This window comes from Nesoenas mayeri (genome assembly GCF_963082525.1).
Source record: "Nesoenas mayeri genome assembly, chromosome: 2".
Lineage (NCBI taxonomy): Eukaryota > Metazoa > Chordata > Aves > Columbiformes > Columbidae > Nesoenas > Nesoenas mayeri.
Genome location: NC_137543.1, coordinates 130,097,057 through 130,241,235, shown reverse-complemented (window position 1 = coordinate 130,241,235; position 144,179 = coordinate 130,097,057). Strand labels below are relative to the sequence as shown.

At 41.1% G+C, this 144,179-nt stretch overlaps 3 protein-coding genes across 6 annotated transcripts in view; 2 read left to right on the top strand and 1 right to left on the bottom strand.

The window, feature by feature from the left end:
• GPNMB (glycoprotein nmb) overlaps positions 1-7,926 on the top strand; it is a gene marked incomplete at both ends in the record, with an annotated part of 16,563 nt that extends 8,637 nt beyond the window's left edge. The window contains 7 exons of the mRNA XM_080339391.1: positions 314-472; positions 935-1,243; positions 2,412-2,534; positions 3,258-3,360; positions 4,258-4,463; positions 6,873-6,960; positions 7,773-7,926. Coding sequence (XP_080195517.1) covers positions 314-472; positions 935-1,243; positions 2,412-2,534; positions 3,258-3,360; positions 4,258-4,463; positions 6,873-6,960; positions 7,773-7,926 — 1,142 coding nt within the window. The remainder of the gene's footprint in view (positions 1-313; positions 473-934; positions 1,244-2,411; positions 2,535-3,257; positions 3,361-4,257; positions 4,464-6,872; positions 6,961-7,772) is intronic.
• A 3,944-nt stretch (positions 7,927-11,870) lies between these two features.
• Positions 11,871-19,047, top strand: MALSU1 (mitochondrial assembly of ribosomal large subunit 1; the record flags this gene model as incomplete). The annotated part of the gene is made up of 4 exons (XM_080340132.1): positions 11,871-12,060; positions 14,019-14,197; positions 17,184-17,265; positions 18,466-19,047. 4 exons carry the CDS (start codon positions 11,871-11,873, stop codon positions 18,642-18,644), a joined length of 630 nt encoding a protein of 209 aa, XP_080196258.1. The 3' UTR covers positions 18,645-19,047.
• A 6,004-nt stretch (positions 19,048-25,051) lies between these two features.
• Positions 25,052-140,033, bottom strand: IGF2BP3 (insulin like growth factor 2 mRNA binding protein 3; the record flags this gene model as incomplete). Of its 4 annotated transcripts, none has more annotated exons than XM_080338511.1 (15): positions 139,121-140,033; positions 137,740-137,800; positions 114,393-114,441; positions 67,457-67,508; positions 67,300-67,363; positions 58,465-58,749; positions 56,033-56,167; positions 55,323-55,445; positions 52,700-52,835; positions 50,775-50,906; positions 35,531-35,650; positions 31,403-31,477; positions 27,538-27,669; positions 26,085-26,198; positions 25,052-25,153 (listed from the first exon to the last, which is right to left on the bottom strand). In XM_080338511.1, the coding sequence occupies exons 1-15, from the start codon at positions 139,293-139,295 to the stop codon at positions 25,052-25,054; spliced, it is 1,755 nt and encodes a 584-aa protein (XP_080194637.1). In that variant the 5' UTR covers positions 139,296-140,033. The 4 variants fall into 4 exon arrangements, with proteins under 4 accessions (XP_080194637.1, XP_080194638.1, XP_080194639.1 ...); XM_080338512.1 differs by having other exon boundaries at positions 50,778-50,906; XM_080338513.1 differs by having other exon boundaries at positions 35,531-35,644; positions 50,781-50,906.
• Positions 140,034-144,179: the final 4,146 nt, after the last annotated feature.

Below are 144,179 nucleotides of genomic sequence, written 5' to 3'. Positions count from 1 at the left end.
CTACATAATACTAATAACTATGTAATGTAATTACTTTGGAAAGATGTAGATGCCTTGGCAAATGCCTTTTCTTGGATCAGTGAAATTTGGGACAGCTTTCTGACACCTTTGAAGAAACAGAGAAATAATGGGAGTAAACACATCGTTAAAGTAGTCAGTCCTCCAAAAACCCCTGCCAGATAATTGAAAGACAATTCTAAACTGTTCATTTTGATTTAGACAATCCAAGATTCCCAGAGACACTGCTTCTCTTAGAACAGCTTGCAGCTGGGCTGAAGGGGAGAACATATGCTAAGTTCATGTTCTGTTTCAGGTCAGTACTACCAAAAAATTGGACGATCTTCAGCAACATTTTCAGTCAACACAGCAAATATCAGTCTTGGCGAACACGTGATGTCAGTACACATTTATAGAAGAGGGCACTCAGCGTATGTTCCAATTGCAAGAGCAAGTGCTGTTTACCTTGTAACAGGTGAGCATGCTGGAATAAACTGTAATAAAATACTGGCGGTATGTGTCATTTAGGTGGTAAAGGAATTCAGCACAAGCATCATCTGGCATGAAAATAAGACACTGGCCCAAGAAAGTTTTTTAATATGAATGTGGAATCTCTGGTACATTGCCTTGAGTAGTGTCATCTACCTTTGTATCTAGCTCAGTTGTGACAACGCACCTTCGTAATGAAAAATTATTCACGAGAGGAAATGTAATCTTCCACAGATGCCTGTGATTCCTCATTTGTTCCCATACTTTTCTGGGTAGTTGTTTCCTACTGACATTCACTCCTCAGATCAGTAAATCAAATTAAAGTAGAACCTCATGTTAAAGACGTTAATGTCTCACATTCCAACTTGCTGTTCAGGGACTTTGGAGCTGTTTGTTGTTTACAGCCAGGTATATATGCTTTAATTATTTCCTTTTTTCTCTCTAACAGACAAAATTCCACTCTCTGTGAGTATGTTCCAAAAACATGACCGCAATATCTCGGACTCCATTTTTATCAAAGACTCACCAATCACATTTGAGGTGAAGATCCATGACCCCAGCTACTATCTTAATAATTCTGCCATCTCCTACAAGTGGAACTTCGGAGATGGAAGTGGTTTATTTGTAGCCACTGGTTCCACTACATCTCACACCTATACTCTGCAAGGAAACTTCACTCTGAATTTAACTGTCCAAGCCATTATACCTGTACCTTGCAAACCAGTTACACCTACCGCACCACCACCCACCTCAGCAGGTAAGAGTTTACTGAACAGCAGTGATATTAAGAGCTATGCTAAGATTTTGATTTCTGATATTTTAAGTTCATATCTTCAGAAGTTTTACTGTCATCAGTGAAAGAGCTGCAAGGCTCTGCAAACCCTCTGTAAGTTGTTTTAGAGACAGAATCAATAACCATAAGCCTTTCTACGATAGGCATCACTTACGCATTTAATACGTTACGTATCCAGTTGTACCACCACAGTGACAGTGTCTGCTGTGTTCAGGGGGACATGCAGTACATATAAATTTGTTTTTCTATCCTCTGCTATGTCAGGTCAAGTGGTTTTAGCCTTTCCTACTCAGGGTCATCTTTTGAGGGAAGATGTCAATTTTAAGTGAGAAAGAGGTATACTAGAACACTTTTATAACTAGTTCCTTTCTGGTTTGCATTAACTTCCACACAAAATGAGATTGGACTGAACTAGAAAAAACTTATTCATACTCCAAAATATGGGATTTCCACATAGCATTATCCCAGAATGTTTTTTCCACTTTAAATTTATGCGCTACCATACTTCAGAATAATTTTAATTATGTTCAGCATTGGTTTATCACCTCAGAGGGTTTTAAGGTTTGCAAAAGGCCTGCAGTTTCAGCCTGGGTAGCTATAATACTGCTACTATTAAAATGTAAATGTGGCTATATTTTTCAAATTTCAGAATTTTAATATGTGCTTTTACCAAAATGTTCAGCCAGAATGAAAAATTAAATGAAAGCTATACTTTTCACCACTTCCCCCTTCATTTTACCATGAGCTGTAATGTAGAGCAATGGGAAAATACCTGCTTTTAAAGAGAGCATTTTAAACCTTTTATTGGCCTTTGGATTTCTTCTATAATAGATTTGGGAATTATAAAGAAGTGTTTAATTATATCAAGCCTTGCAGTCTCACTTTCATTTCACAGAGATGGGTGGCTAGCAAGGTGGCTTTTAGAGTGAGGCTACCCAGGCCATGCCAGGGTTCTACAGCTGGGTGAATGCTTTCTTTAAGGCTTTTACCATGATCCCATACAGATACGTACATGACCGCACAGCTGCAAACCAAAGTCACTAACGACCTATGTAATCAATGCAGTTGAAACATATGGCCACGTTCAGAATAACTCTATGCAGAACTTGTTCTTTCTCCCTCAACTCAACAGTAACAACTGGAGAATCTTCTAACTCAGACTCTTCTATCACTGTCGAGACAATGGAAGATAATCCTGATGGAGGTTGCCATATTTACAGAAATGGATACGATATTACTGGTATCTCTGTTGTAGGTAAGGATGTGGGTCAACACCGAAACAGAGGAATGGGGCTAATAATGTACATCGATGTATGGTAGTGATAACATTTATTTACGCTCCCTTTTAACAAATACGTGAAACTTACAATAAGGTACTTCTCTTGGACCTTGCTGGCATTTTTAAAGGTTAATGTACAGACAGCTAACTGGCTGACTTGGCTTTCTTTACACACTGTGCCAGGACCTATCTGCAGAGGTTACAGCCCCTCGGTGTCAGACACGTGAGGCTGGGCCTTGCTCTGGACGCCTGCTGATGGCTGTCACTATCCTACATGTCATGTTCCCAGGCACCTGGGTGAGAAATGCCTGGTGGGCATGTGCACCATATCACTACCTTCTATATCATCAGCCTCTGAACTTGCCAGACCTGAAGCGTGCTGGCCTGAGGGGGCCACACAAGGTTGAGTGGACCTTGGTACGCACAGAAATCATGGTTAGTGGAAAGGGCAGGTCATTTTGTAAAAGAAATAAGTAAATAATAATAGAAAAGCATAATAACAGGAAAGCAGCAGCCTCATAGCGACAGCACTGCAAAACTTCTCAGCTTTCAAACCCTTCAAGAGAAGTACTAAAGGAGGGCGGAGGTTACGGAAAAAAAGACCTGAACTGAGCATCAGCCAAATGCTTGAGGGTTCTCTACACACAGACTTCAGAGCTTGTCATGTATCCTACCTTTGACATCTGTTTCCTCTCCCAGAGGGAATCCTTGAGGTAAATATTATTCAGATGACAAGCATCCAGACGACTGAAAGTCAAGCTGAAAACTCACTGGTTGACTTTGTTGTTACCTGCCAAGGGAGGTAAGTGTGTGAATAGAACTGTCAATCATCCCTCTTTAAATATGATCAGGTGCTGGGAACACTGTCTGCACTTAGATGCAACTGCACGAACAAAAGTTGGGAACTGCAGTGTTTCTATTTCTTGACTGGAGCTAAAGATAATGCAAGTCTCATTTGTAAACTATGTCAACAGAGGTTACTGCCAAGCTGTTAGGATTCAGAAGAAGTATCAAGCCTCACTAAAAATAAGAGAACGAGATAGTGGGGAGAAACAATTCTACATTTCCCTGGCCAAGACAAGATTTCAGCACTTACTGTAAAATGGGAAGTAGTCTACTGAAATTGGAAGGAAACACTTTCTTTTTGGACTTGATTTTTTGACACTTAGAGTAAATGGATGTGTCAAAGCAATTTCTTGGATAGGAAAATATTGCATTAATACTCCTATCTCCCAGAAAGGGATTAGAGTTTAGAGGACTGAGAAGTACAAGAATTGTCTTGGTAATGGAACTGGAAAACAACCTCTCTTAAATCAGTGTTCACCTTTTTGGCACATACTACGTACAGGAATCTGCATTCTTTTCTTAATTATGTGTATTAAAGGTAACAGAATTTAAAAGCTGTTTTGAGGCTGGTAATTCTGTGATCGCCACAAAATGTCAAATGATATGTAAAACAAACAGATAATTTTATAGATTAAATATATGCATTTTATATAAAAGAAGCATGTATTTATAAAATGTATAGATATGTAGAAAAAAAATATAATATATTAACAAAACACTCTTAAGTCACCATTGTGTCACTAATTTCAGTAAACAGGCACCAGCATTAAAACTGGGGCATCAGTGCAATGTGTCTATGAACTGGGCTAGCAGGACTCCACAGGTGCAACGTGTTCTCTCTTCCCACCCCAAGTCTCCCCACAGATGTCTGCACAGTAGTTTCTGACCCCACGTGCCAGGTGTCCAAGAGTGTGGTATGCGACCCTGTCACTGTCACCGATGAATGCTTACTCACCATAAGGAGAGCTTTTGAAGAACCTGGAACATACTGTATAAACATCACCTTGGGGGATGACACAAGTCAAGCCCTTGCCAGTGCTCTGATTTCAGTAAATGGAGGTGAGTCCATACAGAGCAGATGCCGTTTGGCGGTGAATAGCTTCTCCCTGTGGTTGTTTCCCTGCAGGGGAGATGAGCACAGGAATTTATATGGTGTTTTTATTATGCCTGGAGGCCTCAGCTGAGACTGTACCAGCTTGTGTGAGGGTCCATGCAAAGATAAAGAGATTATTCTTTCCCTACAGGAATTTTAGATGTTAGAACTTGGTTTGATTTATGTTTACAATCCAATAAGTACAGGAATTATACACACCCTTCAGTGTCACAGAATATGAATAGTTCTTAAGCCATAATGTATTTTTCCACAGAATAACTCTGTTGGGCAGAGAAGCAGGTGAGGGACAAGCCAGCCTGCCTACTCCACACATGGAGAAATAGGAGAAACAGAGAGGAACTCGGATCATTTGAGACAGAATCAAAGTATGCAGCTGAGCTGGCTGCCCTGGGCCCTCTTTGTAGCCCAGTGACCTTGCCCAGGTTTCTGTTTCTACATAAGATGAATCAGGTTCTGGAAAGGTCTGTGTAACATTCATTGACTACAGAGTGTGCCCAGGGTGACTATTTCAGAACAGGAGGTTTATTTTTGGTCAAATGCGTATCACTGTGTCTTGTTGCTCATGGTTATCTGAGCAATCTTTGACAGAACCTGGTATTAAACTCAGCCTCAGTCACAAGTCTAAATAATCATGCTGTCCCTCTGCTCCCACTCCATTGCCTTCCTGGCCTCCCACTACAATGTCCTAGTGGCTCTTTTGAACTCTGTTATTACTGTCAGCCAAGAAACCGAGCCTTTGTGGTCATTTGCCTCAGTATTTTTGGCTGGTTTTATTTAATCTGGGTATAAATTCAGCCGTACCAAAATCAGTTAATGATGACTAAGGTGCAATGCCTGACTTCTAAGTGCCTTCTGGCTCTTAAAGATTAAAATAGGTAAGCAGCAGGATTTTTCAAAACTGGATTCAGAGAGGCTAACTTTCACCTAACAAGGCTTAGACTTCCTAGGTTTTCTCCAGAAATCAAAGCTAAGTTGTACTTTGAGGCTTCCGCTCTAACCAAAGCAGAATTAGGATCTAAAAGGGATTGCTGCTTTGAGTCACCTTCTGGAAGAGCCCATCTAACACTTGCAAACATTCCTCCATGTGTTCCACTCATTTCAAGAGAAAACCAAGTATTCATGAATTTCCAAAAATCCCATAATTTGGTGCCTAAATATCTGGCCTTTAAAATTGGGCAGGACTGTGTCTGGGTTATGCAGGCATGGCACAAAACATCCACCCTTAACTTGCTTAAACTGCTGTTGAATGGGTTGCAGTCCTATGATTTAGACTCATCCCATCAGTATGTGTTGATTTTCAAACTAGTCCAAGGACCTACTTTATTCATAAAATAAAGCAAATCCCTACAGTCTCAGCAAAAACATTGTATAAACTAGGAATGAGGTCAAGCCCTCACAAACAACTACATCAACAAGCTAAGAAATATATGAGGCATGTGTACTAAGTAATTGGTAAACTCCGATTTGATATCTTGATTTTCAAAGACAGCAATTATTAATTAATTAATAACTGGAAGGTAAACCAACATTCACCTCCAGGTTACTTCACTGTATAAACACTGTTGTTAATATGAGGACCAAAAATGTGTCTCAATGTCAATAAACTCACTAAAAGTACAACGTGTGGACCAGAAAATTAAGATATTTAACAAAAATTTAAACAAACAAACTTGTAATGATTTGGCTTCTTCCAACAGACACAATTAGAATTAGGAGTAGATGCGAGTGAAATGGCTGATGGCAAAACAGAAGGTAGAGTTCAATGACAGTCAGTGCCCAAAGTTAATTTCCCAGAATGAGCACATTAAAGAAGCACAGTCCCCAGCTTTCAGATAAGGCAAAGAAGCTCAGGTTCATCAAGCTCTCTGCTGCACTCTGCCATCCCAGCATGTGGGGCTGCAACAAACATTAACATTTACAAAATTCCTTTTTCATCCCCTTTTCTCCTGGCCATCATCCTTAAGAGAAAGATGAAACTGATTCGAACATTAAAGCTTATAAAGAGAGTGCATCTCTTATACTCGCAGCATAAACATTTTCCTGGCATAGCAATTGGCAAGGAGCAAATTAGCCTCACATAGTGGGGTGCCAGCAAGACCCTCCGTTCCCTTTCATGCTGGAAGGGCAACCACGTGTCACAGGAGCATGACTTATATGAGAGAACTGCCAAAGCCTAGCTCACACCCTGTTGGAACCGAGAATTAAACCGATTAGGATGTGAAAGCACTACCTCCTACCAAAGCATATTAGAAGTATTAAGTGTATTTCAATCTGTACAACAATCAAGTAAAAATGACGCTCTCATTGTAAAAAAAAAAGGCTAACTTTTAATCAAACTACTTTCTGAACTCTAGGATCATCATCAGGAACAACAGAAGGTGTCTTTATCTTCCTTGGTTTGTTGGCAGTGTTTGCCGCCATTGGAGCATTTGTACTTTACAAGTAAGTTGCTAGTTTCTAGGATTAAAAATAGTTCAAGAAAATGTCAAAAATATTGGTTTAAATTAACAAAACCAACAACTTAAGCTTCCTGTAGCTATACTTTTGTTTCTTTTTTATTGTTGTTCACAAATACTCTGGCAAATATTCAAGAAAATGAGATTACTGCCTTAAGCCACAAAACCATTGGAAAATATGAAAATGTTAAAGACTTTCATAGAAAATTACATTCTGTGTTTATAAGCACACACATTCTAGTAACACTAGAAGGCCTGGGAACTTCATGTAGGCAGTAAGCAAACTCAAACTGCATGATGTGATTTATATATGCAGTAAAATCTAACAAACGGAAATTTGATTTAGCTCTAAAACTCTTACAAGAAGTGTTTGCAAATGACTGACAGATCAAGAATTAATCATCAAAATTCTTCATTAAATAATTGACAAATTATTCAGGGAAAAGGTGCTGGGCATGCAGGAAAGTAGTTAAAAGAAGCACATGCTACTGCATTATTAGCTTGGATGATTCTCACAGAACTTTGAGATTGCACCAAGACTCTCCAGTCAAGAGCACGCTCACCCTGCAGTCAGCGCTGAGAAGGAAACACCTCCACTGAGCAACAGCACCTGCTCAGTAACCAGGCCTTAGTCACCACTGCCAACCTATGGCAGTTAACCATTACATGGGATTGAAAGGGGGAAGAGGAAAAATATGTTGTACATACATTATTAACTCTCCTATGCACTGGTCACATGCTAAACACTGACCTTTGTTTAAATGTCTTTCAGCAACTAACTGTGTGCATTCCTTGCAGGAGATACAAGCAGTACAAGCCTATTGAGAGAAGCGCGGGACAAGCAGGGAACCAGGAGGGACGCACTGCTTACTTCAGCAACTTCAAAGCCATTTTCTTCCCTAGTAGCACTGAGAGAAATCCTCTGCTGAAAAGCAAACCAGGCATTGTTTAAACTTTTAGTTCAACACTGGCTATTAGATTATGTACAGGACTCACATCTGAACTGTATTTTGATAGGGGTTTCTTCTTGTTATAAAAAAACAGGGGGTAAGGTGAAAGCACATATAGATGAGATGGTAACTTCTGGGGGCTTGGTGCAATTAGAAATACTAAAATAGTAGAAAACAATGAGGTAGTTTTGAGCACTTGCTGTTCTTGCTTGTGATCTAGGACACACTCTTCTGAATAACTAACACCACGCCCCCTTTTTATCTGGGTTTTCTTATTTCTAGGTTAACTACCTGCAAAACTTAATCAGATGCATAATCTGGAGGGCGAAAAAAAATATTAAAAAAAAAAGCCAAGCAAGAAACAAAACCCAACAAACAACTTGTAAATATTTAGTCTTAAATAGACAGTCTAGAATAGTTGCTTACTGCTTTAGCAGGATTCATGCCTTTTTGAGAAAAACAGACATGGGAGGCAGGCACATGTTACATCGGCAGAATGATACATGCCATGGCCTATTCCCAGGCATCAGCTAGGCACTGCTGACACTGTTCCACTGTTTGGGATGTCCTAGCACGGTCTGCCCCAAGGCAGACCACCTCTCCACCAAGCAAACTCCAGATTCTGGGAACCACCAGAGGCACCGTACCCCACTGGGAGCTTGGCAGCAGGCACCCTGTTTTGCAGGGTAATGCCACTCAACAGCATGGATGCAGCTCATCACACACCCGTTGGCCTCAGGGCCAGAAAACAGGACTGGACACATTTAGTCTCCTACTGGACAGGGCTACCAGGGCACAAGTCTCACTGTAAACTAGACCACAGACACCCAAGCAACAAGATGAGGCCCATCTGCTTGGCTCTGCCTGCTGAAACTCTTGAGTCCCATGTAACATCCTCAGATGCAATGGCTGACGCTGGCTTTGTCCCCACTGGTCTTGATATACTGGCCTAGCACCACCACTCCCTGCGGGCAGAGAAGTGCTCCACAGACAAGGGTCAGCAAAATGAGGATCACAGAAGGAGGGGTAGCGTTCGATTCCCTTTTTCCCCTTCTCTTTCCATTTCTCTCTCTGCTGTGAGACAGATACCTTAATTTCTGATTGCTCCTCCATCCCACTGTCTTTGACCAGCTAATCAAATGAATGAAAACCCCAATCTGAGTAAAGCACTACGCTTCACTTTCTGCTTTTGCATGACGCAGCTTAGAAACTGTAAACTTCTGCAAGGAAACTGACCAAAGTATGCTTTAAAAGGCTCATTTTCCATAAGAGCCTTGCTGATAATATTGAAGCTTATAATGAAAAATTAAATTAACTTTCAACAGAGGGCTGGGCAAATGACTTTATACAATCCATTTCCAAGAACTGAATTATTTTAAGATCTGCACTTCAAAATATTTAGCTTATTTACTGTCTTGAAACATCTCTGATACATATTGTTCTCAGTTCCTGATGCACTGTATCAGCATAAACGTATTTTCCTGGTATGTTAGCAGACCTGTCAAATGCTCTTCATTCACCATTTGAACGTAGTCTTCACTACCACTTCCCCAGTGTGCACGGACACCTTTAAATGAGGATACAAAAAATGTAGGTTGAGACACACCTGTCAGATCAGTTCTATAGTTATAAAATTCAACAGTCTCATTTCTTTTGTTGTCTATTTTTTAAATTGTTTTGTGGCCATTTCAGTTATATTCCTGAAAGCACCATATTTGCTATTGTTCTATCTTCTTTATAGGTAACATCTTATTATCTAACCACAACTGGACATCTAAAACTATCCTCCCACTTAAACAAAAACCACATTTCCTGCAAAAATTACTGTCAATGTTATGTTCTCTGTTACCAGTCAGACTGCTGACAGGAAGGAATGTAGTTTGTATTTGTTGCTCTAGCTTGAGGCAGGACAGAGTTTTACTCAAAAACTTAAGATGACTTGTAATGCAGCACGAAAAAGTAAGGTTTGTCACAGCTATAAGGCTTAGGATCAGTGATGACACAGACTCCCACTGCTCTAGGTTATATGCAGAAAGCATCTTGTTTCAGTAAAATGCTGCATGTTAGGAACTCAGAGACATCTTAGGCTTTTGCATAGAAACCAAATTTTGGGCGTATTTTAAGAACTTTCTTTATCCTTTAACCTAAGTACACAGAATGGCTTGCACTATCTTCCTTTAAATATCATGTCAGAATATTAAATTTTTATAATTTGATTTTGCATTTTCAGCTGTAACTTCCATTTCACCCATCTTTAGTTTTATACAATGAAATCTAACTGCTGCATTGACAAATAAACCACCTAAAGATTTTAAAGAGTACATTTCCTTTGTCTCAGAAAAAGTTACTCTCAGATAAGCAACATGACGAGTTGCCTAATTGCTGACCAAAACAGTATCTACCCCAAGAAGACACAACTGGATCTACCTTAGTCTTAGTTCACTTAAGCACATTTGGTACTACCAGTGGTTATCTAGTAGTTTTTGCAGTCTCCCTTCAAGTGTACTCAGAGCAACAGCACCACAAACCCAAGAAGTGAGGAGCCTTTCTTAAAAACCAGATGACAGCTGAGGAACCCAATTTTGGAACAGATTAGGATACAAATTAATTTCATGTCCTTCAAAGACAAGAACAACAGATTTGTGAATGTCAGCAAATGTTACAAGATGGGTTTGAGGCATCCCCTCAACTTCAAAGAATGACATCAAACGTAAGTGTAGATCATCTTGAGAAACAATGTCTTTTCAAACATGTTATCAAGAGAAATGGAAACATTAGTTGAGTAACAAGTTTGACAAAAAGGACTTTAAAAGATGAAGTATTCTTTCAAACCCCTGTTTCGTTCCACCCCCCTTTTCTTCTTGAACACTTTTTATAGCACACAATTAAGAGACTCATCAGATGTAACATTTTTTTCTTACCAAAAGTATTCTAAACTGAAACTAAGGCTAAGAAACACCAGCCCCTGAAGGAATCGTAGAGGAATCAAATTAAACTCTGCAAGACACATACAGACACTGTGGCCTGTTAGTATAACTGACTGCCTCCAGTGTTGTGCAGCATCGTCAAATTTCCTTTACAGCTAAAGCTTTTAGCACTACAGGTCTTTATAATTCACAAGATTACGTCTTTTAAGTCTTAATACCATTGTTTTATCATCATACTGAGCGAGGAAAAAACAGTCTGAACAGTAATTGTTTTCTTTCACTGTCAAAGTGCCAACATCTCCAGGGGAATGGGGCTGAGAGAAACACATTTCACCCACAGTAAATATAGATGCTGAAACTTGCTTGGGTCATAGCTCTTGAAGCCTTGACAACATTTTCCAATACAAGACTTGACAACATTTTCCATAGCAAGACTGCTGCGCTGCATACATCAATACTCTGTGGGAACTGCACACATTTAAAATACACTTCCTCGATAAATATCTATTAGCTTCAAACCAGCTGCAGCTTTTTAGACAAAACCATAGCCTTGAAAAGAGGGAACAAGGCTTAAACTGGGATACGTGAGCGGGGTTTATACGGCAGCGCTCACGTTTCGCGTCTGTTCTTTTCCAGCCTCCAACAAACAGGCGTCCAGGCCTCGTCCCGTCCCCTCCCCTTCTACCGCTTCGTGGCTCAGGCAACCCTCAGAAAACACTGACCCGGAGCGCGGGACGGGGAACGGGAGACCGAACCACTGCCCGTCTCGACGTTCATATCTACACACTCAAATTCCCAATAGGACCCGATAAGAGGCAGGACTCCCGGCCCCGCCGCAGCCGTGCAAACGCTACTGCCAGCCGCTGGCTCGAGATGGCCATTGCGCACGCGCCCAACAGCCCTGCCCGACCGACAGTGAAATGAGCCAGTAGAATGAGAGGGGCGTCTCCGCCGCTGGCCAATCGCTGGGCGGCATGCCGGGGAGAGGCGGGCCGCGGTGTGGGAGCGCGGCGGCCGGCATGTGGCGGGCGGTATCGGGGGGGCGGCGGCTGCTGCGGCCTCTGTCCGCCGCGGTGGGGGGCACCCTCCGGCCGGGGCCGCCCCCGTGGGTGGCCGGGGCTCCGCATGGGGGCTGCGCGGAGATGGGGGGCGCGGGAGGCGGCGGAGCCGGGATGCTGGGGGTGGCGGCGGAGCGGCGCCAGGCAGCAGGTAGGGCTCAGCGAAGGGCGGCCGAGCCGAGCCGGGGCGGGGCGAGGAGCTGCCGGGGTAAACCTGTGGGTCCTCCGGTGCGCGACACCTGGGCTGTGGCCCTTTCGGCTTCCCGCTTGGCGCTTCTGCCCGGCTCTGTCCTGATTGCTGAGCTTAACGGCTCTCGAGGTGTCCTCCGCGGGGGCGGGGGAGCGCGGCTGCCGCGCAGGCGTCCCCAGCGGGCCGGGCGCTGCTCGGGCACCGCAGAACGGGGAGCGCCGCCGGCTGGGGCGCTGGGTAACCCGGTGTCAGAGCCTCCGCAGGAGGCGGGGCGCTGGCCTGGCAGGCCCACGCGTGGACGTGAGGCAGCACGTCCGGGAGGCTGCCGACCCGACGGCCCTTGGCTCTGCCCGGCGCTCCAGCTCTGTGGAGTGGTGCCCTGAGCGAAACGTGGCGCCTCGGGAAGGAATTAACTGCTCGGGACAGGTGGGATCTCGTTCTGCGGCTGCGGGGAGATCCTGGGATTGCCCAGAGCCGTGGAATCGCCCTTGGGTCGACTGGGACCGCGGGCCTCGGGGTCAGGACGAATGTGCTGAGCGGTGCCGCCCCCGAAGCCCCGCCGGGACGGGACGGGTCGGGTCGGTGGCAGCGCAGCCCCAGCCCGTGTGTAGGTGCGGACGGGAGCTGTTGTGAGGGCAGTGCTGCTCTGATGGACCTTCACAAAGAGATTTTCCCGCATAGATCGTGGGTTTAGTAGCACGGTGACTGGTTATGGATATAAGTGTTGTGTGCACAGAGATTGTTGTTGTAACTGTGCCACAAATCTTTTCTAGCCTACATCTGACCATGACATTCGGTGCGGCAGAGGGTGCCTGGGGTTGTTTAGAACATTCGTTCTTTAAGTAGGCACCAGGGACTTCACATGTGGCTACCAGGCAAATATTTAACTTTTGTAACTGCTGTGTCTGGAAGAGCTGTGGCCACTGCTAATTTTCTGCATGTGTGACCACAGCAAAGTTGAAAGAGTGCATGAGTCTCTGAGCTTAAAGGCTTTCATTTACAGAGATTTGATCCAATTTCATATCCTCATTCATACAAATAATTGTATGTAGCTATTGTTCTTTTGTTTGGCTTTTTCTTTATGTTGGTAAATATAAAGCTTGGCTTTGTGCTAATGCTCATTCTGCACTAATGTTCACTTTATAGTGGCAGGCATGCATTGCTGACAGATTCAAATTATGCCTTAAATCTGCACCCAAGTTGCATCTACCTAATTAGGGCAAATTAGAAATAAACTGATTTAATGGTGTAAGCAGAAGGTAGTAGCACTAATTTACTGGTTTCTAAGCTGGCCTGCGTGAACTGTTGAAGGACTAAAGCTTTGTCTGCAATATCATAAGTCCTCTGTGGCAGAACAGGCTAGGGAAGAAGAAGTGGCTTTATTAATTGTGAACATACAAAGTACTTTCTCACTGCATCACATCAGCTCCGTTTTCAATATATTGATTTAATCTGCTTAAGATCTTAAAGTAATTTCATCACATCATGTGTTATCACAGGCCTGTTGAAAAGTATTGTTCTGAAATATCTGTAATTTTGTCTGTTTTATTAACGTCTGTTGAAATACTTAGGTTTCATTCATTTCAATTGACAAATATCTGATGGTAGCATTGACTCTGAAGTACTAACAACAATAAATAAGTAAGCTGCCTAGAAGAAATTTTGATGTTTGCTAACTGCTATATCTAATGATGGAGTGTTATTTACCAGAAGAATGCTCAGTTCTCAACTTTGGTTTTAAAAATTATTTTTAAAAATCTGCAGTTCATGTTGCATTGTCAGTATCAAACCAAACTCCATAGTGAATGGGTAGCTTAGGCTGTAATTTAGTTCATTGCTGTTTTATGCCATTTTAAGTGGTTGATTTTTGCAGTTAAAAAGATAAATTGCCACTGTATTATTTTTTCTGTCTGTTCCAGATACTGTTCTTCCAAAGTTCAACATTGACTTTGTTGTAGATCTGCTGAGGCAAGAAAATGCTAAAGATGTCTGTGTCATCCAACTACCTCCAGAAATAAAATACTGTGATTATTTTATAATTGTGAGTGGATCTTCAACACGTCACCTCCATGCAATGGCACATTACATGCTGAAAATGGTAAGATGGTTCTTTCTGCACTTTCTGGGTTTTGAAGCATGGTTTTAAATATTGATGAAGGAAGTTTTCCGGGATTGCAAGTAAAGGGGTGCACCAGGCGAGAGGAAACAAATTACCCTTATGTCATTTAGTCTTGGATACATCTAGCAACTAACTGTCCTTTATTCCTTTAGTGGTACTACTCAAAATATAGAGAATATATTTTAAAAATAGACCTCTCTGTATTGAGAGCAGGCATCACATCAGCACAGTTTGGTGGCTAGAACAAGAATGATGTTAAATGGTGATGATGACCTGTGTCTACTTTTATCTTCTGTCCAAATAAGCTTCATAGCTATTCCCACTTATTCAAAATAGCTTAATCTGACTGTTCTCAAACTCTAATCCCTAAAATTTCCAGATTCTCAGGTATGTCGTAAGGCTGGGAAAAAGATGACATTGTGAGGCACAGGATCCCTTCATGGGCTTACTAAAGCAAAGGGCTAGTTAATGGTCACCATATTGTGTGTGCACAGGAGGAAAGGAGAAGCAGCAGCAGCAATCCTTGCACAGAAATCTTGCACTGTTGGGCATTGGCGGAATGTGAGCTTTTCAGTAAGAGAGTAGAGGTCATAATAAAAATACAGGTAGAGCTTAGGAACAAAGGACCGGACTCAGGGATGGAGAAACTTTATGGCCAGAAAAGAGCCACGTGACTGCTACAAAACACAGTGTGAGGAATATTAGTGGCCCTCATCTCAATAAGCTGTCTGTACTCAACCTGCAGTTTGCCTTCTCTTCATGCACTTTCTTTCCCTTCCTGACCCCATTTTTCCTTTGGCACTTGGTTTTACTTTCTTCCTTTCAGTCCCATTGGTTTCAGCTGTGAGACTTGAGGGCAGAAGGAGAGAGGAGGAGGTGGGATTGCTTTTCAGTGCCTTTCTCAGTGGGTGAGGGGAGTTTTTATGTGATCTCTGCAGGAACTGATGCATCTTTGCAAACTAAAATTTTACCTCAAGCTAGAAGTTGTATTAGTGTCATTTGAATGTACTCAATATAAGTGTTTAGTATGTACTCTATTACTTGAATAGCTTGCTAGTTTTAAATCAACAGTGCTCCATCTCCCCCAGACCAGGAGAGATCAGTGAATACCACCCACCCTGCAAAAATGCGGCTGTGCTACAGGTGGCTGCTCCCTCTTGTGGCTGTGGGAGCAGCTGTTCTGCAAGGGTAGAGCCTCTGGGGAGACACAGTGTCCTCCTTGGCAGCCTGAGAAACCGGGGAGCCCTGCCAGGTCCCAAGAGGGGCTGAACTTGTCTGGCATTGACAGTTCACTAGACAAAAAGTAAGCTGAAGCTTAACATGTAAAGCAGAGCAGGTGTTTGGGAGTGCTGCTGGGCAGCTGGCTAACTTGACCATTTCAGTGCCTAAACCATGATGCATCATGGTAATGCATGATTTACACTAAAATACAGAGGTGCTCATGTGTAGCATGAGGTCTTCATGCTTTTCTTCCAATAGCTTTCAAATGGCAAAGTCCCAGCCACTGCTTACCCCTTCCTATCCAGTTTCCTGTTAGAGGAAGAACCTAACACTTGGCTTTATTATAACCTGTTTACCAATACACAGCCTTTAAAGACAAGGCTGAAGGAAGTTTCTAGTGCAGATCAGCCTTTGCTGCCTCTGTTACATAGCTGGTGGCTGTGCACGCTGGGCTCTTCAGTATTTTAAGCTGACTTTCTGAGAGTTTTTTGACAATGACCTGTTTTTGAGTGTATCTCACAGGCTATCTTAAGGAAAGGAAGATAGAACTAGTTCTGAATTACATTTTGATAGTTCTTCATTCTAGTCTGCAAACTGGGGCTGTTGTCCAGCAGCTAGCATTATGTGGGAATGAGCAGAGCAATTGCATTTTGTGATAATTGCTTTCCCTTTGAAGGAGGACTCATTTGCTAGCCAGCCTTGCTATTTCAACCTGTTGTTTTGTCTTTCATGGCTGAAAGAGCCATGCATTTTCACTCTGTTTCCATGTGGCCTTGTGCTGAAATAAAAGTTTAGTTTTGTTTTGGTTTTTAATTTCAGATTGAAAAAGGTTTCCATATTTTTGATTAGCTGCTTCAACTAGAAATAAGGTAGAAATTAGACTAAAGGAGCTTTGTGAAGATGCAGCCCTTTTGTGTGTGTGTGTGGTTTTTGTTTGTTTGTTTTGTTTTTCTCTCTTGATGCTTTTTGTAATGGTTATAGCCAGATCCAAAAGAGACAGTACTTAAGCCTCTAGTTGTTAAATTTCTTCAGCTCTGGTGGGTGCTTCTCTCAAGCTGTCATCTACAAAAGCTACCGTGTTGCTTAGGGAACTAACTGCCTTGTCCTGGCTGAACTTTTGCAGCCCAGCTTTGAGCTGCCCTCTCCCCTCTTTCAGTGCTTCCTAGCTTGGGAACCTGTGTGCCCATCATGTGCCTCTTGCAACAAGTGTTGAGGGTGTGCTCTCAAGAGGCTTGTTTGAGCGCTGTCCTCACAGCATGGGTTGAAACATGTTTTCTCTCCACTCCTCCGTCTGAGAATAAGCTTGGCAGCTCCATTTCTGCATCCTGAACTATCCAATATAAACCAACAATGAAAGGCGTCTGAAAGGAAATAAAACTTAGTGGTAATGGCAGTTACAGGGAACTTATGACTGAAAAACTAATGCTAAGCAATTGTATTCAATATTCATATGGAGAAAAAATGGATACCTATAAAATTAGTGCGTAACAGGAATTCTGAGAATTAGAATACCAGATTTGATACTAAATCACATTGGATAATATGTACTTATTTTCCACTGCTGCAAGTGTATACTAGTTGGGGTTTTTTTTGTGCGGACCTGAGAACCAACACTGAGTGATCTAACCCATTTCGGATTTAAAACAACTCTAGGCAACTCAGCAAAGTCCAGTTTATCAGTTAGATTTGAGTGCTTTTAAATAAATGCAAAGTTATTAATTTTCTGCCATTGCTTCTCTCTCAGTACAAGCATCACAAAGAAGAAAGCCATCCTCATGCTCAGATTGAAGGGAAAGAAACGGATGACTGGCTGTGTATTGATTTTGGTAAATATTTGTGAATCTGACAAATATGAAGTTCTGCATGAGCTCTTTGTTGAAGGAAGCATCTCACTGTGAACTCTGGTTGCTGTGGAGAATCCACAATACTCTGCTGTTTTAGAATTCCAGTTGTTGTTGCTTGGACTCATTGAGATACTGAACAAATTTTCACTGAAGATCATTGGCACTGATAAGAAAGCAGTAGCTGCTCTTCAGTGCCTAAAGCAGGTTGTAAGAAATTGAAGGTAACAGTAATGGAAAGAGAAAAGCTACTTCTGTCAGTTTTCTCAAGTTGAGATAATCCCTATCTGGGGGCTCTTTGTGTGCTGCCCTAACAGTGAACCGTTGAACCATTTTTCCGCTGTCTAGATGACACAGGGCAGGCTAAAACATCTGTCCTAAGAAATTGAGTTTAATTACTTATTCTAAAGGTGTGAAACTCTCTACACGAACATAAAAGACTGCATTCAGGAAGCATTGCTCCTTCACTGCTAGCTCTAGAATCTCACCCTCTAGCTTTGTGTTTTGGCTTAAAAGAGAGCCTGGGTGAGTGAGGAGCACTGCAGCCAGTGACATTAAGCCTTGGTTTACTATCAGTTATTTTGATAGTTATAACAGAAAACTGATAAAAATTTAAGCACATAACTAGAAAAAAGTGCGTTAGAAGTACACTGGAATTAAATGTTCTCACTGTTGTTTGCACAGAATTAATAAAAACCTATAAGAAAAACCTTATGATGTCCAAGTTTGGACCTGCTTCTTTATAAAAACCACCTGAGAAGCATGAGCAACACACCTAAGGAAAATTACTCGGCTATAGCTGAATGTTGTTGGTAAAACAGGAAAGCTGCAAGTCCATCCATAACCTTAGGGAGGGGACTCTATCAAGTAAAATTTCTTTGTGCTTATTTCCTTCTGTCTGCTAGAAGTCATAACTCCTTTGGGCTGGAGTCTTGTGATATTGTTTTACTTTAAACCAGAGTGTTGTCCCTCTCATTCTCCTGGCTGTAGTCTTGGAGCCTTTTGAAGGACTGACCAATTCCTAACTCTGTTTGAGAACTGGAATCAACAACTTAAGACCTCCACAAGCTGACCTGTTTTATTGAGCCAGAATGAGGGTAGATGACTTGAACTCTTTGTGCAGCTGGAAGTGTAGTAGTGCTTTACAGCTCCCATTAATTTATTGTGAATTTTTCTTCTGTGCAGGTAGCATAGTGATCCATTTCATGCTGCCAGAGACACGAGAGGTTTATGAATTGGAGAAGCTCTGGACTCTCGGTTCCTATGATGACCAGTTAACACAGATGACTCCACAGTCACTGCCAGAAGACTTTATATTTGGACTGAGTCCTGACAGCAGTGATCACCTGGAGACAAGAACTTGATGCAGCTGCTGAGTGGAAAGAGACATGAGTGTACCTTCACAGACCTGAGAGACCTGTAGTCTTGATGACTGACCTTAACAGTTGCTACGGTTGATCAATACAAAACAGTGTATGTATTGGATGTGCCTAGGTACAGATCTGAACAAGCTACAAAAATTAATAGAGTCATAGAACAATAAAGGTTGGATTCAATCTTAGGGGTGTTTTATAGCTGTAAAACAGCAAAGGTGGAATCCTGTCATGTGGGAGCTTCCTGAGGGAGTCACTGTCTCAATGGAGTTTGCAGTGAGAAGAGCAGAGGAAAGCCAGGTGCCTACCCTGGAACTTATGCTCGGCCTCTACAGTTTTTCTAGTATCTTTGAAAGACTTGTCTATAGTGGCAGTGCAAAAAAGGCTTGAGTGCTACAAGGAAAAACTACGTGAGATGGTACAGTTTAGATGAAGCTTGTATTAAACCACTTGCTTCTCGTCACAAAGGAGCAAGTCAGGCTCTGAGTTGAAGGAGAAAATGGACTGGTGTTACTGAGCACATAGAAGCCAAGAGCAGCAGTGACAAATAACAGTGTCTTAACAGTAACTCAGTTTTTCAGCCAAGGCCAATCTGTTTTTAATAACAGTAAAAAACAACCTGAAGAGCTTCAGTTCCTTGTCTTCATGTTAAAACATTCAGCTCATTCTGAGTGTACAGTTGGCCCCTCTCCTAGTTTTCCTCTCACCTGGTTTCTAGAGAAGGACACTGAGGCATTGCGGTGGCCGTGTGAACCTTCAGCTCCTTTGGAGTGGACAAAAGTAGTTCTGAAGGAAGCCCTGAGTCGCTGGGCATTATTTGCTGCTATCAGAGTGTTTGGCACTTTCAGAAATCATTGCTCAATGTGTCTTTAGTCTGAGTGCTGCGTGGTCTGATAACCAGTTAGAACTTCAAGATTGTAGCAAGCCTTGTCTGTGTAAAACAGAATGCTTTTCTCCACTATGGGACAGGGCTTTCATCACTAGGGGAAGATCTCTTCTTTATGGAGAAGCTTGCTGTGCCATGCATCAGAAAGCAGCAACAGTAGATCCTGAGGGTAATCACCTTTTTCCTCCATAGCCCCACAAACTACTTCAAGCCCTGTCTGCATCTCTTCCCTGCACAGCAGCTGCTGTTCGCAGTGCTCAGAGAAAGTGACCTTGGGTTTTGTGCCTGTGGTTGTGATGTTCAGGAAGAAGGGAGACTATTGGTGGGTGAGGTTTTTTTAAAATAATAATAAAATAGTCTTCTCCCTCATTTCAGACTGGTCATTTTCTTGCTGTGTCCAGCCTCTCTTCTGCCCCACGTTCACCTGCTGTTTGATACGAGGCAGCAAATAGTTCTGCAAATTGAGCAAGAAGCATTTATTAAATGTAGTTAAACTATGCAGATAAAACATCTTTGCCCATGAAATAAAGGTATTGGTGGTAAGACTTGACTGAAAAGAAAGATTTTTGAAATGCTTCATGATACTTGTCAAAAAGTCATCCACATGGGGGAAAGATAACCTTGGCTGTCTTACAGAGATGGGTTTTAAATCAAGCGTTTCCTCCTAGAAGGGGTACGTAGGAGTAAGTTTGGATCATTCCCTGAAACTGTTTGCCTTTTACTGCTGAAGATAAGTTCTACAAGATGAATAGAGGCAGGTTCAGCAAACATTACACCGTTATATGAACCTGCCTTTAGTAACCAGAACCACATGCAGCATCTTGTCTCAAAGAACGCAGTAACAAAAGGAGCACCTAGAAAAGAACAGTAATAGAGGAAACAGGTTCCATGTGAACAGAATGGGACCTGCAGCTGAACAGGGAAAATGATCTGGATAAAAAAAATACAAAAAAACCCCAGTAAAATAAAAAGTATAACTGAATTTACTGCCAAAGCACATTGTGAAAAGGAGTTATATGGAACATCCAGTGGTTGCTATTAAATGGTCAGAAGTGCCAGCTCCAGAAAAGAGGTTCCTCACCCTGCACTGAGCAGACCATCATCATCTGTGCCCCAGCCAGGTTACCTGCCAGACTTGGGAGCCTTTGGCCTGACCTACCTAAAAGCTGAGACTTAGGAATTAAAGTGTGGTGATCAATGCTAAGCAACATTAAACCCCTTCAGAAGGAAACCATTTGGGAATGGTTTCACTTTCACCAATCTCATGATTTCTGTATAAAATAAAAGTACTGAGCAGCTTGTCCAATGCGTCAGGATTCATGCTGTACAAAAGTATGTGCAGGTTTGGCTCTGTGCAGGATACCTTGATGATGGATTGAACAGGAGAAACAATTATCAAGGTGTAACCTTAATTGTTTTGCATTGCATTTGAGTAAGTTTGTTATCAAGCAGTGTCTGCATTGGTCAGTTGAGCTACCGCCTATTGCAGCCCAGCTTGCATCCTTACTCCACAACTTTCCTTGTTTATATAAAAATCCTGTGCCCTAGTACCATGTCAAGACCACGCTGTCCTGCACAGCATACATGCTTCATTTAATGGAAACTAATACAACGAGCGCATGCCTTTGAAATTGCAGCTTAGAAATAAAAGCTTTGGAAGGTTAGAAGCAAATAAAAAGCATCATGATGAAGCAAATGCTTAAAGCAACCAGGGGTTTAGCTGTCACAAATGCACCAGCGATACAGAGGAAGGCTTAACCTTTTATGTTGCTCAAATGGCAGGGAGGCATGTTCTATGAAGGTAGCTCAGTGTTGGCATCAGGAGCTTTGAGTTCCCTGTGAAATGCAATAGCCTGTGGAACATCTCTGCTGTGAGGACAGGCTGAGAGAGTTGGGGTTGTTGAGCCTGGAGAAGAGAAGGCTCCAGGGAGACCTTGTTGCAGCCTTTCAGTACCACCCAGAGAGGTGGTAGATGCCCCATCCCTGGAGACATTCCAGGCCAGGCTGGAGAGGGCTCTGAGCAACCTGATCTAGTTGAAGATGCCCCTGCTCAGTGCAGGGGGTTGGACTAGATGGCCTGTGAAGGTCCCTTCCAACCCAAACTATTCTCTGATTCTGCAGACACCAGTTCTTCAATTCCCTCTTTCTGCTGGTTAGTCCCAGCAAATGAACTGTGCAGACAAGTGGAAGAATGCAAGAGGTTGGAAAATAAGTCTGGTTTTCCACTCCTCTTTAAAAGATACAGAATTATATTATTCATGACACTCCTTCATTCCTCAACCCCTCCCTCACACTCTAAAGCATTCAGTTAAACATCTAGTCTCATTTCTATTCTAAAAAATGCTAACAAGGATCTAAATGAAGAGGCAATACCACCACCTCACGGGAATTGCTGTGCTTTTGGGCAGTGGTGGTAGGAGTGAGATACAGGTTGCCATCACATTTGCTTGCTAGTGTGACTGGTTCTGCCTATCCCAGGCTCTAGGGCCGTGTTCATTACACAGCTTCATCACACTGACAGCATCAAAATGAAGATTAGGTAAAAAACAGCCAAAAAACCAAACCATTTACCATCCATATCTTGCTTCAAACCTGTTAAAGATTCCTTCATGTTTGCCCTGAATCAGGACCGTTGAACACACATCCCTTCCACAGCAAACCAGCCTAAATGATCTGCATAAGACTGAGACTGTGAACTCTAGGTTGTACTTCAGACTGCATGACATCAGTATATGAGAGGGCAATGAATCATAAGCCACAGAAGTCACTGCTTGTAGTGCAAACATTGTCCCCTGGCTGCTGGATGGCCTGGCAGCTGTGGGATACCTGCGAGTGACTGCTCATCCTTATGCAGTTATTGTTATGGACAGAAAACCAACTCGATCAAAGCACCACAAATACTTAGAACAGTCTGTCCCTGTGCCTCGTTACTTTAAAAAGACACCACACAACTTTATCTGATGATAGGAGTTAAACTCTTTATTCCATTCAGAGGCATCTGGCAAGTGGAGCTGCATTGGGGGGCACATTACAGATGAAAAGTGATCCATACTTTGTGGATATTGAAATCATTTACAGTATTCACTTTCTAGCTATTCCCAAATACTCCAAATTACCAAGTCTCAATTGAAAAGAAAAACATGATTTACCATACTAAGTCTAGAAATTTAAGAGATGACAGTATTTAAATCAGCAGATGTAAATGCAGCACTTATTTGTAAAGTCATTTTTATGGAAAATAACGAAGTCAAATCCTTCTCAAATGTTAAGAAAGGAACGTCAGACTGACTTAAGCCTCAACAAAAATTAAAATGCTATGAACTTTTCATACTTCAGTAATTTTAAATTCATTGTAAGAAACAAAAAATTACCCTAAAGGCTAGATGAAGGTCACTGTCAAAAAAGGAAAAGAAACTCATTTTTTCTTCGCTAAAACTACAACGTAAGTTTGTGGTTTTTAAACCAATTAGTAAAGAAGAGATGCAGGAAAAACACTTCAGACCATTTTCAAAATTATCTAATCTGTACAACAATGATCTTTGGGAAAATTATCTAGTCTATGCAGTAATGCCTCTATTTCAACATGAACCTAAGAGGTAGATAACAAAATGATGAAACAAATGTTTTTGCTCGTTGTGCCCCTCAAATCAGTGCAGCATGGTGATTCTGATCATCTCATGCACAAAAAAACATCACAAAAAAAAGGTTCAGAGGTAATAGCATGGCTCTGTCGACCACACGCATACAGGCGCGCACGCGCACTCACACACACACAGCAGTCTTTATGCACCATGTGTTGCCACATCATCTTTTTTCTTAAACTGAGGTAGACTGAAGTTTATTGTAGAAACTTGAATGTGTCACTATTACCACAATCATCATTCAAATTACATTCGGAAATTAAAAAATTTGGTAACTTTCCTGTTATCCCTGCCTTTTGACTTTTTTGTTGTTGTTTCTTCTTCTCTAATGGTTGGTTGCAGAATGTGCATAAATCCTGCTGCATCTATTATAAGCCAGGCTATAGAGGTGGTTGTTTTGCTTGGTTTCTTTTTTCTTATTCTTGTAATAGTTTTTCAAACCTTCAAAGTGGCTTAGTGTGGCCCATAACAGCGGCTGGATATGTAAACTTAGCCTTTCATTATCTTTCAACGCGATCAAACACCGTTTGACCTTCCCCCATCGTGGTAACTGAAAGCAGTATGATGTGATCTGCGCACAGCAGAGACACTCCCGGCCTCAAACCCGCCCGAGCAGATCGAGTGTTCTATCAAACTGAAGATGAAGCTTGCTCTTTGAACAAAATGGCAAAGTCCAAATGGGCTGCAAATGGTTAAATGTAGCATTATTAGGTAGTGATGGTCAAAGGCACAAAGGGTTCATGCACTCAATCAAGTAGCACAAAAAAAAAATTCAGCCTCTTGCAGCCTTCTAAATTTTTCCCCCAACCCCAGCCTCTTGCCATCACTTCCTTGTCCTGTTCCCAAAAAAGTACCGTCACAAACTTTTTCATCCCATCTTAAAAGAAAACTAAACGGCATTGCTGCTATCAGAATGTTGGCATCATTCACTATCTTTTGAACATTCACTGAATTTTTTTTTAAACAAATGATGGTGTTGAAGCCCTCAGAAAACCTGAGGCTGTGTTTTTTTTACCCACCTTACTCCCATCAGCCAGCAGCTAGAAGTGCTTTGCTATATTTTTCCCCGATAAGTCTGTAGCACTCCTGGCTGGTGGCTGATCAAATTTTAATTTTTTTAAAAAAATAAAATGCTCAAGAACTATTAGCTTTATAAAGTATACAAAATACCAAAAAAAAAAAAGCAAAAAAGGAACAATTTCTCATTGAGGTACTAAATGCCTGAGGTAGTTTAGTAAAATGCATATTTATCTTTTTATGCCCTGGCCAACACCATTCAACACTTCCCTTAGGTTATTCATGGCAGTGTTATGTAAAAATGCAACCAAATTATTTCTAAAAAATGCCACTTGTTTTAACATTGGGATTAACACTTAAACTCTTGTCGATACCCTTGCTCTAACCCTAACCCACCCGGAATCCCACCCTCCAAATGTGGTTTTGCTTTTACAGCTGGACTTAGATGAGCAATGCCTTTTCTTTTTTTTTTGTCTTTTTTTTCTTTTCTCTTTTTTTGTTTTTTTTTTTATAACCAGTGAACTCAGAAGAGAAAGCTTCATTAAACCAAGTTCTAAAATTGTTGGGGAATAATAAGAACAATAAAAAAGACTAACAAGTTTATGTTAAATTGTGAGAATAGAACAAAAGGGAAGTGAAGGGGTCCTTATTTTAAAGCTGGGTTTCAAAAGTTTGAGAGAGCCTAAAGAATACATTCTCAGAGACAGCGTTCAACGGTTGCCTGGTCCTCGAACAGGTGATTGGCTTGGTGGATCTTCTGCATATAACTTCAACAGGTGCTCACCACCCGTCTCTCTGTCGCACAGTCTGTCTTTGGTCTGGCATCTGTCTCTGATGGGCCATTTCCTAAACCTTTATTTTCGTCTTGGCTGAGGCTGTCCGCTTTGCAATGTTTTTTGCTGTTGCTGCTGCCTTCTTACCTGAGCCAGTATTTCCTGAATTTTTCTCTGAGCAAGCTGAAGGAGATAAAGAAGAAACAACCCATCATGATGCCCTGCCACAGTGACTGCTGTTTGCCACTGACTAGAGATGCTACTGGGATTAAGAAAATCCAGAATAACTAAATTCCTAGTACTGACAAGATTACTCGTTAGTTAAATACACTTGGGTTAGTCATGATGTACAATTTTAAATTAAATTTTTCTTCTTATTCCACCTACCACAACTACCTACATGGTCACTTTTCACATCTGTAGTACAGAAAGCAGGAGCATAAAAAGATGGTTACTGACATTAAGATTACTGAAGCTACAGGCAACTTTCATTTTACTCCTCTGGACATACTAATGTTTTATAAGAACCACTGTTCTAATAGAGAGTGGACAATTTTTGTTTACATACCAGGGAATCCAGAAGGTCAGACTGACAAGACTTACCAGCCCACCCACCTCCTGTCTGAACCACAAGTCACCTGTAGCAAAGTGGCAAAAGGAATTGGTCTGAACTGACAGTTAAGCGAGGGAAGGGCTCTTGTGATCCTTTTCTTTATGATATTAAATCAACAGATGGGGTGATGTGGACAAATCACATACATATGTGGAGCTCTTGCCAGCTACTACAAGATGCTTTGTGTCTCCCATCTGAATTTCAGTCCGATCACAACTTAGGTTTTCTCTTGCTTTAAAAGTTTTAGCAGTGCCAGAGCCCACATATATTCGTAGGAGAATTTCAGAAGATTGTTTTACATAAATAAAAGTGCAATTGTTATAAATCTCTCCCACAGGCATAAGGAAGGTTTATCACAGCAAGACAATTAGAAGAGCCTGCCAAGCAGTGCTTTCTGTATCCTGAGTAAAAGTCTTCCATCCCGTGGCTCTGCACATGGATACAAAAGAAAAGACCATAGAAACATCAAGGTAATACAGAAATTCATTCCAGTTCTCCTACCTGGCATGCATAGAAGTGACCAGTTATTTTCACAACCACCTGATCATTTTCATCAGGTGTCTGGTCACGAGGAACTACAACTTCTGCACTTGTCAAGTTTTGAAGCTCATTTACCTATAAACAGATAGCAGAAGTCAGAAAATCCAAAAACAAGTAAGTATCCCACAACCACTTTAAAGATACTGCTGACCACAGACACACCACCCTCTAAGTTACATTTAAAAAAAGAAACCCACTAAGAGAAAGCATCTTTGTGCAGCAGCGTGCACTTTCCCAGATGAGCCTCTTGTGTCCCTGACATAAATTAGCACCAAGTTCTCTAGGTTTGTAGAAGTGTTTTAAAGGCTAAATACAACACACAGAGGTGTTAAATACATGACTTAAAAAAGCAAATCGATGCCACAGTGTTTACAGTTCAGTTCACAAGTTTAAACTCGGAAAACTCATACGATGCAAGGAAGCAAAAAAAAAGCCCAAGTATTTACACATTTTTCCTTGAAAAACTTCCACAAGATGGAAAACTCCAGACAGAACAATGAGAAGCATCCAAATTATTTTCAGTAGCCTACCAGCTCCCATAGCATTAAGTAGAGGTAAGGTTAGAGTCTTCCTCCTGCTTACACTCATTTTATTTTAGAAATGCATAGCATTATTTAATCAGAAATATTTTAGATTAACAGCTTTTCAGAAGTGTTTGTCCTTAAACCTCTTACCATTGCAGGTAATGAAAGAAGCAGCTTTGCCTCCTGACACTTAAATTCAAGACCCCATTGCACTCAGAGATGGAGACCCAAGACTAAACCCTTTCTTTGCAAATATCAGCCAGTTCAGGTTTTACAACCATATGAAGATACTAGAGTATCGGCACCTTTTCAGGATTGAAAATTCTCAGTGATGTTATTTTACGCAACAAACTAAGCCTAAGAAATGCAATCAATTAAGTTCAAGAAAAAAATATTGTAATATTGAGATCTGAACACATCTTAGCTTCCTGCCACTAGAAATTATGCTTTCACTCAGTTTTGGCCAGAAATGCCACTTTTGGACACATGAGATTTGATTTTAATTGAGATTAGTGAAAGCTTTTTGCAAAATCTAGCATAAGATTTTAGGTTCACAGAAGCAGGTCTTAGCGGGAACATATTCATTCTAAATGGAAGATATACATTTCTATTAATAAAAGCCCTGTAGGTCTGACTGGGACTATCAATTTTTGTTAGACTTTTTTTTCTTTTCTTTTAAGATGAAATAAATCATTTTATGAGGTCGACTTCTCCTGACCCCCACCCTAGAAGAAAAGAAAACAAGTACAGCTAAGAAAATAGCACCTGCTTTAATATAACTTCAAAGGATTCACTATTAGTTAGCTAAATGTTTAAACCCTATGCATATATACACACTGAAATAAGAAACATAACCGATCAACACTAAAATGTTTATTTGAGCTACTTACTGTTTTGCCTCCTTTACCAATAACTCTACCAGCAGCGTAGGATGGCACTTTTATATGAGCCTCAAGTTTCACTTCTTCTTTAGGTCCAAAGAAATTTTCTTCTTTAAGTTTTCCATAGATTCTCCCTTGAGCCTGCAAAAAATGCTTTTAGTTAGAGAATGTGCTTATTGAAATCTAGTTAACATCAAGAAATTTCACAGAAAGGAGAATTCTCAGTACATGACCCTAACAAAACATTTTGCCTAAGAAATACAAGATCTATTTTTCTAAAATAAATCTTTGTACCAAACCAGGAAGCACCACTGTCCAGCTTTAAAGATTGTGTGAAAAAACAGGGAATAATGGAGCAATTTAACTGAGATCATTATTATTATTATTATGCTTTTCAGTAGAAATATTGCTTTTAAAAGAAACTATTGCATCTCTGTAAAGAGTGGTTGAGAGGAGAATTGTCTGGCTGAAGCAGTTTTATTACACCCAGAAGCAGAGAATGCAATTAATTGGCTGAGAAAACCTTTTTAAGGATGCTAAACTGAAGAAGAAGGAAAAAAAAAGCTAACCACAACCTCCCCAAACAAGTCATTGGATAAAGACTCCAATTAGAGCAAACAGCTTACTTTTACAATCCATTACCAACATGTTGTTTAAAAATAAATAAATCTGAGCTTGCTCAATTTTCTGAAGTGAAAAATCAAACTGCCTAGATCTAAATAGCACCATGGGAACAATATCACTCTGACCAGCACACAGTTCCCTTTTCTGGGGAATACACAAGCACCAGGCTCCAAGAAAAATGTCCACTGAGACTAAACTCATGAATCTTGCTGATTTTTAAACACATTTATTTCCTTATTCCCTGCAACTGATCAGTGAATTCTTGAGAAATGGTAACCAGATCTTCTACTCTGCATCTCCTAGAAACATCAAAACAACATTTATATTGAGATACTGAAGAGAGATGCTCTGTAAAGACCATACACCTAGGACCATGAAAGCCTTTCCAGTTCAGATTCTTTATCACCTTCTTTCAATTACGCTCACCAGATTTGTCACTGTGTACATGCTAAATCAAACCACTTTATAGATCACCACTGCAATGGAATATGAAAAGTCCAAAAAGATTCCATTATGTGATAATTATTTTAAACAGCGGCAGGTTATTTTGTCTTATTTCTAGCTCATGTCCTGAAAGCCTACTCAAGTTCATGCTACTCTAGAATTAATAGGATAAAAGACATTTTGTGACCTTGGAGCTAAAAGTGTTTGGTATTTTGGGTAAGTCAGACTCCACTTGAAGAGCAGAGAAAAACCTGTAGCACATGGCTTTGACCAGGGTCACATACTGCAGGTCATGGGACCCTGTCACTGTGGACAAAAGCTGTCATCTTTCCATTGAGACAAAACACTACACAAAAAACCCCATACAAAAATGCAGTACAACTGCCACATTCTGATACCATCACTAGTCCCAGAATCAGAGATTCCTGCTCCAGGAAAACACTTCAAAAGGGTTTGCCAAGAGCAGATAAAATAGTACTCCCAGTCATCATCTTGAGCTGGACATTTTGAAACTATTTCCAAATCTGCTAGAGACAGACAGTAGCCAGCGTAGCCCTTGTTATTTCAATAGCAATGCTTTTCGTGTGCGTAACACCTTGACAAGCTGCATAGGCTGCAGGGCTCAGCGGGAGAGGTTCTCTAAGAAAAGCACATGCATTACTGCTGAATTATAAAGCAGAGTGGGATACTGACTTTTTAAAAGATAGTAGATGTATTTCCAGCATCTCAAATCTGGGCGATTGAAAGAGTTTAAGAAAAGAAAAAAAAAACAAACCACCAACCTAAGTGGACTGAAGCACCTTCATAGTGAAACAGTGGCTGCAATATTTTGTCTACACTAGATTCCACTTCACTTCCACATGTCCCAGAACAAAGGCAACATGATCATCTCGGAATATTGGTGTCACGGGTATGCCTAAACTCTAGGGAGCACTGCAGCAGAGCCTGTAAACAGCAGCATATTCTCTTCCCATTGCCTTGCTAATGAATAGCCCTGCATACCGCAACATCCTCGGGCTACTGCAGCTGAGGCAGAAAGGGGTGCAGCCGCTGCAGCTACCACCAACATGAATCACAGGCAGCAGAACACAATGTAGTATGGAAAGGATGCCAAACTCACAGGCTCTGAGATGACACTGCCTCTCTGAGAGCTGGCTACTCATCTAAGCAGCAGCTAATGCCTCTTCAAGTTATTGTGCACCCAGATGACGTTCTTGGTGCCTAACAAGCAATAGCCTACGCTCAAAGATAGAGAAGATCCTTTTTAAACAGAGCTTAAGGAGAGCATTAATGAAGCTTGTGCCTGACTGTAAGGCATGCTTCAGGTTAACAGTGGTGATAAAAGAAAGGACTGAACTCTGCCTCTGCCCATGCCAGTCAAGAGGGCATTGCTCAAAGAGTAGTAAAAGACTATGAGAACTGGAGCTGAAAGAAGCCCCAAGGGATAGGTAACCCCCCTCCTTCACAAAACCAGCATACTCAGAAGCATCAGCTGTGCTAGTACATTGATCCCTCTTTGCAAGCAGAAGCCAAAGCATACAGAATGTTTGATGTGGTTTTAACCAATGTATAGGGTGCAGAAAAGGGAGATTTTCCTCCTTGCATGATACAGATGGGAAATAAGAGCTGGCAGAAGAACACTGTGGGACTTCAGGTCTACCTTAGGGAAGAAGCCTGAGGACAAGCCTTTGCCTATATGAAAAGACTGCATAAGGGACACCCAAATCTACTTCAGCCTGCTACTGCTTGAGGATAAGTTCACTGACATCTAAGGGAAAAAAAAAAAAGGTAGCCAGAATCTGACATTGTGCTGATTCCAGATTACAAAAGCAACCCATATGTGGAAAATGCCATGTGGCCAAGCACACATGCACACAGAAAACCTCAAGGAGGCAGAGCTGCTAAATTAGGCTTTGCCTTCAATAGCTTATCAAATGAATATGGTAACCGAGCAATAATCCCAAATGCATCTAGTTTGCTATTACCACCGCAAAATACCTGCCCTGATACTTCTCCAAAACTCCTAAAGGCATTAATAATTCTAGATACGCCTGAAGTCTGTGCATGTTCTTCATGCAAGATACCCTGGAGCAAAAATACAAAAGCAAGAACAGGCAAGAGAACGATACCAAGACATGAAGTCTCAAGTGACTTTCTACCTGCTCTGGGCCTCACCTGTGATGAGGCCAGGCTGCTTCACTGAGCTGTCAGCATCTCTCTGAACACTGTCAACTCCTTTTGTGGTAACTACATTTGTCCCTCAGCACTTCAGGCAGAAGGCCACTCCAGAACTCAATTTGAACGCAAATGGGATAATCAGGTTGAGTATCTCATTGAAATTGTAGTGGAAATACAATTGGAAATCTTGCAGTTATCTGTGGAGCTACCAAAAAAGTGTTTTCCATTTGACATGCAACAGTAACCTGGGAAGACTCAGTCTCGTCTTGTCAGCTTTGTTTTTTCAATTAAACATACTAAACTGTTGCATTAAAATGGGCTAGAAAGACTGAACTACTGTGCTTATAGATAAAAAGGAAAATTGGGAGCGTGATATGGCCATGTTTTCATGCTAGACTTGATTCTAACTTACATGAAACACTCATCAGCTTCAGGTGACCACAACGTGGCCTCTGATAGTGCTGTATTAGTCATATGAATATCAGACACCTTTAGGCAAAAGGAAAGCAAAAAAGTGCTTACTAAAATTATGAATAAAACAGTGCTTGGAACCAAGTGTTTTGTTTTCTGTTTTGTCCCTTGCAGTCCAAAGGCCACTACAGACTGGCAAGTTTTTTTTATGTTGTACCTTGAACTGAGCTTCTGGAGGTCCAGTGATGATAACCATTCTCAGTTTGGCATCTGGTCCTTCAGCAGGGGCAATCTGGAATGGATAAAAATAGCTTTTGGTAACTGTCTTTTGAAGGAATAGTTTAAAGCCACCTCCTCCCCATTTCAGTCTCACATTCTGTTCAAGAGTGAAAAATTATTCGTTACAGCAGCAGCATTACACTTCAGTCATGACGAGTTTGTTCTCTTTAAAGTGCATTAATTAACTATAATGAAATACAGAGAAATTGGCTAAATCATAAGCAAATTTACTTCTGAAAACTAAAGGCATAGCTACTCATCCACATATGGCAAAATCCCACAAGTCATTTTCATGTGGCTGAGTGATGTAAGACATGTAGCCTTCAAAAAGACAAGTATGGTTAATAGAGTGAGATTCTCATCCCTACCCAGTAACTTAAACAGTCTTTCTGACAAGTTTTGCTCATTAGCAAAAGTCTGCATCTACCCCCCTTGAGAACAGATCACTTCACGGTTGTAGCTAATCACATCCAAAACATTCCTGTATACTGGACAATAAGTTCACAGATTCCAAAGGGTTTGTATCTACACACATTTATTTGTGTGACCCAAATAAAAATTAAGCTCCACCAGAGCTGAGACAGAGATGCCTGCAGGGTCTTTAGCAGTTCATGTCACCACAAAAGTAAGATTTCTGTGGGTGTTGTTCTCAGACTCCAGTGGCATTAAATAATTCAAACTAGCCTCTGACATTCTGGATGAATCTTTTGTTTATCACAACTGACATTTCCATTGTTGCGTCTAGTATTACATAGCCACTGTTGAATGGGCAATATATTAAACACTACAGGATTTCATCTTAGCTGTTGGCATAGGGATGTTATTCATATTTAACAGCTGTAGTTTATTTCAGACAAATTACCAGTCACCATGCATCATTTTCACTAAAGAATTTTGCTAACCAAAGTTTATATAATTATTCATATTGTACCCTAAGATGGAGAAGACATTACATACTAGTTATTTGGTTTGCATATTTATTTTTCATATGATTTATGCATTCCGATTGGCTATATCTTGAAATACACATTCATTTTACAGCAGTACGTTTATATGACACAAGGCTGTGGTAAGGGCAAACACAGACTAGGTCCATTCATTCTTTGGAACACAAGTATTTCAGAGGGGCAACATTTCAAGGGATATTTGGAGGCAGCTGACTGAGCAGAGCTCAGCCCAATAATTGCTATTCATGGAAAACAGCCATTGTAGTTTTCCTCTCAGTCACTTCATGTTTTCTTAGTGAACACCAGAGCCTTTATTGAAATTTTAGGAAAGATATTTTCTATCAAGCCTTCGTTACATCTCACATATGTTTAAATGTTCTGGGACAGTTCTTGCTTTGCTTTGATCTTAGGATGTCCAGTTCTCAGCAGCTGGAGAAAAACATGGCAGAGGGCTGTGAAAGAAACACGTACTGACATTTCAGTGCGTGAAGGGGCAACCTACGAGACCTCAGTGTTAATTTTGTCTATGTGCCCTTGAAAAGAGAAATTACATACATACAAATAGTGAATTTTTAGCTTCTGAGAGAAATAGTTTTACATTCCTAACCAGAAATCCAATCTTTGATATGCCACGTCACAAGCTGACAACTTCATGCACTCCAAACCTGTAACACTCATCCCAGCTCCTGCAGAGCCAGGAAAGGTGATTTGGGGAATTATTTATAACAAAGGAGATGCCAATGGTTCCCAAGAGGTCCCAGCACTGTAGTGCAGGGTGGGCAGCAGACAGCCCAGAAGTCTGTGCCTGGCTCCTCTGCTGAATAATCCAAGCTGCTGGAGCCCCACGCTGAGCCTGCATTACCAAGCCATGACTCTCAGCACCAGGACACAGCCACATGCACCAACAGCCACATGCACCTCTGAAGTGACAGGCTGGACACTGTCACCTTATGCAGAACCTCTGTGTATCTGCAGCTTATTTAGTGTTTCTTCATGGCTACAGAGTTCAATCAGACCTGCAAAGCTTTGCAGGAGCACAAAAACAACACTTGGAGATGTAAAACAGTTTCATCTGTAACAATCTACAGCATAACTTTAAACAGGTTCAGAGTGTCATGCACAAATTACTTCTACCACAAAGTAGGACTACTACAGTTTAGCAAGTTACAAGTTACTCAGGCAGCACTACTTCCAACTCTTAGCTGAAAGCACAGCTGCCTTGATGATTCACAATGTTTCATTTTGCTCAAAAGTTATGATAAAGGACAGGTGGTCAACACGAGGGAAGTTCAGAAGTTTTAAATAAGTTACTCCTAACTGTTATATTTACCACTTTCACACAAAGTGAGTGTGCTGCTCCATATTGTTCTGCCAGTTTTTAGATGAAGTTGCATTTTTATTTTAATTGATAAGCATACACACGACTTCCCAATTTAGCAAGCATACCCTATATCTGTACAGTTCTGTCCTATTTCCACAAAAATCTTCTTTATTTTATTCCTAATGAAGGAACAAAAGGCCAGAGCTTTAGCAAACTTTTAACTGAATTTCAATTAATACAGATATGTTAAATGTGTTGGGTAGAGGGGTGCCAGCCCATAGAGGAAGCCTGAGGCCACTGTTAGCCAGATGCGTGAGAAACATGGGAAACTCCCTTTCCACTAAATTATCTTCCAAGAACCAAGTAAAGAACTAGTTCGGACGGGTTCTTGGAGGTCCAGGTTATTTCACATTTCTCTCTCCACCTGTACCTTTCATATTCCACTTAATCTTCAGATACTCACTATGGGAATGGAGAGAGAAAGGAAATACGTGTGGTACATCACACCTCCATGCAAGATAGATTTGATAAAGAAAAATCAACACCTCTCACTTTCCTCTATTCCATTTCCTCCCTAAAAATATGATTATTAGCTCTCTACTAATGTGAACCATCTGGGTAGCGTAACAACTATGTACTGCTCAATAAAGGATGGAACTGGGCCGTGCGCCAGTTGGTTGACTGGCCAGTAAATGGATCGGCATTCGGCACACCACACACAAGACTCATTCATCAGGGTTTCCCAATTATTTTGCTCTGCACACTTAGCTGAACACCTTCCAAGCCAAGCCCAGCCTCACTGGCTTCACCAAGCTCAACTCGGCACCGGCAGCTCCTGCCCCTCCTGACCTTTGGCAGATCCCTGCCATGGCGCTCACTGAACAGGCCACATCTCCTGAGCAAAAAGAGAACTGAGAAGAAAAACCTTTGTTTCATCTATGCAGGAAAATGTCCATCTAACAGCACATAGTAAAGCTACACACTATTATTTTTATATATATATATTTTTTTTTAATTTAGGCCAAAACATTTATCTTCAGAGCACAGAACAGTAGAACTAGTTACAAGGAAAAAGCTCAAGCACCTAGAGAAAGTACTTTTGGTTAAAATGGCATTAGTAGCAGAAACTCAAGGCCTTCCTACAACTGCGGTTGATACTAATTCATATACACAGCCAAGGGAAACTTCACCAGATAGACTAAAATTCAAATGTAAGCTTCCATTAGATCAGCTTCTGCAAACCATTTTGTTCTCAGCTACACTGAGGCAGTCAACACAAAAACAGCTGGTTGCTAAAGCAAGGTGCTGAGGTAAACGTGATGTTAAGGAACTGACCAACTCCAGGAGCTTGAAACACTTCAGTGTGGAGCCGTCCAAGCTCAACAGCCCAGACCGATCCATCTGGAACAGAGTAAGAGTGGCCACAGCAGCAGGAGAGTTCACCTGTGCTGCTGTTTTTAGAAGGGGAATTTACCTCACCAATTTTCACTTTACCAAAAGCAAAAAGAAAGCCTTCAAGCACTGCATCATTAAGACTTAAGTCTGTTTCTAAGAAATCGAGACCACCAAAGTAGTTTTCTTTGCAGCTTATATTTCACACCTCAGGAGACGTTTGAAAACATGCTTCTAATTATCTTGTCTCAAGGAAGATTAAAAGATGATTTATAAACAAGTGTACCATTTATCACATCACATTCTAAGCACGGAGTGGGGGAAGACATTCATGAAAACACGGCTTGTGCAAACTTGCTGAAAGTGTCATGTAGAATAGACAGAAAGTTAGTCAGTGTAATAATACCTTAATAGATGCGCCTGCAAAACGAGAAAGTTGTTTGATGTGCTGTCCCTGCTTGCCAATAATAGCTCCAACTGCCAAGGCTGGGATGAACAGATGAACAGTCTCAGACTCGGGCTGTTGCTGTGGGGAAGAAGGAAATATGCAGTGAATGTTTTTGAACATTACGAATCAGACTGACAGGAAAACGGGTACGGAACAGGCATGCATGGAAATGAGGGGGAAATCTCACAATGCCCTGTGATGTCTGAATATTAAGGGTTTGGCTTTTTCTGGGAATCATGAAATTCACAGAACATGAAAGAACAGTTTGAGCCAAAAGAGGATTCTTTCATCTTTTATGAAATACTCACAATTCTAACGCTTAGAGTTTTAAAAAACAATTGAGGTGTTGCTTCTTTGCAAGGCTTTTGTTCTTACCTGTCACTGTCTGGATTCTGTTCCCCATGCAAGACTCTGCAGAGGAGGCTGCTACAAGCAGAGAGGCTACAGCTTGAGCAGGCAGACTCTTTCTAGTTTTCCTAGTTATTTTTTTAATTTTAGATTGTGCTGAGAGTGGCACAAAAAGCCTCAGAATTACATATATGCTACAATTTCCTTTGTGTGGGAGTGATGTGGAATGATAGCCAGCTTGAAAACTGCCAGCGATTCCTCCTGCGTTAACATTATGCAACAGTTGGAACCCGGGCAGCAGAGCTCAAGCAGGCTAGTAAATTAAACACCAGATTAGACGTTCTTAAAAACAAGAAGACCCTGACATTGCACCCACTGGATATCAGGCACCACTGCAGCTTCCTATTGCTTTCAAGCAGAGGACACAGCTGGAGAGCACAATGTAACACTTGAGAACCTCTCTATATGCTGCGTCGTAATGCTCAAACCACAGGATTACATATGCCACAATCAGCCATAACTATTTTACCAGCCTCAGAAAAACTTGTCTTGCACTAATGGGGCACTGCTGAGTACCCACTGAGCCACCGTACCATTAATCGTCCACTTATGTTGGGGTTACCTCTCAAAAGCGTTTCCCATAAGCCTTTCTTCAAACTAGGAGATATTTAAGATTCCCTCTCCCCCTTAAAGTATTTCTTCCTCAATGTAGCCTTCTCATTTATTTTCCGAATTTGTTCCTCTCACCTTCAACAAGACAAAGCCAAGAAGCCCCTTTCCCTCAGACGTATCTGAAGGCAACGCAGACATCCTCATCATCACTTCCTCAGCACCCACCATGCAGACCAGCCCGAGCACATGGGACCAACCGTGCTCATTTAGCTTTGCTCAATTGTATGTTTTGGTGGGGATACAGATCCACATACAGAAGCCTACCAAAGCAGGCTTTTTCTGGGATATTTTCGGAAAAAGATATGCTATATGCAACACAAAGTAAAAAGCAGCTGCAGTCCTAAAAAAAAAAAAAAAAAGCAGCAGCTATCTCCACTTATTTTTAAATTTCAGTAGCTTCTTTCAAAAGGAAGCAATGTACCAGTGCATTAACTGTAAACAAATCAGAACAAAATGCTTGTTTCCAAGTTTTACTACTTTATTTTTGGTAAACACAAGTCAACTGTAACCTCAGGGGAAACAAATTCCAGGCACAGCTCCATGTACCAGGTGAAGAAACCCCAAAATAGGATATTGAGAATAGAAACACATTCTGCCAGCTGCTTCAGGTGATCGCAGCAGTTGCACAATTTACCCTGTGTTTTCACACGTACAAAGCATCAGAATTCACAGTCAGTTTACGCTGGTTTAAGCCCCTGTTTTCCCTGGACGTAGGTTGCAGCCCTGCACACCCGGCCTCCCCATTGCCCTGTGTGCTTTGTGGCCAGCAGGACTGCAGATCCAGCTGATTTTTGGGGCATGCAGTGAGTCCCTGACCTGAATAACCAGAGAGCCGCACAAGGGACAGTCCTCAAACAAGGCAGGAAGCAACAATGCTTAGGTCAGGGCACGGGAAAAGGTGGGAACAGCCCTTTTAATCTGCCTACAGATCAGTTTAAAATTATCTCAAAACTACGCCCTGAAACTACATATTTGTAATGAAAGATACCAGTCACTTCAGTATATATGTTAAACTGCTTTCCAGAAGATTACTCATATTCTCCTCCTGTTATTACAAACATCCTGTAAGTGTACTCATACTAACTCCTTTTACACACTCATCATGAATCCAGCAAGATTTCCAGTAATTTGGAAATGCTGCTGCAGGTACTTGGTTGATCTCATGAACTCCGAAAACTGTTTCTAAACAGATACAAATTCATGAGGCATTTGGTTTTTTTCTGGTTTTGTTGCAAGGACCCATACTAACTTCACTAGCTACAGAGGCAACTGCTCTTTCCAGCCCAGATGCAGACAGCTTCACCACCCCTTGCTCACCCATCTCCTTGACCCCACCTTCAGTTGTCCACACACGCTCCAGCACCTGCAGAAGTCCCCTCCAAAGCTTTCCCTCCCACATTCAACGCCAGCCACCCTTCTCTAGCTGAACTTTGAGTGAACACACAACAAACTTTCCAGCTAGTTCATGCAATGCGGCTACAAATCAAACCCATAACTTGACTTGGTTTTCAAGAATTTACACAGCTTCTGCTTAAACCTATGTTCAGATACATTTCTCTACTGTAGGAACAAGTCAAACTTCATTACTTGTGTTTGCAGATATTTCCTGCCTTCCCTCTGTTGCCCAACTGCTTGCAGCATCGTTTTCCCCCTTTCTTCCCCAAGCTTGATTTCAAGCCACTTTCCTGGCTAGATTCAATTCACCACCAGAATTCCTTTCTGCTGCCTCACCCTTAAACATGAAACATGGGCAGCAAAGGCAATGAAAGACAGAAGATGTATATGTGTCTTTCCAGCTGCAGGCAGCTCACTGTAGCACTTCCCACAGCCCTCCTCATAGTTTTGACTTGTTGATATATTTCAACCCTTTTTCTTAAAGGCCTTTTTTTGTTATTGTTATTTTTTGTGTTAGTGAGGTTTTTTAGCATGAAACTTCTGTTTTGATGTAAGAGTGATATGTGTTTATTAAGGAACAGTAGAGAATCTGTGGATGCTGGACTGTTTATTCACTGTCATTTTTTTTTAATTCTTGTCTGCAGAAGCACATTGGCACATATGTATAACCAAATTAATCTCCAGTATGACACTATGCAGGATTTAGAGGAATTATGTCCATTTCCTTACCCCCACTGATTTTTAATCACTCAAAAAACTACATCATTTTATTTATTTTTAAATCATGAAGATCAGAAACAACAGCTCTTTTTTTGTTCTGGCAGAAATCAAGTCTAGCTAAGGCTTTTAAGAGAGTATCATAACACCAAGTTCAATTTATTATCTGTCCAACTCCTTACCCACAATAATTTTAAAATCCTTTTGTATTTACTGGAAGACTATCCTCCAAAAGAAACACATCAAAACATAATGCAATGACTATACCACCCATCAATCTTACAGATGCTTCTGGGGATCTTAGGATGGAAGAAAATCAACTATAATTTCATTTTCCCCATGCCATGCCACATAAGTCATAGAGCTTTCCAGGAACTTCTAGCATGAGTTATATCAGAAATAGATTCCTAGATCTTAAACATATGTTAGAAGCACTAAATTTAGGGAACTAATTTCCCACTGCATGGAATCTGAGCTTTAACATTCACTCCCTTAACAAAGCCAAGTTTGTTCAAACATATACTTAAAATTTAAAAACTAAAATACATATATATCTTGCAGAATATCTGTCTGTAGTGACTCTGAGCAGCATCCCACAGTTCATCCTTTTTACTTCATATTTTTAAGGGCCTCAACAGTATATTTATAAATTTGAATACTTTTCTGTGTTAATGTTAAAGTTATAAAGTTCCTTAAGTCATGCAATTAGTTATCAACTAATTTTTGACAATACTAAGGTGTCCCGTACATGGAGAATTCTGTACAATGTTCTCCTCTTCCCCGTTCACTTTATTTTCCCCCCACTTAAGAAAACAGTTTATTCAAGACCAGCCCAGCCCTGGGAACTGAGAAAAACATGGGAAAAAATATTTTAAAATAGTAACCTAGGTTCTCCAAGATGTATGAACCACATGTGCACCCCAATTCATGAGTAACTGTATCAGAAGTCTATGATGCACAGACCACTTCTTCTGCCCTAGCAGTACTTGTGGGATGGGCTCAGGACTAGTCCATACTAACATTGAACAGGCCCATACAATATAAAACAAGCTACATCCTCTCCTGGGTGGTGGGGCAGGAGACCCACAGACACTTGAGGAATATGGTTGTGGGGAGAGAAGCTTCTGCGTCACATAACTGTGGCACACAGACAACACCAGGATGTTCACTCAGATGGAGAACTTAGTTTCTTAGAATTAAAAAAAAAAAGGAACACATGCTCCAGAAACCAAAGAAACCAAGATTTCTTAGTTCTAAGAAACAGTTTCTTTAAGGGCATGGTGACCAGAAACCATTAATTGAGTTCATAAACAGCTGATAATACTTGCTTTGTTTCGACAAACTTCAGTGTGCTTTAAACACAAAATAGGCTTGATAAGGAATTTTCATCTATATCCAGCACATTTAACTAATGAAAACAATTTTAAATGCTAGTTTTGTTCATTAATTGGATTCCAGTTTCCCTCCAAATTTAGCCTGATGAAAATCAGAAGTTAAAAATTAATCAAGCAAATAAGAAAAGCACCATTCATCACTTTTTAACAGAAAATAGAAAAAATATATTAACCGAAGAAAATGGTAAACTGCATACTTGTTTAAATAGAAAGATATATTCACTGTGTTAGCCAAGGATATCAGTGGTGGTACAGACTACACTAAGGCTTTCAGAAAGGTAACCTAAGTACAGATGTAAAACTTGATAAGTCAAATCAGATTTCCTGCTTGCTCATTTAAATCATGATTGAAAACAGTGATCTAACACAGAGATGTAAATTAATCTACCCCATTGGAAGAAGCTAAGCAACTGCTTCACACCAGTAGCTCTAACGTTTTAAAACTCGTCCAACTCTTTCCTGTAGCAGCTTGGATACACCTCCTTCCATACCTCCTGCAAGTCCCTGAACACCAGCCATCTGTCCCTAGCCTGAAAGCCCATACCATTTTTTTTTAAATTATTTATTTATTAAATTCCCACCGCCTCCATGCAAGATCTAGTCTAATCTCTTCCTAAATCCTGTAACCCCTGGCTGCTTCTGCATTACACTGGGCTTTGCCTGGACCCCCTGCACTGCAGGTACCATCAGGAAGGTCCCCTTCACCCCAACCAGGCTCTGCCACCCTACACAAGTTTTTCCCAGGAGAATTGCTTCTTTGCTGCCTCCCCTATCATCTTACAGTTTACTCTCAGCAAACTGTCTTATCAGAGCCATCATTTCTGAGTTTCCAAAGCCTCAGCTGGAGTAAGGCTCTTCCCCTCCCTTGGATATTGTCCCATGTACCTCAACACAAGGGCTACTGCTCCACACCAGAGCTGGAAGCTGAGGATGCTCCCAGCCAAGAAAATCTGCAGATCCACTCTTATTTCTGCAACTCTTGCTTGCAGAGTTTGAAAGATCTATATAGCTGCCCTTGGGATAAGCTTGCTCTAACACTTTTTCTGCCAAGGCCTAGTGCCTCAGTCCTACAAACTGCCCAAAATCACACACAAGAAGGAGACCTTTTCCCTTATTACCTGACAGATCACCTAAAGGAAAAGCATTCCTCATCTTGCATTTGCGTAACAGCCAAGGTATGGCCAAGCAAGGATGAAAACTCAGAAAAATGTAACAGTGATTCTTCAGATAGATGGTGGTAGTCAAAAATATATGTCCCAAACCACTGAATTTGGGGGACTAGACACTGTATAGGAGTTTGATGAGTCTGTGACCCCAGCCATTGCAGGGCTAGTAAGGGAACATGTTTCTTATCTGTGTCCCTCATGTTAAAGTTAGCATTGATCTCAGTCTTTTTCTGCATGCCTGCCAACAGTACAAAATTTTTGCACTCATGTTGAAGTATCTCCACAGATCCCTCACTCCACCCAGTACATGTGGTTGGTGAATCCATGGTAACATTTGGGATAAGATTGTAAATCTTTAAAAATATTGCACCCACTGAAGTAAACAGGATTTTGTGCCAGACATCAATAGGAACAGAATCAGATCTTTGCTGGTTTCTAAACCCATTGTGCATCTCCAGTGTATGTTTTCATTTACTCTAAATGTGTTGCAAATGAATTACCTTAGGATGAGACACTTATTGAGTCACAAGTCATGTTATCCATTTCTACCCAGTATCAGTTTTTGTAGCTATGAGGGAAATAATTAAGAGCTATTTCATGACTGCATGAAACAGTCTCAGCCACTGTTTAACTGCCATCTAGTCTAGAGGGATATTGGTGGTTTTATGTTTTTAAATAGTAAACAAATCCACTTTGTAAAGTATAAAAATACAACCAGTAGATGATTGCATTAACAAGTTCTCTTTTGCCATTCTCCCCTTTCCCAGCTGCCATGATCACCACAACCGAGGCAAGGCAGACAGACAGATGACTCAGTCTTCAGAATACTCTAAGCTTTGTCAGGAAGTGAGGTATCGTTTTAGTCAAACCCTCTACCAGATCCAAAGCCAAAATTTAAGCAATGTTTTTGCAATGGACTGTGAAGAATTACACTGGCCTACCAGCTATACTAAATGCTCTTATTTAGTAATAAAAACTTGCAGCAAGAGGAAACCAACATTAAGCCAAATATCCTTGAAGACATTCCAGTAGGATTCAATGCATTGAATAAAAAAATAAGCTTTTGACACTGGTGAAAGAAATCCTAGTGTACTCATTTTCCAATACTAATACTAAAAGTTTAAGCCTTTGCTGGAAACAAGAGGCTCAGTAAGGAAAACTCCAAGTCTTGGTAGATAGGTCTAACGTGATCGAGAGTTTTACAACATCGTTGCAAATACCTTTTGGGTCACCACTTTGTACATCAGCTGAAGTGGTGCTGCCAGTGTAGATTTAAAAAAACAACCTGAAGTGTGAGCTCCCCCCACCCTTCTAGCTTTTCAGGTTTACATAGAACACATTGAAGCCCGTGCTGCAGGTCTAGAACCTTATGCCATATTCACTACCTGAAAAGTTGGGACTACATGCAGAAGGTAACAGAGTTCTTTACTGCTGGATTCAGTCAGTCAAGAGCTAGTAAAACATTATTTAAAAGAAGCAATGTGTATTTTGAAGTTTGTTCCAGACACCCTGAAGCATCACTCATCTTCCCGTGCACAAACTGTATTGCCACCATCCACCCAGGGCCCCAGCTTCACCCGAACCCCAGACAGAAGCAAGAGGCAGGAGTGGTGGGAAGAATTTCCAAGTACAAGGAACTACCACCCCCAGCAGCTCCAACGTGATGCATGCAGCAGTCTTCAAACAGCATGGCCAGGAGCTCATCACACCACCGCCCTCCACCATCCAGGTCTCTGGGCTGGCAGCCTGCTGCATTCAGACCCCATCACCTGCAAGCATTACTGCTGTTGCATCATGTAGGAAACACTTTTGTCATTAAATGAGCCAAGAGATCGACATTTTCTGAGGCAATCAGCCCATAGCAAGGCCATGCACCTCTACCTCTCTCTCCTCTTGGTTGAAAACCTAAGCAATAACCCCTGCCTGCTTTTCCAATTTGGGGACTACTGCATTTCAACACCTGAAACCCAAACACAGCTCGTTATTACACAATGGTCAGTACCTTAAGTGAGATGCTACTAAAATCATCTCACTTAGTACTACTCACTTCTTGGCTCTCAACTTGAGTACTTCTCATCACCATCATCCTCTACCTGGCAAGCCATGGGGATCTCCTCAGACTACTAGAAGTCACTAACAGGACCGCACCTATCAGAAGTGTTTCCAACAAGAAAACCTAGCCAGGAATGAGGGGGTAGAAATCACAGAAGCAGAGAAGGAACATTTTCTGGCAGGCTGGTTATAAGGCATTTCACAAGCAGGAACAGGTCTGACATATTTCTGAACATGGCATGAACTTTCTGTTTTTGCGAAATCTGATTGGCCACAATGCCAAAAAAAGCAATCTGCCACCTTTTCTTCTGAATAGACAGCCAAAAGCAGAAATCAACATAAGGAACAGATTGTGAAACTACGTAAGCAGTGATTTTACTGGTCATTCACAGGCAGCAAACATAGGTATTTGGTGTTGCAACACTGTATGACCGCCAAAACAAAAATGCTTATGTACAGAAACACTTCCACTTCAAAAATCATGGCTGTGACACACCAGACTCTTAGAAGTTGCCCATGGAATCTGTGGGTTTGAAAGACACAGGTACTCATCATCTCTGGTTTACAAAGACACTGCTCTCAGATTCCTTGGCAGCCACAAGAAAAACAGGTTGTGAAAACACAGAAAGGTCACTAATTTTTCCATCACGTTTAACGAACAAACAAATCAGAGGTGGAGCCAGCTAAACCAGAATGAGGGCTTGACCTATTTTTGTTTCTGGCCTGAAGGAGCTCAGCATGCTTTAGTAACAAGATATTATTTGGCACCTTAAGGAATTATATTTCCCATTTAGTTTAACATTCAAAGATGCCAACCCTGGTACTTAGAGCTTGGGAGTTTGGGGTGTTCAAGGGAACACTGATTGAATCTTTTCACAACAAGAACCTGGGAGCAGGGGACCACCACAAATTCTTATCTCTTGTTTCAAAGAACTACAAATACCACTGTAATTATTCAAACCTGCAGCGAGGAAGAAGCCATTTCTATTTTTAAAAGAGTACATTACTAGTTAGTGAGTGACACTATATGCATTATGACAACCTCAGAATTGTAAGAAGAGCTATTAAGAATAACCAAAGGCTTCAACACCTCAGAAAAAAATACCAGCTGTCAACTTGCCAGATCTTTGTATGTCATATGATGCCAATTGCATTTCTGTTTCCCTCATTGGGGGCCAGTCCATCTCCAGAGGCAGAATAGTTTCTGATTACTCCGGACATGGGTCCATGCCAACACAGCATGGTAGGAGCAGGAGACTTGGAGGCAGTGAGAGGACCAACCATTTTCTCCACAGGGCAGAACAATCCCACAATGTTATGCACCATGGAGCAAATTTCTCAATTGTCAAAAACACATCTAATGAATTGAAGAAACTAAGCAACAGGAAAGGTACATTCAAGGCACTGAGGTTACAATCATCAAAAGAAGTCTAATTAGCTGGTAGTATTTTTTTCAGACAATGTTGTTGTCCTATAGTGCCCTTCTCAAAATTGTGTGTGCTGCACATGTATGGTTTTCATTTCACTGATACAAAACCGTTTTGTGAAAACACTGCCAAATCCTCCTTCATCCCCCCAAACCAGATCCTCTTTTGGCTGTAAGATGCTCCTCACAAAATCATCTACTGCTTAACAAGCTGGACAAATTAGGGCAAAGCCACTTACAACTACACACATTATAGATGTACATACATTACTGCCCCTGGGTAGTTCAGATGTAACAGTTGGACAAGCTAATCCTGTCAAACCCAGACATCCAAAGGAGCCCAACTCCACCAAGTAAGAGTCAAAGTACCTGGAAATATAGGACAGTTTTTCCTCTTCCTTGTGTCTCATTTATGCTCAGGGCATCAAATGAAGGCCCTCAATGAAGAAATTTTTTCATTTTAAATTACTTTTCTTTCCTGCCAAAAGCACAATACGGTTATTTCTTCTCTCACATCTATGCGATATAGAAGATCTTTACTATTATTAAGAAAATTACTGGAGAATAAAGAAGGAATCTCTCTCGACCACAACATCTTCTAAGGAGAAAGTTTTCCATTGGCATGTTCCTCACCTGCAACAAAAAGCTTCAAGAGATGGCAAAAAGAATAAAGGAAAACAACCTATCAGCCTAGCTGTATGTTTGGTGGGTTGGTTTTTTGTCATCAGAAAAAGGTGATTTGATTTTGTAATTTTGTTTATTGTGGGAAACTACTTCTTTTTTCCTTTCTAGAAGCCTTTATGCATATCACATAACCCAAAAATAAACTGTGAGAATAAAGAAAAGGTTAGAAAGAACACATGGAGGGCAGAGCTTCAAGAAGCTACAATGGGTGTGCAAAAAGACCAGTAGAGAAAGCAGTCCTACAGCTTGGGGGGAACAGCTCTTCACCTTAGCTATCTTTCACACAGCAGAAGTCCAACTGTCTCTCACAGGACCTTACAGATGCAAGAGAGCAGCTAAGTGTGAACTCTTGTGAGGAAAGTTGCCTGCTTCTCACCTTCCTACATGTTCTTGAGTACATCTGCCATGCGACAGGCAGGGACCCTTAACAGGAGAATTAATTCTACCACCTCATTTCAGGATGTTCAAGTGCAGGATGAACCCTCCAGAGGTTAACCCTCCTTCTCCCACCCACTTGGGGTGCCAGCTTTCAGACCCAAAGGCTACAAAAGAAACAGTCAGAGGTACAATTAAACATGCAAAGTTTCAGTTATAAAAGGAAGGGTGCAACCTGCTTAACCCCAGTAGATGGGCCAAGTGCATTTAATTGCATGACTGTACGCAGTTGAACTCTAAGACAAAGAATTCATGTTTGTTTGGAGCTTCATAATCTTCAGCATTTCAGGAGAACAAACTTTTATTCTTGAGAGACAAGCATGTGCTTATTTCTCCCCAAAGTTCAGAAGACATAAACAACTACTTCATCAAAACTGCTTTGAGTGGTACAATTCTACATCTGAAGCTGCTTGGCTGGGAAATTTTAAGAACTTTTTTTGGTAATGGATCATCTGGAAAACATAAGCACAGGGCATATTCACTTTTGCAGAATCTCACTCTCCTCCTCATACAAATCCCAATTCTTTGTGCAGATGCTCAGCTCATTACACTCATTACAAGTGCCAGTGGGCAGACTAATGAAACTATTCACAAATGTCATAACTGCAACACACACAAGCATTTAAGTGCAGAGTTAAGGAGAAAGATTTCAAGGGTAAACAGAAAGTGGTGGTTCTCCAGGCCCAAAAGCAGCTAGACAAGACATCAAGTACAAACAAGCAGAAAAAGGCTACTGGTTCTTAGCATGGTCACACAAGGGGGCACACATTCGTTAAAAAAAAACTTGGATCACATCACCAGGATCATAAAAGTAAAATCATGTTCATTTGAGAATAGCAACTTTTAATTCCTAATATTCTTAACCAAGGCATTTCTCAAGTCCTACTTTTCCCTCAAACCTTAAAACATTTCAATGATTCCCACATTCCAATTTGCTTGTCTTTTAGGAAGACAGAGAAAAGTATCTAGATCTTGGTTTTTTTTGCAAAAAGAAAGAGACAGGAAAATTCGGGAATTGAGGCACAATATGCAATTCCATTGCATCCCTTTTAAATCACTACACAAAATGAGTGCTTTAAACCAGCAAACAAAGCTTGGACTTTGCAAATAAGTGACACAGTTAGTATATTAAGACTTGTTGCTAATGACAGGTAAATATCCCAAAAAATAATGATTAGCCTATACCAGATGTGGTGCTCAGACACTGTTAGCCATGTGCAACAGACACGTGTAGCAGACATGTGCACACATGCATGTTTATGTCCATAAACTGATAACAAGCCATCCTGTGTGGGCTCTCCTGCCAGGACAGAGGGTAAAGCTACAACCAGCTTCTTAGTAAGACAGAAACCGCATCTCATTAGATTAAATTAGATGAGGCTCTGTGCAGTAAGACTTTGATGTTCTCCATGGTGGTTCTCTATGGACCATAGAAAATGAGTTACCTCAGTCACATGGAAATTGCTCTCCTGAATGTGGCCCAAGCCAAGGAGTTAAATGCAAACCAGTGTTCGATAATATCGCCATCCATTGAGTTTGTGACACTGGACTGTTCCTGAAGCAGCTGGAGAACAGTGTTTATGCTCTTGCCAAATATGCCTTAAAGTTTTGCATGAAGAGGAAGAGGAGGAAGCATCACACAGCTCACATGAACACAGCAAAACCTATCAAATTGCTTAGTCCCTAACTCCAGAATGCTCCATTTTAGGACTACTTGGCTAAAGCTGTATATATGGGTGTTGAGACCTGTCTCTTTGAGCTCTCACAACATAACAAAATCCTAGATGTGTTTACTATGCATACTTTTCTCTTTCCACTCATATAAAAAAAAAAACACAACAGGATCAGGAATGTGACAGACACTTGTTTCAATTATTAAGATGACACCTCAGGTTTCTTTGGGAACAAGTCCTACACAAAATCATAGCAACACATTATCACTAGAAAACAGCACATCTGAAAAATCAATTCCATGTGGAAACTTCTGCAAAAGCCCAAAACTCACCCACCTAACTCTTCTGACCCAAAGAGCCACTTGTGAGTCCATCCCCATAACAGAGTGAAAAAGGGTCTATGCACTCAAAGATATTCAAACAAAAGGTTCATAACCCTTGGGCACATCACAGTGGGGTCCCAAGGCTCTCTGTAAACACACATTCATGAAACTACTTCAATGACAATAAATGCCAAGAGGGCCCTGATGATGGTATAGCTGAGGAACACACCTTTGCTCAGACAAACAAACAGGTGACAGGGAAGAGCCACCCATGTCCATCCCTGAGCAGAAGGCCAAATTTGCATTTAATAGGCAAGATTACAGCAGGATACACTTCATACTCCAATGCCAGCAGCGTTTTCAGAATGGGTTTTCAGCTACCTGGAAGGGATATCCTCAGTGGCAGCTAACCAGTGCTCCAAGTGAACAAGGACATTCACTCAAGTTAAAGGGACTCAAGTTGCCCAAACACCTTTGCCAAAACAAGGAACTTGGTAACAAGTAGCTCATAAGTAAACAGACATTAAGTCTCCCTGTGGTTTCTTAATTAATGCTTCTTCTAAGACTTTGTTTCTTTGAAGCCCCTCTCATTCACACAGAGTATTTATTGGTTTTTTGTAAGTCCCTTATGAGCTCTTCTACATCCCTCTCTGTGGTTACTTTTAGCTTTTCAGGTTGTTTCCATTTCTTCTTCAAAACATAGCCAGCCCTTTCCTTTTGCCCTTTCTACCTCTACATGCCCCAATAGCTTATGTAATCAGTGTCTTAAAAATTGTTCTACTAGAGAAAAAAAAAAAAAAAAGGAAAAAAAAAAACAAACAGAGGAGAGAAGTAAAACTCACAAATTAACTTCATACACAAACAAGATTTACAAGACTTTGTCCAATAAAGTAAAAAAAAAGGAAACTTATTTTTTTGTAAACTGCATCGGACTAGATGATCTTTTGAGGTCCCAAACATACTGTGATCTGTTAAAAGATAAACTCATACTTTGTCTTGTTTTCCTCTCCCCAGAGAGTGACAACTACTCCAAGTAACCTGAACAGCTGACTTGCCTGAAGTCCACAGAACCACCTGCTCTTTTCCAGATCAGGTCACATGTAAGTAAGAAAAGGTGAATTGGTTTCAATTGTTCATGCATTTGTTTGAGAAGCCCTTAGTTTCAGGTTCAGGGGCTGTCCCAGTACCACCCCCAACTTTCACAAAAGCCAGTTTATCCTTTGAATCTGTGAGTTTATCCCTTCTTTTTGCATGTTAGCTTCTCATACTTCCAGACTATCTGGAATGAGAACGAATTCAGAGGACTGAGCAAACAGGGCGAATGGGAATGAGACAGTTCAGACACTGTGGTCCTTCCAGCTACAAAGCTCCCACACTTTTACACTGTGACACTTGTTTCTTGATGCCTTTTTTCCAGATGTTGCCACTATCTTATTTGCAGAAACCTGGAAAATGCCAGAGATTCCTAGCAGGCCAAAAAAGGTGCATCTGGCAGGGAGAAATAGACACTAGCAGAGGGACAGACATGACTACAATTGAAATCACCAAATTGAACACTGTTTAGGTGCATGTTTAAAGCAAAAAAATCAATAACAAACCACAACAAAAGCAAAAAAATGATAAAGAAATGAAGATAAGCCAAGTGAGGAAAAGAACCTGTAGGCTTATAGTGTGAAAATCAAGAGTAGCAAGTAGGTTGCGAACCAGGAGTAAAAAGAAAAGCTACACTTTTCATACCACTAAAGCTATACACTCTTAACAAATCATTTCTAGTTTCTCCTAAAAAAAAAAGTAGTAGTAAGTCAAGGCAATCCGTTATCACAGATGTCATTTTACACAATACAATGAAGCAGAAACCTGCCACTCTAATCAAAGTGCACAGGGACTAAGGGTGGAGAGAACTTTTTTGCCTAGAAGCACTGCTATTAGGAATAAAATAACAGAGTATAAACATATTTCCATTGTAGTTTTCATTGGAGCACCTTTTCCTGATAAAGTCACTATTATATTCTACATAGTTCAATATTCTCGTAACACCCAAGTTGTTCATTCCCACGAGCAATGCGACAAGTGCGGAATTTTTCCTGTTCCTTGCAATGACATTTTCTTGGCCTCTTCCTCTGGGAAAAGTACTTAGGCAACAACTTCCCTTTTATGCAATATATATAGACCCACTTGAGTTATTTGACAAAGTTCAGTGTGCTGTGCCACATTTTCACTTTTCTAGGTCATGAGGAATCTCAGACTCAACTCTCGAGCAAAGAAGAGGACACAGTCAGCCACGTCAGTTTGTAAATCTCTGTTATCCACTTGTTAGGCTTCATTTTGAAAAGTCATCTTCCATTGAGTTGCCCACAGCAACCGCCACCAGAAACAGGGAAGATATGAAAAATATTCTTCTCATTATAATAAGATTGTTTTTTCTTGACTAGCAGAGCACCACCTCTTTCCAGAAAGACTCCAGATCTTTCTGATACAACGAATTATCTTCTGCTCCATAGCAAAAGACTTCATTTATTATAACTAATAAGGACTGGGTTCAAATAAAATTCTATTGAATTTTTTTCATGTATTTCTTAGAGAGCAATGTAGCAAGTATATCACAACTTTCTGGAGATTAGTCTATGTAATTTAAATCTTACATATTTGGCAATACTGCATTTCAATAGAGCTTGTACATTTATAAAACCACAGCATTCAAACAAACATTTTCAGTTTAGATCCCTGCTTTATGACAAGAGATCATTTTTTTTCCTTCCATATCAATACGAATACAACTACAGAAAACTGACAAAACATCACTCCCAGATCTTTGAGATGATTTGACAAAAATACAGCAAACTGATTAGTTTTGAACAGCAGCATTGCACAGATTATCACCATCCACTAACCATCCAAAATCAGAGATTTCCCTTACCCCAAATGGTGGATATGAAGCAGCAGCAGCAGCAGAGGCAACACTCACTGCGGGAGGTGGGATTCCTGAAGAAGAAGGTGGGAACAGACCCAAGGCATTCAGATTTAACCCAGGAATTAAATGTGCTTGAAGCTGCAATGGCAAAAGAGTTATTTAAGATTTACAGTCTTGGTTATTATCTTTAATGACAATCCTAGGTGGCATCGGCTATTAACCTTTTCAGAAGATGTGTGTTATTTAAAAGAAAAAAAAAAATCATCTCTATTTCATCAAGGACTATGCTTCAAACCTATTTCCCAGACATACACATGGAGCAATAGCACTAAAAATATGTAGTAGGGAAGACAGGTGGGAATCGCTTGCTACAACCTGATCAGTGAAACTCATGAAAAACTTTATAGAAAGAAATTCAAGCAATAGTACAATTGCTTTCAGAGAGAACAGAACTATTGGAGAAATAAATGGTTTTTTGTGTGTTATACTAAAAGGACAGGCCTGTAGAAAGAGAGAAATCCCATGAACAAGCCACGACCTTTCATACACTAGGGGTATATGCCGCACTATAACTCCATCCTCCTCCTTGTTTCCTTTCTTTCCCATGCCATGCAAAAAATCAAGTATTTTATTTTTCCCAATATATTTCCAAGCATTTCCTGGGAAATGATCAACTATTAAAGCTGCATGTTCCTTACTTGACCACACCTGAGAAAAGCATCAAGTGGTAGGAAGCATTTGTTGACCATGACACAAAACTTATCAGTACCCTTTTTTACTTTTCCAGATTATTTCCCAGTAATGTGATGATGCTTTAGAAATACCTCAGCTAGGGATTGACACCATCTCAAGCCATCAACATAAGCCAGTCATGAGACACCAAAAACCCCAGACCTTTGCCAAACAGCAGAGGCTCAAACTCACCCCATGTTTCTGCTCACTATATGAAACAAAAATGTACCACTATAAAATACTTTGTCCCCTCATGGTGTGTAGTTTGTATCCTGTGATTTGCTTATAGTATGGGAGGGAGAGGAAAAACAGAGAAAAATATTCTCTCCAGCTAACAGAGAAACACTGACGAACAGCCGTTTCTAGAAAATCAGAGACTACTGTAAACTGAAAAACCGTTTTCACTCTAGAACATAAGATTTCAATACACATGCAAAAAGCTCTACATAACTTATAAAAAAAAAAATCTTAATAGTTTCTCAATATGCATTAGTAATACTTTGGCAAACAAATAAGGTGTGGGGGTTTTGTTATATAATCACCAATCATATTTGATTAACTAAATGCCTTTATCATCTATATCAAGAAAAACCTTAATAAAGCATTCTTAATTTAAGTAATTGAAAGCAGGAGAGATCCCTCATCCACGTATTGTTACACTTTTAACATGAAGAGACTGGGAATCACTACTTTAAGGAACATATACAAACCAGAGCACACAAACCACAATAGTACATAAACACGTTCTTTTAGGTCTTTGCAATGACAAGAAAGTGCTCATTCATGACCTAAATCTAGATCAATTTCTCAGTTCCACTACTCAAAACAAATCAGAAAAACCTTAATTAAAATAGCATACATACATAAATAATAAAAAAATCACATTGCCCAAGCCCCGTAGATTAATACAAGAGGCAACAGGTAGAGGTTGCAACAGGGAAATATTCATCAGGTGTTGGGAAAGAACTTTTCACCATGAAAACACTGAGCCAGGGCACAGGCTGCCCAGAGAGACTGTGGACTCTGTCCATGGAGATGATCAAAAAGGAGACAAGTCCCTATACAATCTCATTTAACTCAGAAGTGGGCCCTATACTGAGCAACCTCTCGATGGGCCAGGTGACCTGCAGAGATCCCTCACACCTAAACCTTTCCATGGTTCTAGTTCTAGAAAGGGCCCAGGCAACAAGACAACTCACATTCATAGCAGCAATATCATTTTCATAAGACTCCCTGATTTTCTTCATAATTTCTTCCTCAGCCTTGGCACAAGTTTCAATACTGCCTTTAACTGTAATGGTCCTTTCCGGATTATAGAGTGTCAAGTCCTGCAATCTAGATAAAACAGAAGCACGATTAATTAGCAGACAAAGGGTAATCCAGATTTATGATTCAAGTGGGATGACATCCGAGCATGTGGACCTTGCCCTCCAGAGGCTGTTGTATCAATCTATAACAGGGCTTAAACACAGTTCTCAGAGAATCTGGAGAAGCTCTGTCCTCACAGGAAACTTAACAAAAACTGATGCAGCGAGGTTTGGCATCAGATGGTTGAGCTGTGCTTTAGGTGCAACACAAGATGGAAACCATCATGCTCTGTAGGAACATGAGCTGCAGAGCAAGAGGTTCAGCTTTGCACTCCACACCAGCCCTACTAACAGAGAGAGGGCTTCAGGGATTTTAGACATCCCAGAAACACAGACCATAAGAAACTTTCTTTCCTTGAGAACAATTGTGGATTCCTTAAGGAAGGAGAGAGAAAAAGCCCAACCCTCAGTGAAACTGCAGAAGAGCCTCCAAATCCTAAGGGGGAGGTGCAGGGGTGGGAGGTGGGAACTGTGTGCAAGTCAACATCTGCTGCAAAACACTAGTATCTCCTCTGGGAAAATGAAAGGGTTACAGCATTAAACTAGTGCTTTGTTAGGTAACAAATGCTGACCTACTGTGGTAAAATGGAAGAAACCAGCTGGGAAGCCATGGTATATCCATGTATGGAGAAAAGGTGAGCTGAAGTGGTGAAGACCAAAAAACACAACATCCAAAACAAAACCAAAAAATAAACAAACAAACCAACCTAAAAAATAAAAATTAGAGCATGGTGCAGCAGGGGTGATGAAACCCACGGTAGGAAGGAGAGAAAAAGCAACATGCAAGGCTTGCTTTCTTGCTCAGCAGGCAGCACGTGGCAACCTGTGCATCTCAGTTAAGCAGTGGCAAACACAAAATGCATTCACAGAGCAATCCTTAAGTTTCTGATGTGCGAGCACTGAGTTACTGCCTTGGGAAGGAAAGTAGTGGAGAACAACCCAAAGGAGAGAGAAAACACTTTCCCAAACCAGCTGCCTTTAACTTTATGGACAAGCTTACCAAAAAGCCTGAATGAAGAGATCAGGAGAAAGACTAATTAGACAAAGCAGAATCAATGGGTATATTTGCCCTCTTTTATGCACCAATTAAACCAAGCGACTTCATGGGGTTATTTCGGGCATAGCATGACAAGTGTGATCTTGAGGCCAAGATTTTAATGCAAATAAGCCATTAAACTTGCTAAAATAAAAAATACTCTGCAAATGTTTACAGACAATGTGTTATTTGTGTCATCAAAAGAGACAAGTTGGTTTCACGGAATGAAAACCATTATCCCATTTAGCCTGTACATATTTTTTTGCCTTTAAGAAATAGCATTAACAGCCTGTGTACTGTTTGCAAACAAAATGTTTACGCCAACACATTTAAGAGACCATGCTGGCCTTACAAAAATGTCCTCCTGAAACACTTACTTTGGGGCTTTTTCTCCAATGGATTTACTTCTCTTCCTCAGACTAATTCCACAAATGTTTGCATGCCTTCAAGGAAGGTCTTAGATTCTCTTCACACAATTTTCTTCTTTTTGAGGAACCTCATTCATTCTTAGCTTCCTTGCCTTCACCTGAGCTATTTTCTGCAATACACTTTTTTGTTTTTGTCTCCTGCATATATTCACACCTCTTCATGTGTCTTCTAATCTTCCTCCATTTCCTAAAGTCTACAAGCCTTACTCTCATCCTTTCCTGCTAAAGCCTAAGATGCCCACAAATGATTGTAAGTTCACATCAGAGCATTTGCTTTTCAAAACAGGAGGTTGTCTGAGGATATTGCTCCAGAGTAAAACTACTATTAACATCCAAGCTGCTACAGCGATATTGATCTAATCAGTGATTTGCAGATTTGCAGTGGAGGTGAAAACTCAGTCCTGTTTAATCTCGGCTAAATTTGACCAGGTCTCAGTTACCTTCACAAATTCACAGACCAAAAGCTATCACTTAGAAGAAGACTAGTCCATGTATTTTAATTTGGTTGCTAGTGGCCAAAGTGACAGAATTGCTATTAAAATACTCAATATTCATTTGCTTTTTTTCCTTCACTCTTGTCCAAAATTCTGATCTATACCAGAAACTAAAACATCAGTAGTTTCACTCATTTTCACACATATCTCAGAACTGATCCAGGCTTACAGTTTAAAACACTCGTCATTACATATGGTATAATACGTTAAAAACAACTGACACTTAAAATATAGTCTAACACAGGCTCCACATAGCCTATGATATTTTTAGGCTTGCTCTTGACTGAGTTTACAATGAAGACTCACTGTTTACATTAAATTTAACTGAGCTTAAGTAACAGTTTAATCCACATTATGGAAAGGCCTCCAAAAGGCTGTTATCTCAGCCTTCAATACACATGTAGTGTTTTTGTAAGAACTCCGTACCTGAATGTACCACAGCAGTATTGTTGCTATTTGAGACATCTCACAGAAAGATAAGGCCACTGAAAACTTACGGAGATATTGTGATTTTAGTATCTGTGTCCTGCTCAATTTTCTTCAGGTTTCTTCCTTCTTTGCCAATAAGTCGACCAACAAAGTTGTTATGTGCCAATATCTTCAAGGGAATTTCTTCCGTACTGTAATGGAAGTTAAATGCAGTGAGACTTTCAGAGACCAGAGTGCCAGTTTTTATGTATGTTATGGATAAATTTTATTTTCATAGAAATATGTACAACTCCCATTTCACTTACACATGTTTATACTATATGCAAAATGAGTCAAGTGGAATGCACTTTTCAGCACTATCATCTATAGCTTCCTCATAACATACCTGCTAAATAAGTCAGAATGAAGTAGCAAGAGCTGTTGGAAAGGAAGAAATATATCTTAAAGCTTTTAGTGAGAACTCACAACTTGTTACGCTACTCTGGTTACAAACTAGTGGTTACTCAAGAAACTGCAGTATTGGCTCCAGTTCACCTCAAAATCACAGGCAGACAATGGCTAAAAGCACAGATTTGTGCTGGGTCTAAACAAGCAGTCTGTCCTAAAAGAAAAAAAAAGCCTTAGTTCCCTTACCTACTTAAATACAGATAATGGCAAAAAAAAATATTCAGAAAAAGATTGACTTGTTAATTTTTTTTTTAAAAGACTTCATCTTTAAATTGAGTCAACAAGAATTCAGAATTTTTAATGTCTCCACAATGAAATGCCTTTTACTCACAATTTAGTATCTTGAGCTTCCTTTTGCATGATCTCCATAATAATTTTACAAGCCGTTGAGCAGCCTTCAGGAGTAGAGTGGATGGTAATTGGTTTCTCAGCAGCACCTGCATTCTCTTTACGATGAATATCAATTCTTGACAGAAAAAAAAAAACCACAGTAACTGTAACCATGTACTGTATGGTAAGTTTGCATATTCCCAGCTCTCATAAAACTAATTTATTTTGAGCTAACACTGACATTATTCAAGCAGTTTAATTTTGCAAAATATACAACTGCCTAAAGATCTAAATATTTTTTGTGTGTGATAAAGGACCTCTCCTATCCTGATTTTACCGGCTAAACCAGGGGTGTCCACCTCATTTTTACCGGGGGCCACATCAGCCTCGCAGTTGCCTGCCAAGGGCCGAATGTAATTTTAGGACCATTTAAGTGTAGGAGTAGTTACATTCATACAGTCCTAAAATCACATTCGACCCTTGGCAGGCAACTGTGAGGCTGATGTGGCCCCCAATGAAAATGAGTTGGACATCCCTGAGCTAAACCCTGTCTTTATGGACACTGGGATCTCCTTTCCTCATTTATGTCCCATCAAGATATTCAGGGGATCTGTTAGATAGACAATCTGGGGTAAACCACTGAAAACAGCACTTCCTTAGACTTCCTCAATACTCCATCACCAACCCAGCCAGTTCACTAATAATGACCGTGCAAGGTATTTGCATTCATCGTCAAGATTACTTTTCTATGCTTTTTAAGCCTAAAATTTCTCCTGACATCACCTTTCCTCTAGCTCCATTCTTTACCACCCTACAACTACTGGCCTTAGTCTACACCACGTTTTGGTTTGCTCTAGGAATTTAACAAAAACTAATTATGACCTGCTTCAAGATAATTCCTTGAATGTCATTTCTCCTCTGCCAGTAACTGCAAGTCACATACTCTTTCCACTTCTGCTTTCTCCATTCTTCTCCAAACCACACCTGTTTCCAAACCTGACAAACAACTATGCTGCTTTTCAATAACCCTCTGTTTTTCCTGTGCTTTCTGATAGTGAAAATTCATTTTGTTTCACAATGCAACGTTTTCTAAGAAGCCCATGGCAATCATTACATCAACTGGAAGTAGATGACATTTCATTTTTAACCCCAAAACAATAAAAACATTCTTAAAGTCACGTATCTGTAAAGTCAGCAGCCTGTGATTATTTCTGCTCTATCCAGTCTTCTTTTAAGAGATAAAAGCTTACCTTGTGCCAGTCTTCCAGAATTTTTATAGTCCGAGATAAGTTTTAGATATCCCCTGAAAAACGAGTTGCCCATAGGCAAACTACAACCAGGTCTCATCAGGACACCACAAATCTCTTAAATTTGTGTTGTTAAACACAAGTAGTCTCCTGGGATACAACATGCTAATGAGAGGTTGAAAGGAGCATCATGATAATCCTGGGTTTGAGGGAGGAGGGGGAGCCTGCTTGTTTGTGAGGGGTGTGATTAGAGAGGACTCCCTTATCCTCATTAACTACTCCCAAAACTGAAGCCACCCACCCTCACACCCCTCACTTACAGCTCATTTACAGGTCCTGCATGCTGTAACTAGCGGGCTAGGGGCTCATACCAGCTGAAGGCAGCATATTTCACTCCTCACTCTTAGGGGTATCCTGGAAGAATACTTCAAATACAATCCCCACCTCCCTCTGCACCTGCGCTGAGCTCTTCCTTGTGGATAGGGATTTAACACACACTGGAAACAATCTCCTCCAGCATCTCTAGACTCCAGTGCTCTAAGCTTCTTAAGTCACTTAGCTTCTTGCTTCCCGTGCATTTCCTTAATCTGTGTTTTGGTGTGGTCTGCAACTTGATAGCAATGAATGTATTCAACAGCAATACATGGGGATGAGGTGCAAGGAGTAGTGATGCAAAAGAGGAAGGTTAGGTTTTTGGCTGTGTTTTTGTTTGGTTGGGTTTTTTCCCCGCTCTTGAATTGAAAACGTTTAAGTCCTAAGAACGCCTTAAATTAAGCTAAAGCTAGAATAAACACTTAAAGTCTTGGATATGTCACCACACTGATTGCATGTCCCACAGACCAATATATTACAGCTTTTTCAGTTTCACTTTTTGTGCCAGAACCTTATTAGTATGTCTGTAAGCAAATTCTTCAGCATCAAATACCATCCTACTAGCATAGCCCAATTTCATTTTTATTTTTTTTTTTAAAAAAAAAGGAAGAAACAAGTCAGCTAGTATTTGAACATGTGTCGAGGACAGAATCCAATCCTTAAACAAATCTTGCAAAATATTTCCTTCTCATTGTTATCTTCATTTACTCTCTGACCACCCAGGTTAGTTGTGAAGTTTCGCAAGTTTTCCTTCACACGGAAGATGAGGACACAATATTAAAGCTTACAACTACAGTTCTGTAAAACAACTTACTTGGACTGTGTCTGCTTTGTAATGTTTCTGATTGTCGCTCCTTCTTTCCCAATGATGGCTCCCACGAACTGTGTGGGAACCAGCATCCGTAGAGGAACGTCTGACTGTGGTTTCTGCCTCGTGGTTGCGCTGGGTGATCCTTGCCTTGGAGCACCCCTCTGTCCAAATCCACGTCTTCCCTGGGGATGTTGTTGCGGAGGTTGCTGAGCTGCCATTTCATCAGGGATATATGCAACTTTCAAGGAATAGTTTTCAAGCTGAAACCCGTTCAGTTTTTCTATTGCTCTTTGTTTGCAAAGGGAAGGAGAGAAGAGAAAAAAAAAACCCACAGTCATATGCGGGGCCTTATGAAATGACAACTCATTCAGATATAGACTTTTGCTCTTTCTAAATCACATGGCAAGGCTAAAAACTGATTCCAATATGAAAAGTTACCATTCAAAAATTCTTCAGTCAAAATTTTGATTGAATAACTTTTTCTTTGTATTTAAGGCACCATATTAAGGACTACAAGTTAGCTCTTGCTTGCTCTGGGCTTCTGTGCACTTTGAAGGTTTTGCTGGTGTAACCCTATCAGCAAAACCTCACAGGAGACAGAGCTTATACACTCAAAAGCATTCTTTTGCCTGATTTAATTTAAATCAGTTTCCCAAATAGAATTAAAGCTGCACCAGAGGGAAAACTTTTTAGCTGCTATCACAGCACCTTCATTAGGGTTTTTGCCAGCACAGCTATTTGGCTGGAGTTTTTGCAATAACTGACATAGCTATGACAGGAGAGAAAAAAAAAATAAATAAAAAATAAAAAACCTTCAAAACCAGACAATGTCATTTGAAACACCACTATGCAGACCACAACAGCACCTCATAACTTACCAACTAGTCCTGTTGTAAGCAAGTTTAAAAATTAACTAGGAAATTAAAGCAAACACCTCTGCTAAACTCTCCACAGATGCAGAGGTGTGAGAAGGCATTTAAACAGTGTTTCAGGCTCTCTTGTGCTTTCTAGGTAAAGCAGAGCCCTCTGTCAAATATCACAGAGGGATGTCTCCCAAATGCACACAACACACGCTGTGGTCCATCGTGCCGAATATCCACCCGGTTGCTCAGCTCACCCCTGCCAAGCCCCTCTGTCTAACCAAGACAGGGCCAAGTTTGCAAGTCAGCCTGAGCTGCTGGTCTCCTCTGCCTCCCAGAGGGAGCACAACCCTCACCTTAAGGGTCAGATTTCTGAAGAGTGGATGACCTTCCACTCACAAACAGAATAGAGTCAATGCAGTTAAAGAGGTAGAAAACAATAAGAATAATTCAAACTACACAGAAAGTGCTGGTAAGCTAGTGGTATAAAATTAATGCATTTGTTCAAGACAGACATTTCAAGTTTCACTACAGCAGGCATACTATTCAGATTATCAGCAATATGATATATTGATATCACTGAAACATGCATTGATTTGGGGTAGTTTATAAATGCCAGGCTTAATCTTGGACCAAAGTTTACTAGGGGATTTTGTTTAAAGATAAAATTTAAATTAAAAACACTAGTGGAAGGGAGGAGGTTTCCATCCCATTTTGAAGAACCCACCAACATTTTCTGTAAAAAGCTCCAATCACCATATGCTCTAGAGCAAGCTCCCTGAAAATTAAACTTCATCCAGTTTTTCTGTTCATGTACATTTTTTGGTGGTTACTGCCAGTTTACTAAACTCTGCCTTCAGCAACAGTTTACTCCTGCCCCTGCTGCAGAGATAAAGGATGATGCTAGCCAACCGCTTCAATTTTCAAGGGTAGCCAGTGAAAAGTACTGCTTATCTCCTGGGTGTTCCCTGTGATAGCAGCTTTGCAGGTGAGAAGTCTCATACAAGTACTGGGGATAACATGCCCCTCATCTCCCAGGTGTTGAACCAGTATTCTTGAAATACTTCAGTCAGACAGCAAAGAGCTTATGAGAAAACAAGTAATTTGTGTCTTTGGAGTGGTGTGTAATAAGGGCTGGTAATAAATAAGGCTCAAGGCAATACTATTGAACAACAAGGAAAGCAAGATATTGAATAACTGATCACTGCTCTTTAAATACTTCTGTTCACTGAATGAGACACAGGTCCTTTGGGAAGAGGGGCAGTGTAATTGCTCCCACAACAGAAGAATCTCTTCAAGAATATGACAAAAGAGTTGGATTAAAATTTGCTCAGGCTGTTTCAAAGTTGACATTTCTTAACTCATACTCCGTGGACTTTAAAGAGCATTTTATTACACAGAAAGTTGTATTTACAAAACAGTAAGGGCAGTGAGCAGCAGGATTAACAAAACTTGCGTTCCTATGGATTTCTCTCTCAAGCTTTAGTTTCTGCATGGATTTCCAATGCCCAAAATACATTCTGCCCAAGTCCCTCTCCATGGAGATCCTATCTGCGAAAGGAGTCTGCAGCCTTTCCTTTTTATGCGGCCTGAACATATTAAGTTCTTGTTGGCTGCAAATATGAGGCTTCTGTGTCTGGGTTGAGTTTTATTGAAATAAACCAAAAAGCTGAACTGCTTTGCGAGAGAGAAATTGCACCAGTAGACAGTGCAGTTGCACAAGCCCTTTTTCTTTTGGAAACAAACCTCAAGATATTGGAGAGATGAACACCAACGATTTCATGAACAAGCTCCAGATTGATATCCATCCCAACTCATTCCCTTCCATGCATTCATTTGACAAGTTCAGACACTGTTTCTTTCCCAAAATGCTTCAATCTTACCTTTAGACCAGAATTCCAGCACTAATACAAAGCTTTACATTAAAACAGTGCATGAGACTTCTCACTCTTCCTTAGAAGTGGTAGGAGGAAAATATTAGGCTTTTTGTTTGCAACCAAGCTACATACCTATCATGTTTTCACAAACAAAAATATACAACAACTGGCATATATATATATATATATATGCGCCATACTTTTTCTGGAAATAACACTGGAATTTTTCTGCTTAAGAACAACTTATATAGGGCTGTTTAGCAATTTATAAGTACCTTAAATTAAAAGCAAACTTCAAAAAGTTCATTGTGGAAAATCAGTGACGTCAGCAGTGAATAATCCCTGGCCACCAAAGCCATATGATAACATGGAAGAATAACACACTAAAAATATTGGATAGGTTGCTTTTGAGCAAGTATTTGAAGGCAAACCTGCTTCAAAGTTCACTTCACTATTTGGATACTAGAGATACTACAGTGTCTGTAGCACTGTACACTAGATTCTCTAGTATACTAGAGAAACTACAGTAGTATCACTTGTTTAAATTAGTCTAGATATTTATAGAGAACACTTTAAAACAACTAGTTCACCCTCTGAGTCAGAGAGTTCTTCATATTTCATAGGCTGACTCATTTGATAATTTGACTTGTTCAAGTGACAAGAAGTCAGCAGAAGAGTTGGTCATTATATGCTGCTCTCCCAAGCCTTTTATGGAGCTGATGTTTCCTGGGTAGGTGGCCTCACACTCTGATTTGGGCACACACAGAGGAATTCCAGGATAACTTATTTTCCATGACGCACCCAAATACGCAGTTTTGGTGCATTTCTTACAGAATACACAAGACCACAGCTTTTGAAGGGTCACTTTGGCTGTCAAGCCTGGCCTTCACATTCCAATCTTTGACAGTTTTCCACTAGGTTTTTAAATTATTGCCATACACCTGTATTTACCTGTTCTGAACTAATTTTTATCTTTTTTGTGTCACAAAACATAGGGCTGGAATCGGACAAGATGATGGCTCAGCAGTCCTCGAGCACCATAACAAGCCCAAAGTTTTAGAGGTATCTCAGCAGCATTCCAGAGTGGGGGGCAGGGAGGAAGTGGGGAGAAGAAATCAAAAAGATAAGTGAGTGATTAGGGACTGTCCTCCAGATGGGCGCAAATTCCCTGTAAAACAGCATTTAGGGCAGGACTTGCTATCAGGAGAGCCATCCCCATTCTCTGGGAAAGCCCAAGCCTCAGAGGAAAGCAAGTGACTGGTTCTTCACATCTGCTGTAGCATCTGCTTCAGTTCACCAAACATGTTCAATCCAGCTTCTTTTGGAAAGCACATCCTCACACAGACTGACCACCTCAGAAACTCAAGTCCAAATGACAGCAATACCTCCTCTGCCTTTCCACAGAGACCTAAGACTTCCCAAACAGGGCTGGGGGGCTCCTTCCATGGCCTCAAGTTAATGAAAGTGGTGCAGGTTACCTCTGTCTGAGGGCACTACTGGTACTCACTGAAACAACCCACAAACCATCTTTTGTGCAAGGGCTAAAAAGTCCTAGTCACTTCATGAGGACAAAGATGGAGAAAAATTCAGTACATTTCCTCATGAAGTGGTGCCCTCCACCTTAAAATCTTCTTTAATATTCAATATTTAGTGGAAATTGAAAACGCTTCTGTTTCATATACCCACAAGAGCTGGTCCACAGGAATCTCATAGTGTAGTTCAGAATTTTTTTTTAGAAAACAAATTAAGAGACTACAGCAAGTACTACTTATACTCTGCTAAGATGTATAACAGCCTAGCTTATGTTCACATGACACCTGCTCAGAAGAGGGTCCCTACATAAAAATGAAATATTCAAATGAATATTTTGTGAATTAGTCACCTGAATTTTTCCCATCAAAATGACATCTCACCACCATTCTCTCATGAGCTCCCTAAGAGAGGATGTTTGCCCAGCCTTCTCCCTTCTGATGCTAGTAGAGGTTAAGCATCCTAGATAAATGAATCCAGTAAAAGCACCAAGTCTTGTGCTGGAAATCATTCATCCATTGATAGTGTGATGACACTAAGCACTAGATGGAGAACATATTTCACTCCCACATGCAGTTTATATGTACACCACCTTTCTTTTATCTTCCCTGAACAGACATTTGCATACTGAGAAGACAGATATACATGGCAATTTGTCTTTGGCATAATGATTTTTTTTCCATTAAAATAGAGTTTTCATTAGTATTTCTGAAAATAAAAACAAAAAAAATAAATCTAAGCTTATAATCATACACCACTGAATTTTCAGTATTATCGTTCCTATGGCAACATTAGCCCCAACCCATGATGGCAGGTAAAAGTATTAGTTATGTCAACTCTTATTCATCAAGGATATATCTTGTGTCTACACACATACAGAGCATTGTGCTTTACTGAAAATGTTAATTAGAATACTTGCAAAAAATATTTTTTTTTAAAAAGTGATCACTAGTGTCTGAACACTTAAATAATGTACCTACTTATATTCCTACTAATATCTGCAAAGATGCAGATGCTGAACTCCTCACATCACAGCCTGCATATAAAATACACCATCAGTTATGAGACGCAACCAACAGACATACTTCATTCCTGAGCTAAAAAATAAGATTAAAAAACCCACCCAGCCCCATACTAAAAAGAATACACACCCACTCCATATATATGAGACCAACTTTGCACAAAATTTCCCTTCCAAAATCCTGGGTAGAGCTAAATCCTGTAGCATGCATTAGACTCCTACACACTGGAACATTTTGGGGAGGGAAAGAGGAGGTGGTGTGACTTTTCAAGATAATAGCCATAACTTAGATGGCAGCACATCACAACGACACAATCAGCACGTCGTGCTGGTTGCAACCAGGGATCAATATTGGGAGGGGACATGGGGCCCTTTGATAAGCAGGTCACAAGCTACCTATGTGAAACTGGTCAGGTTGTTCAGGCTGAGCCATGGGCTCCAGGCTCTACTTCTGACCCTCTGAACTCCCCTCTTGCAAATACTCCATAACCCACCATGATGTTCAGTAGTTACGTGTGCCACAGCAGTGCGCACGTGCTTTGGAAGGCCCTCTCCAGTTTCTGAGTAGGATGGTGGCCACAGCAGTTTCCTACTTGGAAAAACACCTTCCTCCTCCCAAGAGAGGAGAGGGACGGGGTCACATACGTGCCTTAGCAGTCCCAGCCTTCTTGCTACCCACATCCCAGCAAGCAAAGGGTGGTTCCTGTAGGCTCGTGCACAGCTCTCTGCTTGCTCTACACCTCTCCACAAACCTATCGGGCTTTGCCACCTGGGTCCCCCACTCTGACCACACAAAGATGAGGAGCAGCATCCTGCTTTTTCTGTCAAGACAGCCTCATGCCTATCCAACTAGGAAAGAGGCATCACTACAATACGCCAAAGCCATAGATCTCCATTCCAACTAGAAGTCGGTAACTGTGCGCGCCTCAGAATTTAGGTGCTGCGTGTTCCATCCAAGACTTGTTTCTCAGAAGCACTGCAGCTTTCCTCACCAATTTCAGTTTCCAAGTTAATTTTGGATACAGCCCTGTATTGAATATTCCGCAACTGCAGTACCAGCCTAGAGGAAAAAAAAAGTCTCTGCCTCAACAATTAGACTTGCAAGACAGAAGAAGACTCAGTTCCCCAGTTGGGTGGAACCAAAAGTTTTGTTCAAAAGTAACATCCTCCGAGCAATGCATACCACACTTGTTTAGAACTGCTTATCAAAAATATCTCCAGATTGTGTTACAGCACCTTTGCACAGTGTTGCCAGTGCACACTCCAACAGGCACAGCAATGCCATAGTCTATCCAGTGGGAAAGTGGCCAACTTTGCGTGTTCTCTCAGCCAGCACTAACTGTGTGGTTAGTACGTGCGTTGCAAAAAGTGCAGAAAAGACACAATTAGAACTGGGGAACCACTGTATGCAGTGACATAGAAAACTTAATGTCAGTGTTTTCTCTGAAAGTCACAGCTAGGAGCATGATTTATCTTAAACAACTAAATTACAAAATACAAATCTTGTTACCAGCTGCATGATTCTCAACAACTCTAAACAGCTTTTCATAAAGTCAGTTCTTGTTAGTCCTGGTACTGCACAGGCTGACCAAAGCTGCCTTTTATCAGCTCTCAGCACTTGTGTACCACCCCCTCCACAGACCTGCTGTCCACCACAGCCAGTTCCAACAAGCAAGGTCACGGCTGGGAAAGCCATTCAACTGACACACCACCCCCATCACTGCGGAAGAGCCACACGCACAGGGCCTACAGTGATTCTTTAGTGCAATTCCTCACAGTTCTTTCCTAGAAAAGCCTCAGTCCAGCCACTTCTTCCTCCAAGAGGTTTCTATATGGTTGCAAGGCCACATCCTGAACCCTGTGTCTGTATAAAATCATTCACAAAAGCAAAGCAAGGCTTCCTCACTCACTTTACCTGTTAAAGACAACCAAATTCTATGTCATCATTCAACTTGTATCTCTTCAGGCACTCCACCAACATTTATGCTTCAAACCTGCTTCCAACTCAAGATGTTTTCAGTTATTGTCATGAAATTTCTCATGCAAAACAGTATTTTATTTCAGATGCTCTTACAGTCTTGGCTTATCACAGCATTTCCTCAGAACTGAACTTAAAATTTTGCAAGTACAGTCTGAGGAGGGAAAATGTTGCTGTTTTCAACTTTAGAAGAGAGTGCAGAAGTCCAGGAAGCCAAATCACAGATGACAGAGAGCTCTGAAGTATGCATCATGCTTCTTTCCACAGTATTTTAGGTACTTCCTTCTTACATTGTTAAAGAAGGAACTGGCACATTTAGCATAAATTTTTAACATTGCACCATAGGTTTATTCAGAATTAGAAATTCAACATTTTTCTTAACTACTGCACAATAGAATTAAAAACAATAGAAGAACCTGAATGATTCAGGTTTCAAGAAAAGTTAAATAGTGAATTCAAGAAGAACAGTGTATCCTTCAGCTTCAGTGTACAAAGGAGACACCACTGACACAAGTTTCCCATCACATTTGTTTAGAATATACTAACAAGTAACCTAACACTTGGAAAGATTAAATACATGTGTTGCATTCAAGTCACACAGAAGTTGTAATTACTTAATTATATGTACAAATATTATTTCATTTGTAATTTTGAATTAATGCATACCATAAGCATACTCTGCATCTTAACCACTGATTTTAGTCAGCCACAAGGTGGCAGAAATTTCAAAGTTAAAATTAAAAGATCACTGTAGGCTCTTCCCTGGGTTTGGTTTTGTTTAACCTGCTACAGCTAGAAAGAGGGGAAAAACGTTTATGTCACCAGATTAAAAATTAAGGAACACACAACTCATTTTTCTACCCATGGTGGTAAAATAAAATTAAACTTATGCCATAATATGTAATATGGCTGTTTAAAGGAAAAGTATATACAACCATTAAGTAAAGCATTATGTTTTTAAACTTCAATATCTAGATTCAAAGTTATCAACTACTGAAGAGACAAGCAAGCATAAAATGTGGCCTAAAGTTCAAAAAGCCTGATTAATTTATTTTAGGTATTAGGATTATGATTTTTTTGTGTGTTTGAAAACAACATTAAACTTTCTGATTTAAAAAAAATCTTAAAGTCATGGCAAAACAACGGAATCAAATAGGAGAAGAATGCAGCTGCTCACCAGAAGAGAGAAAAGTTACTGTAAAAGGACATCACAAAGCTTTTTTTAAAACATAGCTAAAATAATTAAGCAATAATCTCCATCCTTTGTCACTGGTAAATCACTGACTTTCTACCCTCTCTGGACAAATTATTTTACCCCAATTTTCAGTGTTCAAAATTATTAATTTATTTTTAATCAAAGCGCAGGGCAAGTTGATGACAAAAAAATGACAAATTAAGGTAATGCACACAAGACTTGGCAAAGGGAAGACCAAGAGAGTTTCTTAAGGGTTAATGTTTACATGATCGTTTTAATGATAAATTAATCAGAAGCAAAGTTGTACATAAAAATAGCAACAACATGAATTCCAAAATAAAAGTTAAATGACAGTAACAAGTAAATAAGGTACTTACTGTCTGGCCTGGTCCTTATTGCCGTATGTTACATTTACAACTGCAGTCTCCGTGTCAGTGTTCACTAGAGAGGAAAATGGGATGAAAAAAAGGTTAAGTTCAGTGAGCACTCACTTCCCACTACAAATTTGAAAGCAATTTGAGAGCAGAGCCATACCTTGCTCACAGTTCTCCACTGTTCCATACTGAGCTAACAAACTATCCAGCACCTATCAAGAGAGAAGAGAAATAACAGATCTCAATTTCCAAGCAGATTAACAAAACAAAAAAGCCTGTGAAAACACTAAGGTTTGTAATAATTTTATCAGAACATAGCATTCAAGACATCTGCTCCAATAAGGTAGAAATGTTAATTATTTGGGGAAGAACAAACACACATTGCTGGTCTTCTTTCTCACCATAGAAAAACCTGTCTTTAAAACCTCATCAATCTGAAAATGCGGAACATAACTCCAAAAAAATCACACTGCGCTGTATCAAACTTTGAAAATAAACCTTCAAATCCCCTGTTCTCATATTGGGCTATAAGCAGAAGCAGGAAGAATTAAAGAGCAGCAAATCTGGAATTTTTCCATGTAACCCAAGCATACATATTTTATTTATTTATATATATATATAAAAAAATTTCCATTGCTTTTTCTTGTTTCCCCCCACCAATAAGCATAGATAGTACATAAAAATATCTTATTCTCTTATTTAGTGGGGGTTTGTCTACATGGAGAAGTTAACCAGACAAACTAGCACACCAGGAGCTGCAAATATTTTGACAGTTTTCCCAAAAACCCATTCCAGCAGAACCACTCGCAACAGTATCTTCACAAATTGGCAGAAAGCTAAGGAGGAATAGATGAAAGCATATGACAAGGGGCAAAAGAAATCTGAACAAAGTTTTATTTGGCATAATTTATTCTAGTCAAATGGAGGATGAAGAAGGGGCAGGAAACAATAAGACTTTCAGGAAAATCAAGGTGTCAGAATATTCCAGTTAAAATATTAAAATACCCACAGTCGTATCACTTCTAAAATTCACGTGGTGAGAAATAATGTTGCAGAAAACAGGAACTGTGGCAATAACTAGCACAGAACACAAGTATATCATTGTGGTTTGTTCCATCCTAGTGTTTTGTCTCAAGAATTAAAATCATGCTGGAAGAGTTCACCATTTACACCACTGAGTGAAAAGGTAAACTCGCAAACTCTTCTGTGACTGAAGTGCCATTCTGCACTCCCATTAGTCTCTTATGGCAAAATGTCAATGCAAGGGAGGAAAGAAACCCTTTCGGGAGAGGAAGGAAAATAAGAAGCAGAGACAGAAGGGAAGAAGTCGACATAAAAACGCATCAGTGCGGCTTCCCATTGCAGTCCACCTCCACTTGCTATAACCAGCAACTGAGTGTGCACAAAACCTAAGTCCATAAAAGTGTAAAATTCAAAGTCTAAACCCTCATTAAATTAAGAATTCCAAATTATAATTTATTAATGTACAGTATATTTTTACTACAATATAAAAGACATTGAAGAGAAATCGCAGTTTATCTGCCCAAACTTAATGACAGCATACATCAGCATAATTTCCAGTCTTTACCACCTATTAAAATTGAAATTGCACACAGACATTTCAAAGGTAATATTTCAAGCCAGGTATTTAAAAGGTAATGCACTGCTCACCAAGTTTGAGCAATGTGTTACTACTTCTAACTGCAGAATTCCCCCATCCTTCTTGTATAGAATCTACTAAGTTTTCTTGGCAACCGTTTTGTTTTCATAGACAAGTTGTTAATTGACTTATCCTCCAAGTAGAGATCAGCCTAGTTTGAGAGTTTGCCTTTTCAATCCCCTAAAAAAAAAAACCAATTTTTCTGCCACACCTCAAATCTGATGATTTGAAACTAAGGAAAAGTTTGCTCTGAAATTCACTAAGTATTACCAAAGTAGATATGCTCCAGGGAATTAAAATAAATTAAAGGCTGTAAAAGATCCTGTTAAGATAATTGAAACGTTGGCACAGAGAAGAGGGATAGTTGTGAGGTCTTGCAGGCCTGTGGCCACACTTCCACATGGTTAGAGGAAAGTCTTCTTCCCCAGACACCTTAAGTGGTAATTGTCCCTCCACTGATCTCAGCAGGTGAACAGAATCTCAGGTGGGGTTAGAGTTTTAGAACAAGAAAAGCAACGGCAAGTCACTGGTTCAGAGACCCATTCTGAAACGTTTATTCAAAACAGGATACCGGTGAGTTCATAAGTCTGATAAAGCAATTTCTTGTCCCTATAAAATGTCAACAGTCATGCTGTATTACACAGCAGCCTATACTACAATGTCACCTAATGTCTTTAGGTAGTTACTACAAATTTTGTTCACATGTGAATCGTGCAGACCACCGGCTCATGTCCACTCTGCTACAAAGACGCATCACTTTAAAAAAAAAATAATAATAATCACAGAATTTCATTGTCATCTTTAATCATATAGGAAAAGAGCAAAGCTGGAATTCCAGAGGTACCACAAGGCTTTGCTGGATAAAAATTAACCAATATTTTGTAAGCTATTTCCATATTAAATTCATGTTCTGGGATAAGGACACCTTTACATGAAGACACACATATTAAAATCATCAGCTTCACCAAGAAAAATAATACTTTAAAGCTGAATTCACATAACTTTTTAAAGATAGAGACTCTCTCTAAAAGCTACTAACTTTCAGTGTATTTCTGATCAGCCATCATAGACCTCTCAACACATTAGCCTTGCAACTTCTCCAAGGAGCCCAGGGACCAAAAGGTTCCTGTGGCATTAATGCTGAGGAATAGCCCAGAATGGCCTATTTAGCAACCCACTCCTCTTCACCGAGAGTTGTCCACTTAGGCTGCTCCTTAATCCTCTTCTGAGCCATCTCAGTCAGAGACTGTGTCTGTCTGGGCTTTAATCCAAGTGATTTTAGTTCCCCTATTCTTAAGAGAGTTGGCTTTACCAAACAGATTTGTGAGAAATTTCCTCAAAGGATTGGACCTTTCTTTAACTGAAATGAGAAACAATCATCTTGGGTCAAAATCACTTGCTCTCCACAGCGTAGACACTTGTATATTCATCACCATCAGTCTCACGCAGCAAGGTTTTAAACAAGATCAACACCACAGGGGCAGTGTTTTAACCAGGCTGTGTTTAAAATGCACTAGTAAAAAAGTATCAGGAGCAGTTGCTGATGTATGCATGTGAGGAGCCACCTTCTTACGGGGAGAACACTTAACTGAACCAGCTGATGCACTTGAGAGAAGTCATTGCAAACATATTCAAAGCCAGATTCTCTATCGTAACTCACTTTCAAAACACAGAACTCAACTCTTGCATGTGTTTCTTGCTTCCCAAGTATTTACTGCAACAGCCAGTTTCTATTCACATCTTTCATTTGTTCATATTTCTCTTTGCACTGTCTTTTCCCTCTCCCCAAATTTTTTCTCTCTAGCCCAAAGCCTCTAGTTCTGCTGCAAAACAAACATGTTTTGTTTAAGCTGCTCTTCCGTAACACTCTTCGTGTACAGCCTTGTTGGGCAATCAGAACAAAATTCAAAGCCAAGTTGGTGGTGCAGCAGCAATTCTGATGAGCAGCTGAAAAGAAAAGTTTATTTGTACAAATATTTAATCTAAGCTAGAAAAAAAAAAAAAGTCTTTCCTTCTCTTGAGCGCTCCTTCTAGCAGTTGTCTAAATTGGGTCTCCTGCTCTTGTTATAGCACAGATGTCTCTCTCACAAAAAGCTGCAGTCTTATACTGTGGACTTTCATTCATCAGGCTCTAAAAGCCAATTCTGACTTCATTATAAACAGCATTACCCTACACCAAGCCCCACAAATTGAGGCTGCTTTACGAAGGAAAATAGAAACAACGAAACATTACTCTTCAGTAGAGCCAAGAGCTTGAAGCACACACTAAAATATCCTGGTTTTCAAAGCAGATTTCACAGGTTTAGAAGTAGCACCTTTGAACAAACCAGAGCAGTTGTTTCCTACACTTTCAGAACAGACTACTTCATACACATCATCTTATGGTGCTGTAGGATTTCTGCCCTACACCATAAGCAAATTAGTCTCAAGACATCTGGTCTATAAGCAGTTATCCATATTGTTTCTTCCTCACACACACACTTAGCGATGGGAACTTCACAGCAGTAGAACCTGAGGTTATTTTCTCCACACATGCAGAGCAAATCCATTAAACCACCACCTTTGCTTCCATGACACCCATCATGTTGACTGGGAGTTAAAATTAGACAACACAATTGAAACCACAAGATAGTGGAGGCAGAAAAAGAGACAGGAGGATTATGGTCATTCAGTAGGAGACCACATGGAAATTTCTGGTCTGAGTGTTTCAAGTGATATAAAAAGAAAGGAAGAATTAAAAAAAAAGACAACAAGAAGTTGTTGGTGCAAGTGGCTTTTCGATTTAAAAGAGGAGAAACAGGGTAAAAGGAAACAAAAGAGCCAGGTAAGGAAAGGACAGGGTAGGAGTGCAGAGCAACGCTGATATTACTCCAGATGTCAAGCCTGGCTGATCCACTAATGCCATCTGCACACTTGAAGTACTCTGTTGGTATATTTAAGTCTACTCAAAAAAGGGCAATTTCTGATTAATTATATTTATGTAGCACAACTAGTCTGATGTGACACTCACCAGGCCCTGGTGTGCTAAGATTTGCAGCACAGCACAAGCAGGGCTAGCAATTTGTGACTTCAATGTGTAAAACAGGACCTCAGCAGAGCCACCATTTCTGCTGCAGGCCCACCACCTGCCAATGACTGACAAGGCCAAAGAGGCTTTTGAAAGTGCCTTCAGTTTGGCTTAATTTTTTTTGCTGGTAAAAATTGCATCCCAAACAAGGGGCCTGGCTATCATGGCTTTACAAGGAAAAATAAATATGAAGAAGCCCCTAGTAAATCCCTGAGGAAGCAGTAATTTTTGAAAGATGTCACTGGATGACACTGTAACACCTGTGTGGAGGCCATGGTGGATGGGTGAGCTCAATAGCAGGTCATCCAGCACATCTCCCATCCAAGGCAGCCTGTCCAGGCCCACTGCCAACCAGCCAGAGCCCAGGCACAACAAATTCATCCGTTTTTTACCAAAAAGAAGGTCGGAGCATGTTGGTGCCTTGTAAAGGCAGAGCAGCATGGATGTGGAGTAGCCAAACCAGCACACATTCTGCTGGGACGAAGTTGTTCCTCCAAAACCTTACGAAGGCATATGAATAGGCAACACCAGTTTGCAATGGCTCAGTGCATTGCAACATGTGGTGATGGTGTTTTTCATCTTGTAGGCCCTCCAATACCCAGTTTACTGTCTCATGAAACCATGACCATAGTCTGGAAGAATCAGAAAAATAAGTCTGGAAGCTGCTGAAGTCATTGTTTGCACACACCAGAAAGGCAGCGCCTGAAAACAATAACTCTGGCTTATTTACCACATCCCATACAAACCCTGGAGTGAATTCTTCTCCTGGGAACTTACAGTTATATCCAAATGTTCAAAACTATTAATAAGTTTACCCTATAATACAATTCTGTTTAGGTGGCATTACCAGGGTTTTAAGAATGTAAAGCTGAACCACAGAGAACAAAGCCAAAATTGTCAAAGCAACTACTAATTGAGTGACCAATTTGGACACCGAGGGCTTGATTTTCCACAGCGCTCAGCATGTCTGTGTGTTCAAAGTGCAGCTTCAAAGCCACTTTTGGTAGCAAGGAGAATACGACACTTCTGCAAGAGACAGACCTGAGGCTTGTCACAAGACAAACTGAAGACAAAGCACACTGTTAGCAACTACTGACAACTTCTACTTAGTTTGCCCGGCACCAGAGACCAGAACACGTAGAATTCCATTTGCTATGGCAGCATTTGACTCCCCTAACCGAAGGGGTTTGTCTTCCTGAAAGTCCTTGACTTGCTACAAAATTAAGAAAGTGTGTGGTGAGCAACTGGGGCACAGCTCTTACAGACAAGTCATCTTCACTACACACACTGGACTTGTTATAGTTGACAGCAGAACCACACTCTGGCCCAAGCCAATGTCCCTCCCTACAATGCTAAGAGCAAACACTGGGTTTCTATTTACCTCATTCTCATTATTGAACACACGAAATGCTCAGTTAAAAAACTAAGGAAGAGATGATGTGAACTGTTTCAACTTTAGTGTTTCAAATTAAGACCAAGATGGAAAGTAACTGAAAATAGGCTTCAGGTAGAGTATTCACAAGCAACCATGACTACAACTATTGTAATTAACTCCACATACCACATGTCATTATAAGTATTTCCAGAAAATACTGCTGGACCATTTAAATTTTTGTATATATGTATGTGTATCTCTGTCTATATATATATCTATACCTATATCTATCTATATATATGTATACATAAACACACACCCCACCTTGATGTATATAGAATAAAAAGGTAATGGAAAGAGAGGACTAAATGCCTTAAAACCACAGTAGTATTCAAGAACAACATTTAAAAGGACCTGCCTTAAATCTACAAAAAAAAATAATCACACATTATGATTAGCATAATTTACAGATGGAAGAAGGTTAGCTTCTAAAGAAAAAATTAAGAGGAATCCAACAAGCGTGAGCAATTTGGTAGATCATTACAGATTAAGATCAGCATCAGAGCTACCTCTCCCTCTTTTTTTAAAATTATATTTCATACTAGGAAAATTCACTAAGAAAGTACTCTAGTGAAGCTCTGAAAATAGAAGAAATTTCAAAAGAAATTTTTGGGCTACAAAGCTGGCCCAGGTACTGAATGGAGCAGACAAAAAGTCTCATGTACTTTCATGTTCCCACATTACACCCCGAGCTGGAAATAGTCTTCTGAATGTGTGATAGGGAGGAAAGATTAGTGTGCATTACACCGAGGTATGGGATAAAAAAAAATAAAAAAATAAAAATCATAGCATCAAGGCTGACAAATGGCATTAAACGGTTTCAAAGGCTTAAAAAATAAGTACTTGAGAAATGTTTATAGAAAGGTGAAAGAAACCCCATATTAGATGCATGGGTGGCCTCCTTCACAAAAAGATTAAAGGAAGCAGGATAATTCAGTTTGGAAAGGAGTGAGAGGGAATATGATACAGGTATTACGAAATAACGAATCATGTAGAGATGGCCAAATTGGCAGCTTCTATTCTTGCTTCATCTAAATTAAATGAAAATGAGTTTGAAAACACAGAGAAATAAGTATTTCTGTGACATTATCTGAATGCAATTAAGCACCACACAATATCTGTTACAATACTTCATTAATCTCCCTTCTCCTCACCCTAAAGGTGTAAATTCAAGAGCAGTTTCAGATAGTGTCAGAGTTTATGAACCAGGTTAACACTAACTCAAACACTCCCAATTCACTACCCATCCTTATTTCTAGAGGATTAAAAAGCACCATCACACAGATCGGTCCTTAAAAGCAGCAACTGCTGTTTTACAGAGCTAATCCCTGTTCCCAGGGTCTCCTCGTGGGCACTGCTGGGGCCCCGTCTTCCTCCTCCTCAGGCAGACGGGCTACCAGGACATTTCTGCGGCTTGGCGTGAGGGAAGGATCACATGCCGGGCTGGCAGATGGGTGTTGTGAAACGTGGTGGGAAGTAGCAGCAACACTCACTCGTGTTCATCTGCCTCCTCTCGCATCGAGGCGGATAGTTTAACTAGAAACACTCTCCGCCGCTTCCGCGATCTCATTTTTAGTTTGCCAAAGGGAAGGAAAAAAAAACACAACACACACACACAGCAAACCTCTAAAAGCATTACTATCCAGCAAGCATCCGTTGCCCAACTTTGATTAAATGACAGACTACACAAAAGCAAGGGAGCCGGCAAATTTTTGAAGAATGTTTGGAAAATACACTGGAATAAAGGAGAAATTTTCTGCTTTACTCACAGTACTATTATTGAAATACAATTGGTGCTTTATTGGCAGTTTCGACACCTTCCCGTGAAGGCATCCAGCGCTGGGCTCTGTCAGAAAGGCTGCGGCTCAGCCCCACCGCACAACCTGCAACGTCCTGCTCAGTGCCATGAAAACCAGAAAGGAAATGGTTACATTTTTCCTTTCCCCCCTCAACCTTTCAGTCCTCCCAATTTCATTAACTCAATATCATTACAGAAAATGTGTTCTGTTTAATTGGAAGATTTATCAGGGATAATTGTATTTCTCCTATACACTTTTCCCTGTGTGTGTACGCACATGTGAGTGTGAAAGGCACTTTTGAAAGCTATTTTCTGTAGCTATTAAAAAGAAAAAAAAAGGCCTCTGTGAAGCTGGAAATCTGCAAATATAACAAATCTGTCAGACTAAAAAAATCAATTTTTTGAATCACCTTTTGGAACCAATCAAAAATTACAAATTCCAAGAAATCTCTCAAGGTGAACACGGGTATAACTTCATGAAGAGTCCACATGTATGAAAAAAATGTTCTTTCTGGTACAGGTGTGCTGAGGCATTGCAGAAACAGAGCCAAGTCAGTGCTTGATACCAGAGAAACCTTTCCTGGGAAGATTGTCCCACATTCTAACATTAAGCACTTCCTCTAGGATCTGCTTATAACTATCTAAAAACGATAGAGGGAATCATAGAGGAAAATCACGCAAAATGGATTAAGTTCACAGATTAGCACAGATAAAAATAAAGTATATTAGAACTCAGATGGAGATCACATCCGAGATGTTCCCTCTATTGTGCACAAGACTCAAGATGACAAGCTTTCAGGAAAAAAAGATAAGTCCTTAACAACCACTTCATGAATATCTTAGATCTCTTTATAACTAGGAAAAACTATAAAAAGATTGAAGCATTTTACTTGAGTTATAATTACAGGATTCCCCTTCCCTTTCTTTAAATTGGTCATCCGTAAGTGCATACCATGCCTTTGGCTTCCTGGCAGTCCTATTAAGGGACAGCACTGCTGTGGACCAGACATTTAAGAGATTTGACCTCTAAACAATGAGTCTCTGAAGCACAAGAGACTACTTGAGAGAAGGAATTGTCATCTGCCTTTACAGAGACTTACAGACACATGGGCTGGGTTGCTGGATATTCTCATATGAAACTTCCCCTCAAGCTGCCGGTGTATGTTATCTGCTTCCCTCCCTCCCAGTTATTTTGCCAGCATGGCAAAAATCCTGTACCTGAACACAGGGTGTCAGCAGCAGTGTCACAGCACACAGGGCAGCTCAGTCACCTGGGGGGTTGTTACAGCTACACCTGAACTTGCTAAAGTCATCCCAACAGCTAGAGCAGACTTGTTCTCAATCCATCTCTCCTGTTTTGTATGGCTATTCTCAGGCCAAGGGGAGGAAAGGGGACAACTTTATCTAGTCCCTGCGGGGGGCACTGGGTGCTAAAAGAAGTAGAGAAGGTTTTAATGGGATTCAAGAAGTCGAGCCTGGGGTCAGACAAAAATACACGTTATATACAGTCTACAGCAAGGAGGAGAGTTCCAAGTAAAGCAAGAACACCACCTTCAGGTATTTGAATTACTTTGAGCTGCAGAATCAGATAAAAATAAAATTACGGTAAAGGTCTCTACAGAGATGATACCTTTGCAAAGTACAACAATTAAGTGCTGCCAAAGTTGCAGAAACCTGAATCTCGGAGCAAAGGGGAATCACAGGAATTCTGAGTGTAGAAAATTTCTGCGGTAAAGCACATTATCTAGCAGTTACCTCATCATTCAGATAGTCATAAAAATAAAAATATACATATTTAAAACACTCAAAACCAAGTTATTAAAAAAAGTTAACGAGAAATTCTGTTTAACACACATTTACTCAGATCTATGAGACTTCCAAATGTAGTATAAAATATCCCAGCATTATGGCCAACTGATGCACTAATCTGAGAGGTAAAGTTTAGGAGGATGTTTCCAAAAATCCCACAAACTTCTGAATGTGATTTTCTAAACTAGAAATTAAGATTCCAAGAGATGCACTATGCTAATACCATTTGACCTATATATACCCAAACAAAACAATTCAGAGTGTGAATGCTGAGTGTTAGCTGACATCTTGCAGACTATAAATTACTTTTAAGTGTCAATTTTGAAGGAGAAATCAAATGACAAGTACAATGACTGGAACAATTCAAGGAAAACGGCGATAGTTAAATGAGTTAACTACACCTAATGGGGTTCAAGACCAAACTCTGCTTCCATCTACTTGCGTTCAGAGCCTTCTACAAAGAAAGGTAGAAGAGTTTTCCATTCTCAGCTTTGCAGGATGTGTTCAGTCACCAGCAAGCTCTCCAATTTTCAAGTTTATTGTACAGTCTCACTATTAATAAAATTAGAATGTTTTCCCTCTTACAAAGAGAAAAGAGATGCAGTCACCAAGGAGGCAGTTTACATCATTCCACAAGCTTTGCAGTAATTAATATCCTATAGTTGCACAGACCTGAAAACTTAAATGCCCTTATTCCTCACAAGCACCAGGATTCATAGAGGGAAAAAGGGACCACCAACTAATATGGATGATATATGGTTTTGGGTTGTTTGTTGTCCTTTTATTCAAAGAGAATTGCTTGCCTGGAAGATCATTAAATTGTCTGCTGATTCTCAGGTCTACTTATGAAAAGCACAAAAAGAACAAGGAGGTTGCAGTGAAGTGAATGTCAGTCTGTTTTCCCAAGTAACAATAGATAGAACAAGAGGGAACCACCTCACGTTGCACCAGAGGAGGTTTAGATTGGATATTAGGAAAAATAACTTCACCTTAAGGTTGTCAGGCATTGGAACAGGCTGCCCAGGGAAGAGGTGGAGTCACCATCTCTGGAGGTATTTAGAAGACACATGGATGAGGTTTAGGGACATAGTTTAGAAGTAGACTTGGCAGTGTTAGGTTAATGGTTGGACTTAACGATCTTAGAGGTCTTTTCCAAACAAAAAGAATCTATGATTCCATTCTATAAACGAAATACAGCACAGCAGAGGTCTTCTCTATTCTAACTGGCTCCAATGGCCACACAGGAAAGTTTAGACATAAGTCTCTGCCTTATTTTATAGCCAAGTTTTCAATTCGACTAAATAGCCTACTCTGCTCAAGACATCAGGCTTTAGCAACTAAAAAAGCCATTAGAGCTGTTCTTTGCAAAGTCACCCTTGTGCAAACATCTGAACAGTTTGATAACACCAGTTGCTAGACTGAGACACTTGTTTTCCAGAAACCTGGACACTCAATTTCAGTGCAACTTCTCTTTTATGCTCTGAAAAAGGCACTGCCAGTAATCAGATAAGTGGTTCCCATCCTGTTTCACTGCTGCTCCATAAGTAGCTCCATGAGCTATCCTCCACTCCAAGTACTTTAACTCTCCGCAGCAATATTACCCTAAACATGAATCATAAAGGTCTGTAGTTGTAATAAATTAATAGTAAAGGTGAACAATACTTCAGGGCACCAAAAAGTGTGAAACTGGTAAATGGCATGCAACTAACTATACAATAAACTACCTCCTCTTGTCAAAACAACTCATTCTCTTTAAGAGGCTTAAAATTTAAATTTTTTGACATTTAAAAAGTCAGCACTGTTGAAAATAAGGGAAGTGGGAGTGTAAATCCCCAGTATATGCCTGTATGAATGTACACTTCATTCTGATTTTTCACTGATTCATAGCAAAATACTCAGCCCAACAGAAGGGGAACTAGATTTTTAGGCACAGAGGGAAAGAGTACTTCAGTGCTTTGCTATTGACATGAGAAGAAAGAGGAGGTGGTGTAAGAGGAGATAAGAAATCTTGGTTATTCGCCTGCTGAATATTTAGGGAGCCACAGCTCTTAAATCCCAGCTCATGGCATCTGGCTGAGAATTAAACTTGTGCTATTCAGAGCTGAGCATAGCAAGATACAGAGCTCAGTAGCTGAGGACTGCTAGAACGAGGGAAAATTTATTTCAAACCATTAGCAGCACACACCTCTTGCATTAAACAGCAGCTGTGCATAACAAAAGCAGCAACAAACCAGGATGGCCCTTGCCTCAAAGAGCTTGCAAAGTGTAGTCAATGAGTACAACAGCCACTTGGGGAAGTCAGGGCACAGGATGGACAAGTGCATCAAATGGACACATCCATCTGATATTTTGGTTGAAATTCACAGTTGTCCCCAGTCAGCCTGACCTGCTCCAAAAGCCTGGAGCAGGCCTCTCCTTACTGCTTGGCCCTAGAAATGGGGAACAGGCAGCTCAAGTGCTGAAGGAAGAGTAGCCCACCTGGGAGGCAAGGGGGTCACAGCAACCCAGGGACCAGTGGCCTAACCACTGCCTGGTCTTCTGGGAATGGGGATGAAGAGTGAGGTGGGAGCATCCGGGATTTCACAGGGAACTGGATCTGCACCATGTAGGAAAGGTTACTGGGGGATTGACCAATTACTGTGGAAGTAATAAGGACTGGGGCTGCTCCTAAAAAGTAAGGGACATCATGAAAGTAAGTTCTCCAAAAAAATCCAGACAACAGCACTTAGGGGCAAGCTGTATCACAACCAGGTCAGAGAAGGGAGCAGATAGGAGGATCAGGATCCCAGGTCGGTGATCATGCAAGAGCAACTTCTGGGTGTAAGGGAATGAAGAACAAACATAAATGAGAGATACAGAGACAAGCAGTAGCAAAAGCCTCACAAATCAACTAATACACGTTCTCTTAATAACCAAATACGGCCATATACATACACCAGTGCTCATTTTCAGTAAGGTGGAAACAGCTCAGCATATGAAAACAACCACCTACAAAAAGCCTGGAAGACAGAAAGCATGAGACACAAAACACTGATAGCATTATTTGCATCACATGCAGATACCCAAAAGGAGAGGGGAAAAAAAAGTTAGAAGCATGACAGGCAAGAGCCTCTGACAAAGCATGGCAGAGCTGTGCTCAGCACTGATACTCCAGGATGCTCTTCAGACAACAACTGGCTGAATAAAGATGGGCCCATTGCACATGTTCTACCTACTATAAAGATAGCTTCTTAAATTATGAATAACAAACACAAGACGCATACAGCACGGCATCCCAGAGGAGATGAGAAATACTTGAAATGCCAAGAAAACAAACATGAGAACCCAAACCGCCCTTTCCCCACGTGAAGCTAGAAGTAAACTTCCCAATAAGCAATGAGGATGTGTCAGTAGCTCTGAATAAAATAAGGACACTGAACCTGAAGAACAGGCCTTTGAGCCAGCACAGCTCCTGGAAGCTCCACTAACAACATCTTCCTGCAGACTTAGTGCTAGGAACTGCAAGGTGTGAGAAGAAGCTGAGGATTTTTGTTTTACTTTAAAAGGTAAGTCCACTGCTTTGGGGACCTTTTACCAACATTTTTTAAGGTTTTTGACTTTAAATGGGTTTGAGAGGTTCAGACAAAGAGGCTGCCATCTTGGCCCCTCCAGGACATCACAACATCCCTGGCAGCAGAGACAACAACACTAGAAGAGCTGCTGCCAGCGCCAGAGGCTGGGCTGGAAACCTAAACACCCTTTGTGAGAATTTAAAGTCTGAACACTCTGTACCACCCCAAAAATACATGCAAGCATTAGCCATTCTTCCACATAGCAACAGTAAAATCGCTTTTCCCTCTGCTTACCCAAGAGCATGCTTAACTTTCAAATGTGCATAAATAGTAAGCTCAGCTATGGCAGAGAAAAAAAAAAAATAACCAAATTTATGAGATGGGGTAACATGGCCGAGTGTACTGCAGCAGCCTGTGGAAAGCAATACCCCTATGAGGTCTGGCAGCAGATCAAGGGCAGTCACTTCAGTTGCTTTTCAGATTATATAGCTTTGTGAAATAATTTTGGTAATAATCAGCCTTCTAAAAACCTCTCTATGGAAAGTGGTCTTTTCCAGCCCCTTATTGTTGAGCTCTTACCCACCAGCACACAATGTGTCACCGTAGCTGTGCTGGCGACCAGGCCAGCAGTGCAGTAGCAGTACGCACTGTTGAACCAGCAAGACCAGCCCAGAACATGAGGAATGTCTCCCTTTTCAGCCTCCTCTTTAATTTTAGCGCGGGCACAGTGCTGCGCTGCCAGGGCAGGCCGTGCCAGGCTGATATTTGATTTGTAAACAGACACTCTAACATGCTCATCTTAGCTGCGGGCTCCAAGTTATCTGCTGTTACCCCCAGCCGGCATGCGGGAAAGACTTCTGCCTGTAACCTTATCTGTAACCGTGAGCTTTCACAAGAAAGAGGTAGGTAGTTAAATATATTTTGATGATGATATTACCTTTTCCTAGAAGAAGGGGGTGTGGGGGGAAAAAAAAACAACCCAGACATTCCTCTTATCACCCTCCAGCCTGGTTTCTGGGAGGTTCAGGAACAAAAGTACAATTAAGGCAGACATGCTTTGCCTCTGCACACTACAACATGCACAGGGTGTGTCCTCTTTATGTTTAATAAAGGCTCTCATACTTTCCAATATGATAATGGAATCGCCCCAGGGCTGACACTCTCAAAGTATGGATAGATGGTGACAAGGAGACTTATCACCTTCACTCCTTGTATGTTCTCCCACCAATACAATGCAGGGCATCCCTTAACCTGGATCAGCAATGACTGTCACAGAGTTGCTCTTAAAGTGCACACCAGGCATTACCACAGATAAACTTAACATTTAGAAATTAGCTTGGACCCTCCTTTTTCTGGCAGCCATTTCTATATACAGTCTTTGATATTCAATTTCAGTCAATTGGGATCTTCTGAGGTTAAACTTATAAAAAGGGTTCATTTTGTGCTCATTTCTTCGTGCTCAGAGACAAAAAGATTTCGCTTTCAACTTGTCTTCTGGGTTTTGTTTTTTCTTGCCTGTTTCAGAGGAATCATCACAAGGATGGGCAGACACAAAAATGACAGCAACCTGTTTCTAGATAGGAAAAATAACAGCCTTCTGGTGACTGATGGACCAACTGCTCCACTCTGGCAACCATGCCCTCAAACTCACCGTAACACTAACCATAGTGCCTTTTTTTTTCAGGGAGTGGAGGGGCATGGTGTTTGTTTTCCTTCTCTAAGTCTTGCCTAAAACTTAGGGACATCATCTTTTTCCTCTCTGTATTTACAAGAAGAACAGGGGACAGTACTTACAGGGATCTAATACGAGATACCCAAACAATAATGAGCAGTTCAAAAATAGCAGTGAGGTTTTGGATGGGTAAGGAAATCAGAAATCACTCACCCCTCTCCTCTCTCTTCTATCCCCATCACTCCATTTTTTTTTTTTTTTTTTTTTTTTTTAAGTAAAAAAGCAAAGGCAGCTCACTAAGTCTGAGAGGGTTTTGATGTCTAGCTAGAGAAGACTGGAAGAAATGCTCACGTGTCAGTGATAGAGAACTTGAGTCCCTGGACAATGACACCTGTGTGAGATTATGTTCCTCACTCTTTTGTCTGCATTAAAACTACAATTAAAAGCTTCAGTGGTTGTGGTACTTTTATACCTTCAGACAAGAAATCACAGAACAATAACTCAAATCTCTGTCCAGATTCTGGAAAAGAAAGGAAGCCTGAGTTATCTACACTTTGACTACATTTGTGAATACATGTAACATCAATAACCAGTTCTTAATTTTTTTAAAAAGCTAACATACATTACCCACTTCCCCTGATCTGTTTCTTGTTAAGGTGCAGGTACCAATGCCTTCAGCTGGATTTTCATCACAAGAGAAATTCTAAAAGCAGCCTTTAACAAGAAGAATATGAAGATAGTGGTTTGCTCACCTCCAGTTGTACCATGTGAGAATGAAAACAGAAATACTTCACAAGTACAAATATAGTTGTTATGTTAACCATGATAGTACATTCTCCTAGAAACCACTTAGAAAATCTTCCAAGCTGGTTTCTGCAGTTGACAGACAGAAGTCTCAGCAAATCCATTCTTGAGATGATTTAATAGATTCATTCACAAAGGTGACCCAGGGCCCCTATTTCTTTCCACATTCCTGAGTAGGTCTTCACTCCTGCTGCTATAGATGTGGATTACATCTGCTTCTGCTTGAATATATGCAACTGACTACTACCCTTTTTTAAGTTTTAATACCTTTCTTTTACATATATTTCTTTGTATACATGCATATATACACACATGCAAGATATTATACATATTCATTCATATCTCACCCACTTTCAGGATAGCAGGACTCAGAGCATGGAAGAGCAAGCTCATATGAGAAGCTGCTTCAGGCATGAAAATATAGATTGTGGGATGTGTGCACAGTACACACATCTGAAAGAACTCTGCATAGCATTAGCGTAAGATGAATAATGTTCACTTCACTCACAACTGGCTCATTTAATAAGTGACATCTCAGTCTGGTAGGATATAAGGAATATTGTTTACTGAATCCAGCATCTTTTATCATAGGCTGAAACTACTTAACAAATACAGCTCACGCTGGTCTCCTAAAGATATTCAAAATTAAATACTCCTCAGACAAAGTAGAAAAAACATGGCTAGAAATCGAGCAGTTGAAGCAGTTCTCCCAGGAAAAGAAACAAAGAATGACTAGTTCAGAAAGAGTTGTACAGTAGCCCCATGCACTGCCAGGCAAACACACAGAAACCTCGTACTCCTAGATCCGAACTCTATACTTTGTTCATGCACACATCCTGTACGTGTGTTCCCTTATCCTAATATTGGGGCATCTGCAGTGGGTTTTTTCACCCTCAGTACCTCAAATATGACAACATCAATACAGACACACTGAAAGTTGCATGGAAAGGGCATTGACTTAAAGTTCAAGTGCTTTTAATGACCTTTTGTATCTGTTGAAGTCCAGTCAATTCAACCACCAGTGTTCATACCACAGTAAGACCGCAGCTGGAAGACCAAGCCTAGAACTTGTTCCCTGACAGCCACAGCTACCTGGTTTTAGAGCCAAGATTGGACTGATGAATTAGATCATTGACTGAAGTTCGGTTTGACTTTTGGTGTGTCCCCCTCAAATTCTGTAAACAGCCAGCTATACAAGTCAGCATCCCCAGAGCTATTCAAGACCTAAACAAGTCATTTTGCCAAACATAAGCTACAATCAGCTACACCACAGTAATTTCAAGCCAGTGTTTGAATTTGAACCACTGGAGATTTTTTAGGTATGGGTGACTTTTAGACACTCACCATAAGATATACCCTTCCCATATCATCTCAGATTTTATACTTATTTGAAATTACTTCTACCACTTCACTAGTCTACAACAGATACCAACACATTTTATGCACTTGAAGACTTTTGTCTTCACAGAAGACAACAAAAAGACTTAATTACCTCAGGTCTCTCTTTGAGGTCATGTTTCAGTTGAGTTTTCATTTCCACCGCTGGGAATGCCCTCAGACTGGTCCACATACTTCTTACAACAGCACATGAAGAGCAAACCCAGGGCTCCAGAGAGACACTTGGCTAAAGAGACTAATGTGCCAGGTCTAGCTGACGGGAGGATGTTCATCTCAAAGGAGATGGCAGTATGAAACAAATGGAGATACATACAGCCATTCTGCTCAGCAGTGGGAAAATATCATCTGCTAGAACTCTTGTTTCTACAAATATAATTTGATATATCAGTAACTGGTTTAGTGTAAGCCTATATCCATCAAATCCTTGAATAAATTTCACTTTAAAAATCATGCAAGATACTTCAGAAAGTGCATGTTTAGACTCTGCTCTTCATCATTCATCATTGCTTCAGAAACAGTACCAGGGTGTTTGCAAGCTCCTTAGTTTCATTCCCAGTTTCAGCCAACTATAAAGCGCAAGTTATGCAGCCTTAAAAGACAGAAACCGGGATGTAAAGTAAAACATTACTTATTAATATAAATCTGTATGTGAATGCATTGGCATAGAATATTATCATTCATCTATTACACAGTTCACATACTGGGGGAGCAGACATGTATATGAATGCAGACAGCTTTGTAAACACTTGCAGTTAAAATACGAAATAGATAAGGAAAAAAAAACAATGTTACCAGAAGCTAGACATTTTCCTCCCCTCTAGTTTTTCAAAATCTTTTTATTGCACTCTTAAATGTAGATGAAGAAGTATCAAGTAGGTACACAGTGGTTTGAAGAAAAATGAAAAACGAAGTCTAGATCTGGTGAATGCTAAGGTTACATGGAACTTACGACAGCCATAAACAGTAAAGAACAGCAAAGGTTTGAATTAGGGGGTTATAGGTTTGCATTTTTTTTTTTTTAAATTTAAATTAATTTTCTGCCCTTTAAAAAGAAAGTCTATAAATACAGAGGTCTGCAGCACTCAGAGCACTGCAGACCAGTTAGTGACAACATGAGAACACCTTACTGCCTGTGGCAATACCATGAGTGCGACAGAAAGCAACCTGAGTTTGTAATAGAGATGCACTGAGAGAAACTACCAGGAACTACAACCTCCCCTTATGCTTAACTGTAATCCGCTTTGAAAAATAAAGTTGTTATTATTAAATTTGCTTAGAAAACTCTGGGAAAAACTTGCAATTCCAGCTTTAAAGCTACAAAAGTTTAAAACTGCCATATATAAGGACACATCACCAGCCCATCACCCCCAAGAAGTGCTACAAGCATTCCAGGCAGGAAACGATCTGTATGTTTGTCCTTCATTTGTTACACCACGAGGAAAGAGCAGATGTTGGTCACTATAAACCATTAAAATCAAACACTCCCTTCCTAGCATTAGAGAAAGACAAATGGTTCAAGTTCTGGAGTTACCAACTACAAGCTTAACTAGAACCAAAACTACAAAATTCCAACTCGTAAATTGTGCATGGAGAGGATGAAATATTATATTTTCTCATCTAAAATACCATCACCTCTTCACACTGGCCAATAATAATAAAAACTGAATAAATGCTCCATTGTGTATACTTCTAAACTACTCCATGCAAGTATAAGTTGTGCTTAACAGTGGTTACAAACCACTAAACTATCAGATCCAAAAACAAACAAAAAAAAAAAGCACGGTTTTCCAGCTTTGATGTCAAAAGTTAAATTCCTTAATCTATAACAATGCAGCAGAAGGGCTCAGCACCCCTGCCCTTCTCAGCAGAAAGAGCAAGGATTCCAGATCCTCAAAAGCAGATCCAGTCTTACTTATTTGGATTTAGAAAACAAAGTCCCCCTCCAAGTTTATTTGAATTCATTTTTTTTTCCAAGCGTCAGCTGCTAGATAAAGAAAGTTGCTCTCTTCTAAGCACTAGCAAGAATAATTGTATGTGTGTAACCTTTAAATACGCAGGCAACTACACAAACACCACTCATGCACAGCTCCGAGTCTAATAATGAACATGCAGTTGTAAATCTGGTATGAAACAGACCACGTGAGGATCCGGCCATCTGTATAACGCCTGCAATGCACATTACTGGCGTAGCATGTAATGTTCTTCCCTCATTAAAAATGCCAGCACAAAACTGTATGTGAAGCACATGCCTGTTTACAACAATAACTTCCCCAGAAAAGCTAGAAAGACCACAAAGCTGGTGATGAGATGCAGCGGTTGAGCCTCGCTCAGCTATGTGAAGTGTCACGAAAATGAGCTCATGCCCTGCAACGTTCGTCCGTGACGAGGAAGCTGCGCTCACAGCACTTCAAGCACAAACACACACCTCGAGGCTTCCCATGCAGATGGCCACGGTCATGGCGTGCAGGTAGAGCTTCACTTTGCCCACACACCTCAGAGTGAAGCGGCCACAGGAGCAGCAAGAAAGGAGAGGCTGCCTTGGCACCAGAAGAGAAGAAGAGGGAAAGTCCGAGGTGGGACCCAGACGTGCTCGGCAGCTGTACCAGCAGCAGCCCCCACTCTCTTGCACCCCAGCTCCACACCAAGGCTCCAACCAAGCCTGTGGTGGCCAAGCCCAGGAACCATGGCAGATGATGACCTTGGGGCAAGTGGCTGGAGGAGGCTATGGGCCCCAGGTCTCACCAAGTGAGTCTTGGCATCACATACAAAGCAGCTATGCAGCCACCCCAGCAAGGGTGTCAACCTGTTGGCTCCCAACAGAAGAAGCGCTTTCACCCACAGATTTTTTTTTCTAAAGCTGTGTTTCTTCTCCTTTTAGATTGTTGCTTATGAACTGTGAAATAGTACAGTAAAATATATATTTTCATGCAGCACGAGTCACATTCTTCTTCCTCTTTTCTTTGTCCCAGTCATATGTTTTCTGTATCTGATTCAAAAATGCCAAAACAGGGACACCGCATATTTCTCTAGTACAACAGGGTTTTCAGAATTATTCACGATTTAAAAACACACAGCTTAATTTGGGCTGCTTTACAGCCTGGTCTCTGTCTTTTAAAGCTGTGTAACTTGTACTTTATATTGGCTCAAGCTGGGAAGGAAACTAAGCACAGCTTGCAAACTCCTCAGTTCTGCCTCTAAAGAAATAGAGAATGATGAAGTGCAGAGACTAAACATTAATTTTCTTAAGGATCTTGGATTATTTTAAAGTGAAAGTCACTCAAGAGTTTGATGGATATAGATGTCAAGAAATCCTGTGCAACTAGTAGTTGGTATAAGGCAGGTTACAGTGCAAGCACTAAGAGCTATTTTGTTGCAAGAGCAATCAGCTTGGAATAAACCAGATTATATTTGCAAGAGACAAGTCTGCAAAATGCTGTTTCCCATCTTTTCCCTCTCCCCAGTTAGTCTTATTGGGTCTTCTCCACGGCCCTGGTTGCTCACCATGTGCCACCACTTGAAGACACACACAAACTGCTTTGAAGGCATCTGCAGCAGAGGAGAGCCCTCCAAAGCCCTCAGAACATGACCCCCAAGAAACAACTGAAAGACTTTTGGTAATACCAGCTACAAAAGAGAAACCTGAGGGAAGCCTTGGGTCTGCAGATGTACATGAAGGAGCAGAGAGAGGAGTCACGGGGAACTTCCCCACCTCAGCAGCCGATCTGCTGAGGAGTAAACAGGCTACAACTACACCATGGGAATGGCAGGTGGAACAGCAGGGCAATGCGAGGTGGCCACAAGATCCCACCACTGCTCTCATCAGCAGCAATGGCACCAACTGAGCAAAATGAAGGCCTGCCCTGCCAAAATCCACATTTTCACAGCCTGGCCCTGGCCCATGGACGCTGCTGCTCATCCTGTCCCCATCCCCACACACAGCATTTCCTCTGCCCTCAAGGTTTCATGGCTGCCAAACCGCGCGTTTCCTCTCCCCCGGGGCTGGGGGGGAAAGGCAGGGTCCTCGCTCGGCTGCTGTCATGGCGGCCATTCCCCAGGCAGCAGGCTGGGCCCAGTCCCAGCCCTCTCCCCTGTCCAGAGCCTGGCCACATGCGTGCCATCCACACACTGCTGCCACACACGTGTCACAGGCACCCCAGGGAGGACTTGGGGGGGGGAAAAAACCCACACCCATTCCTTTTGGGCAAGCAGTGATAACCTTCTTAAAAGTTACACAGACTCTTGTATGCAATTACTGTAAAGGTAAAGTAAAGGGCAAAGGAAGCAAGGAAGGAAGCTACATAAAGCTTGCAGTTAGTTAAAATAAATCTCTCTTCCCCTCCCCTTCCCCCCAGCCTCACACACCCAGCTCCAAACATCCCCCTTCCCACTCTGAGCACAGCAAGCTGCCCCTCTGGGTCAGGCTCTAACGAAGGCTTTGTACTGAAGTCAGTCCTAGGCTGTGCTTTGAGGGATCGCTTCCCGCACAATCAGGGAAGCGCCATTTGGTAACACGGAAAACCACATGGGTCCAAAGCACAAGTTTTTGAGGAACACATCTGAGGGAAGTATGGCAATCTTCACATGATGCACAAGGTGTCACATCAAGCAAAAAACAGCATGAAATGCTTTCATTGGCTTAACTAGTTCAGCTCTTTTAGAAAAAAAGAGGTGTGACAAATGCACAGTCTTAAAAATAGACAAGCTTTGGCTAATACAACTGATTATTCTTCTAATGATGTCTCAACTGCATCTGAAGTAGTTTCAGTACCAGTGACAACAACCAGCATGAAAGACAACAGCATGACTTCTTGAGCAGAATAACACTGCTTAAAAATGATCAGAAAAGCACCAAAATTGTAAAGAAAGAGCACAGGTACCTTAAAAAGGCTGAAGCCCATCTCCCAGTGGGAGGGCTCCAGTGAGATTATTAAAAGTTACAGAGAACATTATGAACAGATATGCCGCTTAACTTCACCCATATATTGAAGAAATAAATTTGGGAGCTCTATGAATTGGAGTAATAAAAAATAAAAAAAGTATTTTAGTGTATCTGCTCAGTTTCAGAAAAAAAAAAAGGTGCCCGTTCGAATGATTGCTTAGTTAGGGGAGTGTCTTTTTAGACAACTAGGAAGCCTGCGAGTTTATGATGATGTCAAACTGCCCTATTTTTAGCATTGTGTGTCAAGGGCACATGCCTAGAAAGCACTTTCACTGCTTCAGCAGTTTAGAGGAAAAGGTAGACAAGCACACGCTTATTTACAGATAGATGATCCCGAATCTTATGTGGGAATAATCACATGGGACTGTTTCAGTTTTACCGGGTGACTCACCGGAGCTCCTGACGCAGCCCCGGAGCTCGGCACTACTCGCATGGTGTTGGAAGGAAACACATGCATGACACTCTGAAAAAATCCCAAAACAGCACAAGAGGGCTGGGGCAGCATGAACCGAAAGCAAATAGACTAAATTAATTTCTTTCAAGTGAAAAATACATTTTCCAGATAGGCAAGAATGATAAAGGGTCCGCATTAAAAAAAAAGGGAAGTGTTGTAAAAAGCCTCACATTCTCCACTTGTTTTCTATTTTAGGTTCCATCTATGACTATTTTTCAAACTTATCAGTACCTCTAGCATCGTCTGTTCAAAAAACCCAGAGAAATCTTTCATCTGTGCATGAAAGTCTATACAGAATCATCTAAAGGAAGCAAGAAGTCTTATCTTGGCCACCATTTCTAATATTATTCAATACTTCCAAAACTAGACCACAGTGTGCAATACTGTAAAGTCATGTATTATCTGGTAGCTCTGGTTTGATAACAGAAACAGTTATCAAACAAAACGTGTTACCAATACATATTATGCTTAACCTTCTACTTTCAAGTAGTATCTATACACCCACAATCATCTCTAATCACACTCCTAGGCGAGTTTGCTGTATTTTTCATTAGCAAGGGTCCTTTATTTGAAGTATCATTTGAATAGTTTCAAGAAAATTTTTTACTATGTGGCACTGGCAGACTCACTGGGTATCCTGACACTTCATGAATAAGCTGTGCGGTGAGGAAGACAACAAGAACTAAAAGACACACATGCTACTAGGAAAGTACAGAAAACTGAATATAAATTAGTTCTTCCTCCATTCTAGCGGCACAGGGATGCCAGAGGAGCTGTGCTTAGGCCATCTACAAGCAGTAAAACCAATACAAGGTCAGATAGCCAAATGCTCACATTTGAATTGTAAAGCTAGCAAAAGGATATGCCATATATAAACGAACAGAACAACTATGAAGCCATAAGCCACCTGAAACATGGCAATAAACAGAACAATAAATACAAAATAAAATTTTAATATGACAAAGGTACAAGCTAGAGAAGCAGCATTCTACCTAAGGGTACTAAGCAGTTCCTGTACCCGAAAGGTGGCTTATGTTTTAAAGTTATATGAGTGCCTATTCCACCAAGAAACTTTACAATTTAGTAACTATATGGTTTGCAGCACCCTCAGCATGTTTGCAAGGAACAGAAATACCAGAGCAGGTAATAATTAATAGCCCATGGTATACACAGCTCATTCCAAACACAAAGATCAAGTTTGCAGCTATCAAGATTAGTTGTCATGTGTTCTCTAAAGTTCTGAAGAAAGAAGTTCAACTGCTACAAGGACTGAAGTCAGAAGATAGAATTTTGACAAGAGGGGGGAAAAAAACAACGAACAAACAAACAAAAAACAAACAAACAAAAACACCACACACACACACCAGAACACACCCACAACACCAACACACAATCTAACTAGTCAGTTTCTTTGAATCTTCTGCTTGTGCAGAAACTCTTTGCAACTACACTGACTTCATCATATGTTTTCGTTAGTTTGAGACATTACCTTAGGTTTTATTTTAGGAAACTTTACACAGGACTTTCAAGATTGTCTTCACTTTTTTAAAAAAAATTATTTGTTATCTGCTTGAGTTTAAGTGTTTTTTGGTGACCAAGTATGTTCCCTAGACTATAGATACTCCAAAAGCAGGTACTTGTGACAACTATATCCAGTGCTGTGCATACAAAGATCGGGAAAGCAGACAATGTCCACCAGCAAACAGGTTGGAAAGCAGGAGTGGAAGCACAAGATCCAGACAGACACGGCTCTGAAGCCTTGTCAGGATGACAGTTTTGCTTTAACAGCTTCATATGGCCTTGTCTATTGTGACTTACCTGCATACTGTGCTGTTCTTAGGACAGTAAATAGGGACAGCACAGGAACCTGTGTAAAATTACCATCGCCAGCAAAGCAAGAAAACAAGCACAACTAGGCAGGGTGGGAGGGGAAAAGATGTTTGCATCACCTTTTTGGGTGCATTCATAAATAAGGTGCCAAGCAACACACATCCCATTAATTGTCTGTAGGAACAGATGTTTGCCTAACAACATCTCAGTTTCAACACTTTCTTGTAGAGAATGTGTTACACAGAACACGCTACTAAAAGAATAAAGGAAAACAGAATAAAACAAAAACCCGTTCTGTGTTAAAAGATATTTCTGTGCTTGTTTAAAGTAAGTGGGATGCAGGCCTAATCCCCATACTATAGTTTCTCTCCCAAGACAGCTACATGTATTTCTACTCCTGGACCATTACTCAGGTCACCTATACAAACCATACGTTACAATATAACAAACTAGTGCAGCAGGGCTGCTTTGTGAACATCCGTGTGGCTGCAGCTTGGGAAGTCCAACTCAAGCTTTTGGATGTACTAGTGCCAAGAATACACCCAGCTAAACCCCAGGGGTGAGTGACATGAGTAACTTGCCCTCTGCGCCAAAGCTGCTGCTAATTGCGTGGCTGCACAGTGCCCTAAAAACCTTGATCTCAAGCACTGCACGTGGTTACCTTTGCCCTTCTCCCTACACCCCTCCCCATCAGGCAAAAAGCACAAATTGTCTCACCCCAGGTCACCTTTAACTCTCAGCTCCAAGCTCACAGCTACTCCCTGCCAGCCCTGCTGGCCCCCCAGCTCTGCTCCTCCAGTCCCCCCCAGGAGCAGGGTTGGCACACAGGAGCCAAGTTCATCAGTACCACACTCTGCTAGGAAAGAGACCAGGGAGAAAAGGTAAAATTCAGGCAAGAGAAGCAGCAGCAAAAGGGAAACACAGCAGGAAAGTATAAGAACTAAGGGGGGAAATAAGCATATAGTTGCATAAAGTTGAAAGAATCAAGGTTATTCTCACACTTATTTTTCCACTTCACCTCAAACTCATAAGTAATTTGAAACGCGAATTCTTAATTCTGAATTAATTTGCCTAGAAAAAGAAAGCAAATGTTAATTTAAAAAGACCACCTGTCTTAATACAAAATGCACCAACAGTGGCATCTGTTAAAACTGTGTCAAACAGACCAAGTGTCCAATAAGTCAATAGCTTGTTTATAAATCATGGCTCAGTGTTTCTAATCTAACAGCAGTAAAATATTACAGTGTTATACAAGGCAAGTGTTTTATTTTACAACTTCTGTTAATACTCTAAATCTTCATTGGAAGTGTTCTGAAAATGTGGTTGTTTCTTTGGTGGGAGTTTTTTGTTGTTTTGGGGTTTTTTGTTTGTTTGGTTTTGTTTTTACAGATGAGCAGAGGGTCTGACAGAAGTTTCACCCAAAACGATTTACATATTTAGATAACAGAAAGACACTAAGGATTTCAAGACCTGATTATACACACATGAAGAGACAAGGCTGAGAAAAGCAGACTGGTTTAGAACCTCCCACGTGTCACTGAATTTGGAGTTCCCGTTACTTTAAGCCCAGCCTATATGCCTATCTTTAGAATTAAGTTCTGCTAATTGGAAGATGTGAAGGCAACAATATTCCTAAGAGACATGTTGCTTGAGTGCAGAACCCAGCCTCCGTTAACTGGTTTTCTTGCAACTCCATGCATAGTCAAGCCTTTGTAGAAGAATGGACAGGTAGTGACACTTCTCTGAAATTTAAATACATTCTTTTTTTCGTCAGTGTAACTCTGTTCCTATATTGATACAAATTTTAGAAGACATGCATACTGCTTTTTAAGTCAAATACCCTCAGCAAAGTGCCAAATAAGACAGTCATTTATATAACTAATCATGAAAAGAAGCCTCATTCTTAAGAGCTGGTTTTACAGCATATAAGAGATACAGAGCTTTAACTCTTCTCAGGCTTAATGACAGCTGAACTTTTTCTTAAGATTACTACCAATGCTCAAGGAAAAGAATTTTCCTGCGTATAATGGAATTGGTCAGCCAAGGATCACGAAAACATGAAGGGAAGGAAAACTATATGAGTTAAGTCAGACAAGCCAACAACCTCACTCACTGAGATGACATAAAAGAAGTCAGCATTATACTGGCTTTTAATCGTGACTTCAAATAGTAACAGCATTTGATCTTGTACTGCAACAAATAATGAAAGTTATCATAATTTTCAGACCAGCTTCATTACAGCCTTCCCATTAAGCCGTACATTTGCCCATACTTTCCCAACATAAACATTTCCCAGTTTGCTGCTACTGCATTAAAGACAAAGAGAGAACCAACGAGATGGGCAATCCCAGTTACACCATAGGGAACAGTTAGAAAGATTCCACTGAAAGTAACTCCCAAAATAACTTTCAAAAAAAAAGAAAAACTCACACAAAAATAGCTCTCACACACACACAACCAAGTTTCATTTTTACTATACTGCTTTTAAACCATTAATGAGTCATCTCTTAAATCACCAGCTATATTTATAAGGAATTATTCACACAGTAAACTAGACTTCATAAAATGAAACTGTATACATTTCCAATATAAACTATTTTTCCACCTTAAACTAATTAGAGCCACACAGGAATTTACTGATTTTTTTTTTTAAGATTTGCTCACTTATGACGATTTTAAAAGTACATTTACCATACATGTTTTGTTTCACCTCACAGCAGAAACTTAATGTCTCCTACTTACTTAGCCTACACAAAATTTTCCTCTTTACCAGAAGGGTTTTCCACCAAAATAAATGAGACCAAGAGATTGTGGTCTAGCAGAAGAACATAAAAAGCAATTAGTGGTAAAGTTTTTGTAGGTTGTGTCATCTCATATTCTTTCGGTGCCTTTTTAGGGCAGCAAAGACTTCATTAGAACAAACTCCAAGCAAAGCCCGACTCCTGCAATCACTGCCCACTTTGATTAGTCTTAATCTTAGTGGAAGCACAGCGATTTTCACTGATTGCTTGTTTGAGGGACACACAATTTGCGCAATGTTTATTTTGGGAGGGAGGGAGGGAAGGGTGTAGCCAAATGGGCAGTCTCCCAGTCCAGATCACACAAAATACAGCATTTGCACTCTAGGAACAGCTCAGCCTCAGCCGAACCCGTGGAGCCTGCCGGTGCCAGGGAGGGCTGCTCGCCTCCAGACCCACCCAGAGGACTCCTGTGGGCTGGAAACCACATCTCCACACCCTGGCAAGCCCCACCAACTGCAGCACAGCCCAGAGAAAGCAGGGAAAGATGACATGGGCAACCTCTGTAATGAAGTATCACAGGTTACAACATGAGGAGCATAGATATCCCTCAAGTGTTGTAGAAGGTGCTGTGAAGAGCTGCAGAACACCAAGTGGGCTCTTTGTGAGCCCCAGGACACACTGCCATGGGTCTCTAAATGCACAAAACTTCAGGAATATTTTAAAAAATTGCATTCCTCACCTAAACTAGAAACCACAGCAACAACTACTTTGTTTATGGAGGGTCTTGCATTCACACACAGCTGCAGATCCCAACAACAACAAACCAACCACACAACAATACACAAAAACACACACACACCGAAATATCTCATCACCCTTTTGCAGGACACCCAGGCAAATGTCCTGCTCATATAAATGACTTTTTTCCTGCGTATAATGGAACTGGTCAGCCAAGGATCACTAAAACATGAAGGAAAGGAAAACTACATGCATTAAGTCAGACAAGCCAACAACCTTGGCTTGTTTGTTTGGCATGCCAAACAGACAATGTGAATCACACCACTTCAGTGCAAGCTGGATGCACCACAGCATCTGTAGCCTACAAAGTGCCGGCTCCATGGGTCATGTATTTTGGTGGTAGAACATGTACACATGTACTTCCAGCACTCAGCAATCTTTTTGATGAAGTAACTATTGGCAGCAAGAAACAAACTTAACATTCATGTGCACTCCAAAGTTACTATATACATCCTGCACCCCAAGAAAACCAAAAGGAGGAACCTATGTGTTTTAAGTTTTCCCACAGTTCCTGTCTAATTTTTGTCGTCTTGCTCCCAAGAATAAAGGTCTTCCCACTGATGAGCTGCAATGGGCTGGGCTGCTTAACAGACACACAAAGGAGGAGACCATTACAATAGTGGGGGTGAGGGGGCAGCAGAAAGGAGCAAAGACCATGTTAATGACCCCCTTATAGCTGCAGCCAGAGTCAAGCAGCAGGATTTCCTTAGCCAGCATTGCTGCACCTGGATCACTTTCAGAAGGAAATGAAAACCAACACTTGTGCAAGATACACTGTTAGATATACCAAAGCCACAAAGGCAAGCAAGAGGCAGCTGTGAGACTAATAAAATTACTAGCAAAAAATAAAGAAGTTAATGCACATTAGCATGTTAGTTACCTCTGCTCAGGTGATCTCCATACCTTAGCAAGAAAAAACACAGGCATCACATAACTTGCTGATCACTAGAAATTAGTTACAACCAGTTGATGGGTAGTTGAGCAACAACACATGCAGTGGGGTGAGAAGAGCAGTTCTATGAGCACAGGGTAGAGTAGTTCTTGAAAACCAAAAACAAGGAAAAAGTGTTGCTCATGCTTTTTCTGAACAGACAGATAATCTGTGGAACTACAAGAAATCTCCCTCGAATTGGATTCTGAAAGTAGTTTGCAGAACAATGTGAACCACAATCAATTCTGTAGGAAGCTTTTGTAGTGCTGATAGTTTATTTTATTGCCCCCTGCCCCTGAATTCAACAGATATTCTTCTAAAACCATAGGATAGTATGACTTGACAGTAATGGATAGAGAATGACAAGCTGTAGGCTTACTTATGGTCACTTCCTTTCTCTGTATTCAACTTTGTAGATTTTTGCATTCTTAATGCACCACAAACAGTTGATGGATGCTGAGTATCATGTAGGTTATGGCTTTAGTCACAAAACAGCCACAACATATCAAGTCTTAGTAATTTAGGATCTTGCGTGCAGCTGATATACATGTTGACATTTATCAGAGGTGCAGTGATTCCTGCTGTGGGTTAGCACAGACTATAAAAGCTTTGTATTAAGAATACTTCCTTTGACCAGGACAATATAAAACTTCCTTTCAGTTCTGATTTTAGAGAATTTATTATTATTATTTAGAAACTTAATTCCTGTTTTCATTAAAATTAAATAGAAGCAGGAATTTTAGACTGAATTCATAGAAAACATCCACAAAGTTGCTAGCAAAGGAGTCTATTAAGTCTAAAGTGACATTTTCAACACTGTCCATAAGTATTTCTTATGCCTACAAACAACTACAGTGTTTCTATAACTTTAAGTCATGTTCTTAGTAGAACAAGAGAGGCCAAAGTGATCTGAAAAACTTCCTATTTTTGTGGAATAAAGACTCACAGTTTTATAATTCCAGATACTGATTCCCCATTCTCCCCAAAAATAATAGGTTTAAGATTCTTCCCCCACCCGACCATGCTCTATGGCACTTCAAACGCTGCTGGTGTGGTAGCAGTCTCTGTATCCTCCAGCTTTCTGCTATCAGATGATTTGGAAAGCACTACACCTTTGGCATCAGGATATCACAAAAACTAGAAAATCCGTGCACACAGATCCAAAGCTCTTTAGTTCAAGCTCATAAAATACCGTTCCCATACCAATGTCACTGGACACCAGTCCCCAGCAAACAGGGCAAGGATAAGACATGCCCTTTGCCCTCACTCCTGCCCTGATCTTCGATGGAAGCAAGAGCTCCAGGAAAGCAGCATGTCCTCCAAATGCCAGGAATCTCTCAAGCATCCAGGGAATACAGCATAAGGACGTTACCATGTAGCTGATGTGATTAGAGAATAGAATAGGGAAAAGAAGAAAGCAGCTTCTTCCAACAGTGGGTTAAAATGAAAACAAAATAGAAATTACAGAGCAAAAAGGACAGGACCTGGACTCACAGGCTTGGACTTCACCCAACAGTTTGAAAGCCTAAAAGCTGCAGTCTAAATGGCCTGCTGGAAAAACAAAGTTCAGTGTGCGACAGGACCACGTGTATCACCTACACTTGCTTTTCTATTAACATCAGCATCAGAAAGGTTAGAAAACAGGTAAGGTAAGTGAAGCTTATTACTTGGGTCACTTTTTGCTCAGCTGAGAGAAAGAAACTGAACTGGTCAATAGCAAGTACTTTGCAAGTAAGAAGGCAGTGGCTTCAAATGAGAGAATAACTCATGGGCAAGCACAATTGTGTTTCAGATAGTGTTATGAAAATGCTTATTAGTAGGTTTAAAGACAAGGAGAAAAGGGGGGTTTTTTTGTTGCTTTTTTGGTTTGGGTGGAAAGATTGTTTTAGTTTTTAACTTTTCTTCTTTGTAGACATAATTTGGGATTTGTATCATGGTAAATTTTTTTTTGCTGCTTTATAGAATTACCCCTGAACTGTTCATCTGGCATCAGACTAAGTCTGGGAAGATCTATTTAAAAGCATTTTTTAAAGTTTAAGTAACTGTGCATGAGATGTTGGAACTGAACTAGAGACTTTAATGTTCAATCTTTTTATAATCTACAATTTTCTTTTGCCAAGTTTAACATGTCAAATAGAAAACCAAAACTAATATACAATATCTATAATTAACTTGTTAATCAAAATTTGAATGTGATGGTATCACTATCCTGAAACTATTGTTAAAGTGATCCTTCACTTGATTATATACTTACCATTGCCTGAATGACAGAAAACTCATGAGGAAGTTGCTGCCTTTATTTACTTCAACTAGATCACAAAAGATAAATAATCTAGAAGTATTTAATTTTTCAACACTTCCAAAAACCGCAGACTCTTCACTTCTACAGCTATAGTGCATTTGCCATGAACCAAAAGGAGCAACAGTGAACCAAGTCAATGTGCTGCACAAGTCAGTAGGGTTTTTTTAAGGGATTTCCCCACACACACACAGCTCTCTGGAAGAAAAGCCAGTGGTGCCCACTCTTACATTTTATGTACTAGCTCCATCATTACTGGTTGAAAATTTCCCGTTGAGACTGAAGGCGACTTCTTGCATTACTTGCAAGATGGAAATTTCCTCTGTCCCAAAACCCAACCACCTTAATTCAGTTAGATGTAAGAAGGCTGAAGACACCATCTCTTCTACCACACACAAGGAAGTAGTCAAAGTGCTGCTAGAACAGCTGTCTATCACTTCTGATGGCATTTACATCCACCAAAATGAGAAATCCGAAAGAGCAAAAGTGTCAGATATCACTGCAGCTCGAAGGTTTGTCATTCCGCTAGTTACAGTGCAGTCTACAATCTGCTCACTCCCCAAACACTTTTAATTGCATCAGTACAGAACTCAGCATATAACTTTACTTCCACTCCACCATTTTCACACAACCTGTACCACGTGCTTCTCTGAAAGGGACGAATTATGCTGCAAGTCACAACCTCTGTGGTGTTTTCATTTATATATTTGATCCAGTGGTGTTCATATTTATTAAAAGTACTTTTAAAGGCCTTAAACATACTGCCCATTCTACAGAAGTGCCCATCTGTGACCATGCTAACAGGGTAATGCACATAGTGACCCTTCCTGGCCAGGGCACCATGAGGGATGGCTTTCAGAAGCAGCAGCAGTGATCTGACAGGAGGGCACCCCAGGCACTTGTGTGCTCTGCCATCAGAATCCTGTTGCCCCTCAGGCCAGAACAGAAGCCTGGGGGCAGCTACAAGCAGCTTTGCATCAGCAGCCTGGCATCACCAGTAGCCAACTTTCAGATTCACCACTAGCCCAGCACAGGAAATCACATATGACCAGAGGACCTGATGAGCTCCCTTCCTGATCTCAAGGCCAGAAGGTATCTTCTGCATTTGTGAAGCTCCCATCAACTACTAAAATAGCTGGTCTCACTGCAACAAAAATGCAGAAGAGTGTGTTGTACCTCCTTTGTCAAGCAGAAGACAGATCTCTAACAAGCAACATGTACTGGAACGGTGATTTTAGTCCCATAAAGCACAGAAGCTAATAGCACACAGAAGGACTGGGAGCAATGCAGAGCATCCAGCTCAGTCCAAGGATGCTGGAGACTGTGGCTCTAACATTCCTTGTGTATTACAGTCTCAATAACCTGTTGCTTGACTCACCTCTGTGAAGCTGCATTAACGTGCTGTCTGTTGGAGAAATTAATAGCAGTTTCACAATGGAAACATGAACGATCAAACAGAAAGGTGATCGCTAAACAAGCTGATTCTGGCAAATTAATGGGAACTGTTGGCACGCAGGTACATACGATCTGAAAAAAAATGAAGTATTCCTACTGTAGGAAGAAAATAAGTTGTTCCTGTCTTTGCTTTTGCAACAGACAGCAGCTTCCCAGAAGGACAGAGGAGAGGGCTCCCTGCCGACTTTAAACAGCAAGACATAAAGGACAGTTGTGAGCACATCAATAGCTCACACAACCCAGGGAAGCTGGAAGACCACAGTTTGACAAGCTGAAACAAAGCATTGCATAGCTTAGATCTGTTTTGTAAATAAAACCACACTTCCATGTTGAAGCAGGTTAACATATTTCATTAGTCAGGTAAAGACACCACTTTGAAAGCTCTGCTGTTTCATGAAGACACAAGTTACTTTCATAACATCCAGCCACACAGAACAACCACCAACATTTGGATTTTTACAGAGTATAAAGGCACCACTGGACATTGTCTTAGATCAGAAGTCATGTAGCAAAGCTGCAGAAGTCACAAGCACTTGTGTCTAACATTTAGCAGCAACACTAGGTGGTTTGGGCTTTTTTTCCCCCCTCCCCTCAACTCTTGAGCTGGCGGAAGTTCAGGCTCTCTTCTGATACATTTTGTAGTCCTTCCACCCTTCTTCTAGATCCCACAACAAATTTCACAGCCAGTGAGCTGTGGACTTCAGATATCTGAGGGATGGTTGTAGTGGGTATACACAGCATAGCTAAGAGAAGTTCATACCTGCTATACAGCCATCTGCATATATTCCTAAAGATGTTCGCAGTCCATCACAACTCACTGGAGATCACGCAGACAGAAGTCTCCCAATCTCTAATCTGTCATGAATTCCCTCCACACACTCCCATTGCAGTCCCAGACGTGAAGCCACTTGAAGTCTTTGGTATCCCTCCCACCCACACTGTTTCTTCTACTACATGTGTAAAAAAAGAGGTTGTCACCAGGAACAAATGCCTCCTGGGTATGAAACCCAGACCTACTCATGGACGACAATGTATACTGATTACTGAATGTGAAAGGGCAACAAAAAAGTTTCCTATGAAAGATGCAATCACTCAAGTACTTAACAGTTCATCTCAGTTTGTGATAGTAGCCCAAACCAGGAACCATTTGGAGTACAAAAACCAACACCCACAAATCAAAGTTAGGGATAAGGAGCTGATATCACATTGCGTGCAAGGATGCTACAGGTCCACAGAAGTCATATACTCAAAAAAAAAAAAAAAAAAAAAAAGAGTCCTGTGGTTAGGATGTAATAAACATCACTTCTATCTAAACTTGCATTAATGGTTCCTGTAGATTTCTACACATTTGGGTGCAGAAACGGTTAGCAGAAAGCAGCATGCTAAGAAAATAAAAGGTGTGCTGAGAAGGTAGCATGTTTCCCAGACCAATGCCTGCTGAATCCACACGAGTACACCAGCATACATTGACATTGACAGCAGATTCACAACTCAGACAACACCCAAAAGGGCAACAGTTGCTATACACAATCAGTTGAAGGCTACAGATTTATTTATACATCCAGTACAACAAAGGACTGAAGAACACCTACCTAGGAGCCATCATTATAACCCTCCAATTCAGATTACATAGTTGAGGTTGGCCTTCTGGTTGCTCCTCACATTGGATAACTATGAGTTCAGTAAGGGAACTATGTGAGAACAAATAAGCTAAAGTGTTGCATGAGCAGCTATCTACTACTCACATAACAGCCTGACTCTATTACTCAGAGCAACAAAAAAAAACCAATACCCAATAAAAGGTGTCCCAAGAAATGTTGATTTGGATTCTTTTCTTACACATGCATTAAATCCCCACCCCCAGGTGGCTGTTTGCAAGGCTAGTTTTAATATATCTTCCTCCCCAAGTTAATAGTGGGCCAGTTTTCAGAGTGATTTCCTGTTTGCATTATGTTCTGAAAACCCTGCTCATTTACCCCATTAAAAGGCATGTATTTGGAAGCGGTTTTGATGGCTTTTAGTCACATCCCCTCTTTCCGTTGCCACAACATCCAAAGCATCTGAAAATACGGGAGCTATTTCAAGTTCTATTCCCTTCCTTCCCTGCCCACATGTACTTGTCTACCAATTTGAGACATGGGATCAGAGGGAGCCTTCAGGCTTCAGAATAACACAAAAACTTTTTAAAAAGAAATACGATAACACAACCTCATCTCCCTTCTCTCTGCTCAGCAGCTTTTGGCTTGGTTGGTGTTCAGCTAGATCTTAAAGAGCTACTAGCTGTTCTCCACATCCTCACTGCTGCTTTCCAAAGCCCCAACCCAGCAGCCAGTACCTGACCCACCACAGCATCCAGACTCTTGCAGCGAGCACTGGCTGCTGGATGACATTGCAGGATGCAGATTGTATTGGCATCTCTTGCTTTCCCATAAGCCTGTGGCATTTCCCCTTGCTTGGTACAACAGTTTCAGTACTTGCTTTGGTCATGTGTCTCTGTCTTTCTGCAGGAGATCCTGCAACTGAGCTCCTGTTATTCATTTTCCTCACACATACAAGAAATAATTCAATTTTTTTTTGTAGCTCTAGATGAAAGTATGTTGGTGGTGCAAGAAAAGACACAGGTAGGGCAGCAGTCTAGAACAGCTGAGTTCAAGACTGCAATCAAAGCAGTCGCTGTGGAAGGGGAACACAGAGGCAGGGAACCAATGCACTTGTACCAGCAGCCATGAAGTAGAAGGCTGGTAGCAGTAGTAGCCCTACTGCCTTTGCAACAGCCTCAGCAGACTTGCTTATCAGAGAAGTAACCTGAGAGCCACTTTCTAGTTTTCTAGTGAACAAGACACCACCACCCCACACACCTATGCACAAGTGTAAGGGGAGATGTGCCGACTACCGTTGCCTTATAGAACCAGCTGGGCTGGAACTAGTCAGCCCCTTGGAAATAAGCACATTTTATTTCCCTCCCTCCACACAGAAGCTAGTTGCACAAAGTTAGGTCAACATGTGATACGCGTATGATTCAAATATAACTTTTCCCAGCAAACAACAGCAAGCTCAGAGGTGGATCTGCACTACTGATAGTGTCAATTTTTCCCATTGCTGTCATGAAGAAGTCTGCTTATCTCTTGAGACATAAGCAGCAAACCCCATTCCACCAATAAGCTTTCCACTGGTTTCACTGCAGGTTTGGTGTGGTTTGGGTTTGTTTCTTTTTTTTTTTTTTAAAAAAAAAAAAAAGGAAAAAAAAACACACAACAAACACTAAGAACTAAGACATACACTGACATCTCTGATGACAACTATTTCCATAAAATGAAATAACCTAAAATGAATGACATAGTTGTGTGCAGATTCTGTCCCTCAACTCAAAATCACTTAGTAGAATTTCCAAGAGTTGGACAAAGATAATCAAAGGATAAGGAACAGCTTCCACACAAAATTGATTAAACAGGCTATGGGTCTTCAGCCTGGAAAAGAAATAGCTGAGGAATAAAGGTCCTTAAAATAAGGGAAGTAAAGATGGAGAAAAATGTCACAGAGCTACTACTATTCACTGTTCCCTGCAGCACAGGAGCTGGGAGGCACGTAGAAGTTCAAAGCATGTGAGATGAGATGGTTCTTCCTGCAACACACCCTAAACCCGTGCAATTCCTCACTGCAGTATCTTGCGGATGCTACATGTTTGCACTGCTCTGAGAACATGTTTGTAGAAGCTCAAGATTAATTTTTCTAAGTCAAAGGCACCATTTCTGGGTCAGTAAATTACAGAGCCGCAAATCATTGGAAGCCAAGAGGCTGCTCTGGTGACCTATCACTATATCCTTGCCCTTATTCCTGCATCTTTCCCAAGGCACTGTCAGGGTGGGATATAGGACTTCACAGAAACCTTTTTCCTGACCCAGCATTGCTGGTTTTATATTCTTTGTGCAAAAACTGGATAAGTGGATTAAGAAAAGAATCAACAAGGCCACTTGAAGGTAACATTTTTTCTATTCTTTTGGCTACAAGAACTCAACATTTTTCCTATTCTTGCCTGAGGAACAACTCATTTATGCATTTCCTTCAATTATTTTCAAGTTATACAACTAGCAATTCTAAAGAAACAATCCCTGCTAGTGACTACTTCTTTCAAGGCAGTTCACTGATATTAGTTCAGAACTTCTCCAAGAGCAGGACAAGAGTAACTAGCTTCTTAATCGCATTAATTTTACAACACCCAAAGGGCATCTTTGTAAAAGCATGTAGCTTTACTAGCAGCTTCATATGTGCCAACAAAAAAAGGTACTGACACCTAATTTCATCAGGATTTTTGAGTTGCACTCCCATCATCTAAAACCAGCACTTCCACTGAAGACCAAACACCTGTAAGAACTACTGCTTCTTCATTTCACAGAGCAAAACTAAAGTAAGCAAGACTTAAGATATCAGGCAGCACGGATAACTAATTATGAGACACCAAGTTTACATATGAAAAACACTGAAAAGCTATGTCAATAGCTTTATCGAGAACAAGAGAACATTTTTCTTAAAAAACAAATTTTCTTTCTTTGGGACTTTCATTACAACTTGCATTCAAAATGGAAAGAGTTTTCAGAAAGTGTGCTTTTCACCAAGCAGTCCTTTGGTAGTTTGATTTTCTTATGGTATTAAGAGTACCAGTGAGAAACAAGGCCGCTGTGTAATTACATACGAAATTAAGAAGGCAGCAGTGTGTTAGTGCTGCTTATTTCACTTCCAGGCTCTCTCACTTAAGGGTGGTTTAAACAATCGGTTAATTTATCATTGTGTTTAAGGAAATTTAGCCAGCAATGGCATGCAGCCTAAGTTCTGTCTGCAGAGATGCAATACCATTCCCAGACATGTTTCCCCTCCTATGCATGCAGGTGACAGACTTGCAGATATTCCACATTCAGCTTAATTTTGAACAATAATGGTATAATGAATAACAGTTGGGCTCAGAGGACAGTACTTCACCTGGCCACGCTCTGCCTGTAGGGCAGTCACAAGTGGTTTGTCCCAGGGCCTGTCCTGCTTTGCATCATTATTGATGACCCAGCGAAGGTGTTGCAGCACATTCTCCTCAAGTGTGGGGATGAGAACAAAATGAGGGGAGCTGTCAACAAGCCAGAGGGCAGGGCTGCTACCCAGAGAGACCTAAGCAGGGCAGAGGAGTGGGACAATGGAACAACAGCAGCCTGATGAAATTTAACAAGGACAAATGCAAAGTCCTGCACCAGGGAAGGAATAATCCCCTGCACACTGGTAAAGGCCAAGGACTGACTGTTTTGGAAGCTGCTCTGCTGAAAAGACCATGTGGGATATTGGTGGGCAGTGAGCTGAACATGAGCCACTTTGTGTCTTGGCATCAAAGAAGGTCAATAACAACCTGGACTGTGTTAACAGGAGCACAGGCAATGGATGGAGGAAAGTTAATGAATCCTGAGTAAAAGAGGATAATCACTCACATGTAGATACTGCATCCAGTTTTGGGACCCACAGTACAAGACCAACATTGAAAACTTGGAATGAGTTCAGTGAATGGCCACCAAGATGGTTGTGCACTGGAGCACATCTGCAGTGAGGAGAAGATGAAGGTACTGGGCTTGCTGAGCTTTGAGGGGAGTGTGGCAGTAGCTGGCCCCAGAGCCCTCTGAGAAGAGGTGCGGGGTGGGAGGACAAGAGACAATAGGCTTAAATTGAACCAACAGATGTTATCATCTGGTTTAAGGAAAACAATTCCCATTAATAAAATAATTAATCCTTAGAACCAGTCACACAGAGATGTTGTGAAAACTGCATTCCTAGAGGTTTCCAAGACTGAACAACACCCTAAGCAGTGTGGTTTGAATTCAATACAGACCCTGCTTTAGACTGTAGGCCTTCTGAGATCACTTCCAACCTGAACAGTTTTGCAATTCTGTGAAACGACATGATAAAACACTGGATAAAGAGGTTACACTGTGATTAAAGTGACTCCTTAAGTAAAAATTATAGCTAAGTGGTGCAAGACTGTGGCAACTGAGTCCTTGAACAAAAGGTCTTCACAGACACCTTTTTAGAACTGCAAATAAAAAGCAAGATTTGATGGTTGTTTTCTCAAAAAGTGTTTTGAACCAAGCAAGTCTTGTGTGTCTTTTAGGTTTTCTCAAGTTTTGGAGTCACTGTTAGTGGCAGGGTAAACAAGTAACCATATTATTCTAGGCTTATGAGCAACACATCGTTCTAACAGCGCCAAACAACCCCACGTTGACAATGGCAAAATTCTTGCACACTAATAGCTGCTTTAAATATTAGAACACTTCTGAAAAGTTAAGGGATCACAGGTTGTGCCTCCCTTTATCCTAGAAGATCAAAATCTAGTCACAAAAACAGAATTTTTCTCATCTCAGTCACAGGATGGAACAAATTTGGATGGGTGGAAAAGTTTGGATCAAACAGTTGCACTGATCAAACAGTCACACTGAATCATTCCTTTATTTGTTTTTTAAACCCTTCACTTAGCTATTTCTCCCACTGAACATTAGAAGGAAATATAAGATATAGGTCCATAAATGCAGTCTGAAAAGACACAAAGCTTCTACATGTCTTTGTTGGAATGGCCATATTTAACACCTAAAACTCACTGGTTTTCTGTGCTTTGACAGTAGAGCCCAACACAGAGATCTGGGCAACTCACTGACTCACAAAGATGTGTGACTCAGATGACACAACAGATTAAAAGTCTCAGGTCCAAGTGGTCACTTCCTTCCATTCCTGTCCTGCCCCCTCCACAGCAAGGCTGGCCACAGCTCAAAACACAAGCCTCAAAGTCACTGCAGCTTGCTATTCAGCATATTCACAGAAGCCAGCAGTTATTTCAGCTTGCTTAATATTCTGGCCAAAAAGCTGTGACACATGAGCACCTTCTTCAAAAGTTGCTCAACCAAACTTCTTCCCACTGCTGTACAAATTAAAGTGGCTGCCTGACCAGCCACCCAGTATCAGGTTTCCTGCACCATGAGCCCAAAATCTTCCCCTTCCTACTCTTTCAACTCATCACCTTGGACACCTGAAGGAAGAAGAGCAACTTTCATACCTCTAGACCATGTCCATCAAGCCAGCTCTAACCTGGTGAGTCTCCTGATTTGTTTGAAAGATTTTACTAGCACTATGTCTAGTTCTGGTTGGAAGACCACCTTCCTTATCTTCTAGGTGTTTAGCACAGCAGAGCCCTGACCTCACCTCTAACTTCTCTATTCCTTACTTAAGCTACTGCAATACAAGTTTCCTAAAGAAAAAAGCTGTGTTAACTAACACAATGCTACTCTTCTAAGCCTAGAACTATAATAAAAGCACAGCAAAGTATCTTCATTTAGGACATCTAGGATATTAACTCTTAAATGGGAGCAGACATTTGATAAAAGGATCATTATCAGCTACTTTTAAGAAGATCCAGACTTTTTAAAGTAAAAAAAATGCTATAGTCCAATTAAAAAAAAATACTTACCCCATTAGATTTTTCCCCCCTTGTTTACAACTGTAAGATGGTTATCAGCATCACTGCAGCCAACACACTTGTATGAATAAATCATTCCAAGTGAGAAATATGGTTATTTGCATGTTTACCCAAGGACCTTCACTCCCACAGTCTGTATTTTAAACACCTGCAAAAGGTGTTTCTTACCTCACATATACCTGTAAATATCACCCCCTATAATTAAGACAGGTGATTAAAATCCCAACATAAGCCAGTGTGTTTTCTGAAGTGCAAAATGGGTGGTCTACCACTGACGTGATCACTTTTCCATATCAGATTGCCTCACCTGCTGCTAAGCCCAGCTAGATGGTGGGAAATATGTGTATCTCAGACAAAATTCAGAACATGGGGCCCAGGTCAGATAGCAGAAAGAAGAACATCCTTTCATTTCCTTTTGGAAGGAGAGGAACAAAGGCAGCCCGCACACTCCCCTGAGCACAGATCGAAGTCCAGAGAAGGCAGTGCTGCCCAGGGGCTCTGCATTGCCCCAGGGGCTGCTCTACCCTCTGTCTCGTAGCTGGGAATCAAAATAAGCAAGCAACCAACATTCAACCTGCTTGGCATGTGTAATTCTTGATAAATCTCTCCAGTTCCTCATTACAACCAAATTAACAGTCCATGTGTGGGGGATCTCTGTTCAGAAGACTTTTGATACTGTCCTCTACAGCAGACTCATAAGATAAATACTACAACAGCAGGTAAGGTGTTGACCTTGTGATCACTGCCAGGTAATAGTCATTGCCAGCCTACTGTCAAACTAAAGAGCTCCATTTCATAGGGTTTTTCAGGGCAAACTACATCTACTGTTGTATCAGGTTTGTGTTTATTAAATTCAAAGATGGCACAAGGCTGAAACGGAGTACAAACATACCAGAGGACAAGACAGGAGCTCAAAGTGATCTTAAACTGCAGAAACTACTCTGGAGAAGCCTCATGGGACATTGCAGATGAGACACTTAAGAACAATAAATTTCCTAGAAATAAAGAGTCCTGAGAAAAGATTGAAAGAACCTAAAACTCCCCTTAACCTTCTCTAAACATCATAGGTCTTCAAATATGTGAAAGACTGCTACAGAGAACAGGCTAACATGTTCCCTGTTCTCCTGCTGAGTAGAACTAGTAGTAATTGGCAAAAAGTACAGCTTAATGCCTGACATAGCACACTGAGGAGAAAACAGAAAACAGAAATCCCTACCAGAGATTCCCACACCTAGTGGGCAATGGCAGATTATTTGTGCATGCTTAACATTCTGCTAGCATTTTTATAGTTATACTTTATTTTTATGGGACTACATTAAGTTCGGATTCTTGGAGGAAGTTTGAGGTGAAAGATACTTCAATGCATTTTAAACCTCTTTCTGTCAATTCACCTTCTAGAATTCTTTTCATTGTAGCTCAGCTCACTCCTGCATCCTCCCTTTATATTTTGCTTTATAAGAAAATTTCTACTTTGTATAATCCTAATTTATTCTTAATGGCAATGGTTTCATGGTTTTATTTTCCTTTATTAAAAGGCACAAGTTCACTACCTGTTCTCTTCATATCCTTGGTATTCTATAATAAGCTGTACCATGAACAGGTACCATTTGGTAAGATTAGTTTTTACACTACACCTCTAGGTTAAAAAACAAACACACACACCAACAAGCAAACAACCCACCGCACATAGCTTAGCTGTTTTAATCAAAGTAGTGACACAAGCTACTACAGATCCTCAGAACAAACAGTTATGTGCACTATAAGAAGGTTTACTAACATGTACTCACAATCAGAATCATCTCCACACTTTTAAAGAAACTGAAAGTTGTCTTACAAAGTATTCAGATGGATGGAGATGGCTTGAACCTTTCTTGACACACATACCAATATAGAACATGGACTCACATTTTGATTCTGATGCAGAAACTCTTTTCTATTATTACTTCTGCTTGGAGAATCTATAACGTTAGAGGTCTCAGCATAACAATGAGACTCCATTTTCCAGAAAAAGTGAGGAAAAGCAAACCCTGTTTAGGAACACCTTTTGCCTTTGGAAGAACTAAATCAGATCTCACTTCTCACACACTTCTGGCCCCAAGAGCAACATGCAAGTCTCACAGCAAAGCCAGGAATACACACACTCACCACATTTTTCTTGCTTCCATGCTCAGTCAACAGGTTCACACTCCACAGTGTGGGCTTCTAGTCTACCTTTTTTGTTACAAAGTTCATCAACACTGTATCTGTTTATCTGCTACATACAAACCAATAAGGAAATAAACTTACAGAAGATAAGTGGGAACTCTTTACCAGCTACCTTCCTGCTGAGCCAGCAAGTGCTGTTTCTGGCACCATCTGTGTCCTTAAAGTCTGTTCTCTAGTGCTTTATTCGCTAAACATGGAAAAAAATATTTGGAAAGAAAATCTCTGGAGGCATCTTCTACACTGAGGAAGCTAGTTCTAAAATGCTTTAAAAGAAAGGGAAAAAAAAAAGGTGACATTTCATGTAATGGTTCCGTCTCAGAAGAATCCTACTTGGATCCTTTCCATGCTGAACCAAAACAAACTCTAGCTACTTCAGTTTTAAATCACAATACTCACAAGCTGAAGTTAGAGATTGCTTGCGGTTACAAATTAGGAGTCAAGACAGTAAGCTACACACTGCAGTTCAGGAAAGAGCAGAAGACATCTATTTACTTTTCTGCAGAGAGCACAGAGCCAGGGTGCTTGTTTCCAATGAGAAAGAGATGAGACTGAAATGTGTGGAGAATGGGAAAAAGTGATGTGCCAAATCCTTCACTTGTCATGATTCTTAGCATCAGTCTGGGCTTTTGTATTTGATGAGTAAGGAGAAGAAAAGGGTTAAAAAATGAGACCCACCTACCACTAAAAAAAGGCACACTAACTGTTTGAGGGCTTGCTTCATCAAACAAACTTTGTAACAAGTAAAACTGATTCAGTTGAAAAATAAAATCTGATCATGCACATGTCCTTCAAATTACTAAATTATCATATTAACCTCTATATGCTCTTTATATGCAAGCAGAATAAAAGGAAGAAAATGCATTCCAAAAGTGATGATGCTTTTACAGAACATGGACACTGATCCAGAGTCCTCAAACCCAGACAGTCCACTGAGGGAAGGGGGAAAACACAAACGACCTCCTGGATAAGTAGAGAACATGATCCTGGATAAGCTCCTACCAGTCCAGCCACCAATTTCAGTCTGAGGCAAGTCCTACATTTTCTTCGTTCAGACAGAGATGTTGCCTTCCCTCCAACTCCAGTTTCTCCTGGCTGGGCAAGGAGTGCAAGAGTACCCAACCCACAGGTACAGAAACCTGCAGAACCTTGCCAAAAATCTTCTTGTGAAGTTCAAATTAGTTACCAGGCAAGTTTTGTACAAACCTCACCTTGAATGCCTTAGAATACTTTAGAATTATAACATTTACAGCTGCACTTTAAGAGCGAGCTCTTCAGGATAGCAACCTTGTGGTTTTGTTCCAATGTAGCAACTCAGGAGACTACAGCAGGTCACGATCTACCTTTCTTGTGCCACTTAGCCCTGAATATGGTCTAAAAGGGTTATCTTACCCTTTTTTACTTACACCATGTTGGTCTGATAAGTACACAATGAACTCTTGCATTAGAAAGAGGAAACAAATACAAGTCCAATTGCTATGGCTGGTTATAAGAGTTCTGTTCAGCAACTTCAACTAGTTGGAACATTTTTATCCAAAAAGGCAGTCAAAAAGGCAAACAGTTAATAATGTGAATTTGTATATTTGGTTTATGAAAAGTCATTAATAAATTCTTGTTACTCCGCTGTTATTTACATCCACTGTTTATTTACCAATCTATATGAAATAACTGTGGGTCAAGTGTCCTACTTCACATCAGTGTTCAAAACACCCAGTTTCCTCCAAGGAGAAGTCAAGGTTACCTTACCACTAAAGTTCAATGTTTTCTCTTTTCTGTGCAACTAAAGGCACTAGATAGGCACATGTGCCTCTTAGAAAGAAGGTAAATCAGTGGAACTGTTTCAAGGTTTTCACAGGAAATTCATTTACTTCAGTATTTCATGAATCTTAAGAGCCAGGTCCCATCTGCATGGAGAACAAAGCACCTATATCAGTGACGGAATGCCTTCATCAGCTGATGTATCCCAAAACATCCTCAATTCAGATTAAGCTTCAATTTATTGCCTGAACATTTTTTCTGGTTTTGAATACCAGAAGCCAACACTATTCTTGGAGGTCCTCAAGAGTGGGAGCTACTATCAAACACTGTTAAACTTCACACTACAAGTAGTTCAGCTACATCCCTATGGGACCAGCATCCCTACTGCCCTTATAGACCTGCTTTCTCCAAAGCCAACAAGGTGCATTTGAGAACACTACGGATGCCCTCCTTATTATAAGAGGTTTTGTGGGGAATTTGTTCTAAGCCAAGGACCATCTCTGCTGGGTGCAGGTAGGCTCAGAGACCTTTTGCTGGGTCCCAATCCCACATGTACCAGTGTGTCACACACTGGGGACAAGAATAGCCATAAAGCATGAAACTAAAGGCATGCACACTGCCTGTTAGGGACACACCTGTAGGCTTCCCTTGTAAAATGCTTTTCTGTAAAGAATAAAATTAAAACAAAGTCTGATGAAATAATTGTTCAAGAAAAAAAACTTTTGCAAAGAATGAAAAAGTAATCTTCTTAATACTGGTTATATCAGGAAAAAAATTCACAGAAACATTAATCTTTCTTCCATTCTTTTCACATATCCCTATGTCACTGTATAAAAGAAGTCTTGCAGAGTACTAGATGTGTTTTGTATTTTGATAGCAAACATACATGAGGGCTGATAGACTGAACTAACCTAGACACCTCTTTCATCAGTTGTTTTTTAAGGTGGTTTTAAGGATTTCACACCTATTAGAAGAAGTCAATCTTGATTCAAGCAATTAACAAAGTAGTGATGAGGCAAGCAGATTGGCACAGAGGGACTATAAGAAACAATTTAAGTAAAATTGCTCCAGCTGCCACACACACCATCCCCTCAGAAAACATTAGGCAAGAACACTGCTTCAATATAAATTTGTGTCTGTGTGGATAAATTTTTACTCTCCCTACAAGCAGGTGGCTGCAAGACAGACTTATTTTAATGAGGAATCATCCAAAACTTTCTTACAGAGCTCAAAAGAAGCTTTTGCAAGGTCTTTTAGCACCAAAGAAAGACACCATAGCCCAAGGTAAGCTTGATATAAGACAATTCCCTGATTAGTTTAATCATCAATTGCTGTATTTTGTCATCAGTACTCTTTTGAGAACATACACAACTTACCTGCTCGGTGCAGAAGTAACAAAACACTGGCACTTAAAAAGAAAACTTTGGGAAGTTTGTGAACAAACCATACTCGGCAAGCAGCCCTGATGTTGTAAGAGAATGCAAAAGTATAGTTTAAATTACTTTGGGACCTCATCTCTCTAAATTCTGTGCCCGGACAGGTCAGGTCTGTATGAGCAACTTCGGGACAACTAGGCAAGGTTGAAATGATGTTAATAGAGACAATTATAACTTTTCCTTGGGAACTTTAGGAAGACAAGTGTTCTTAAAAGGTGAGGCACAGGGAATATCTGTCCAAGACCAGATGTCCCCACAGAAACTGCAACAATGGAGGAGGAGAGAGAAGTCATTTAAACATCAGGAAGCAGGTGGGAAACAGGTTAGATACCTGTAACATACGAACACTAACAGCTAAATACATGAAAGGAGGGATGAGCAGGTAGAATAATTGTGATGTACTCTGCTCAACAGTGCTTACCTCTGTGTTTATTTGCATTTACCTGAATTGTATGCCTCTGCTTTGATACTCACTATTCCTACACCAAATCCTCAGAGGAAGCTTGTATAATAGCAAAAGGTAAGTTGATCCTCACATCACTCATGCTCAACCATTTCCATTACTACTCTTCCCAAAAGCTTGACCAAAAAAAAAGGCAATTATGAGTTTGAAATAAAAGGTATCAGGCAGACACAGGTCAACTGAAGGGAGCACAAGGTTTGGGAAGACCATAGGAAATGCTTACATGGACAGACTAAAGCAATGAGAGGTGGTATGTGCTGATAGCTCACAGACACCCTGCAGCAGCCTATGGTGGACACAGCAACACTGCCATTTTTCTCCAAAGCTAGAAAGCAACTAGGCAGAGCAACAAAGTAGCTGCAAATGGGAAGGCAGAGGAAGGCTGCAGACCAAACCTGGTTAGAGAAAAACGCTATGCTACTGGAGCTTTGTTCTCAAACCCTCCATTCTCCCTCAGACAAAAGGATGACTTACCACTAGTAAAACATAAAAACAACATTTTAAACACATACAAGGTAGAAAAACAGTAAACAGTTCCCTTTTCCCAGTAGACCAGCTACTACAAAAATTATAAGACTATTTGGGGAGCGTAAACCGCAATTATACCACGTATCAGTGAGAGCCAATAACTGTAATAGCATGAACAAACAATTTACCATAATGACATCACTACAGAGGAACAAGGAAAAAAAAAAAATCAAAGAAAAAGGATCAGCGTTAAGTTTCTGCTTTTGCAAACATTTTGGCCAAGTATTTAAATATGAATTTACATTAGCTTTACTGAACTCACACACCAGTAAAGTCCAAAACAGACAAGCTTTCAGTCAAAGAGAGTGACTGACTGAATCAGGAAATCAGCATTCACCAAAGAATCCATTTCAACATTTTTTATGGTTAACTCGGAGAGCAGAAATGAAGGCAGTTATCTGAATTGCTTAGAAGGCTCTATTGTTCCCTCTTCCAAAGGACTTTTCCCCAGAACAGAATGGGTGGTGTGTGCAAAGCAAGTGAAAGGTGGGGGAAGGGGAAAAGTCTTGTGGATAAAGAGAGAGACAGAAGCAGTTTTAAGCACAGATATAAAATTTTAAAGTAATTTCCTACCTCCCACTGCAAGTGAGGCGGGATATTTCTGATCTGAAGCTTCCGACTCCTGCAGATAAATTAAAGAAAATAGTTTAAAAAAAAAAAAGCCACAACACACTACAGAAAGAAGACATTATTGCAAGATAGACTATACATAGCAGTGTCCACATTTAAGCATCTGTCATACTAAGAGAGACAAAACCAAATACACAACTCAAAAAACCCCATAGATCACTGACGGGGGAATGTTGGGTCAAAACTATTTCAAGTCCAAAGAGCTATTACAGAAATACTTGTTACACATTTGACAGCTGTTACACTTCATGAAGTCTCCGCTTTTCTTGAAAACTATTTCTATTTCAGCTTTAAGGTCTTCAGTATCTAACTCTCTCCATTATAAATGGGTGCAATAATCTCATGTATTTGTACTGGATATCCCTCCAGTGCTTAAGGTTTTGGGTTTGTGCTTGTTTTTTTGGCTTTTTTTATTCACAAAGACAACACTTCAGGATTCTCCATCGCTTCAAAGATGATAATATAAATTTTTATAAATATATCTGGTTTGATATTAGACTAACAAAAACTTAATAGCAGACTATATTATAACATTTATATAGCTGGCATTCTCCATCTCTGGTTGGGAGGAAGGGGTGAGAATCAGTAAATTAATTGTATTTGTACCTCAAATTTACATCAGTTTTCATTTATCTAGTAAAAAAAAAAAAAAAATCACTTTGAAGTGCTACTGCAAAGCCTGATAGTGTGCTGGCTGCCTCCACAGCCAAGTCCTTTGTCTCCTCCCTTCCCCCAAAGTAAGAGAACAAATAAATGCCAGAGATGCCACAAAACCCTTGGGATTTACAAGAATGTGTAGATTAACAGAGTTTCGGCTGGGCTCAGGTAGGGCTTTGCTGGTTGGGTCCATCTGCTGAGATTTGGGGAAGGGAGGATGGGACAACAGAGTGGTCTAGACTGGAAGGTCTCAACTACATTTTAGTTCACCAAAGCAGCTAAAATGAGTATCCTGTGTTCAAAACCACACTTTTAGTGTTTTAATTGCTCAGTACTGACCTCTCACAGAAAAACCCTTCACATTTTAAGGACTTTTGACAGCAGGAGTTTGTTAAACTTATACAGGCCAGTAGAATCTTGGGACAAAACGAGTTTCAGAGATTTTCCCATCTAGCAACAAAATCAAAAGCTTACTTTTCCCCCCCCTCAGATCCTTTCCTTAACACCACCACTCACACAGGCCTGCACTGAGTGTTCTACGTCTTCAAATGCTCCTCTGGAAAGGCTTTGTTCAGGGCCCAGCCTGAGTTTATGGCACAAAGCTGTCTTGCCCAATTTTCTCCTCACATAGGGGTGTCACCCCCAACGGCAGAGCAAACAACAGGGGCACTTTTTCTAGAAAAGATGAGCAGGTCTCTGTTGTGAAGCATTTCTCAGCTGTTTTCACTCCTCCTCAAGCAAGTAAGACCCACATTCAGGATTTGATCATATAAATAGGCAAGGAAAGGAGAAAAAAATTCTCAAACCACACACAACCCCATTTAAGCTTTCATTTCCAATAAAGCAAAGAGTCACAAGATGCTTTGCTGTAATGGGAAGCGGGGAAAATTTCCTTGAAGTCTGCAAAGGTTTCCTTAAACTATAATCTCACGTAGCGATACTGCTATAAAATGATCACCCTAAAGTTGTGATATACTGCTCTGACATACCAAAATAATCTCACACAGCAACCTGAAACTTAAAAGTTGAGTCCTAAAGTAAAACATAAAAGGGGATGTTCATTCAATATTAAAAATACTGGGAAATTTTAATGCAGAAAATCCCAAACCACAAATTCGGCAGCCAATATGTTATTCAATATGCTTCAAACTGTTGTGCTATTAGTCTCTCACACTTGTAGATACAAATTAAAATTCATGAGAGTTTCATAGCAAGGAGTGTCACTCACAGAAGGATCTGAGCACACAACAGCCCAACCAGCTCACCAGCAACAGGTCTCAGGCCAGCTCCAAACCAAGCTGGGCAATAAATGCTCACACTGAGCACTCGGTGTCCATTGGTGAGGAGACGGGGGGAAAGTCCTTCCCAGAAGCACGTATATAAGTTTCACACACACAACTGCACCTTGCATTTTATTTCAGAATAAAAACCTACATATCTTCTCCTTTACTGCCCAATACATGAAAGATGGCCCCCCAAAGCAAATAAACAAACAAAAAAAAGCAATCTCTACATTTACTCAACAAAGGACATAGACAAGGTTTGGAGCTTGTTGTGGGGATTTGGGGGCTTTGTTTTTGTTTGTTTTTCTACCCATATGACTTTCAGGGACTGAAAAGTCTGATGCAATTTAAAACTTTTGCCACCCAACATTTTAGCACAGAAATAGCTTGAACATCCTGAAAGGAAGGCAGAGAAGGAAGGAAGAGTAGCAAGGAAGAAATGCCATCTTAAAATCACTGGTTCCTCTGCCATGTTTATAAAGAGCCAAAGAAAACAGCAAGTCAGGTACAAAATGGGTACAGCCCCACAGTGCGTCTCAATTTATGGCAATAGTGAGACACCTATTGTGCAGGAGTGAAAGGTCACTTAAACTGTAAGAATAGCTGTATGAACCCTTTAATTTGAAACTATTTACACCTTTATCAGTTGCTTGGCTGTGCTGCAAGTAATTTTAACTTGTCACCCACTGCACAAGTTTGAAGTCTGCTTTTGTTGATGTGTGTGAAATTTTCTACATTAGTGCTGCATCACAACTGACAATCATTAAAAAAAATAAAGCTTTGCACAGCCAAGAGAGGACTCACACTGAACCAGTGTAAGACAAAAGAACATTAGCACCTTTGAGACTTTTCAATTTCAGTTACTATCAGCTCCCATTAAAAATTAAAAAAAAAAAAAAAAAATCTAAATGTATTTCTTAAAAGTACTTGAAAAATACACAAAGCTTGTAAATTATTTCCCCCTCTGCCATTCTCCCCACACAAAGAACAGCTAGAAGAAATGACAGTGGTGTTTGTGTTCCCAGGACCTGAACAAGCAGTGAGTAAATGGAGACCGAACGTCCCACAAGCTGCGATAACCCGTGCAGCTCCTGCTCGGAGAGATCACTCGTCCTGCACTGGGGCAACCCCACACAGCACATCGCTGTGGGGCAGCACTCCCCATCTGCTGTCATCTCTACTGCATGCACATGAACCCACTGAGAATCAGCTCTCAATATCAAGAAAAATCCCAAAGCAAATGCAAACATATAGCAAAGAGCAAGGGACAAAGCTGGGTCTGACTGAATTCACCGGAGCAGCTAAAGCTTGCACAAGGATGGATTCTGACTTCAGAAAGCACGCTTTTGGACAGGGACAAAACTCTACAATGATAGTGGGTAAAGGAAAGAGAAAAAACACATGAGCATCTTCCTGGAAATAGTCTCCCACCTCAGCCAACATCAGCTCTTCTAGGTTGCTTCCCACCTTCCTCATAACCCTATTTTCTTCAGCAAAGTGTGCTATATTCAAAGCTCCTAGCAGATTTCACATCCCAGGCAACATAAACCCACGGAGGGTCTGGAAGGTTTTTTTTGTTTTGAAATAACTTTAAGTTTTGTCACTTTACAACTACTTGCAGTCATACCAGGTGTGTAAGACATAGTACTTTCAAATTCTATGAATATATTTTATTACAATTGTTGCATTTAATATATGGCTCAACTAGTATTAATAAATCCTTACTAAAACACTGCCAGCATATCTCATCAATGTGACTCATGTAAGCCTTGTGTGTGCACTTTTTCCAGTTTAAGCAGATTTCTTAATTCATTTCTTCCATTCCAAAGAGGCATTGCAAATAGATTTCAACTAGGAAAAAAAATAAAAGTCTGGGCAAATTATGTTTGTGCTCTGTATCATATGAAGGTTTTTGAAAGCTACCTCTATTTCACAGCATGTGAACAGGTATTCCCACTTGTTTCTCTTTTCCAAAGACACCCAGAACAACTTTTATTGAGTAAGAAAAAAAAAAAAACAGACTTCTCTGGTTTCTGTATAAGGTTAGTCCATAAGCAATTATTTGGTAATAATTTACTTAAGAGGAATTGCACACATTCTGATTCTTCTTTTCAGGTATTATGCAGGTAACTGGATTCAGTTACTTCAAGCCACTGCTGATGACCATACATCAACATATTTATTCTGGGAATGTTAAGACATGGAGCCTTGTGTTTGGTAGATGGGAATATCTCTGCAACACAAAGCAGGCAAAACAAATAGAAGTCATTGTGCTCCTTCACAAGGAAGGCAGCGTATTTGTGCTATATATATGCATAGATAGAACGAAGTACCACAAAGATGGTTAATTTACTAAAAGCCATCTTGGTGATCTCTGAAGGGGTAGTTTCTCATACATAAATGTAGAGAACACACGTGCAGGAGCATCCAGTGCTCCCAACCCACAAGAATCCTCCACACATAGGAAACAATACTAAACACGTCTCAAGGAAAAGAAGGTGGGAGGAGGGAAGAAGAAAACCCCCAGATTCAGCATTTTCTTTCTTTCATGTATACTTTTCCCTTCTCTCTCTGCTCTCCCTACTTTTTTCCTTTCAACCTGTCAAAATCCTCAAGTCAAAAAGGTCTTTAAAATTGTCCATTTTTACACTAAATGAAAACTGACTATATGCTTTCACTCACTAATACAATCTTACTGTGTGCTTTGTGTGACATTTAGCAAAAGCAAATCACATAAGACCTGCACCTCCCCTAAAGGGACAACAATTTTAAAAAACAGAAGACAAAAAAACATAAAGCAGAAAACAATGAAGTTTCATGCTTTTGCTCACAGTCCCGATTTTTTGTATCCCATGGCGTATCTCACAACCTGTGTCAAAATTTGGCCATTTCAGAGGGGACCGTACACACAAGTATTGAAGGAGCTGCACTGCCACACTGTCATTGTACCTGCAATCTTACCAGACCCTTCTCAGCCCCCTCCCTCCCCCCAGACACCTGCTGCCTCCTGCTCATTAATTCCCATTTCTCAACAATAACGCCACGTAATACTCCCATTTCAACAGCCATATGAACTCCGTACAACATTAACACCTCAAACCCACACAGCGCAAACCTGCTCTTTTTAAACAAGAGCCTATGGAAAAAGTGTTAAATATGTTTGAAAGGAGATCAAGTGAACATCAACAATGTTAGTCCATTCAGTTGTTTGAACTCAATACCTACGGGACAGAAAGTAAATGGTCTACCTTTTCCACTCTTAGGAACACGCGAAGCGCAAGCGCTTATTCATTTAATCCAGAAAAAGTCTTGGCACCTCACACCAAGAGAACAGACACAGAGGACGCCAAGACCCATCGGCAGCAAGTGCTGCTACTCCCCAGCCTCCAAGTTCATGGTCCCCCGGCTCTGACAGCTTCACATGATGCCCCTGAAAACCCACTCACCAAAACAACCTTTTTTCTCCCTGAAATCCAAAGGGCCACATGAGGACAAAACCCGTCACTTCTCAAGCTTACTTCGCTGACAACACAAACTTGACATAGACAGCTGGAGTTGAAATATAAAAATGCAACAAAAAGAAACCGGTATGGACTGTGGCTAATGCCATACGGTAAGGAACAACTACTGTAGGAAAAGTCCTGACATGAACAGCCATAGAAACAAAGTTAGCAGCTCCTATAACCAAATGGAAAACTGCTGGTGATCAACGGAATTTATAGGGGAAGGGGAAGAGGTGTCTTATTGTTTACTCAGCATCCAGTAAAATAAAAACATGCAAGAAAAACCCAACACAAAAAGCTACCCCCACACACAGATTTTATTAGTTTTTCCCCCTCAGGCTGCTTAAATTAGCTGATGCTTGATCACAACAGGGTGAATCAGTGTTTTTAATGCTCTTCTAGCAGGGAAAGGAAAAAAAAAGGAGGTTTACAGGACAAAATAAGAAACTTTAACTCTCAATTCATATTAGTGCAGTTGGGGGAAAAAGCAGAAACAATTTTTCTAGTTATGAAGTGAGGGCGGGTGGGTTCTTATTTTCTTCATGGTAAATGTAGGTAATGCTATAGATTAAGCCACTGGAGCAGCTCGTCCTGTAAGAGATGCTGCAGTCTCTGCCTGCCTCTTCTCTTCACACTGGAATTCCGTGGGTTTAAGCAAACCTTTCAGTCTTTTTAAGTTGTTCATATTTGATTCCTGAAATAACTTAACAAATAGCAGTAAGTCTATCCAAATAAAGCTTACTGACTGTACATTCTGCACCAATTTAATATAAAATTATATGTGTACATACACACAATTATATATCTCAATTCACTTACAGTGAATCGTTGTTCTCATAAATATAAAAGCAAAAAGTCACATTTCCTTCAAAAGGTATACTGAATTTCTGTTAAAAACCTACTCAGGTTCAATAAAGGGACAGAGGTTTTTATATCACTTCTGTTAAAAAGTAATTAATTTCTAGTGTATATTACAAGGCACACTGATGACACAGTTACTGTATTTTATCAAATAAAGCCATTAGCTTGTGAACCAGAAAGTTCATCTTGATGCCTTACCTACAGAAGGAAGGAGAATGGTTTCAAATACTGACCTGTTAACAAATATGACCCTTATTTTTTTGCACACTGATCTGGACAGCAGAATACTCAAAGAGGAAATGTTATGGCTCGCATTTCAGACCCAATTCAGCAATTCAAGCAGACAAAGCTCGGCTAAGCCACAGGCAAACTGCAGCAATACTTCTCTTTGTGTTGCCTCATTATTTAATCCCAGACCTGGATTTAAAAGCACTCTACACCACCACTCAGAATAAAGATTTTTCCATGAAATTTATACAAAGAAATTTTTTTCTTCAAAGCTCATGCAAGACTTAAAGGTTGGCTCCTAACTACACCTTTCCCCTTTCATCTTGCGCACACAACCCACAAGCACAGGCGCTTCAGAGAGGTGTATTATCTCAGCATTCAAGACAAAAATCTGGCTCTTGGATTACAGACCCCGCTGTGCTGATGATCAAATTTCCTACCAGTGCCTGCAGAACACAGGATTTGGTTACTACTTTCCACCAGGACGAACTCCCAGACAGCTGCCCATGGCCACTGCGCAGCTCCGCTCCCTAAAACCACCAGCCAAACAGGCGGGCACAAGGCTGAGCTCTCCTTGCAGGATAAACTCAAGACACTTTGAAATTCCAGGCAGGATATGATAGCTTGAGAAGCACAACCAGAAGATTTATATTGCCACATCCAAGTTACATCATGCAAGATAGGTAAAGCAGCCGATATATGCCTGACTGTAGTTCTTACGTTTATGTAAGTGAGGCAGATAGTAGGCTTTCACCTATTACCATTTGCTTCAGGATTTCAGTTCAACAATTCTTCACATCACTAATTAGACTAAAAGCTTATATTCATTATTTCTAAATTCCCATGAGTGGTCCATAAAAACATTTTTTAAAGAAAATTCTAAAGATTCTGCCATATACCATATTAATGCTGAATTCCTGATTAAAAAAAAAAAAATTAAAAAAAAAAAAAACACCCACACCACAAACACCAACCTTTCATTATCCAGGTGTTCTTAAAGAGAGAATGCTGTTAAGATTTTCTTCTAAATTAAATAATTAAGCACTGTTTTAAATTTGATGGGAAGTTCCAGTATCCTTTAGGAAAACGGCTTTTCATCTACCCTTGTGGCTTCTGACATTTCAGGCCTCTTCTTTCCACTGCCTCCCCCTTTCCTTCTCCCCAACTTCCCAAACCTTCGTAGAAATCAAAAGGGGTTTGTTTTCTTGTTTGGTCAGAAGTGTTTTGTTGTTTGGTTTTGTTTTCCTCCTGTTCATTTGAAAGCGTTGGGACTTAGGTTTTTTTGTAGGTGGGGTTTCTGGGATTTTTAGGTTTTTTAAAGCCATAGTTTCTCTCTTCCTTCTCAGAGTAGGGGTCTGTATTCCTCAAATAATTGTACTACTGAGCTGATTTTGTTGACCAAACTTTTTAGAGCTTGCCATTTATTCTCCCAGCCCACCACTAACTTGCAATTAACTGGGGTGTGGATAACAGTGAAAGCATTCAGGAGGTATACGAAGAACTGAAAATAACAGCATTAAATGCAAAAGTGCTTCTAAACATGAAAAAAAAAAAAAGTCTACCTAAAATCCCAACAATCCCAACTGGTATGAACTAGCAATCCCCTAATGATGAGACATAAAACTCACCTTTTATCTTTCTCCTCTCCACCCATCTTTTCTTTAAGCCACTAAAGTAGCTAAAGGCTACTTCTCTCCCATCACCTGTTTGCCTCCTGCTCACAAGGGCTGCTACCTGGGACAGCAAATATTTCCTTTATGGACTAACTGCAAAGCTTTACACAACCTGTAAGAAGCAGTTCTACACCAGAACTTGCATATGAGGTCCTTGCAATACATGGCCAAGTTAGGGGCTGGGGAGCTTAGACAGCTAAAGGAAAATATATATGCATACATATATATATATATATATATTTTTTTTTGTTTTTTAAGTGAATTCAGCTCCTTTTAAAGAGACCAAGAAGGAGAAAGAAATGACGTAGGATATTTCAGTGTCATTTCTGAAGCAAAAAGGAGTACTAAGACTTGAAGAATTTAAAAAGCTGACAAGTTACTTTGTTCCACGAAGCAGCTGTTGGATATACCCTCATAGTGTTTTTATTTTGTGTGGCTTCCCTACTAACATCACCTACTCCACACAAGTTAGCACATCAGTTAGAAACCTGATGGGAACAAGTGACGTAAGACATAAAAGTTCTTGCAACTTTTTTTTGGTACAAGAGGTATATGGCACAAAAGATCTTGTGTTAAGAACAGCTCAGTGTTCCACCCTTCTCAGACTGAAATATCTAAATAAAATTAGCAGCATTCATAGACAAGCTCAGTAGCCACCGTGCTGCTGAGACCAACTTGCTCAACCGCGAGCCTGTGTTTGCAGAGAACATCAGAAATGCTTTCCAGATTCCTTACACCACAGCTATAAACAGGGAGTCTAACTCATTCTGGTGTCTTTCGGGTCAGACTCCAGTGAAGCTAAGGTTGTTCACACCAAGTTTAAATTCACTGTGTGCTCCAGATTAACCAGTAAAATTCAGTTCTGGTTTGGGGGGTGTAGAGGAGGCAAAACAAGGCTTGCAGTAAAATAGCAAGATTTGCTCTGCCTATACACTTACAGCATGTAATTGCAAGACCCTTGTTATATAGGCTCAGAGAGCCTCTATTTGCTACTTTTTTTCTATTAAATATATGATTTAAACCTTTCAGGTTAAGAGCAACCTAATTCAGAGCTTAAACTGGGCAAGCTGTCAGGGTAGCTCAGGGACCCAGCCCCAGCACACACTTCACCGTCTCTCCGTTTCACCCACACACACAGATATCCTAAAGAAAATCCTGCTTGCTGCCTCCCAGGATACTTTACAAGAAGTGACACAAACTAACGTCCAGTTCCTAATAATGGTCTCAGTAAACAACGGTTCCTGTGGCGTCTGGGAAATGGAAACACATCGAAACACTTGTGCTGATGAAAGCACCATCTAACTTCAAAAAGCTTACTTGCTGTCACTAGAATAAATGGAAAATCTTGCTTAGTCTGATTTTAAGTGTATATGTAAACTTCAGCTAACAGAAGGGCTCACTAGCATTTTCAAGTTTCTTCCATTATATAGAAGGATATTAGTAGGGCCAAACTACTTCATTTAGGCAACTGTCTGTGTAATATTATAATATCTAAAAATATTAATAAACCTCTAGTGCTTTAAAGGACAAAAACTAAAAGAAAGGTCAACAAGAGCACAGAGTAAATCAACACTTTCAAATGTATGGCCACATATTTCAGGCTCATTCCAGTGTTTAAAGCCACTCTAGAAGAATGTAGTGTGTACATGTGAGTACACATGTAGATGTGTGGGTTTCACTCTGCATCCATTCTGGCTGAAACTTCCCTTTTTATTACTTTTTTCATAAATATGTATATTAGTGAACTTTGCAAGAGGACAGCTTTATTCTGACACAATAATTGAGCATTTGAGATATATGCTTTACTCCTATCTCAGGGGTTCCAGCAAAGCCTAATGAAGACCTGCAGTTCACCTGCTCATGGGGATAAGGGATTTTTTAAAACAAAATAATAATTAAAAAAAATTTCCTCATAGTTACTTTCCACCCTTCAATCACAAGACAAACTGAAAAGAGCTTTAAAAGCACTGGCAAGGCAAATAGCTTATTTTAAATCTTCTAGACCACACTAACAGCAGCAAATTACACTGAATTAATACTTCATCGGTTTTACAACAGAAAAAACATCGAATTTACCATACATTTCCTATTATTTTTTGCCCTAAAATAAGTTCTTCTCAAAGGATTTAGTACAATAAGCCTTACTGACAAGTAAAAAGTTTAAAACCACAAACACAAACTTTTAAAGTGTAAACCGATGCAGCACACAGGAGCTAAGACACTGCACAGATACCAATTGTCACTTTGATGCTCTAGTAATTATTTTACTAGTATGCTTTGTTCAACTAATTCAACACCAACAAGAAGAAATAGCACTCAAGCACTGGCCCTTACTAATGGCAATTCCACGTGGCTTTAAACTGATTAAGCAACCCAAAGCAGATGAGATGTCACGCCTCTGCTGGAGGAGAGCTACAATGTGGGGGGTTTGGATTGTTACCACCAAGCGTTTTTCCTTCCTTCCTTCCTTCCTTTTGCCCTCTCAAAACTCAAAAGTCATAGAACATGACCACTCTGCTGTTCGGCTTTGTCATTTTTATGCTGAATGTCACCAGATGAAGAATTTTTAAAAGCACCATTGCCTTTTCTATACTGAAATTACTTGCAAAGAGAAACAAATTAGGCTCATGGTTTTCAAACATTTTTGTCACTTCTTTTAAGTAATTTTCTCTGAAGAGTTCTCACCAGCAATGAAATCCTGTTCAACTACACAAAGATTGTGTGGACAGAACAGCACCAAATAAAAATGTCGTGACTCTACTTAAAGCAAAAGGACACATGTTTTTTAGAACAGTGTACTCTCCCCTCAAAAAATGTGATACCCTTAAAGTGCAGAATGCACCATCTTTCCGTTGGGATGTAAAGCCAAATAATATACACATTTTGCACACATACGCTATATATTTCCTATATTAAGTTTTGAGCTAAAGACAGATTACGGGAAAAAAATGTAACTTTTTAATTAATATGTTTTAAGGAGCTGGCATTTATAAAGTAATAACAACCATGCAGTTTTCTATTGTCTACAAAGCTTGTTTTCTCCTTCTTTCTATAGGGCAATGATTTTGTTAATGGTAAGTACATCTACACTAGTAAACCCACATTCACAGTAAATATTTCGTAGTGGCAGAGCTAAAGCATCACAGCTTGTGCATAAAGAATCTTTCACACTGTTTTATGTTTACTTATTAAAAATATTGTTAATTATATCTTTCATTAAACTTTGTTTTTAAGAATCACCAAAACAATCTTCCATGCTTTTGTCATAGCAGCTTTGATTAGTGCACACAGGCTTACATAGTATAATATATGAAAACAATCTCTGAGCTTTGATATCAGGTCTCGATGAAAGCCTTAGAGTATAATTTAATTCTGTTCAACTGGAAAAGTCAACAACTAAAATTCAATTGTACACAAATTTCAAATTTTGCAACATTTCAATTTTGCAATTTCCTTCAAAGGCAAGTTATGTTGAAAAATTGCTTGTATATAAGAGGTGTAAGTGTATTTTCTTTAATAGCCTTACAGTTAATATTTAATAATTTCCCCCTGCTTTCATAATACTATAAACAAACTGTTGTGACATTGAGAAGTGGCATACAAAGCAATTACAGAATAGCCAATATCACCTTTTAAATAATTCCATTATTTTTAATTTCCTTTTTCACAGAAAACGTAGAATATAGCACACGCTTTGAGGATGAAAATCACAGCAAGTATCGACTTTTTCCACTGTCACTGCACATTTAAATACACTGTCATGATCAGAGTTTACATTTCTGCACTGAAAACCACACTCCTTACATAGAGTGGCATGTAACATTTACACTATTTTAATACATTTTGTATTACACTGAGCAAAATTGTAAATTTGGATCAGTTAGTTTCAAAGCAGAAAAAAGGCCTATTTCTTGTTACAGATAACCAGCTAATTCATAAGTACAACTTACAAGTTAATCGCCATTAACATCAGGGTTATTTGCATTTAGTAACTTGTTTTCAAATGCATAGCATTTTGCTAGATATTTAAATTAATATTAGGAACAAAGTACTTATTAATGATGATGATAATTTTGACCAAGTTCAATAAATTATTTAGCAGTTAATTACATCAAATTTAGTTTGTATACAGATGTGTAAACTTATTATCACATCAAGCCAGTAATTACTACCTTCTTCTTACAATCATCCACTACTGATTTGTTAACAGAGATACTGAAATTAGGTGGTGCCTGCCCCCGCTAGTAGATCAAGTTGCTTTTACCTGAAAGCACATCTTAGCGCAGTTTAAATGTCTTTCAAAGCTTTGAAATGCAACGGTTCTGTCTGCATATAGATATGCCCAACAATTGAGGATTTAAGAACATTTTAAAGAAACACAGAGCAGGGAAAAGCTAAAAATAACCAATTAAAAAAAAAAAATCAGCATAAGGCAGGCTACCGCATTGTAAGAAATATTCAACCACAAAAAGAAGTTATCCTTCTTTAGGAGTTACTGATCATCTTGGGTTTGCATGTCTTCTTGATTCACCTCTGCCACCATCACCCCCCAAAAACTCAGCTCATTTCAAACGGTGCCCTAAGAGACAAGTACTGGTAACAACCAGCACTGGAGCTACCAAAAGCCTCCAAACAAAGCAATCGCTCCCTTCCTCTCCTCCCCCAAACCTCAAAGACATGCCTTAATAGTTTGTAACCACATGCACTTATCTAGGGAGGGCAAGGGAAGTTCACAGAGCTGGATGTCAGGGGGGCACAGAAGCAGACCAGAATACCTGCTCAGTCCCTCCGAACCAGACCAAGGTCTCCTCACCTGGCCCAGACCCCATCGGGTGGGACACACACCACAGCCACCGCCAGAAAAACATCACTGCCCACACACCATCTCTTCCTCGGGAACTTGTGGAGTTTCATTGTGGTGAAACATGACTGAGTTCTGGACAGACTTTTCCATGCCTTGCCTTTTTTCCTTTTTTTTTTTTTTCGAGAGTGTTCCACCCAAAACTACACATCCAGTGACGTAAGTCACAACCACGGCAAGGAGCGGCTTTTCTGGAATACAGAGCCACATGCAATTTCCACCAGCACTACAGCTAAAAATTGAATATTAGCCTGAGCTTCCATTTGAAAAGCCATTTTGAAGAGCTGCAGCGCGGCACACGGCACTGCCACCCATTAGGAGCCTGACACCAGCACACGTGCAACGCGGGGTCTGCGCTGCCATTCATGCGTTCAGACATGGCGTTTTCATGGTAAGATGCTGAACTTAATCCAACCTATGCAAAACCAGCAACAGTTGTAGTAAGTGAACTGTGGGGACCAGGTGATGTGAGCAAAAGGGCCACAAAGAAAAGCAATGTACATAAGCTTATTATTTGCCACAGGGGCAAGAAAAAGCCAACCACAGCAAGGGAATGCAGTTCTGGGGTTTTACCGGAGCTATTCAAACAAAGGTAAAGCAATCTTTCCCTCAATCTAAAACCTTGGAGGGCTCTACCAGTAATAAAGAAAATCTTCTAAAACTTTTCCCAAGATTACTTCCAAAGAGTGATGGGTAGCTTCAATTTTATATGGGTTAACCACATGCTACATACCTGAAAAGATAATCTTGCTCATGATTTGAGTTTAATTGAACAACTGCCATCAAACTCAGTTGTACAAAGGGTGTGTATTCCACAACTTTTACTGAAGTCCACGGTTCTATGTTAAACACAGAATTTGGGGTATATTTACACATCAACAGCCACTTGTTTGAGAAAGCAGACAGGATAGAAAAAGGGGAAGAGATCACATTATTTATAAAAATTCCCTCTCACCTGCATAATAGAAAAAAATGAAGGCTTCAAATAGAGGTATAACTCACTCTGAGCAAACACATTGTTAGTGCAAAAAGCATAAACAGCTACTCAAAACAAGTGACCAAACAGAACAGGACCTCACCATTTGCTACTAGGACTCAGACCATCACTGTAAAACACACTTTGTATTTCATAAATAAATGAAGGGACACCTACTTTCGGCTCTCATAACTTAACCTGGAGTGTTTGTTTTTGGGGGCAGAGGGAATTGCTTCTAAGAAAAAATAGTTTAATAGGATAAACATTTGGGTCCACCTTTGAATGACCCAGTATTAGTAGTATAAGAATAATTTTACACCATTGCTACTGAGCACCAGCATTAACCTCTGAAAATAAATTTAATTATGAGTGCACAGTATTTAAAAAAAAAAAAAGTGCTCTGACTTTAAGAGTTGTCCATTTCTCATGTATTTTGTACAGGTTATTAGAATCAACTTAAATATCTGTGCTGTACCCTAGGAGCCTCCAGTTCCTTCACTAGGTGTTAGTAAGTTTACACACCACATGTTAAACTACATGCTTACTATCTCTTCATATATATTTGAAACTGAAAGAGAATCTGGATTTGTAGGCAATCCTTAAATGCCCATTATCCTTGAAAGTTGCACATTTCCTAAAAGCATCCTACATTAAAAATTTCTGTGCAGATGTGAAGTTCATTCAGTCAGGCAGCAAACAAGTATTGAAATATTCCAGTACTTCTGTTGGGGTCAAAAGGAGCATCTCCCAATTAGAAATGGCAGAGTTTAGCTCTCTGTCACCAAGTTATGGTACTGCCCACCGCCGCCTGTAACTTGCTTAAACAACCGAATTTCTATTAACGCAAAGCTCGCCAACAACTCTTGTTGATCAGCACCAGCGTCCACTGCGATCAACACCACTAAAAGACAGTGTTGAATCCCTCTCCCTTGACCCTGGCAAATAGCTCCCTCTGCACACCAGAGGGCTTGTTTTCCACAAAGAAAGATGCAGTTCATTCTGGGATCCAATGGGAAGGATCCCTGTGCTTTTTCCAGCGCAGCAGTATCCATCTGTAACAGACCAACGCCTCCATGGCAGGGGAGCACATGTACGCTATTATACATTTAGTGAACTCATATTTCAATATTCATTACAACAATATTCCAAGACAGGTTTTAATTTTTTTCCCTAACCATTACCTGCTTCAGGTCACCACAAAACTTTCACTGGAAAATCATTTAAAGCATTTTTATCAGAATTTTAAGTCACAATAGGAAAAAGACAAGACTAGATTTACATTGTAAGTGCAGCCTATTCTCTTGGATGAAAATACTACCTAGATTCCTCAAACATCCTACTACAGGTTATGTTTTTCAAGTACTATCATAACAGACATTGCTTTGAAACTTTTGCTCTAGAAGCAGGAGGAAAAATTGAACTATTCTTCCACAACAAGCAGGAAGCCACTGTCACACAGAGAATCTCCCCAGCACGTATAACCCGAATAATCCACTCTGTCATCTAGAAATGTATTTTTTGTGATCTTTTCCGTAACTCTTTTAAAACCACAGTTTTATTTTAAAAAATAAAAATAAAATAAACATAAAAATAAAACCACACACACTCTAACCTTTTGCCTTTTCTAGACAATATATACATTTTCCCTGTCAAATTTAGAGCAGTTTTGTGAACTCTGTTTCTCAAGAGCCTTCCCGCAGTTTGCCGAGGGCATCCTCAGAGGGCAGAGAGCGCCCAGGATCAGGCCCCTGCATGAAAACTCTGTGGAGCAACTGCACAGGGCAACTCACTCGAGGGTTTGTTTGTTTGGGGCTCCCCCCACCCTCCTCCTCATTGTTAGTCCTCCTGTCCTGCTTATTCCTAGAAAACCAGTCCTGCTTTGATCCATGCGTGCTAGATATTTAACAGGTATTTCCAAATCCAAACACAACAAGCTTTTTCCTTCATCCTTAACTGCTATTTGACATGAAGTTACACGCAAATAAGTATCTGTGATAAGGTTTTTTTTCAACAGAAGTTTTTGTTCATACAGACTAGAATTCCCTTCAACTGGAATTTCAATTTCTGCACTACAACATTTAAGGTGAAGTGAGCTCTATTTCTGAGGGAGAACCAAGAGGACCTGTCCCTTTAACATTTTTAGATAAAATTAATTTACCAAAACAATGAAGCACTGCTATTTTTCACAAATGGGAAAAATGTATTGGGCACATGGTGTAGACTATATATTTTAAAATGGCATTCCTAAAGTTCAGCTGAGCATGAAAGTTAATCTTTCAAAAGTGAACATTCAGCTTCAGCTGCGTTCAAGTGTACTAGTACTAGAAAAAAAAAAAGCCACCTTACTATTTTTGCAAATTCTCCAGATATTTTTAGCTGATCTTTTCTTAAACTGCAAATTATTTTATGATAAAATAATATTTTTTAAATGCAAGTGAGGATACATATATATATACACACACACACAAATTCTCCTTGAAACACTTCTCTGCATTATTTCTCATCAGACTAGTCACAAAATGATCCAGATACCAAAAAATTTGAAATGGAATAAGGCCCTTCCCAGCTGAAGCCCTTTCATTTCAAGGCAATTTTGTTTCAGTATTTAGTAGCATACCCAAGAAGAGTCAAATCCGTCTTTGACTCATTGTTTTCTGTGCTCTTATCCAAATTTTAACTTAATTAAAAATACAGAATGCCTCATGTTACCTGTTAGAGGCAGTTTTCCACTCCAGATTTGCAGAAGGACAGTTTTAATTGAAGCCAATTCCACTGCACCATGAAGAGGTGGACAAGAGGGGAGGCACATTGCTGCTGCGGTTACACAGCACAGGAGACACCTTTTATGCTACAGGTTTCTCTTGTGCCAGCTTCTGTGATAATACACTTCAGCAAAATACCACTTTATAATTTAATATAATTTTCCATTTTGAAATTTCAATGTACTTGCGGAGAAAAAAATAAGTGGAAAACAGCATTTTTGATTGCCATTACAGGTACAGTATTTTAATATCTATCTTAATATTGGCCCTAGTAACACACTTTGCTAAGTATTGAACTAAAAACATCAAGGTTTTCTTCTTGGTTAAATGTATGCATCTTTCAACTCACACTCACAACCCAATATTGCAGATCTGGAAAGAAGAAAAATACAGGGGAAATATAATAATGTAATTTTTTGTCAACTACCCGAAACATGATCAAACACACAGGAGCTCTTCCTCCCATACAGAAAATTTTTGAAGCCAAATTACCTATTCCAGGTGATGGGAAGGTACAACTGTTGCTGAAATACCCACACAGATGAACTTGCTCAGAGAGGCTGGGTACCACCAGTGAACACTGGGTTTACTAATCTCCCTAGCACACTCCAAACACAGACATATGGGGAGATTTTTGATGGCACATTCAACAAAATTGTCTTCATTTGGACAGCAAATGTAAGACTCATATAGCAAAGAAGCAGGATGGAAAGGCATACAAGCGCATACACTTGACATGCCCAAACCAGGAAAAAAAAAAAAGTAAAATGGGAGCCTCAGACTAAAATTACAAAATAACACATATTTCTGGTAAAACATCACATTTCCAGATGAAATAAGGGAAAGTTACAGTTTTATCTTCAAAAGTAATTAGCATATAACTCAACATTTAATTCCATACTCTGCATCATTCAAAATAAAGAATGGACTGATGTGCAAATGAACGTTTTGCGTGTGAAAACAAAATGAGAGAACACATTAGAAGGGAACTGTATTGAAGCCGTCTGGAACTACACAAAGCACCTCAATATTGCTAAGCGCATCAGTCCTACTCAAACTTTTCCACTTGTCCATCTCTATATATACAATATGGAAAGTAATCCTCCTTAAATTTTACAGCATTTAATCTTTGCACCATCTATTTACTGATGCTGAATAATCAAACTTCAGTAATAAATTTGACTTGTAAATCACAAGAAAAACAAAAAGCCCACATCAATATTGTCCTGTGCCTGTCTCACTGGGCTCGTGTTAAGGATGAAATTTCCAGAAAAAGCCCATGTGGCCCACGGAGCTATGTATTTGTCACCAAAATCACAGGAGGATCGAATCACAAAAGCTAAGATGACATGAATGAAAGAGGCAGGTTTAAGGAGTGAAGGATCTTTTTTTGTGAGGTGCCCTGTAGGGCCAGCCCTGTCTGTGGTTAAGTGTTAGGTGTATTTTAATCCTGCCTCGGTCCCTGTCTCATGACCATCCTGGGAAGCTTCACATTTTCTGTTAGGTAGGTAAATCCCAGGTCACTGAAGAATTTTCCAGGTCAAAACTAAGCATTTGAAGTCCACCCAATAGCTAGCTAGAAGCCATAAAATGCTCTAGCACTGTACCGTCCTATGTTCTGCACTTAAATGAGCAACTGAAATGAACACAGCCCCATTTTACAGAAATACCACCTTCAAGGTCTCAAAAAAGTGGAAAACGTTATTACCCCATGCTTGAGGGGGGGAAAAAAAAAAAAAAAGAAAAAGTACAAATAATAAAAAAGAAGTAAATATGTCTTGATTATATTTTACTACCCTTGAATTACATTTCCAAAATGCTAATTTTTATTCCACCCCTTTGAAATCTACCGTATCTACACTGGATTTAAGCTCCACTACAAGTATGTTCTCAGGGTGCCTTTCGTAAAGGGAAGGCAGCGAAAAGAAAGCAAGACCAACCTTTCAGAACCTGTGTTCAGAGCATTGTTTCATTAATAACTTTTCATTATTTCATCTATCTTATTTTTTAAAACTGCAAAGATTTTTTTAAATTATCAAACAATATGAAGAGTTATAAAATTTATCTTCCAACAACATCGCAGTTAACAAGTCGTTATGGGAAGAATAGATAATTCTTCACTAGCCCTGTTATCTGTGTAGGAATCACCACAACTATCCAGGTTTGTTTCCATTCTAATTGTAAGCTTTCAAAGATTTAAAAAGAAAAAAAAAAAAAAACACACAAAAAAAAAAACACCACCACACACGCCTGTTCACGTCTGCAAAAATAAATGCAGAAAGAGAGAATAAAAACCCAAAATCACTATGCAAAATTTTGGCCCTTCACTCTCAAAAATATTCTAGTTTGGACCCAGGTGTGGTCCTCCATCTCCTTCCACAGAAAGGAGGATAAATACAGCCAATAAATGGCATATTTTCTATCATGTCTTCTTATATGCCGCATGTGTCTCCCTGCTTGATATTTACAGAAGCAAAACTAAAAATCAATGCCACTACTTTAAAAAAAAAAAAAAAAACCAAACTATGACCATTGTAGCCACCATACATATTTTAACCTCATGAAGCCATTTCCCATTGCCTTGCTTACACAAGATACAAACCTTCATTATACTGAAAATTAGCAATACAATCCAATGACCACCCAACAGCGTAACACTATCTGCTGGGACAGAGATGGTTGTGTGAGGGATTTTGAGCCTGTTTTCCTCAAACCAGCCTTCAGATACCTCCAGATGGGAAATGGAGCACAGCTGCTTAAGAGGCAGCACTACCTGCCAGGTACACCTTTGCTACTCTCTCCCTCCTTTCCCAAACAACCCTCCCAGAAGAGACATAGTGAATTTACTTTCTCAACAAAGAGCCCTCAAAGTAGGGAAAAACAATATATTTATCCTTCCAATTGGAAAAACACACCTCAGCATTTCCACAATTGAGGTGGTGTGAGCATTTTGAGCACCCAGAGGCCTCAGGAGCTGGCACGGTGGACCAGGTCTGGGTGGGAAACCCACCTGGAGGTGGGAGCCAGGGCCAGGAGGCTGCACCAGGCACATCCCCAGGTGCTCAGAGTTAGCACCTGCCCTCCCCCCTCATCACACACAAGTGACATCAGGGACGTTTGAATAATCAGACTGCAGCCTACATCACCTTGTGAGATACCAGCTGCTATTGGATTGCGGTAAGGTAGTACCAAAGCCTTGCACCACAAGTTCCATGGGCACAGGGAAATAAATGTATACTATGGGTCACCACCATCCTCCTCCCGCATTGCTGCTCAGCAAGAAAACCCATCTAAGAAACAATCATGACTAACAGTGCCCTGCCTTCTGTTGGAGAGTGTGGCTAGCAGTCAAAATTATTACAACGCCTTCTCAAGGTTTTGCATAAAGTGATCTAAAGCTTTAAATATTGCAATGGTCTTCTTCCACACTGAGGGGTCTGAATGCAGAAATGCTGCATTCCTTTGGCATTCCCTTGAGATTTCAGTAGTAAGTCAGGAATCTACTCCGAGCTTTTTGAATACTTTACACCTCCCCCAAAATAATTCTCCACCCTTCCATCAAGGAAACCTTGACCAGGCCCCTTCTTTCAACCACAGCATATCCCCCTGTCTGTTTTCAAATGCTTCCGGAGGAGGGCGGGGGAGAGAGGGGAAGACTCACACATGGGCTCTCTTCTTCCTTCCACAGCAGGTAGGAAGGTAATTTTGCAAACCTGGGTGTGACCACTTCAAATCTGAAGATCCAGCAAGGACTGGAATGCAGTGACTACTGGGCCCAAGAATTTCACCCTGAATAACAAGCCAGGCACACTCCACCATCTTCTGGATTCAGCTCAACTTTATGGCAACCCCAGCTGACACCACCTCCTGACCTTCCTTTATGTGACGAGGATATGGATTAACAAACCCTTACCCTTTCCTCCCATGCACCTCTGGAGAAAGATACTCACAAACTACCTTTGTGAGTGATAATACACCCACTCTGCTAAATATAAAAATAAAAATCATATTTAAGGAGGCTGTAAGGAGAGGGGGGGGGCTGGGATTCTCCATAAAGCAGCCGCGCAGCAGCAGAGGTCAATACAATGTATTGAATAATTTCTGTGCACTACAAAACAACTTTTGCTCTTATGAAGTAATCATTTGACCAAACTATTAATCGTACGCTTATGCTGAAGGACAGACTTGACATAACCTTTTTTTGTTGCTGTTAAATGGCATCCCTGCTCTAAGTGTATCTCATCTCCCTGGCCCTACAGCTTGCAAATGCGCTGGCTGGGCCTGGGGAGCAACACACCCCCACCCCAGCTGAATCTAACAACTCTCCCTTGAGTAAAAGGATACAAAGACTTCAAACAAGTTACTTTGAAAGCAGCTTAATAACCAGTTTCACCAAAATACTCAACATTTGAAAACTGTGGGTTTACACTTATCTAGCAACTCTAAATAGACACCAAGTAAGAAATGTTTATAGAGACATGGAACAAATCTCCAACTTTTTGACCCCCCCAAAAAAGAAAAGTATTAGACATGTATAAACAGACTAAGAGAGTCACTTTTACATATGGAAGCCACTGAATGAATTTTAAGTGGCTTTCTGTATTTGATTTTGGGAGAGGAGGGGCGGAAACAAAGGGGAAGGAAGTGCAGTTGTGAGAAATGCCATTTAATTTTCTGTTAAACAGCAGTGTAAATTTGAACTATATCTGATACATTCCAGCATGACACTACACGATGAAACAACGTTTTAGCAAATAAGTGCTTTGGGAGGAGCATTACGGGTATGCTGATACAGTTACATTTGCAATTTTTTCAATATTATGCCTATATGTAGGCAACGCATGCCTAGAAATGTGCTTGAGTTCAGTGTAGAATTCTTTTCAAGAAGTTACAGATGCACGCTTCTGATAATTGCTCACAGACAAATAGGAAGACATGCTATCCCATATGAAGAATGGATTTTACACCACTTCAGCTAATAGCTGAAAGAACAAGAAAATACTTTCAAAGGCATTAAATTATTATTTTTTAAAAAAAGTTGAGGGCAGCACCAGTGATTTTAAATTTACCTTTATCTGATTGAAGTGGACTTGTTTTCAACAGCATAAATAGAATATTACTTGTGCAAGTTTAAGGTTAATAATAATGATAATTTTATTACTGAGACTAATAGGAAATTATCAATTCTTCTCTGTCCCATGGAATTTTCTCTTTAGATCTAAAAATATATTCTACCTACAACAGTATTTTATATACCAAAGATCTGAAATAGAGGCTACTATAAATCAAAGCCATATACCTTGCATATTAAATGAGAAGGAGCACATACAACGTATTAATTTCCAATTAAAACCATCAAATAAATATAACCATAAAGATTAGCATGCTACAAATTGGTCCAGGTAGGGGTTCTCTCCCCTTAACTAGAGTAAAAATCCTCCACATTTTCTCAAGTGATGCTTTCCTCTAATACTAAATAGTGATTAAACTTCTAATTCTCAAGATACCAAGATACAATGCCCATCAAGACAGCTAATTCACCTTTCCAAATCAACTATTTTTAAAAGCCTGCACTTTTAAATATAACCCTGAAATAGCTGAAGCCCCTTTTAACAAAGTTATACAGACAGACATAGTTCCCAGATTGAATAATGGAGTAGAGGAACAAGCACGTGGAAAGTTTGATCTATTTTGCTTTTACTCTCTACTGCATGCCAGGTTTTCTATAATCTAAATATTTGTGAAAGAAGCAGGCTGATTTGCTATAGACAGTATAAAAATACTACCCGCCTTTACTGCAAGTATTGCTTCTTTACATGAGGCCCAACAAAATTACTACCTTACAAAAATTAAACAGACATTTAGAAATTAAAGATGAATAAATCCTGTCGTTATTGGGAAGCATTCATTCTCCTGCTGCTTCTGTATACCAGCTCAAAAAAGTGATGAAAAATCCTCTCAAATACAAATGAGACTTCTACTACGTGCCTATAAAATGCTGCAGACTCCAACATGGCAGGATCAAAAAATATGTATGCGAGTGTATTTACCAGATGCTTTTTTTTTTCCTGGAGCAAAGCTCATGTGTTTGCCCGTTATACAGTTCACAACACCACATTTCATTTCCTGCTAACACGCCAGATTTTAACGCTTCTCACAGAACTTTAAATTTTAAAATCTTCACAATCATTTGCCATCAGACCATAATAACTTGGTTTTCCTACAAAAACACAGTTTTTCTTTTTTTTTTTCTTTTTTTTTTTAATGAATTAAATACTGCCATTGTTGCCCAGCCAAGACACAACATTAGAAATACATGGGATGATTCTAAAAAAAACCTCTAAGACAGCACAGAATACACGCCTGTGGTTTTAAGAAAGCGGTCCATTTATCTACAGGGAAGAGAAACACAAACCTAAGCATTTTTCAAATTGCTTCTCACTGGGTAACTGAGGGCAAGGTGGGGGGGAAATAAAAATAAATTACCTTTGTCTTTTAGGGACTGAATGTTCAACTTCTATGAGTTTCCCATGCAGCTCCACTTTACCTGCAGAGATTAAAAGAAAGGGGAAAATATCTGAGCGCGGCTGCGAGTCCCCGTCTCTCCGAGTGGCTTTGCAGGGGTGTAAAACAGGGAAGGGGAGCGCAACACGTTAGCCCATTCATCGGCAACCAGGGCACCGGTGGAGCGGGGACCCGGCGCCCGCGAAGGCGACACAGCTCGGCGGCCGAACCGCCGCCGCGGGGGAGCCGGGGCTGCCCTCGGCGGGGCCCCTTCCTCCGCCCCAGCCCCGAGCTCCAAACGACCCGTGAAACGCCGAGTGCGGGAGCCAGGCTCAGCCCCACCGAGCCGGCCAGGCCGCCCCATCTCGGGGAGGGAGAGCGGGGGCTCCCGCCGCCCCCCGAGCCGCCGCCGGGCCTCCAACTTCGGGCGGTTTTCTGCTCGGAAGAGGGCGGGAAGGGAGCCGAAGCGAGACACCGAACGCAGCCCGAGCCCATCCTTTCCAAGGGAGCCTCTCCCAGCAGACCTCCGCAAAACCGCTTCACGCGAAAATAAAAATATATTTTTTAATTTATTTTTTTTTTAAGCACACAAAAACAGGATGTCGGGGCCAAGAGCCGGCGCGCTGCTGGAGGCGGTGATGGGTGCGTGAGAGCAGCGAAGAGAAACCGAAATAAATAGCAGGGCAGCGGCGGGGGGGGTGCGGGGCAGCAGAGCTCCCCCCCTCCCAAGTTTGGGGCAATTCGGCGGCTCGCCCCCAGCCCTGCGCCAAGCCGGGGGGAGCTCCAGCCCGCTCCGGGGAGAGGTGGCCCCTGCGAGAGGCTGCGGGGGGGTCCAGCTGTGCCCAAAGCGGGGGTGTGCAGCCGCTGCCCCACTGAGCGCAGCGCACCCCGCGCAGGGCTCCGCGCCCGCAGACCGCCCCGGCCTCACTGCGACCGCCGACCCCCATTTCCCCCCCAGTATAACGAGGACCTGACGGGACAAGGCTGGCCGTGGGGTGTGGAAAAACATGTGAGCCGCCGCGCCGCGGGTCCGTGGGCCCAGGCTCCCGCCCCTCCCCGGCCCCTCTCCCCCGCCACGCCGGGCCGGCCCCTCCCGGGGGCCCACCGCCGCGAAAGCCCCGCGTAAAGCCTCCGTGGGAAGGCCGGGCGGCTCCGGCCACGATAAGAAAACAACAGTTTGCACCTCACCTGGGGGCGGGGGCGCAAGGACCCCCCCTAATCTTCACCCACCCCCCCCGCGCCGAGGCCGGCGGCGAGGCCCAGCCCGCCGCTGCAGCAGCTCCGCGACCGCGGAGGAGTGCGAGCAGCGGGGGCCGTCGGGGCTGCGGAGAACGCGGCGGGGCGGTGGGAAAGGACCGCTCACCTGAAAGTGCCTCGATGGCCTTCATGGCCCAGCTCTCGTCGGGGCAGTCCACGAAGGCGTACCCCGTCTTCACCAGGAACTGGCCCGAGAAGGGGATCTTGGAGTCCTTAAAGAGACTTTCCAGGTCGAGAGGGCTGACGTTCTCGCCGAGGTTGCCGATGTAGAGCTTGTTCATCTTCCTGGCGGCTCGGGGAGGCGCGCACCGCGGGCTGCAACCCTCGTCTTGCGAGAGGAGGTGGGGAGGAAGGGGGAAATAAAACAAAATGCGATGGAGGAAGGAGAGAGAGAGAGAGAGAGAGAGGACAGGGGAAAGAAAAAAAAAAAAATCAGATCTGCAGCTTGTGTCCCTCCCTCTCTCTCGGGGTAAAAAAAAAAAAAAAAAAAAAAAAAAAAAAAAAAAAAAAGCGTAGCCAAACGGGAGCCCTAAGTGCCTGCCGTGCTACCCGGGCGCATGGGGGGCGCGGGGGAAACACCCAGCGCCGGGGCCGCGGATGGCGGGCTGAGGAGAGAAAAAGAAGGAGGGGAGGGGGAAAAAAACTACTTTTTTTGTCTTGCCCCCAAGTCCCTTTGGCAGCAGCAGGCGGACTATGAAAATGTCACACTACGTGCGTGCAGGCGCCGCCTCTCAGGATTAAAAAAAAAAAAAAAAAAAAAAAAAAAGGAAAAAAAAAAGAAAAACCGGAGAAGGGGCTTAGGGGGAGGAAAGGAGGGAGGGAAAGAAAAAAAAATTACTTGAATATTCCGGCTTTTTGAATGAGCCACGTGTTCAAACTACAAATCAACTTCTCACGTGAGGAATCCCAGCCCTTCAATTAGCGAGTGGATGGGGCTCACACACACTCACGGAGGAGGAGGAGGGCCGGGGTGAAGGACGGGAAGGGAGGATGGGGGGAGGCTGGACAGGACAAGTTTAGAGAGGGCCCGAGGGCGGGGGAAGGGGAAACCGGAGTTGGGTGGGCGCCGGCGCTGCTCCGATCTGCGCCGCCTCTGCCCTTCCGCCGGGGGAGTCCACTCTGCGCGCCCCCACCGCCCAAAATCGGCTGGGCGACCGCACCTCCCCCCGTGTGAGCGGGGTGTGATCCCGGGGAGGGAGGGGAAAAGGCACCGCAATGCCCGCCCCCCCCCCCACCCCGCTCCTCCCCCGCCGTGCCAGGCTGTGGGGATTATTCATTGGGGTCGTGCCTGGGCGATCCAGCTCCCCGGCACCATGGGCCGGGGGGGAGGGGGGAGAAGGAGGAGGATGAGGGGAAAGAAGAAGAGGGGGGAGGGAGTGCGGATGTGGGGGGAGGCGGTGGGGGAGAGCGGGGATCCGCTCCCGCGCAGCGGCGGCTGCGTGCTGGGGGGCTGGCGGGGCGGGGGCGGGGGGTCTCTCCAGCCTCGGAGGAGCCCCATATGGTAATGTGTCTGCATCACTCGCAGTGCCCCTTGCGCTGAGCCTTACGGAAAGGAGGAGAAAGAGAGGAAAGGAGAGGGAGGAGGAAAAAAAAAAAAGACAAAGGGGTGGAGGAGAGTTGGGGGATGATGAAGAAGGGGAGAGTCCTGGGGCGAAGGAGCCGCGCTCCGGCGCTGCCCGGCCGGGGAGGGGCGGGGGGACCGTGCTCCCTTTCCAGCTGGGTAATGGTGGACGGCGCGGGGGGGGGAATGCGAAGGCACCGTTGCCCTCGGCTGGTAACGGCACACAAAGGGATTTGGCGACCCTCCTCCTCCCCCCCTTCTCCCCGGCCCGGTTTAAGGAACCATTCATAATTCTCCACATTCGTACGGATACAATGGTGGGCTTGTGGGGGAGGGGTTTGGGGGTGTGGAGCCTTTCCAGTGCAAACAAAATGTTGCCTGAAGATGAAGAAAGGATACGGAAATGAAAGCCAGCACTGTGTTTAATATAGCGATCTAGTAGGTTTTGTTTAATAATTCAACACACTTTAGCCGAAGGTTTCATTTATTCCATGGTAGGCTTCTTGCGGTAGGTTTTAATAGGTATATCCATGGAAAATGGTTAAATACTTTTATTAGTGAGCAGTGAATGGATTTCCACATGTCCTCTAGTACATCTGGAAATCCGTAGTAAACAGGAATGCTTTATAGTTCTGTGCCTAACTTCTACCAAGTCTACAATTAAAGAAGAGGGGATTTAAATGTCCTTGGAAGGCGGGCGAGAGACAGGCTTTTGTCACCCGGTCCCCGGCCGCTGCCGCTCGGCTGTGGCTGTGGGACCCGGGGCTCGGAGGAGAACAAGTCGCTGGAGATGTCGCTGGTGGTGGTTATGATGCAAGGAGTCATGGCTCACCATGAGGGCTGGAGCCCCAAGCCATTGTGAAATTATCAGGGGCTGGGTGAATGTTGCAGTAAGTTGGAAATACGGCCCTTTTTGTGGTGTAAATCCAAGCGCCTGGTTTACCGAGAAACTAATATTTGTGATTTCAACCCATTGGTTAATCTCAGTGTCCTTTTTATGAACTTTTAATTGTCAGCTTGTGATTGAGGAAAGCGAGTGTTTTGTGTTCCACTCATCAGAATTTAATCACAACTTCCATTTCGTAGAAAATTAGCAAATAATTATATTGGAGATAGGAAGATTTTTTTTTTTTTTCCTACAGTATTAACCGGTTTATGACTCTTCAATGCTGGATGTAGCATTTTTCCTAAATGAATTTATATTTCATAACCCCATCCTGTGTAGTCTGGCTAAAATAAACAATTGCCTAAGTTAAAAACAGCCCACTCCAAACTGCTGAATTCTTAGTCAAACTTGTGAAAGGAATTAGTCACTTCTTGCAGATTAATTGCATTCTTTATCAATTTGATTTGTACTGAATCTATAAGGCAGCCTGCATGTGCTCATTTCTGCATGGTTAGTCTATGGCGGTATCTGGTATTTCCTCTTAAAACTGCTAAACAGGGTGTGTATATTTCATTTATTCTAGTTTGATAATCTGTTTTGCTGGATTTTTTAAAAAAGAAATTAAGATTGAGAGTTCATTATAACAGTATGCATTAGTTATCTAATAATACCATAAACCTCTTTGTAATCAGATCATTGGGAAAAAAACCCCACTCTTGCTTATTAGCAATCTCTTTTTTAATATATAAACTCTGAAAACATCTTGCCAATAAGTTGAAATATTTTCTGTAAAGCTAAATAATGTATAGCTTTGTTTGTCAAGAAGTGTGGGTTGGTTAGTGGATTCAAGAGTAAATCCAAATCTTGAATGTCAAAAAAGGCAAATCAACAAAAAAAAACTTGCTCATGCTGTCTGACAAATCTCCACTGGCCGGTACAAATGGACATAGTTCAGATCAATTGGGCACTCCCAAATCTTAATCTTATTGATAATACAGTTTTGTAATTTGAGATGTAATTTATTTTGTCAGTCACTAATGAAATACATGAGCACACACTCCAGCATTTTCACAGGTAAACTGTTTTTTTTGAGACACCTCTGTATAAAAAGGCATTATACAGTTTATTCTTTTTTTTTTAATGTTTCAGATGTTTATGTTTATTGCCCAGGCAAAACAATAAGTTAAAAAGCATAAATATTCTACAGAAGGAAGCAAAACCAATCTTTAACCAGCAAGGGCTTTTACGACAGTCTGCCATTTAGAATTAAACTCAGCCATGTGCTTCTCCCCACCTCCGGGGTGACACACCGAGAGCCCCCGCCGTGTCCGTCCGCCCCCTTTTCCACGGTCACGGGTGGGCAGGGCGCTCCCTACGGCGGCCAGCAGCCCCCCCCGCTCCGCTGGGGTTCCCCCTCAGCGCGGGGCGGGCGGGCGGCACGTTGGACCGTCCGCAGCCTCAATGTTTATCATTAAATGTCTTTCTCTTTTTTTTTCCTTTCCTTCGCGTGCCGCCGCCCACCAAAGGCTCCCGCGTGGGTTTGTGGCTGAGGCGCGGCCGCCCACGACGGGCAGCGGGGGCCGGGCAGCCACCGCGGGGCGCGGGGGCGGCGGGCGCCTTCCGCGGGGCCTAACGGCGGCCGGGCGGCCACCCGCCGGGCTCCCGGCCGCCGCTACGACGCGGGGGTGCCGCTGCCGCCGGCCCTGCCTCATCCCGCGGTCGCGGAGCCGCCGCTCCTCCGGGGCCGCCCCCCCGCCGACGGGCCGGGCCGGGACAGGGCCACGGCGCAGACCCCCCCGGCCCGGCCCGGCCTGGTCCCCGCGGCAGGGCGGCCGCGCCCCCTCCCCCCCGCCAGGCGCCGCCAGCCCCGGGGGCGCGGAGCCGCCCCGCGCGCCCAGCCGCGGGCGGCCATAGTAACTCGTAGTAAAGCGGGGCGTGGCGCGGCGCGGGCTCCCATTGGCTGCGCCCTGCGCCTACCAGCGCCGCCCGCTGCCGCGGCGCGGCCGCCACTGGCTGGCGGGCGGGCGCTCGTGACCGCCCATTGGCTCTTGCGCCGGCCCCTGCCGCGCGTGGCGCGAAAGCGGCGGCCGTGTGGCGGCGGGGGCGGCGGGGGGCGGGCAGGGACGGGAGAGGCGGCCCCGCTCCCTCCCGGCGGCGGGCCGGGGCTTTGTCAGGCGGTAAGTGGGTGCCACGCCGCAGAGGTGTCGGTTCCGGCGGCCTCCGGAACAAAGGAGCGGTGGGGTGCGGGCGCCTGACGGGAACGGGGCGTGCGGCCGGCTCCGCGGCATGCCCGCAACGGGGAGCCGCGGGGAGGGACCGGCGGCGGCAAGCAGCCGGTGGGGTCCGTGTGCCCGGGTGCTGGAGCGGTGCTGCCGGCAGATCCAGCCGCCCTTCCCGGGGCGCGACTGCTCGGGGAGCGGTGTCTCGGTGCCCGCAGCCTGTCGGGCTCCGGGTTGGGAGCGGGCTCGGTGCGGCTCCCGGCGGGCGGCGAGGCTGCCCGGGCAGGCAGGAAGCGCCGGGAACGGCTCCGCTCCGACCCCGAAGTTTTGGCCACAAAATACTGCAAAGCCCGGTGAATTTGCAAGTGGGAGCTCGGCGGCTGCCTGTGAGGGTGTGAAATGAAACAAATAAATTACACGGTTGCATCGGAAGTTCTAGAGCTTGAGAAAAAAAAACAAAACAACAACAAAAAAAACCCGGAGCCAGCTCTGTTCGATT